We start from the raw sequence: 135,720 nt of genomic DNA on the forward strand, positions 1-135,720 counted from the left end.
GGCAGGAGAGCAAGGGCCATGGCGTGGTGTTGAAGAGCCTAAGGGGCTCCCAAGGATGAGCAGATCCCCCATGGAAGAGGGGAGCAGACAGAGGGCCAGAGCATGCCTGAGACCTTCACCATCAGGCCCAGGGGTTAAGTGCCGCCCCAGGTCAGGAGTTCATTTCCCAGGCCTGGATTTGCCCCATTCAGATGGGGTTAGGCCCTCTGGCCATAGGTCCATTTGGGGGTCCAGTCTAGGTCCCTGTCCTTAAGAACCAAGCAAAGGCTGTTGCCCTGCAGTGGCTGCACCCAGCACCCAGGACAGATCACTGCATCCAAAGGTCCAAAGTTTTATTATTTTGAATACATTCTCCAGCAGCCCCCAACTTCCCTCCCCCCAACCCTCCGTCCCCAATACAGAATAAGGCTTGACCACAGACCCCCAGCCCAGGGGCCCCAGCTGGGAGGCAGAGGGGGCTTCCAGTTTGGTTTCAGGGCACCCCCTTCCCACCTGCCTGCCTATGGGCTAGTCCTAGGAGCAGCTGGGGGTGAAGGGGTTGGACTGGCGCTGGGGTGGGGAGTAGGAGAGGGATAGCAGGCACTTGTAGAGATTTGTGGCCTATGGGCGGCACCCCTCACCCTCCTCCACCCCCAACCCCCCCCCACAGAATTTTTGGTTCATCATAAAATGTTCCTCCCTCCTCTGCTGCAACCCTGTGGGGGGGTATGAGAAACCCAGGCACTCATGGCCCCTGGAGGGGCAGGGAAGGCAGGATCGGGGCTGAGGATGGCCGGGGGTGGAAAGGGAGAGAGGTACAGGAGGCAGAGAACAGGGAGGGAGACAAGGCTTTACTTCCTAAGCGATTGTAATAAAAAAGTTCCTGGGCTTTGAGGCCAGAGCCTCAGTTCAAATATAAATTCCCCAGAATGGAGGTGGCCCCCTTAACTCCCCCCTCCCCCCTACCACTCTGCCCGGAGCTTAGAAACCCACAGAGACAGGGGACAGCTCCCAGCCCTGGGCACCCACCCACCCTCACAGTTAAAAAAAAAAAAGAAATTAAAAGTTTTATACAAAACGTGGGGGAGGGGAAAGGGAGGAGGCAGGGAAGAGACGAGAAAGCTGCCCTCACCTCCAGGGAATGGGGGGGGTTAAGGCAGCAAAAGAGGCATGGGGGGGGTGGAGGGAACGGGGGTCCCCTGCCCACAGCCCTCAGGAATCTCGATGCTCCAGAGAGAGCTGGGCTGTAGCGTGCTGGAGGTCAGAACTCACCCGCCTTGGGGTGAGGGGCCCCCCTGCCTCCCCAGGCCCCTCCCCACGCACCTTCTTGTCCTCTCCCTCATCCTCGAGGCCCCCAGCGGGGCCCCCACCCCCCTCCAGGCGACAGTCTTCACTCCAGCGCCGTTTAAAGCGCAACTTGAGGGGCATGCATTGGGCTGCCCCGGGTGCCTCGCCAGGGTCGGGCTTCGGGGGTGCAGGGGGGGCACGAGGCGTCTTGAACACTTCCCCGTCTTCCTCATCCTCGTCGCTGATGTCAGTCACCTCCACCTCCTCTGACTCGCCTTCCGAGATAGGCTCCACCTTGATCTGGGGTGGGGGGGGCGGGGGGGCGGGGGGGCCCAGCACCCCGGCCCCCTCGGCCAGCCCGCCTGCGCTGCCACCACCACCGAGGGCACTGCCACTGCCCTTGTCAGCACCCACCAGAGCCTTGTCCCCAGCCGCCCGCTGCCGGCGTCCCAGTGGGGGCGGCTGGAGCTTAAACTTGAATGGAGAGGAGGAGGAAGAAGAGGAGGACGAAGCTGAGGAGGGGACTGGTGGGGTCTCGGGTGCCATGGGCGGCAGCGGGCACTTGTCAGCGCGCTGGGGCTGCGGCACCACCAGCCCGGGGTAGTGCAGGAAGGCGCGGGGGCTGAGGTGGTAGTTGTAGACGCTTTGGGTGTGGGCCTGCAGGTACCGTTTCATGTCCTCAGGGCTGAAGGAGAAGTGGGAGCCTCCCCCCGAGCCGCTGGGGCCTCCGCCACCACTGGGGTACATAGGGCTCAGCGTGGGTGAGGGAGTGTAGGCCAGGTGCGTGGGTGTCATGGGCAGAGCCGGTGAGAGCTGAGGGGGCAGCAGGGAGCCAGGCCCGGCTAGAGGCGACACAGGGAAAGGGCTGAGGGGCTCAGGGCCACCCCGGGGCCGGGGGTAGACACGGAAGACACCAGGGTCATGGGGCAGGCGGGCCAGCGGGGGCCCGCGGAAGGCACCCAGCTCCGGGGGGCCAGGCGGTCGGGCCCGGGGGTCCTCTCCCAGTGGCTCTTCCAGCTCTGACGTGCCATCACTACAGTCACTGACAGAGCCTCGGCCCAGGCGTCGGGCCACCACAGCCGAGAAGAGGGAGGATGAGGACGAAGAGCAGGCCGGTGGTGAGCGGGGGTCCTCGGTGGGAGACAGCACCTCGGAGGGCGTTGAGGGAGGGAAGCGGAAGTGGCTGCCGCCTGTCGGCACTGGCGGGGCGCTCTGGGGCACCGCACCCCCTGGCGGGAGAGGGGAGACACGATGTCAAGGCCCCCAGCCTCGCCTGGACATTCAGACAGACCCTGCCGTCCCTCTGAGGCCATGCTTACCAGCCCTTGTACTCACCAGCCAACCCCACATCGATGAAAGGGTAATTAACCAGCACCAGTTTGTTGAAGTTGAACTTGTAGGTGAACCGTTTCCCCTTAGTCTTATGCAGAATACGTTTGTTGTAATAATAGCTGTGGATGTAGAAACACCATCGGACGGTCAGTCACGCGGGACCCAAGTCCAGACCCCGAACCTTGACACGTGTGAGTGCTGCTCGCAAAGGGTGACTGAGAAACACGGGCCACCCGAGAGAAATCAAGGTCCAGAGGGTGGAGATCAGCTCTCCCCTCAGTTCTGGGGCCAGACTAGAGGCCACGTCCCTGGTTGTATTCTCTCCTCAGGACACCTCGGTGTGACAAATGGTCTCAGAGAGGGGCTGGGACTTGCCCAAGGTCACGCAGCTGTGATTTGGACCCAGAGGGCAAACCCAAAGCCTATTCCCGTGGGCCAGGGGCTCCCAGCCAGTGGGGCGCTGTCCACATCTGCCCAGGGACCTCTGCCCTCCTCACCGCAGGGCCCGGCTCAGCTTGTCATAGTTCATCTGGGGCTTGCACTTGCGGACACCCCAGAGCCGAGCCACCTCGTCGGGGTCCTTGATGACGAATTCCCCGTAGTCCCCCTGCCAGGCGATGACACCCTGGTACTCCTCCTTCCGCAGCAGCTCCAGGATAAAGTGCCACAGCTGGATCTGCCTCGAGCCGGGGGACGACTCCGGCTTGTAGGCCCAATCCGGGAAGGCAAACCCTGGGGACAGGAGGCAGGGGTGCGGCCCCGGGTCAGGGCGCCAAGTCTGGGGCCCTAGGGCCCATCCCAGGGTCCACCCCCTACCCCGCCCTTAACATGGGGAAATCCGTCTCCCCCTGCCAAGCCAGGACCTGGGTAGAGGGAGACAGTGTGTGTCTGTCTGTGTGTGAGGGGGGCTAGACAGGAGCTGGGGGGAGGGGAAGCTGGAGCCTGCTCCAGCGACACCGGGAGAAACAGGAAACCGTCGGCGGCGGGTCCCGGGGCCAGTGCCAGGGGGCCAGGCACCAAGCCAGGCCGGCGGGCAAGGCTGCCAGTGGGGGAGGGGCAGGAAGGGGCACACGTGGCCAGACGGGTTGGGGCGAGCCCCCCCAGCCCACCCGCACTCCCGTTCAGGGTCAGTCACTACCATGCCGGCCCCCCGCCCCCACCACACGACCGTCTCTGTTCCCCTCCTAGGAAGGTACACTGTCTCCCTCCCAAGACCTACCGGAGCCCTTACTCCCACCCTAGGCCCCGAAAGGAGGATTTTTTTTTTTTCTTAAAAGGACCAGGAGGGGTGGGGTGGCTGCTTGACGATGAGGTCAGCGCTTGCACACACAGAGGCTTCTGTCTTCCCTGGAGAGTGAAACCCAGACTGTCTGAGAGAGCGCCCCCCCGCCCCCCCCATCAAGCCCTGGACCCTCTGTGCTGCACTGCCCTACCCAGACCCGGGCGCACGGACCCAACCTGGCTGGAGGGCCTCAAGACTGAACAGTCACCGCTAGCTGTAGCCTGCTCCCCCTTCTGCCTTCTCATCCTCAGCTTCTTCCCTGCCCACCTACCTACCCGCCCCCAGCATTAACCTTGGGTAGAGGTTGGTGGTGGGCTGGCTGGTCCCTAGAGGTGATGGGCAGCCTGGGGGGGAGAGTTGGGGGGGCTGCGGTTGTTGTCATTTCCCAAACCCCCGGGTAATCAGGGGTCATCAATAATTCAGCACTAGGCAGCCGGTAATGGAGGGGCGGGAGGAGGGAAAGGGAGGAAGAGAAGGGGGGAGGCAAGACAGAAGCCCTGGTGCCACTAGAGGGAGAAGGCCAAGGTGGAGAGCTAAGGATGGGCGGGGTCCCAAGTCCCAATCAGGCTGCAAGGGTCAGCCTCCCTCCCCTGGCCCTGGCTCACACCACAGCTCAAGCAGGTACCAACCAGGCCTGGGGCAACATGGAACCTCCCCCAAAGACTCCACCCAAGTCTGGAATCCAACAGGGGATCCTTCCCCATGGGGACACAGGGGATCAGCAGTTCCTATTCCCACAGGGGCCACTCCCTCTAAATCAGAGCTGACTCTAACCTCTACTGGGACCCAGCTCCCTGACCCCTGGCCTTGGGTAGACTGGGATGGCCAGCATTCCCCACCTGGTCCCTGCCTCATTCAGAAATTCCAGCCTCAAACCAGCCCCCCGGGGCTCCAGGGATATGACCATATGACCTCCAGCTGGTCGCAGACCCAGGGTACTGTATGTACCAGCAGCCCCTGCTCCATTCAGAAGTGACAGCCCCTGACAACACCTTCCATGGACCCCAGCATCCACAGACCCATCCCTCTCTTGGGAATCCAGGTGTTCACCCCTTTACGCTCACCCTGCTAGAGAACCCAGGTCCGAGGGTCTTGTTCAGGGCCCAGAGGTCCTTGGGAACCCAAGAGTCCGCCCGCTCCACGTACCCTCCAACCTCCTCCAAACTCTTGTCTCCCTTCAGGGCACCAAGCTTCGCGCTCCCCCCCACCTAAACCCCAATCTGGCTCTCCGACTCGGGGTGGGGGCCGAAGCCCCTGAGACATCAGTCTAGAGCTGGGGTGTGTACTGATTTCCACCCTCCCCCCAAAATTAAAGCCACCCTTCCCAGCCCACCCGCCCCAGCCTCCTTGTCCCGGTAACCAGGCAACGTGTGTGCAGCGACAGTCCTGGGAGCGGGGGAGCAGGAGGCTAAAAATAAACTTTGCAGAAGAGAAGGAGTGAGAGAGACTACATGCAACACAAAGGGAAGGGAGGTGGGGGGCTCTGGAAAGGCCTCAAGCTGCATTCCGGGGACTGACCCAGGCCCCCTAGTTAACCCCCTCCCTGAACAAACCCCCTCCCGGACCAGAACCCTGGCTCCCACTCGTGGCAAGGGCCCTCCCTATTCCCAGGCCCACCCCAAAGCCAGCTTTCCTCATCGGACATGGCATACATGAGGGCCTGTTCCCAGCTTTGGGGGGAGAAGGAAGATGAGGGGTGACGTCAGGGTGTCTCAATGGGGCTCTGTTCCCCAGGCTTTGGAGCCAGGAGCCAGGCACGGGCAAGGGGAGCATGTGTGAGTGTGTGTTGTGTATGGGTCCACGTGCTTAAAACAGGGAACCACCCGGCCCGCACCAAGAAAGCTTGGGGGTGCAGGACCTCTGGAGCATGGGAGGACAGCGAGGCAGAGACAGAGCAGCTGACACTGAGAGAAGAGCTGAGGACATTGCCAGACAGGGTGGAGAAGAGGCAGCAGACAGGAAGGGCTGGGATGGCGGGGTCCCAGAAGGCACACCTGGGTCCCACGGAGGCGGGGTAGGGAATCTCCCAGACAGACTGTGGAAACCTGGGAGCGGGGTCTGCAGAATTCTTGGGCGCCCCTCAAATTCACATAACTGCCCAAACTTTTTTTAAAAGGACTCTGGGGTCGGAAGGGAGGGGTAGTGGTAGAGGAAGAACACGCCGGCCTCCTGGGGGGCCCCGCCACCTCCCCCAGTCCAGGCAGCCTTCGGTGGCGCCAGAGCCGGGAAGAAAACAGGAAGTGGGAAACAGCCGCGGCAGAGGAGAGAGGGGCCGGGATGGAGGATCGGATGGAGGGGCGCGCAGCGGCCAGCCAGGAGGCAGATGGACCCATGGACCGACTGGGAGACCAGTACAGGCCCCCGCCCCTTCCCCCAGCCAGAGAACGCACACGGCGCGGCCCCAAGACTGGGTTGGGGGAGCTGCCCAGCCGGTCCCACCAGGCGAAGGCCCGTAGCAGGGAGGGAAGACGAGGCGGGGTTGTCTGGGTGCCTCGGCCCCCTCCTCCGGCGAGGGGAGGCTCCTGCTGCCCCCAAGGCCCAGCGGCCCTGGAGCCTTTGGGAGCCAGAGAGTATGTGGGACGCACGTGACTGACCCTACAGCACTCGGAACCCCTGCCCCACGCCCAGCCCCCTCCTCGGTCCCAATCCCCAGGCGCCGGAGCCCGGCTCGGAGCCCTTTAAGAGCCGCCCCCACCCGCCGAGCGACGGGGGGGCGGGGTGGGTGGGCCGGTCGGGGCACACACCCTCACACAGGAGCCCTAGCCGCGGCCGCCGCCGGGGGAAGGAAACAAGTTTGAACAGCGGCGCCTGGTCCCCTTCCCCCTCCCCCGTCCCCGCCCCGGGCCGGATTCCGACGGGGTAGACGGGCAGGGGGCGGCTGGGACCCCTCCCCCAGCGCGCTCGGGCGCAAAGTCCAGCCAGCGAGAGCCCGGGGGCGGCGGGGGAGGGGAAGAGGGAAAGTCCGGGGGGGGGGTTAATCCTGCTGCCCCCCGCCCGCCGACCGGGGGGGAGGGGAACCTTGGCCCCTTAAGGAGGAGCAAGTTGGCGGGGAAGAGGGGGGCGGAAGGAAAAGACGGCCGGTTGAAAGAGAAGAGCTGGATGAGGGAGGGGGTCGAGGGGGGGAGCCTCCGCGTCCACCCCCACCTTCCCCACCCTCCCCAACCCCGGGTCCCCGGAGGCGAGGGAGGAGGGTTCCCAGGTCTCTCCCGAGCGACCTTAAAGCCGCGCGTTCTAAGGTCGGAAACAAAAAGTTCCTTTTTCGAACGTTCGGGCTGCGCTTTGGAACTTTGCGACTCGGCGCGGGCGGGGGAGAGAGGAGCCGGCGGAGACGGGCGGGGGAGGGGCGGTGCAGCCCGGTCCCCGAGTCCCGGGCTCCCCACTCACGCCCTCCTCCTAGAGGCCATCCTGTATCCCCCTCTAAGCCGGTGCGGGGCACGCATCGCGGTGAAGGTCACGGGCCGGACCGCGCAGCGCGGAACCTGGGATAGCGGGCCCTGTGGACAGCCCCCCCGCACACACACACCCCGCACACGTCCCGGCCCCCAGAGTGCAACGTGACAGAGCGGCGGGGAGGAACCCAGCCACCCCCGTGATCCCGGGAGTGAGGGAGAGCCGAGCTTTCGGGGTCCAAGCAAGGAGAGAACCGGGACTCGCAGCACCCATACCACTGCGCCCACAGCCAGGAATTGGGGGTCCGGTGCACACCCCCGCTCGCGCCGCAAGAAGCAACAGGTCTGGAGTGCTTGGGGGTCCCCCGGAACTGGGGATCACTCGGGCTCCCCCAGAACCCTTCAGCCCCCCCAAAGTTTCTCCGCCTGGTTTCCCGGGGCAACAAGTCTCCCCCACACGTGCTGCCCCCGCCCCCACCTGTGTCCGCCGGGGTCTTCATGCTGGGGGGCCCGGGGCGAGGCGCCCCGACTCCGGGCCGCAGCTCCCGGCGCCCGCGCTGCCCCGTCCCGTCCCGAGCCCGTCGGGCCGCCCTCGCCGATTCACCCGGCCTCGCCTCTCAGAGCCTCTCCCCTCCCCGCCGCCGCCTCCCGGGTTAATATCGCACTCCGGGGCCGGGACGCCCACGCCCCCCGGCCGGCGACGTCACCGCCGCGTCGCCATGGAGACACTGCGCCCGCCCCCTCCCCGCGCACTCACACACACACGCGCGCGCGCGCGCGCACGCACACACACACACGCACGCACACACACACACTCGTCGGCGCGCAGCCACTGAGCACCGGCCGGCTCTAGGCTTAAAGGGGCCGCGCGACGGGGGAGGAGGGAAGGAGGGGGTTGGGGTGGGATGGGGTCCGGGGGGTCATGACCCTTCTCTGAGGCTCCAAGTCTGAAGATAACTTAAGTCCTCAGGACTCGCGACCTGCCGCCCCTCCTCCTCTCCTGCCCACTGCGGGGTCCAGATTTTCTTTGGAAGCCTGTAAGAGGGCTTGGGGGGTACCTTCTGATGAGTGTCAGAAACTTTTGTGAGGAGGAGTATGGACCTTTGGGGAGGAGGCAGAATTTTCTCTGCAGGGGGGCCGGGTCAGGACCTTGGAGGATGATCCAGACCACAGCATTTCCCAGGCTGGGCTCACCATGTCCCCCCACCAACGATCCTGAGCCTGAATGGGGGCAGCTGTCCAGGGGTGGGGTGGAATGGGTGGGAAGCATTTCCCAGCATCGGAAATAGGGAGGCGGCTGTGCCCTCCATTCCTTCAGGGATGGGGTCTTGGCCTTCCAGATAGCCCCAGTCCCAACTGGGGAGGAAGTGACCAGAGAGAGTGCACGCGGGAGCCCGCCCCCCCATCCCCAGACTGCAGCTGTCCTGGGGACACGGCTGGCGCCGGAGGTACCCCCACCTCCACCTCCAGGGCAGGGGGTTCCGGGGATGGGGTCAGGATGCGAGGGGGTGAGCAAAGTCGGAACAAATGTGCTCCCAAGGGGCACTGGGGGGTCGCCAGGAGAGAGGAAGGCAGGGCTTAAGGATGAAGGCCAGCGCGTAGGGCAGTGTTAAGTCTGTTCTCTGCAGCTGGGAGGAATGGATGAAGCCTGAGGCTTTGGGAAACAGGAAATCAGCAATGATCCGATGGCCAACAGTAGAGGGCAAATCGAAGCTATAGTCACAGAGTCTCAGAAAAGACTCTGAGGTACCAAAGGAAACGAAGCGGGGAGGGCGGGGGGAGATGCTCAGAGAGAGTGAAATCAAGAAGACAGAGACGAACAGGCCACAGAGAGGGAAGGCCTGAAGGGTCAGGCTCTGGGTGCTTAGGGCTTCAAGCCCAGCCTCTGTTGCTGGGTTCCTACTGGCGTTAGAGCAGATCCTCACCAGTGCCTCAGAAGTCTCAGGCCTCTTCCACAGGGAGACCAAGTCCTCCCGGGAAGCATCACCCCCCTGGGGAATTAATGTAACCTTGCCTAGGGACAGTGCAGCTCCCCCACGGATATTGTAACCCTCTGGGAGCAGTGTGGTCCAGCAATGATAATCATCATCACTGTTATTATAACAGCTCCCTCCCGAATTCCTAACGCTCAAGATGTGCCAGGCACTGGGCCAAGCGTTGTCGGGACATCTTCTCATTCAATCCTCACAAAACCCCAAAGAAGGGAATTACTATTGTTCGCCCCATTTACAGGTTAAGAAAATGAGGCTCAGGAAGTGTTGGAGCCAGGATTCAAACCCAACCTATCCAATTCAAAATCACCACGCTTAACCACTATATTTTACTACCTCTTTTACTGCCCCCCCCTCAGAAAAAGATGATGCAAAGTTTAAAAGATAATAGGTCTATAACAGCCTCAGTGACCTCCATACTCCCACCAGCAAGACAGAGACTGGGGTGGCAGCCCAAACTCTGCTATTTCCTGTACGCGACATAGAGCAAGTGAATTTATCTCTTTGAGCCTCAGCTTCCTCATCTGTAAAATGGAGATATTAATAGGCCCTACATGATTAGGTTGTTGTGAGAAATCAGAGATTTGAGGTAAATACACAATAAATACTGGTAATAATTATTAGCAGAGTTACCTCTGTGGATGAGGTAAGCACCCCTCACCCTACAGACTCCAACTGTTTGACAATAAACACACAGCATTGATAGTGAAATTTCCTGTTAATAGCATAATCCTACCCTGACCCAGCTGGATAACTCAATCCCACAGTTTCTGTGAAACACAATCATAGATGGTGGGTACGCCTCATGGGAGACTCTCAGCCATCCACAGAGAATGGGAGTGCCTGGTGAAAATGGCGTGTCCACAGATATTATAACCCCTCAGGGGTCTGTGTGACTCCACCATAGAAGTGTGGACTGTCTTGGATACTTTAGTTGTCTTGTGAACACTGAAAACCACCCCCAGGGATGGTGAACCCCACCATTCCTATGTGAAACACCTAGATGTTGTGAACTTGTGATGGAAACTGTCCATCACCACTGGTCATTCCTTGAAGATATACCATCCTACCAAGGCCATGTGAACTCCAATGAGCAAGGATCACCCCCCACTTTCCTCAGTTCACTATGGAAAGCCTCCACAAATGCCCCTGGGGCTGGTAAAAAGCACAGCCTCTCACAGACCTAGGATGTGCCTGGGATGAATAGTGTAACACTTCATGGAGAAAACAAGTCTGTCTGCACAGTAAGGACACCCCAACTCCCATGGACCTAGTAGTTCTTGTTCCAGTTTACTGTCCTGACACAGATAACTTTTATCCTATTGTTGTCAGGCAAAGGCATGGACAGAACCTATCCCCACAGAAGTCACAACTCTTCACAGACTTCACACCTAGAAAGGAAACTGTGTGGACGATAAAAATCATAATTGCAACCCACCCATTACCCATATAAGCAATAATGAACCACTACTCCTCTATTGTCATTCCCTTAGAAATAGTAGGACCCACCCACACTGTTTAGAGAGCAGAGCCACCTAGACAGTGTAACCATTGCCAAACAGAAAATGTAACCCCTTTATAGTATCACCCTTCCTCATCTCCCTGACTTGAAAAGCTGAAGGGTCCCAGAGCTCAGTCCCAGGTCCTCTTCTCTTCTCCATCTACACCCCTTCCTTTGACAATCTCCACCAGGACCACGGTTTCATATACCATCTCTATGCTGATTACACCCAAATTTCTATCTCCATCTCAGGACTCTACCCTGAGCTCCAATCTCACATGTTGAACTGCCTCATCAGTGTTTCCATTTGGATTTCTCGAGTTTTCCAAGTCATAATGGTCTTCTGGATCTCCCCCAAACTGTCCCCCCACCTCCAGTCTTCCCCATCTCAGGAAAATGCAACTCCATTTTGCTGGTTGCTCAGGCTGAATAGCTTGGAATCATCCTTAATTCCTTTCTCTCATCCTACATCCAATCTGAAGGGAACTCCCATCGGCTAGCTCTTCCTTCAGCTGTTTCAGAATCAGCCACCCTCCCCTGCCACCACCATCCTGTGCTCTATCGGCAGCCAGACTGGTTTTAGTCAACTACATGACATCCCTTTGCTGCCCCAAACCCTCCAATAGCCCCTCTGCTCGCTGGGAGTAAAAGCCAGCTCCTTGCTTTTACAGCTCCTTGCCTGCAAGGCCCTTCCTTCCTGATCTCACTTCCCACCTTTCCCCTTCATTTCTTTTCCAAATACGCTCCAGCCTCTTTGCTGTTTCTAGAATATGCCAGGCATATTCCTCCCTCGGGGATTTTGCCCATGCTATTCCATCTGCCTTGAAGACTTTTCCCCCAGAGGTCTGCATAGCTCTGTCCCTCATCCCTTTCAGGTTTTTACTTAAAAATCACCTTCCCGGGAATTCCCTAGTGATCCAGTGGTTAGGACTCCGTGCTTTCACTGCTGAGGACACGTTAGGGAACTGTGATCCTGCAAGCCACGCAGTGTGTGGCCAAAAATTAAAAAATAAACAAACCTCCTTCCCAATACGACTATGTCTGACCACTATATATACATATACATATATATATATATATATATATATTTTTTTTTTTTTGCCACACCATGTGGCATGTGGGAATCTCAGTTCCCTGACAACGGATCAAACCCCTGCCCCCTGCAGTGGAAACGTGGAGTCTCAACCACTGGACCACCATGGAAGTCCCTGACCACTATATTTTAAATTGGAGCCCCCTTCCTAGATCCCTGTGTCCCTTCTATGCACTATTTTTCTGCATAGCACTTAGCATCATCTGACATATATTTCCATAATGTATCTGCTTGTCATTTGAATCCCTCCTACATAATATCAGCTCTAAGAGGGCACGGATTTGTGTCTGTTTTGTTGCCTGTAGTATCCCCAGAGCATGGCAATCAATAATGAATGGATAAGCTCATCTTTGGACAGTGAACTCCCTTATGCCCAATGTAATACCAATAAAATGCAGCTCCATACACACAGAGAAACCCTCCTGGACAGTCGATGCCAGTGCAACCCCCTAAAGAGTGTGAATCCCGACGTGAATCTCATAAACAGGGAAACCTCTATACAAGGTGAACTTGTCCTACTCAATGTCAGCTCCACAAAGACAGGGACTTGATCCGTATTCTTCACATTCTTCATTGCTTTATCACCAGTGCCTAGACCAGGGTTTGTCATAGAGTAGGCTGGTGATATGTATTTGCTGAAGTGAACTGAGTCTGCATACAGCTGGTATAACCCCACAACCAGATCCCATAGAGACAGTGTCCATACTGATGTAAACGCCATATACAGTGTGACTCTCACATGGACAGTGTAAACCCCCAATAGACAGTGTAATGCTTAAAAACAGTGTGAACCCAAATATAGGCAGCATGACCCTCATAAACCTTGTCCAGATAGGCTAGCTCTCATAAATGATCTGGGCCTCATCCAAAAGTACTTCATAAACTGTGTGGACCCATATGACAGGGCAACCCACATAAACGGTGTAAACCCCACATAGGCAGTGTAACCCTCAAAAACAGTGTGAGCCTCATACAGATGGTGAGAAAGCAAATGAACAACGTGCACCCCCCATACAAATGGCTTGTCTCCTCTTTTTTTTTTTTTTTTTTTTTGCGGTGCGCGGGCCTCTCACTGCTATGGTCTCTCCCGTTGCGGAGCACAGGCTCCGGACGCGCAGGCTCAGCGGCCATGGCTCACGGGCCCAGCCACTCCGCGGTATGTGGGATCTTCCCGGACCGGGACACGAACCAGTCCCCTGCATCGGCAGGAGGACTCTCAACCATTGTGCCACCAGGGAAGCACCCCCCCTCCTTTTTTTAAAATAAATTTTTTTATTTTTGGCTGCATTGGGTCTTCGTTGCTGCACGCAGTCTTTCTCTAGTCGTGGCAAGCAGGGGCTACTCTTCGTTTCCGTGCATGGGTTTCTCATTGCGGTGGCTTCTCTTGTTGCGGAGCACGGGCTCTAGGCGCGCAGGCTTCAGTAGTTGTGGCTCGCGGGCTCAGTAGTTGTGGCTCACGGGCTCTAGAGCACAGGCTCAGTAGTTGGTGGTGCACGGGCTTAGTTGCTCCGCAGCATGTGGGATCTTCCCAGACCAGGGCTCTGTGTCCCCTGCATTGGCAGGCGGATTCTTAACCACTGCACCACCAGGGAAGCCCTTGTCCCCTCCTTAGTGTGCGCTACCACAGAGGCGGCATAAGTTGTTTAACGTTGTGTTGTGTGAATTCCTCTAGCAGTAGGGTCAATTCCCACAACCGGGTAAACCTCACATGCATAGTGTAGTGCATGTGAACAGGATTACATATAGTGCATATAAACAGGATTACCTCAGTAAGCAATGTGAGCCTTCATGGGAATAATGTAGCCCCGTAGTCAGCATGACCTCATGCAGGACATTGTGCCCCCGCGTGGACAGTGCCACCTGCCCGGGTGGACCACTCTGTGAATAGTGTAGACTCAACCAATGGGTGTAATAAACCCCAATGTCACTGTCAGTTTTATTAAGTCATGGATAATGTAGCCCTTTCCCGTAGACAGGAAGAAATTCCCTGTTCCAGTTAAACACTCTGGGCTCAAACAGAGGTGGCCAAATAACACACCTGGCAAATAAGATTTAAGAAGTACGGATTGAGTGGGGCTTCCACAGAAGCTTCCAAAAGGTAAAAGATTCAAAGTGTCAAACCCTTATGTCCCATATCGCTGCTTGGAACTTGGAGTGGGTGGCAAGAGCTCCAGCAGCCACTGAGGCAGAGGAGCTAAGTATGACTGAAAAGACCAGAAGGTGATTCAATCTCTTCAGAGGTAAGAGAAAAATACATCTCTATTTTATTTAAGCCACTGTTGTTTGGATTTCTGTTACTTTTGTCTGAAGTGAAATCTAACTGATAATAGTTATAAAAAAATTCACTAAAGTTGAAAGACTGTTAACATTAAAAAAAAAAACAAAACCCTCTGGGCTTTTGTAATTTTCATACAATTATACTAATCCCCCCCAACCCGGAAAGTCTTAACTCTCCAATAAAAAGTTACCCAACTCCCCTTCAACACACACACGTATTAGGATAGTATGACTCCCTGAAGGGTGGTGTAACCCATCATCGACACTAGGCCCCAAATAAAGGCCAAGAAATGGTGACTTCTTGAATGGCAGGGATTTCCCAGAGTCCAGTGCAGGATAGGGCATATAAAAATCACCGCTCCCATTTATTGAGCACTTACTATACGCAAGGCCCTAGATTCAACATCTCATTTCATCCTCACCTCAACTTTATGAGATAGATATTCTAATGATCCCCATTTTTCAGATGAGGAGAGTGAGAATGAGAGAGGGTACAGGCCCAAGGCTACACAGCTAAAAACTGTTACAGCTGGGACATCAAGCAGTAGACCATAATGCCTCCTGATGGATTGATAAATGCCCCACAGATATGCTGAACCCTGGAATCCTTTCAAAAAGCACCACCACCAGCACCACTACAACACATACAAACTATACGGACAGGTTACCAGTAAGGTTGTGACAGCATAGACTCTTCAGGCAGTGATAAGCTCCTTCTGAATAATAATAATCACAGCAATAGTTAACATTTTTGAGGATTTACCCTGCTAGAGACACAGACCTAAATGCTTTGCACATCTTAACTCATTACATCTTCATAACAACCCTATTCCATAGGATTAAAAAAAAATTATCCATTACAGATGTAGAAATTGAGGCATAGAGGGATTAAGTGATTTAACCAAGGTCACACAACTGGGAAGAAGCCCAGCTCAGTTTGACCCTGAGCAACCTGGCTAAGCCTGTGTTATTCTTCCTCCTGCAACATCACCCCCACCCCACATGAAAGTTTAATTTCAATGAACTGTGTAAGTTAACTACATTTTATGTAATTGTTCCAGGGACAGGTGAAATAGGTCTTGGACTGTGTGGACTCCCACAGATGGGTCTCCTTTATGCATGGTGTAACTCGAATAAGCAGTGGACATTAAAAACACACCACGGCCAGAGACAGTCCTGAACAGACAGTAGAGACCCTCTTTTACCGCCTGTACTTCCTAGGCAGGGTGAATTCCTTCATGGAGAATACAGATCTCCCCATTGAGTCTAATTCGCCCTCACACCCGACGTGAACTGACTGTGGAACATGAAACACCATCCCAATCAATGGAAATCCTCCCCCCCCCAACACAATGTAAGTTGTCACGGGCAATGTGAACTTTCACGCAGTATGAGCCTCCCCATGGCCAGTATAATTAATCTCTTTCATATCTGTGACAATGTTAACATGGACGGTGAACATGTCCATGCATGGGGAACTTTCTGTGGCTGCTGTGAACCCCTTGTGGGACAGCACAAACCATTCTCCAAGGGCCTACCTAAGTAGGCTGTGGGAACTCTCTGACGAACATAAACTTTGCTCACACCCAACCCCTACCCAATGAGCACAGTGTAAACAGCCCTGTAAAATTTCCCTCAACTCAGGGCCCACTCAACGTGGAAGTGCAAACTCTCTTTTAGAATGATATTAAAATAGTAGTTATAATATGACAGTATAAGATAGTATGTCATAACATAATAGCATAAGTAACAGTGTAAGATTCCTCTCCAGTGTGAACTTGTAGACAGTGAAATTTCCCCCCTCTCAAGGCAAACCTTCTGTGGACAGTGCATAATGTGAATCTCATGGATAACATGAATCTCCTTCATACTCAGCGAATCCCATTGGACAACTGATACTTCCCTTTAGCCCAGAGTGAACTGGCCACGTCACAGTATACTCTCTCACCGGTAGTGCGAATGTTACAGGCATTAAGAACCTGCAGTAGGCTGGTGGCATTTTCCTCACACCTGGTGTGAATCCCTTGTGGATACTGCGAACCCATCAGACGCAGTAGGTGAGTACGGCCCATTACCGGCTAGCCAGGGCAAATGCAACGTGCAGAGTACGGATGGAGGCACTGCCAACAGGTTCACAGCTGGTGTGAATCCCGTATCTGGGCAGGAGGAATCTACTACTGACAGGACATATTCCTCTCCTCCCAACCCCCAGTGTGATCACCCCACCTTAAAAAAAAAGAAAAAAATCTTGCTCCCGCCAGGTGTGAACACCTACAAAGTGTAGCTCTTCACGGAATGCAGTGTGACGCCCCATGAAGCACTGTACTTCCCCATCTCGTGCCTCCCCCCACCCCATGTCTAGGGGGGCTGTCAGAAAACTGCGCCGCCCTAAATGTCAAAGTCTTGGAGGAGGTGGCCTGTCCCCAAGGCCACCAAGCCCCAGGCCACGCGCGTAGACTACTCTGCAGCGCGCGCCACCCCTCAAGTGCTCGTTCTCTCCCCTCCCGGTGGCAACAGGGCTTTCCGCGGGGCCGCGCCAGACTTTCCGAGACTGTTGATTGGTTGTAGTCCCCGCCACCCGGCAGCCAATCAAGCGGGGGAAAGGTGACATCACTTATTCTCCTCCCCTCCCCCCCAACTTCCCTACTCCCGGCTACCGGCAGCAACAACCACGTGGGGGAGGGGTAAGAGAGTAGAACCCGGTGAGGTCATTGCACCGCCCCGGCCGCTGCTGATTGGCTGCGGGCCTCGCGGGTGGCGGTTGGCTGCTCCTCGCACCTCCCCCTTGTGCCGCTACCGCCGCCACTGAGAGGAGCCAGCAGCGACGCCAGAGCCGGGAATCCGGGTGAGTCGGGGCCCTGGGTCTAAGATGCTCCTGGCGCCCAGTGAGACTCACGAGGAACTGCCCTTTCGACTTTTTCTCCTAGCACGGGTTCTTCGGAGCGCCAGGCACTCTGTCACATGGGAGTTGTAGTCTGCCATGTACTGTCGACTATGGGCCGGAGACGTAAGAAGACTACCATTCCCAGCAGGAATTGCGACTAGCCGGTCAACAAACGCTGAGGCCACGCCTTCTGAGCTTGCTCATTGGAGAGCCTGTCCCTTAGCCCCTCCTTCTTGCATTTCATTGGCTACTGTCCCTCGCAGAGGCTGGGTTCCGGCCTAGAGTGCAAGACGACAGGGTACTGTATTCGTCATTCTGCACTAAAACGGTCTGCGATTGGTCAATGCTGGTGTCCATTACTTATTGTAAGGCAGGACCCTAGGCTGATCAGGCGGTCGTAGGCTCAGGTTGGTGTCGGTCCCAGAGGGAGGCCGATCTTGGACTTTGGCCCCTCCCCCTAGCGCTGCCGGGTGGGCGCGATTGGTTGTGGCAAGCGTCGCTCGTCGTTGGGAGGCGGAGCCGACTAGGCTCCGAAAACCTATTGGTCTAGGACGGCGCCGGTCAGCGGGGTTGTGGCCGCTGATTGGCTGGCTGCTCCAGCTGTTGCAGGTCCATTCACCATTTTGTGTGTTGGAGTAAAAAAAAAGGGAGAAACGAGAGGGAGAGCCGGAGGGGGGCGGGGAGGGACCGGACCGGACCGAGCCGGGGCCACGGCCCCCCGCCCCGTAACCCCGCTGAGCCCGAGGTGAGGGGCGGGGCCAGGGTTGACACGGGCAGGGGGGATTTGGGGTGCTGGGGGCCGAGAGGGGACAGGTGGCAGGGACGGGGAGGGGGTACAGGGGAAAAGGGGTGAGCGGGGTGGTGGGAAGGGGGGACAGAGTGGAGGAAGTGGTGGGGAGGAGGAGTGACAGAAAAAGGGTGACAAGGAGGGGGTCGTGGGCAGAGAATGGGTAACAGGAATGGAGGGGTGACAGGACTAGATCAGGGTGACAGGGAGAGGGAGGGGACAGAGTTGGAGGGGGTGACAAGGAGAGGTGATGGGGAGAGAAGGTGACAGGTCCAGAGATGGCTGACATGAGAGTGACTGGGAGGAGGAGGTGACAGAGATAGATGAGGGTGACAAGGAGGGGGTGACTGAGGAGGGGGCCTAGGGCCTGTGAAGAGAGAGCTAGAGATAGAGATGGTGACAGGGTGGGAGAGAGAGTGGCAGAGAAGCTGGTGCCAGGAGGCCTGTTGGGAACAGAGGACATGAGACCCTGAAAAGCCTGGGCCAGCCTGGGCTTCAGGAGTTACTGCTCAGATCCTGAGGGAGGTGAGGGCCCACAGGGCCTTGGGTGGGAGTTATCCAAAGAGGTGTGGACAGGAAGAGAGTAGGCCCCAGGGGAAAGAAAGAGGCTTGGCTTCTGGTGTGAAGAGGCTGGGCCGGGCAGCAGGGTCCAGGGGTGCCAGGCAGTGTGGTTGTAGGCCCTGGGTGGGGTATGCCCAGGATGGTGGCCCAGCAGGTCAGTGGGGAGAAGGTGGTGGCGGCTGCCCAGCTCCCGGGTACTTGGGTGACTGCCCCAGTGTGAGAAGCCCCGGGCCCTCCAGCCTTTGCCTGTGAGGACCCCAGGATTGGCCCAGAAAAGGGGCATCCTGGGACTGCAGGATCCTGAGGAGCAGCAGGCCCCGAGTGGGAGAGGTCACTCTCCCATGAGGTCAGCGGTACCATGGGAGCCCGAAGACGGCGTCGGGGTGCCTCTGATGGTGTTTGGCTATGGTCCTGGATCCCCCAACCCTCCCAGAGGCCCATTTTTGTCCTCTCAGGTTCTCTTAGTCACTTCAGAGTAAAGTTTTTTCCCTTCTCTTAGGGCAGCTTGAAAGGGGGCGGGCAGTAATGACTGTTCAGGAAGTGGGTGAGGTTGGCCCGCTGGGCTTGTCCTGCTTTCTTTGACCTTCTCCCACTTACCCCACCTGGAGTCTGAGGGCATATTTGGGGGCCAGGGGGGCCCAGTCGGCTCAGCCACCCTGTTAGAGCCAGCCCAGTCAGGGCGGGGATGCAAGCAGACCAGAAGGGGGGTGGCTGGGCTTTTGGGTATCATGCTGGGTGCTGTGGGGGGAGGGGCAGGCTCCCATCCAGTGGGACAGTGAAACCCTGCGGTGTAGCTCTGTGTCCCACTGTGTGATGACGTGTGTGTGCCGTGTGTGTGTGTGTGTGTGTGTGTGTGCGCGCGTGTGCGTGTGTGCTTATGCACGGCCCTGTCATAGCACTGGGTATGAGCTATTGCCCCAGACGTGCCCCTGCCTGTTCCCTGCCAGGATCTGGGGAGATGGCTATACCTGGCAGACCTGGGGTGCAGAGCAGAGTGGGCAGCTGTCCCTTGGGACTCTTAGCTGCCCACTCCTTCCCACAATGCCTGGCCATGCCAGGCTGCCCGGGCAGGGGTGGGGGGTGGTAGAGAGAGGCTCACATCACAGCCCAGTCATCTCCCTTTCTGTGACTGTGTGCCTGTGCATGTGTGTGTGTGTTCTCTGGACAGTGACAGCACAAGGATCATGTGACAGGCAGCACACTGAAATGGTTAGGAGCACAGACTCTGGAGCCAGATTGCCTGGGTTCAGATCTTAGCTCTGCCATTTCCTAGCTGGATGAATTTGGACAAGTTGCTTGATCTCCGTGCCCCAGTTTCCTCGAGTGTAAATGGGACTGATAGTAGCATCTGCCTCTTAGGGCTGTTGTGAGGATGACATGGGTTAATAAAGGCAAGTTTAGCCCAGGGCTCGGCTCCAAGTGAGTGCTCCATAGACGTGAACCGTTAGTGCTTCTCACGTCCCCTTGGGGCAGTCAGAGTGTGTGCATGCACCGACTGTCCTCTGCAGAGGAAGCAGATCATGTGAGGGTCCCCAAGGAACCAGAGTGTATAGCTCAGGGGACACGAGTGCCAGTCTGTGTCTGGGTGCTGGCCAGAGGCCTACGTGAGTTGAAGACAGCCAGGAAGGAGAGCTTGGGGACCGTGGCGCTGAGGCAGTGACCTCAGCAAGTAGGAAGTCTTGGGGGCAGTGGGTGTGGAGGTGTTCCCGAGTCGCTCCCAGTGACCCGTGTCTGGCCTCTCACCCTGCAGGTGGACGAAAGATGAAACCAATGAAGAAGGCGTGCGCCGGCCTCCCAGGTTCTGGCAGCGGTGGCAAGTCCCCCCCAGCCACCAGGGCCAAGGCCCTGAGGCGGCGAGGGGCTGGGGAGGGTGACAAGCCAGAGGAGGAAGATGATGAGGCTCAGCAGCAGCAGCCGGGGCCAGAAGAGGCTGAGGAGGGTGAGGAGGAGGCCGAGCGGGGCACAGGGGCTGAAGGGCTGCCCCCAGAGCTGCACCCCGACGACCCGGCCCCAGGCCCAGCCGAGGAACCCAAGGGGGAGGGGGAGGCAGGCCGCTGGGAGCCCTCACTCAGCCGAAAGACGGCCACGTTCAAGTCACGAGCGCCCAAGAAGAAGTATGTGGAGGAGCATGGGGCCGGCAGTGGCAGCAGTGGGGCGGCTGGTGCCCCTGAAGAGCGGGCACGGACCCCCGAGGAGGCGGGCACCCCGGGGGTGCCTCCGCAGCCACCCACCTCTGCCCGCTCCTCCTCCACCGACACAGCCAGCGAGCACTCGGCCGACCTGGAAGATGAGCCGGCCGAAGCTGGTGGTTTAGGTCCCTGGCCCCCTGGCAGCACCAGCGGTGGCTATGACCTGCGGCAGCTGCGGTCCCAGCGGGTGCTGGCTCGGCGTGGGGACGGTCTCTTCCTGCCGGCTGTGGTGCGCCAGGTGCGCCGAAGCCAGGACCTGGGTGTGCAGTTCCCTGGGGACCGGGCCCTGACTTTCTACGAGGGGGCACCTGGCAGTGGTGTGGATGTGGTTTTGGATGCCACGCCACCGCCGGCTGCGCTGGTGGTGGGCACAGCGGTCTGTACCTGTGTGGAGCCCGGTGTGGCTGCCTACCGTGCCGGGGTGGTGGTGGAGGTGGCCGCCAAGCCAGCTGCCTACAAGGTCCGCTTCAGCCCTGGCCCCAGCTCCCAGCCGGGCCCGGCGGCCACCCCGCCGCAGCCGCCGCAGCGTGAGCCCGAGGACGCGGTGTGGGTGGCCCGCTCCAGCCTGCGCCTGCTGCGGCCCCCGTGGGAGCCCGAAGCCCTGCCGAGGAAGCCCCCGGCGGGTCCTGAGGAGGGACAGGCCGAGCCGGGGGCTGCCCTTCCCCCCTGCCCTGCTGCCCTGGACCTCAAGCAGCCCGAGGATGCCGAGGTCTCCAAGATCAGCTTTGGTGGCCACCTGGGGGCTTGCGAGGAGGGTGAGGAGAAGCACCCGCCAGCCCTGGGCACCCCGGCCCTGCTCCCACTGCCCCCGCCCCAGCTCCTGTCACCGCCACCCAAGTCCCCAGCCTTCGCCGGCCCAGGCCGCCCTGGCGAGCAGCCCTCGCCCTGCCAGGAGGGGAGCCAGGGTGGCAGCCGCAGCAGCAGCGTGGCCTCCCTGGAGAAGGGGGCTGCACCGGCCGCCCGGGCCCGCACGCCACTGACAGCAGCCCAGCAGAAATACAAGAAGGGAGACGTGGTCTGCACACCCAATGGAATTCGAAAGAAATTCAATGGCAAGCAGTGGCGACGGCTGTGCTCGAGAGATGGCTGCATGAAGGAGTCCCAGCGGCGGGGCTACTGCTCCCGCCACCTGTCCATGCGAACCAAGGAGATGGAGGGCCTGGCGGACAGTGGCCCAGGTGGGGCTGGGCGGCCAGCTGGTGTGGCGGCCCGTGAGGGCAGCACCGAGTTCGACTGGGGTGATGAGACGTCTCGGGACAGTGAGGCCAGCAGCGTGGCAGCCCGGGGAGACTCACGCCCACGCCTGGTGGCCCCTGCTGACCTGTCACGCTTTGAGTTCGATGAGTGTGAAGCGGCTGTGATGCTGGTGTCACTGGGCAGCTCTCGCTCGGGCACACCCTCCTTCTCCCCCGTCTCTACGCAGTCACCTTTCTCGCCGGCCCCGTCACCCTCACCCTCACCACTCTTCGGCTTCCGCCCTGCCAACTTCAGCCCCATCAACGCCTCGCCAGTCATCCAACGCACTGCTGTTCGCAGTCGCCACCTGAGCGCCAGCACCCCTAAGGCAGGCGTGCTGACGCCGCCAGACCTGGGCCCTCACCCACCCCCACCTGCCCCCCGAGAGCGCCATTCCTCTGGCATCCTACCTACCTTCCAGACCAACCTGACCTTTACTGTGCCCATCAGCCCTGGGCGACGGAAGACAGAGCTGCTGCCCCACCCAGGGGCGTTGGGGGCCCCTGGTGCAGCAGGCGGAGGAGCCGCCCCAGACTTCCCCAAGAGTGACAGCTTAGACTCTGGTGTGGATTCGGTGTCCCACACACCTACACCCTCCACACCGGCTGGCTTCCGTGCTGTGTCGCCCGCCGTGCCCTTCTCCCGCTCCCGCCAGCCCTCGCCGTTGCTGCTGTTGCCCCCACCTGCCGGCCTCACCTCGGATCCTGGGCCTTCCGTGCGCAGGGTGCCTGCCGTGCAGCGGGACTCACCCGTCATCGTCCGCAACCCCGACGTGCCGCTGCCCTCCAAATTCCCTGGGGAGGTGGGCGCTGGCAGTGAGGCACGGGCCGGGGGACCTGGGCGGGGCTGCCGAGAGACTCCGGTGCCGCCTGGGATGGCCAGTGGGAAGCCTGGCCTGCCTCCACCTCTGCCGGCCCCCGTGCCCATCACTGTGCCTCCAGCTGCGCCGACGGCCGTGGCCCAGCCAATGCCCACCTTTGGCCTGGCTTCCTCGCCCTTCCAGCCGGTGGCCTTCCACCCCTCACCTGCTGCCCTGTTGCCCGTCCTGGTGCCCAGCAGCTACACCAGCCATCCTGCCCCCAAAAAGGAAGTCATCATGGGCCGGCCTGGGACAGGTAAGAGGTTCAGGTGGATGGGCTGGGCGAGGGCTCATTTTGCACAGGGCCCCTTGCAAACTGGCTCTCAAGAGAGGTGAGCTCCCCACCTTGGGTGGGATTCAAGGGGAGGCTGGCCTCCTCTCTGCACAGATGTTCCGGTGGGAATTCACGTGTTAGGCAAGGGCGTGGAGTTTTTCTTTTTTTTTTTTTTCCGGCCGCACCGTGCAGCAAGCAGGATCTTAGTTCCCCGACCAGGGATCGAACCCGTGTCCTCTGCAGTGGAAGCACGGATTCTTAACCACTGGACTGCCAGGGAGGTCCCCGGGCGTGGACTTTGAAGGCTCAGTGCAGTGTTTCCAGAAGCCTCCTGTTGGGAATGTACTCTGAAGGGGTCCATCAGTCAGCACACCTTTCCTGAGTGCAGGCTCAAAGCCAGGCCGCCACAGAGCTGATGGGGTAACAGAGATGATAATCATGTTGACAGCTCCCACGCCTGGAGGACTGGCAGGGGTATCACTGTGATAAGCACTGCAAGTGGGTTATCGCACCTAACCCTCACACCCACCCCTTAACGTAGCACTCACAACATACTGAACCCTGCTATGATTATGCTCATTTAGAGGAAACTGGGAATTTCCTGGTGGTCCAGTGGTTGGGACTCCGTACTTCCACTGCAGGGATCCGGGTTCGATCCCCGGTTGGGGAACTAAGATCCCACAAGCCGTGCAGTGCGGCCAAAAAAAAAAAAAAAAATTAGAGGAAACTGAGGCCAGGTTAGTAACTTGCCCAGAGTCACATGGCTAGTAAATCCTGGAGCCAGCCTTCAAACCCAGGCAGGTTGGCTCGTGACCAACCTGCCTGGGTTACTGATGGGAAGACTGAGGCTCCAACAGGTCCTTCTGCCAGGTGGTGGCAGGACCAGGACTGGGGCCCTCATCTTCACCACTGCACCTGGTAAATAGCACAGGTGTGGTCAGTGCCATGGCGGGGAGCTGGGCGTGAGCTGGGCATGCTTCCAGATGTGAACCTAGTCTGGCTGCCCTCAGGAAAGGGCGTGTAAGCTGAGAGTTGAAGGATGAGTTGGAACTAGCAACCGTGGGACAGGAGAACCTCCTAGGAGGCCGTTGGGAAGGCTCCGAGGCCAGAAGGAGCACTGCTGAGCACAGCCAGAGTGGCTAGAGGGCTGAGGCCAGGGGTGGGGGGAGAGGCATTTCTGAGATGGTGCTGGAAAGCCAGCTGGCCTGGACCTTGTCAGAGCAACTTTCATGGAGGGTGACAGACCCGTCACCAGCCCCTTCCCTAGCATCTTTTTCTTATTATTAATTCACTGTTGACTGAGGCCCCCTCTCTGTGCCTGGCCCTATGCTGGCTGATGCTAAGGACACAGCTTTGTCCTCAAAGGGCTCATGGTCCCTGGAGTAAGACAGACCTGTCCCCAGATAGTAGCTGTCCAGAGTGGTCAGGGCTGGGGTGGAGGAAGCCCAGGAGGCCATGTGAAGTCAGGGAGGGCTTCTTGGAGAAGGGGCCAGTGAGACCTGCAGGGTCTAAAGTGAGACCTGCAGAGTCTAAAGTGAGACCTGAAGGGTGTGCAGAGGGGAGCCTGGCAAGGCCAGCAGGAGGACCTTCAGGCAGAGGGAAGAGTGTGCAAAGGCCTTGAGGCGAAAGCAAGAATTTGAAGGAAGTTGAATCTGCTAAGTCAGGGGCTCTAGACAGTGGGTGAGTGTTGGGATGTGTGGCTGTGTTGGTGAGCAATACATCAAGGGTCAGATCATAGAGGGTCCTTCTAAGGCTTGGGAACTTTATCCTGAGAGCCATGGAAGGTTTTGAGCCGACCCAACCACGGCTGTACCATGAAGGGTGAGTTCCAGCCCCTGAGACCAGAGGCAGGGAGACCAGGGGGGAAAGAGTCTGGGCTGTGGATCTGGGTAGGAGCTGCTGTGTCTTAGGCTGGTGCAAAGACCAATGTAGGAAGGGGCCCAGACCCTGCCCTCACTGAGATCCAGCCCAGACCCGGGCAGAGGGACACAAAGACTACGCTTGCCCCTCATGCTCATATACTGAGGTTGTGAGCTGTGTTTTTTGCCCCACCCCCAACATTTTTTACATTTGTTATCGTTGTTGATATGAGCAAAATTCCACAAAGTGGGCACAGCGGGGATTCCTATCCTTAGGCAGATGAAGAAACTGAAGCAGAGGGACTCCTACCATCCCCCTCAGCCCCCACCCCCGCATGCCTACAGCCCCCGACATTGCCCTCATACATAGCATCGGTCAGTCATGCCCCTCACTGCTGCCCTGTGGGGAGGGATGGCACGATGCAGGTGACCTGAGACCTACCAGGGTGGTCGGGGGTGGGGGGTGGGGTTCCTGCCACCATTTTCCAGATGAGGAAAATGAGGCCCTGACAGAAAAAGAGTCCTGATTAAGGTCACCCAGCTAGGGAGGGGCAGGACTGGGCCTTGAACCAGGTCTCTCGATCTCTAGATCACAGGACTCTTCCTACTAGAAGTAACAGTAATAATAATATATTGAGTACCACCCATGCATGTGCTTGGCACGCTGCTCAGTGAGCGCTGACTGAGCCTTTACTCACTGAATCCTCACAACAACCCAGGAGATCAGCACGATTACTAGTTCCAGTAGACAGAGGAGGAAACTGTAGCCCGAGAGGCAAAGTGACTTGCCCAAGGTCACCCAGCTAGGAAGAGGGAGAACCAGAGTGTGAATCCAGGCTGTCAGGCTCCAGAGCCCAGGCTCTTAAGCACTCTCAATTAGAATAATGAAAACAATAATAGTAGCCCACTTTATTGAGCATTTACCATGCGCCCAGCCTCATCGCAACGTCCTGATGCTATGAAACAGGGATTACCAGCCCTGTTGTCAGGGGGAGGGGGGGAACTGAGGTTCAGGGAGGGGAGGCCCCTTGCTGGAAGCCACCTGGTCGTCAGAACTTGTCCAGTGCCTGTCCTGGCGGTTCTGAGCAGCGCCTCCCTGCCTACACCCATGCTGAGGTATCCAGGCTGCCCTCAGGTTCCCAGCCAGCAGGCCCTTTTGTTCTTCTCTCAGAGGCCTCCCTAAACCCTTGGGAGGTAGGCACCTTGGGGCCTTCTCCCTCTGAGGCCCAGATAGGGCAGACTGTGCCCAGTGGAAGAGTGAGGCTATAGTCCTGGCCCCTTCTGCCCGCCCATGCCAGGGCCTGACCCTCAGTCAGGGCAGCAGGTGTGAGGGGGTGGCCCGGGGCAGCCTGCCTGCTTCTGCCCCCCCGCCAGGCATTTGCTTCCGCTGGGGGACTTGCCGGAGCAGGCGGGCCGGCATTCTCTACATTCTGTGCATGGCCGGGCCAGCCAGCTGCCATTGCCACCTCCCTCTGACTCTTCCCGCCTGCTCCCCAGGAGAGGAAGCCGCCCCAGGGCCTGCAGCCCTGGCCCAGGAGGCCAGATGTCTCAGCCCTGTTTCTGGCATGGCCTCCCTTCCAGCTCCCAGCTTCCGCCTGGTTTCCCCATATTGACAGGCAGTGCCCCTTCTCCTGGGCCTGTCTGCCCATCTGCCTGTTTGAGCCACTGTATGTTTATCTGTCTCTCTCTTGGGTTCCTATGTCTGTCTCTGTCTAGGGCTCTGTTTCTGGCCCCGAGTCTCTCTCTCTCTGGACTTCTGTCTGACTTTCTCTGAGTCTGGCTCTCTATGCCTTTCCAGGTTTGTACCTCCTTAGACATCAGTTCTGGTCTGAGGCTTCATTCCACCTTCTTTCTGTTGTGATTCCCCCATCTTGGAATCCTGTCTCTGGTCCAGCCTTGGCCTCTCCTCTGGCCCTCCTTCTCCCATTCTTTAGATGGACATGTTTCCCCCATCCTAGCCCCCACCCCCACTCTGTGCACATCAGGTACTCTGTTCCTTTAAGTCAGTGGATAGTTGCTAAGCACCAGGTCTCCTGCTCCTTGGGGAACAGGTGGGAGAATGGGGAGTGTTGGGAGAATGTCTAGGCCTGGGAACCCCCGCATGTCCCTTGACAAATTAAATGCCCACTAATGTCCCTGAAACCTGCTGAGAGGTGTTGGGGGCCATCCTGCAGACCCATCAACACCCAAGCACCTGTTCCCAAGACAGGCAGGAAGGCGGGGGCTTTTTGGGCCAAGCTAGGAGATCCGGCTGTGGGGGAGAAGCAGGAAAACAGCTCCTGTGCCCACCCACCTGCTCGAGGGCATGACCCAGATCACCCCTACCACCACCACCCCCATTGCCTTTCAGGAGACACTTCGGTGCCAGCCCCATTTAATTGAGTCCCACGTGCAGTCCACCCCAACCAGTAGGACCTCAGAGACCAGGCGGCATCCACCAGCTATGCTTGGGTGCGTCGGGAAGATGAGGCCCAGAGAGGAGCCAAGGGTGTCCTGACTCCCCAGATCCAGATCCAGATTCTGCCCACCAGAATTTGTTTTGTCTCAAACAGTGAACCCCTTCTCTCCCACCAGAAGTCACTCCTCATCCCTCTACGAGGTCCAGGCTGAGCAGCCCTGGGATAAGTGGGTGGGGAAGGCAGATGTGGATGCAGGCACCGGCAAGGATGAGCAGAGGGAGATACAGAGCCTGGGGAGGCCCGAGGAGAGAGAAAACTCTGTGGCTTAATGCGAGGCGGTGAGGAAGGTTCAGGTAGGCTTCTCACTGGAGGTGACATTTGACCTGAAGCAGGAATGAGTGGATTTCAGGGTAGTGAAAGAAAGGGAAGGGCCATCCAGGCTTAGCCACAGGAGCAAAGGCCAGGAGGGATGAAAGTGCCTGACCTCTGAGTGGCCAGTTAAGGCTGGAGCTGACATGAGCCTAGTCTTGGCAGAAGGGTGCCAAGGAGGACAGGTCCAGCCAGGCCATGCTTGAATGTCAGCCTGTGAAGAGCCGAGAAAGGGTTTAGAGCAGAGGGCAAGGGTTGGATCAGGGTGTCAAAGATCCCTGGAAAGGAAGCAGACCTAGGCTGGGAAGAAGAGGATGATTTGCGGGAGAGAGAAGAGGCTTTTTTGAGGTAGCAGGAGTGAAGTGAGTCTTGGAAGAGCCCCCAGCGCCAGGCACTGCAAGGGGTCAGGCTGCCTCCTGCTGGCGGCGGGTGGCGGGGCTGCTGGCGCGCGCATGCGCAGCGGCAGGGTGGTGTGTGTGGCCCTCAGCCCCCGGCGCCCGGCATTCATGGCTCCATTAGTGGCCGAGAGGGAGGCGCATTAGCGGCGACGACGGCGTCTGGCTCCCATTACCACCGGCGGCAGCGGCTGCACCGCAGGCGGCTGGACCCTAGCCTGCCGCGCCGCCGCCTCCGCCCGCACCCCGTCCCCTGCCTGTTCCCGCTCCGCTTGGGGGCCTGGGACTGGGAACCCCCGTCTCCCCATTTTGGTGGAAAAGCTGATTTCTGAAGCCAGGCAGACCTGGGCTCGAATCTTGACCGTGCCACCTCCTGACTGCGAGATCCTACGCCCTTCTGAGCCTTTTTTTTTTGCGAAGCAGCCCGGGAAACAGGGTGTACCGGGGGCTTTGTGGATCCAGACGGGCACCTAGTCAGCGCCGCGCCCATTCTCGCGCCCCAGGGGGTAGGCCCGGGGCGTCGGGCCTCCGGCCTTCCCATTGGCCGCTGTCGCGCCCGCCGACGGCGATTGGCTGAGACTTGCTACCCTGGCCCCTGCGTCATTAACCCTTGCGCGGCCGCGTCCTTGGGCAGGGTGGGGGTACTCCCCCCCCCGCAGCAGACAGTTCGGGTGCCAGCTGACCCGCGCACCGCCGCTGCCCGCGTGGGTGTCAGGCCGGCCGGGTGCCCGCCCGCTCTCCCAGCACAAAGCGGCTTTGTGGGGCCCGACGGGAGCTGGCTGGGGGCCAGGCGGCGAGTGGAAAATCTCGTGAGCTCGGGGCTGGGGAGGAGAACGCAGGGCGGCGCCCCCTCCTCCGCCCAGGCAGTGGCCCCTCCCTCAGCCCGCGGGGACCAGCCCTCGCAGCCCCGGCGCCTGTACACTCCCCCTCAACCCCCTCTGCTACCCCCAAATCCATATCCCGCCCTCCATCCTATCCCGCCCATCTTCCAATCCCTGGGGAGCCTCCCCCGCACCTCTCGCTTGCCTCTCTTTCCCTTCTGGTCCCCCTGCCTACCCCAGCCCCACTCACTGACTCACCCTGGCGCTATTTTTAGGCCCCCATCCCTCCCGAGCAGCACCAGTCCAATCCTGGGCTCGTTCCCCAGGCAACCCTGGCCGTCTCCGACGCCGCCCGGGGTGGGTGGGTGGGTGTGTATGTGGAGAGCGGGTGAGGGGAGCTGGGGACACTGGGGTGGTGAGCCGAGGCGGGGGACCCGGGCCTGGAGAGCAGGGTGGGGAGCCGCAGGCGGCGGGGCACGGTGCCTCTCGTGCTCAGTAAACGGGGGCCCGTGAGTTCAGAGCATGTCTGCCTGTCCCTCAGCTTGTCGGCATCCCAGGCCTTTGGGCAGGGCCTCAGCCTGTGCCACCCTGGGTGGCACTTGCTGTCTCCATCTGGGCTCCCTGTCCCCAGGCTGGGGTGGGGTGGTGCTGTGCGGGCTGTTTGGGGCCAAGCCTTTTGTGGAGTTGGCTATGGGGTCGTGCAGGGGGTGGCTGCACCGTAGTTCTGCCTAGTACCTGCTCTGAGTGAAGGATGGTGATGCACCCCCTCTCTGATGGGGCTGGGGCCCTGGTTTGGGGAACCCCCCTCAGACTTTTCCAACTAGGGAGGCCCCAGTTAGGGTTGGGGGTGGCTAGAGATATGGAGCTGTCTGGGGACAGGACCTGCTCCCTCTTCTCCACTCCTAATCAGCCCCACTCAGGGTTCCTCCATTCCAAACAATGGAAGCTAAGTATAGGGCTGGCCCAGTGCCCAGGGCAGGGGGGCCCTTCCCGCCCAGATTCCGGCCCCTCCCTGCTAGGCTGGGCCCCCACTTGGCTGTACCCTGCCCTGTAAGGGGCCTCTTCCCATCCCTCCTATGTGGGCACTGTCTTCTACCAGATGTGCAACCCTCCCAGATGTCTGGGGCCCTCTTTGCCTACTGTGCCAGGCTTAGCTCTTTTTCTCACCCAACAGAAGTGGGGGAGCTGGCGGCAGGGCTCCTCCGAGCTCAGTCCCTGGGCTCCATTGCAGTGGGGAGGGGTTAACTTGCCAGTAGGCGGCTCACCGGTGGGGAGAGGAGGGGCCGCGGTAGGGAGATGGAGCAGGCCACGTTGATTTCAGCCTTGATTTCTGCTTCACATTGCAGTCCCTGGGGCGGTGAGGTAATGGAGGGTCTGAGTCTGGGGCTGCATAGGGAGGAGGGGGCAGTCGCCTAATAGTCCCTCTGTTGGTCTCTCCAGGCTCACAGCCAAGTGTCTGGACCTGTAGTCTCTGGAGGCCAGAGGGCTACAGACCTTACCCTTCCCTCTGGGCCCAGGTTACCCGGGTTTTGCCCCCTCTCCATGCCTTCATCTCTGTCTGTAGCTGCAGAAGGCTGGGAAAAGGGTTTGTCTGTGCCTATCACTGATCCCACCGGTGAAGGACCCTAGTCTTGGTGCATCTGAGCCTGTGCAATCTTTACCTGCCCAGGTGTGACCCCAGGCCTCTGCCTTTACTGGATGTGGCCTCAGGGCCCTTCTTGGGTGATCCAAGGCCTCTGCGTCTCTGCCTGGTGGGCCCCAGACCTTGCCCGTGTCTCCGTGTGTACCCTCTGACCTTTCTATAGTTCACCAGTCCCTCTGATATCATTGTCTGAACATATTCCCAGACCTCTGTTGGGAGTCTCTCTGCCTGTGTCCACGCTGAGGTGAAATTTTCAGTAGTGGAAAGAGCACTTGAGTTGGAGTGCTGGGCTGCTATGTCCTGGCTGCATGATCTTGCACAATTTATTCAATTTCTCTGAGCCTCGTTTTCTCATCTGAACAACAGGCATAATAAAGTGTACTTCCCTAGTGGCTGTGAGGATTCAATGCACAGGGTTATACATACAAGCGCCCAGCATGTAGCAGCCCCAGTGTTAGTTTCCTTTCTTCCTCTTTTGGAAAGGGTGGCTCCCAGCCCAGAGTGGTGGCCCCCTGCCTTACACTGTGAGGTAGAGGGTCCCAGGTGGCTGCTAAGTGTCAGGCAGGGTAGCTGAATCAATGGGAATGGCCATGGCACTTTGTTTACCTCCTGAGCCAGGGTACTGAAGTAGTTAGTGCTCACCAGGGCAAGTTTACATAGTGTTTGGGGTCAGTATGATGGCATTTGTGAGAGTTACCTGTGTTGGGGTTGGGGGTTGCCAGGAAGGCCATATGAGTGTGTGGTTGTGTTGGAGGGATGTAGGGTGTGTGCTGTGGACAAGCAGTGGCTGTGATGAGGTGTATGAGATAATTCTGCCTGTTTGATATGCTGTGTGTTTGTATGAGTCACATGGGCTGGTGGATATGTATGAGGATATGCTTGATGAAGCACATATGACAGGGCATGTATGAAATGGGTGATGTGAAAAAGATGGGTGAGAACAAGTGTGTGTGATGGTGAGTGGGGAGTGATGGACGTTTAGTGTGGGAGGTAGTACATTTGTGTGAGGTGTTCCGGGTGTGTGACTTCTGACTTCGTGTGTAAGACCGAGGGTACATGTGACCCTGGATTGTGTATGAGATAATGGGTGTGGTAGGAAAGTCTATGAGGAGTGTGTGTGTGTGCGCGTGTGTTTGTGACTGCTGTTGTGAGAGTTGGTGAGGGCTCAGGGGGTGGCTCGCCCAACCCTACACGCAGTTTGTCTGCCCTGCGGGGCCGCGCGTGCCCAGGTGGGCGTGAGGGAGGTGGGCCGAGCCGCGCGTGAGCGTGTTCCTCGCGCGGACTGGACACACAAGCACCACCCACAGCCCCGGGCCTCTGCAGCGCGGCGCCCCGAACCGCCCCCCTGGCTCAGTGCCTTTACTGCAGTGCGCCCTCCCTGCCGCCCTCCTCCCACGGTCCCGCCCCGGGCCGGCTTGGGTCCAACCGGAGCCCGCCCCGCCCTGCCCTTATTTGCATATGACTGACGTTCCCCCGGGGCGGCCAATGGGGGCGGGCGCGGCGGGGCCTGACCCGCGCGCGGCGGCGGCAGCCAATGGGCTCGCGCGCGGTGGGCCGGGCTTGCGCGGAAGGCCGCGGGGGAAGCGGGGAAGGGGCGGGGGGAGGTGCGGCGGGGGGAGGGGAGCGCGTAGTAGTGGCGGGGCGGGGAGGCGGCGGCGGTTCGGCGCGGGGCTCGCTCGGAGCGCACGGACGCACGCACGCTCGTCCGTCTGCCCGCCTGGGGCCGGAGGCCGACCCGGCGCTGAGCCGCGGGCCCCAGGCCCGGAAAGGCGGGGCGCGGCGCCGGCAACCGGGGCGCTCGGGGCCAGAGCCGTTACCCGCCAGAGCTGCGAGGGAGGGAGGGAGCGAGCCAGCGAACGGGGAAAGGGAGGGGGCCGCCCCCGCGCACGCGCGCCGCGCCCCGCCCCACCTGCCCCGCCCGCCCGGCTCCGCACGGGAGGAGGGAGAAGGAGGGGGCGGCGCCGATGGCCTGGGTGCCGCGCGCCCCGTGACGGCCCCCGCGCGCGCCGGGGGGCGGGGCGGGGCCGGCGCGCTCTGACCTCCCCCCGCCCCCCGGGCGGCGGGAGGCAGGCGGCGTTGTGCGCAGGCGCGCCCGGCTGAGACCCCCCGCGTGGGGCGGCCGGAGTGGGGGGGCGGTGGGGGGGGCATGCGGCGACGGCCTCCAGCTCCCCCCGGGCCCGAGCGGTGGCGGCCGAGGAGCCGGCGGCGGGCGGAACGGCGGCGGCCGCTGAGGAGGCGCGAGCCCCGGCCGGGCCACCCCGTGCCGGACCATGTACTCAGCCCACAGGCCCCTGGTGCCCGCGTCCGGCGCGGCCTCCCGTGGCCTCGGCATGTTCGGTCAGTAGCGCCTGGGCCCTGGGACTGCAGGGGTCAAGGTGTCGGGGTGCTGAGTGCGAAGTAGTGGTGATGGGGTTATAGTAAGAGAACGGTGGAGGCAGAGTAGAGGGGAAAGTTATAGAGCTCGGCTGGTCTGAGTGGTTAGTGACGGCAGGTGGGAGTGTAGTGGAGGGATGGGAGTGCAGAGTGGGGAGTAGCTGAGGACAGCTGTGGTGTTTAGGTGTGGGGTGGGAAAGGTATGTTGTCATGGGAGGTGAGGAGGGGTGCCAGAGTACCTGGCATGGATTAGAATAGGGGCAGCGTGAGACCTGCTGGTGCCAGGTGTGGAATAGAGGGAGAAGGGACTAGGGGCTGTGATTGAGTAGTGAGGCTAAGGACAGGTCTTGGGAAGGGAGTGAGGCACTGTTTGCTCAGAACAGAGTGACGTGTTGGTGGTTTGCTTTTCAGAGAGGAAGAGACCCGGGAACCTGGAGGGTAGTGCACTAGGGAGGAGTTCAGGAGGGACAGGGCCAAAAGACTGTTCTCCCATTGTATACTGGGCCCCTTCTTTCCCACCCAGCAGAAGATGAGGGGGCCTGATGGGAAAGATCCTTGTGAAGAGAGGGACAGGTCCGGGTCTCTGAAGGCTGTCATGGGTTTGGAGGGCCCAGCAGGCTTTTGGGGCTCCAGTGCCTCCGTGGTAGTGGATGGGATCTTCATAGTGTTTTGAGTCCTTTTTCCAGTGTGGGCTTCTTTGTTCCTCTCCTGTTGCCTTGATATCTACTTTTTTGTTTTGTCAGCACCTCACAGAATCAGGTCTTGAGGCCAGTGCCTCACATAGGGGCTCCGCTAGGCCAGCCTTCGGAAGGCATTGGCGGGGGGAATCAGCCTAGGTCAGATTGATCCAGATCAGGGGGAGCCTGGAATGATGGGGACCAGGGCTAGGGCGTTTCCCTCTTCTCTTCTTGGTCTTCCCCTAGCAGGGGCCTCCTCTGCTGCTTCCACTTCCCCCAGGGAGCTGGCAGTGAGTAGGAAGCCCACTCCCAGCCTGGGCCAGCCCCAGGAGTCCAGCCAGGGGTGGGACTCAGCCGTAAGGGGTGGGCTGGCTCCCTTACCACCCAGCTCCTGGAGCAGAAGGTTGGACCTCTAGGACCAGCGCCCTGGTGAGGAAAGTACCTTCCTGTGCGTAGCCTTAAGGAAACACCTGGCCCCTTTGCCTTGCCTGGGCAGAGTCTTGTAATAATTCTCTCGTCTGTCCCATTGTCTGTGCCTTTTTGTCTGAAGAGTTTACCACATCCTCCCATCTTTTTGGGCAAGGGGGCTGGACACTACACTGGAGATAAGCTCAGGGGTATAGAGTGAGGGAGGCTGGGAGGTCTCTTCATGGGCAGTAGGTTGTCTTTGAGGAGGAAAGAGATGCTGGAGCCACCTGTGCCCAGCCTGGGAAAGGCAGGTCTGGCTCCTTGGGGTCTGTGGTAGGGGGAGGGAGGCAAGGAGAAAGGCCTGAGACCCCATGCCCTGTGAGTAGTGGGGAGGGAGGAGAGGGTAGGGAGACTGGGCCGTCTGCCTCAGGAAAAGAGAAAGGGAGTATGAGGCCAAGGTGAGGGGCACTGTCAGACGGCAACACGGTGATGGGAATTGACTGAGGGAGGGTCTGCAGCCTTGCTAAGGTCTAGGGGCCTTGAGAGAGTGAGTTGGCAAGCAAACATGGCCTGGTTGGCGACAGGAGCCAGTCGTTTCTCTGGCCTGGTCCCTGGTGGCAAGGCTGGTAGAGGTGGGGGTGGAGGTGGGGGAGGGAGTGAGGTGTGAGGACCGTTTCCCTGCTTCTGTTTTCTTTCTTAAAAATCTAGAACTCTTTCAGGGAGGAGTTTTTCCTGAGTGATGTCGCATGCACGAGCTCAGGGGGCTCTGGGATTGAGGAAGGGGTGTAAAGAAGGGGTGGAGCCACCTTGTCCAGGGTGGAGAAGAGTTTGAGTTGGGGGTCAAGGCCAAGCTCTCCTGCCGCACAGCTCAGCTGACTCCTTCCCACAGTGTGGACGAACGTGGAACCTCGCTCTGTGGCCGTGTTCCCCTGGCATTCCTTAGTCCCCTTCCTGGCCCCCAGCCAGCCTGACCCCTCCGTGCAGCCAAGTGAGGCCCAGCAACCTGCTAGCCACCTAGTGGCCTCCAACCAGAGCAAAGGTGAGGGCTGGGAGGCTCTGGGAAGGCATGGGGATGGGGTCGAGATGGCCCGGGAGCCCTCTGACCTGCCTGCCGCTCTGCCCCCAGAGCCTGCTGAGTCGGCAGCTGTTGCTCACGAGCAGCCACCAGGCGGGACGGGGAATGCTGACCCCGGGCGGCCCCCTGGAGCTACATGCCCTGAGAGCCCAGGGCCCGGACCCCCCCACACTTTGGGGGTGGTGGAACCTGGAAAGGGCCCCCTTCCCACGACGGAGGAGGAGGCCCCTGGTCCTCCAGGAGAGCCCCGGCTGGACAGTGAGACAGAGAGTGACCACGACGATGCGTGAGTGCCCTGAGGCTTGGGACTGGGGAGGAGGGTGGAGTGGCCAGAGACATGGCTCTCACTGCCCTGCCGCTCCCGCCACAGCTTCCTCTCCATCATGTCTCCTGAGATCCAGTTGCCTCTGCCGCCTGGGAAACGCCGGACGCAGTCCCTCAGCGCCCTGCCCAAGGAACGAGACTCATCTTCAGAGAAGGATGGACGCAGCCCCAACAAGGTGCCTCATCTCCACCTGTCCCCAGCCCACCCTGTGGCCGCCCAAGCCCGTCTCCCCAGTCCTAACCTTCCTGCTCGGGCCTGCGTCTACTGCAGAGGGAGAAGGACCATATCCGGCGGCCCATGAATGCCTTCATGATCTTCAGCAAGCGGCACCGGGCCCTGGTCCACCAGCGTCACCCCAACCAGGACAACCGGACCGTCAGTAAGATCCTGGGCGAGTGGTGGTACGCTCTGGGGCCCAAGGAGAAGCAGAAGTACCACGACCTGGCCTTCCAGGTAACTCCGCCTCCTCTCAGCTGCTCGGCTTCCTCTGGCAGGGTGGGTGAGTGAAGGGTCTCCCTGCCCTCTCCTGCCAGGTGAAAGAGGCCCACTTTAAGGCCCACCCAGACTGGAAGTGGTGCAACAAGGACCGGAAGAAGTCCAGCTCAGAGGCCAAGCCTACAAGCCTGGGGCTGGCAGGGGGGCACAAGGAGCCAAGGGAGCGGAGCATGTCGGAGACAGGCACTGCCGCTGCCCCTGGAGGTTAGTGAGCCCTTTGGCTCTTCTGCCCTGACACCGACCTCCCCTTTGCTTGCTCACCCCCTTCCCCAGAAGCTCTTCTCAGCTTTACCTCTTTTATCGGAGGACCCTTACTCACAAAGGAACTGGTGCTTATCACTTGTGAAGGGGTCAGGGAGGTCCAAATAGATAAGGTTTCTGAGTAGAAGTCTTATTGTCAAGTGCCATTTGCTGAGCATTTACTATGACAGGCAGCAAGAGGAGCATAATCTTCAGTATTCAGAAGCGTGCCTAACCTTGCAGGTGTGAGGAAACGGGTTAGAGAGAAAAGAGCACTGGCGTGAAGTCGCTAAAAAACTAGAAAGTAGCAAAGGTTGAATTTAAACCCCAGCTCATCTGGCTCTCAAGACCACAGTTGGAAGCCCCTCGTTGGCTGCTTCTACTGACTGAGGGTGTTCAGTGTGCCCGGCACCATTCTGAGGCGCTTCTCTGGAGTGATCCTGTGGGTTTGGGCCCACGACTCTGTGAGGGAGGAGACGTTCCTTTTTCTCTGAGATGAGGGAGTAGAGGCTCAGATAGTCCAGCAGTTATTAGTTAGGCAACGCCACACATACCTGTCTCCAGGCTTTCACGCTTTCAGAAAGGCTGCCTCCCAGGGAGCAGTGGGCTTGCTCCTCGCAACCCAAGAGGGCAGGAACCAGGGGAAATGCTGGCCTGGTGGGTGGTAGCTCTTTTCTGCCAGGTGGCCCAGGAAGTCCAACCTGCTTCTGCCTGGTATCTAGAAATATCTGTGGATGGCTTGGCCAGCCTGGGCACTGGGAGGAGGCTTCCTGACTGCGACACTTTTTTCTTTCCACCCTACAGTGTCCTCGGAGCTCCTGTCCGTCACAGCCCAGACGCTCTTGAGCTCGGACACCAAGGCTCCGGGGAGCAGCTCCTGTGGGGCAGAACGTCTGCACACAGTCGGCGGACCTGGCTCAGCCCGGCCCCGAGCCTTCTCCCACAGCGGGGTCCACAGCCTGGATGGCGGGGAAGTAGACAGCCAGGCACTACAGGAACTGACTCAGGTCTGGAGTGCAGGCCATGGGGGTAGGGGCGATGTGCAGGGAGGGCTGACCACGGTGACAGCACTGGCTGAACTCTCCCTGCACTTCTCCTGCAGATGGTGTCTGGCCCTGCATCCTACTCTGGCCCAAAGCCTTCCACCCAGTATGGGGCTCCAGGCCCCTTTGCGGCCCCCGGTGAGGGAGGCACTCTGGCAGCCAGTGGGCGGCCCCCACTGCTGCCCACCCGGGCCTCCCGTTCCCAGCGTGCAGCCAGTGAGGACATGACCAGTGACGAGGAACGCATGGTCATCTGTGAGGAGGAAGGGGATGATGATGTCATTGGTAAGCAGTTGCAGGGCCCGGAATCCTATGCAGGGAAGCAGCTGGCTAAGGTTTGGAGGGTGGGCGGAGATTTGGTCCAGGCCCTTAGGCCCCTTCCTTTTCTTCCCTTCCATGTTCGTGTGTGATTGCGGGCATGTTCAGTTCAGGCCCTACTGAGTAAGCCCAGCCCTGCCCGCAAGAAGCCCCAAGCCAGACAGGAAGCCGGGAGGACACGGGCATGGCCGGGCCATTGGACACAGTATTAGGTGCTGTTACCAGTGTGCTCTTAGGGTCTGCTGGCGGGCAGGTGGGCAGAGCATTCCTGGACAACACTTGGAACAACACTTGTTCCTGGGGAGGAACAGCATTCCTGGACAGCACTTAACTGCTGACTCGGGGCAGAGCCGAGGCCAGAGCCAGGCTCCACACTGTTCCTCCTGGGCAGCCCTGCACCCAGCCCTTTACCAGCACTGTTCCCTCTGCTCTCTCAGCTGACGATGGCTTCAGCACCACTGACATTGACCTCAAGTGCAAGGAGCGGGTGACCGACAGCGAGAGCGGAGACAGCTCTGGGGAGGACCCAGAGGGCAGCAAGGTGAGAGCTTGGGACTCGCTGCTGTCTGGTCTCACGTATCCTGGGAAGTGGGGGGAATGTTAACTTCTCTGTACGTTGACAGAGGGGGAGATTAAGGCGCAGAGAGGGTGAGCTACTTGCTTCGTGGGGAACTGGGTCTCAGCCTGGATGAGTGGAGGCCTTCGGCTGGCCTGGTTGCCAGGCGGGACGGGGAGGTTGGGATGGGCAGGATGGGCAGGGTGTGGGTATCCAGGCTCCCTTGACATGCTTGTGTCTCCCTTCTCCTGCCACTCAGGGATTTGGTCGGAAGGTGTTCTCGCCTGTGATCCGTTCCTCCTTTACTCACTGCCGTCCATCGCTGGACCCTGAGCCCCCAGGGCCCCCAGATCCACCTGCCGGCTTTGGCAAAGGCTACGGGCCCACCCCATCCTCCTCATCCTCGCCTGCCTCCTCCTCGGCCTCAGCAGCCACCTCCTTCCCGCTGGGCTCAGGGACCTTCAAGGCCCAGGAGTCAGGTCAGGGCAGCACAACAGGTCCCCTACGGCCCCCACCCCCTGGAACTGGGGGCCCAGCAACGCCTAAGGCCACCCGGTTTCTCCCCACGGATCCTGCCACCTTCCGGCGCAAGAGACCTGAAAGCGTGGGGGGCCTGGAGCCACCAGGCCCCTCAGTCATTGCGGCACCTCCCAGCGGGGGAGGAAGTGTTCTGCAGACACTGGTCCTGCCCTCAAACAAGGAGGAACGGGAGGGCAGCGGAGCTCGCATGCCCTCGGCCCCAGCCCCGTCGCTGGCCTATGGGGCCCCAGCAGCCCCCCTGTCCCGCCCGGCCGCCACCATGGTCACCAATGTGGTGCGGCCTGTCAGCAGCACTCCTGTGCCCATCGCCTCTAAGCCTTTCCCCACTTCTGGCCGGGCAGAAGCGTCTCCAAATGACACGGCCGGTGCCAGGACTGAGACAGTCGCTGGGTCCCGGGCGCCTGGGGGCTCCCCACTGGGCGTCAGCTTAGTGTATTCAGACAAGAAGTCGGGAGCAGCCACCTCAACAGCCTCACATCTGGTGGCTGGACCCCTACTGGGCACTGTGGGGAAGGCGCCTGCCACTGTCACCAACCTGCTGGTGGGCGCCCCGGGCTATGGGGCCCCAGCGCCCCCAGCTGTCCAGTTCATTGCCCAGGGGGGCCCTGGCAGCGGGACGGCTGCGGGCTCAGGAGCAGGTGCTGGGAGTGGGCCCAATGGTCCAATGCCCCTGGGCATCCTGCAGCCAGGTCCCCTGGGCAAGGCTGGGGGAATCACCCAGGTGCAGTATATTCTGCCCACGCTGCCCCAGCAACTTCAAGTGGCGCCTGCCCCAGCACCAGCCCCTGGGACCAAGGCAGCGGCTCCCAGCGGCCCTGCACCCACCACCAGCATCCGTTTCACCCTCCCGCCGGGCACCTCCACCAACGGCAAAGTCCTGGCTGCCACCGCACCCACTCCTGGCATCCCCATCCTGCAGTCCGTACCCTCCGCCCCGCCCCCGAAAGGTGAGGCCTGGGCTGGGCAGCATACAGAGAGGGTCCACAGGCTTATTCAACTCCTTTGTAACCACCTGCTCCCTTGTCTCTCAACTTGCAGCCCAGTCAGTTTCTCCTGTGCAGGCCCCGCCCCCGGGTGGCTCAGCCCAGCTGCTACCTGGGAAGGTACTAGTGCCCTTGGCCACCCCTAGCATGTCAGTGCGGGGAGGAGGGGCCGGCCAGCCGCTGCCCCTGGTGAGCCCACCCTTCTCAGTACCTGTGCAGAACGGTGCTCAGCCACCCAGCAAGGTAAGGGCACCTTGGTGGTGGCCCGCCTGTTTCTTATTCTTCTCTTCCTGGGCGTTAGCCTCTATGTCCCGTGGTTTCTGCGTCTGTCGTTCAGTCTTCTCCTTTTCTCCCTTTTTGTCTCTTGGTCTCTGTCTTGCTCGACATCTGTGCATATCTTGATTCTGCCCTCCGTGTTTGTACCTTGTCCCTTCTCTGTGTTTCCTATCTGTCGTTGTCTTCTTTGCTTTCGTTTCTCCCTTCCCGTCCCCATCCCAATTTCTCTGTCCCGTGTCTCTGCTGAGGTCCAGCCTCCGAGGTCTTGGTCCTCCCCTGCCTCACTCTGGGTCCCCAGCTCACCTCAGCCTGTGGTGCCCTTGCCCACAGATCATCCAGCTAACTCCGGTGCCTGTGAGCACACCCAGCGGCCTGGTGCCGCCCCTCAGCCCGGCCACGCTCCCCGGACCCGCCTCTCAGCCTCAGAAGGTTCTGCTGCCCTCCTCCACCAGGTAATGGCAGTTGAGCCCTCATCTGGAGGTGAGTGCAGGGAAGGGATTAGGTGGGGCCAGCTCACCTACACCTTCCTCTTTCCTCTCCCTGCGGCAGGATCACCTACGTGCAGTCAGCAGGCGGGCATGCGCTGCCCCTGGGTACCAGTCCTGCCTCCAGTCAGGCTGGAACAGTCACCTCGTACGGACCCACGAGCTCAGTAGCCCTAGGCTTCACCTCGCTGGGGCCCAGCGGCCCCGCCTTCGTGCAGCCCCTGCTTTCAGGTTAGGGGTGGCCTGGCAGGCAGCTGGGGACCAAGGGTGGGGCTGAGGCAGCTCCGGCCCTAACTCGGTCCCCTGCCTCTCCTCTGTCTTTCTCTCTGCAGGCCAAGCCCCATTGCTGGCTCCTGGCCAGGTGGGCGTGTCACCCGTGCCCAGCCCCCAGCTGCCTCCCACCTGCGCAGCCCCCAGTGGTCCCGTCATCACAGCGTTTTACCCTGGCAGCCCCGTACCCACCTCCTCAGCACCCCTGGCCCAGCCATCCCAGGCTCCCCCAGGCCTGGTCTACACCGTGGCCACCAACACCACCCCACCTGCTGCCACCATCCTGCCCAAGGGCCCACCGGCCCCCGCCACTGCCACCCCGGCCCCTACCAGCCCTTTTCCTAGTGCCACAGGTGGGTGCCGGGCCAACCGAGGGTGGGGTGAGTGGGGAGACCCAGGGGATGGGCTCTAGTCAGGCCTGGCTCAGCAAATACTCTCTTTACCAGCAGGCTCCATGACCTACAGTTTAGTGGCCCCCAAGGCCCAGCGGCCCACCCCCAAGGCCCCCCAGAAAGTGAAGGCGGCCATCGCCAGCATTCCTGTGGGCTCCTTTGAGGCAGGTGCCCCTGGGCGGCCAGGCCCTGCGTCCCGGCAGCCGTTGGAGCCCGGCCCAGCTCGTGAGCCCCCTGCATCTGAGTCAGAGCTTGAGGGGCGGCCAACAACACCAGCCCCTCCGCTGCCCCCAGAGACCTGGGCTCCCCCGGCCCGGAGCAGTCCCCCGCCGCCCCCACCTGCTGAGGAGCGGACCAGTGCCAAGGGCCCTGAGACCATGGTGAGTGTCCAGCAGGCCTGGGGGTTCCCTGCTGCTGGGCTTGGCCCCTCAGTCCCCTGCCTGCCCTTCTGTTCCACCCCTCTTCCGTCCCTGTCCAAACTGTGCCCTTGTGGGTCCTCCTCTGTCCTCCTGCCTATCTGTCTGCATGACTGGGTCTTCCCCATGGCTCTGTGTCTTGGCCGTCAGCATTCATCTTTTGTATTTCTGGGTCTTGCCCAGGTGAGTCTGAACCCAGTGTCCTCCATCTCCCTGCCATCCTCACCCCAGGCCAGCAAATTCCCCAGCTCATCTTCAGACTGGCGTGTCCCCGGGCTGGGCCTGGAGAGCCGAGGGGAGCCTCCCACCCCTCCCAGCCCGGCCCCGGCTCCAGCCCCAGCCCCTGGTAGCAGCGGCAGCAGCAGTGAGGGCAGCAGTGGGAGGGCAGCTGGGGACACCCCCGAGCGCAAGGAGGCGGCTAGTGTCGGCAAGAAGGTCAAGGTGCGGCCCCCGCCCCTGAAGAAGACCTTTGACTCTGTGGACAAGTGAGCATGGGCTGGGGGACTTGGAGTGTGTGGGTTGGTGGCAGAGGGGGCAGCTGCAGGCTGGGGCAGAGGAGGTGACCCTGCCCGCTCTCCAGCAGGGTCCTGTCGGAGGTGGACTTCGAAGAGCGCTTTGCTGAGCTGCCCGAGTTTCGGCCTGAGGAGGTGTTGCCCTCGCCCACCCTGCAGTCTCTGGCCACCTCACCCCGGGCCATCCTGGGCTCCTACCGCAAGAAGAGGAAGAACTCCACTGGTAGGCGAGCGCAAGGCACCCAGGGTAGGTGGGACAGACTGGGGCCATCTCCACTGAGCCTGCTTCTGTTTGACCAGACCTGGACTCAGCCCCCGAGGACCCCACCTCGCCCAAGCGTAAGATGAGGAGACGCTCCAGTTGCAGCTCGGAGCCCAACACCCCCAAGAGTGCCAAGTGCGAGGGGGACATCTTCACTTTTGACCGTACAGGTGCCGGTGTGGTGGCAGGCAGAGCTACGGGGGTCCTAGGGCCTCCAAGGGGGGTGGGGGTCCCAGGAACGGGGTTAAAGATGGGAGAGGTGGGGTGGGTGTTGCTGAGAGGAAGGACAGCAGGTCAAGGGTGGGTTCTGATATTCAACAGGTCCCTAAGTTGGTACGTGACCTTGGGTGGGTTCCATCTCTAAACCCCACTGTGAAATAGAATTCAGTGAGGGCGGAGTGGCCCCTCGGACAGTGGTGGAGGGCCAGGCTGCTGCGGAGGCTCGACTGTGCTCCCTGCGCTGCTCCCAGGTACAGAAGCTGAGGATGTGCTCGGGGAGCTGGAATACGAGAAGGTGCCCTACTCGTCGTTGCGGCGCACCCTGGACCAGCGCCGGGCCCTCGTCATGCAGCTCTTCCAGGACCATGGCTTCTTCCCATCAGGTAAGCAGGTGCGGAGTCTTGGGGGGCACTTGGAGGGGGCCTACCCACTCATCTCACCCTGCCCTCCGCACCACCCTTCTGTCCGCAGCCCAGGCCACGGCAGCCTTCCAGGCCCGCTATGCAGACATCTTCCCCTCTAAGGTCTGTCTGCAGCTGAAGATCCGTGAGGTGCGCCAGAAGATCATGCAGGCGGCCACTCCCACGGAGCAGCCCCCGGGAGCCGAGGCCCCCCTCCCTGGACCGCCCCCCACTGTCACTGCTGCTGCCCCTGTCCCCACTCCCAGCCCTGCTGGGGGCCCTGACCCCACCTCACCTGGCTCGGACTCTGGCACGGCCCCGGCTGCCCCGCCATTGCCTCCGCCCCCAGAGCCGGGGCCCGGACAGCCTGGCTGGGAGGGGCCCCCCCAACCCTCACCACCCCCCTCTGGTCCCTCCACAGCTGCCACAGGCAGGTGAGGGGCTCCTGAGAAGACCCCAGACCCACAGTACTCCCCTCAGGACACGGACAGTATGTAGGTGGCAGGAATGGGGGGGCAGGATGGTTACCTCCTCCCCAGCAAAGCCATTGCGTCCTTTCCAGTTTGGGACGGAATGAGGCCTGCTCCTCTTGTCTATCCCCCTCCCCCCACAGCTCCCTCCCTGTGATGGGGGGCAGCTGAGGGGAAGCAGGGGGCACAGTCTCCCTTCACCGAGCCCCTGTACATAACCTGGAGTGTGTTACCTTCAGACCTTTTCACTTGTACTTTATGCAAAATGGCTCGTGTGAGGGCTGCAAGCTGGAGGGTAGTGTGGGCCTAGGGCCACAGCGAGGCGCCTGTGGAGTAGGGGGAGTTCATGTACCCCTTTTTTCCCCAGAGGGGCTGGACTCAGGTTAGTTTGGGGGTGGGGGCTCCTGCACTTTGCCACAGGCACGGGGAGGGTTCTCTCTCCCCACCCCCTCTGCCCTCCCAGCTTGGGTTGTACTTTCTAAGAAGGTGATTCCCCCACCCTGTCCCCATCCCCAGAACAAAACATGTTGATCATGTGCAATATTTCTTACTGTGCTGAGAAGCCGCAATGGCCGAGATTAAAGCTGTTTAACACACCTGTGTGGCTGCCTGCTCGGAAGGGAGAAGGGATGTTGGCCGTACCAGTCCGCCCCCCAGCTGGCAGTGGAGCTGGACTTCTCCCCCTAACCACCGTGAGGTGGGGGGTGCGATTCCAGGACCGTCCCTTCCCTACATCAGGGGGACGTGGTGGGCAGAGTCAAGATGCCTGTTAAGCCGTCTAACACGCACAAGCTCGGGAAGGCCCGTGATGTGGTACTACAAGAAGAGCAGTTCACCTCTGACGTTCCAGCTGAACGAGAGAGGTCTGAGCTAGGGGTGGCACTGGGTGGGGAGGCCAGTCAGCCCAGAGTACCACGCTGTCCCCAGTGACCCCTGCTGCCCTTGTGTGGACTGAACCAGCACTGCAGCCAGGCCAGAAGGAACCTCTCCTGGTTTACGCCTCTGTCACAGCCTGTGGACAGTGCTTCTCTGGAGAGAAAAATACCCATATGCTGTGTGGAGGGATGACTGCTAGGGGTGGGAAGGTCAGGAAGCTTCCACAGGAAGTCACATTTAAGCTAGAACCAGAGCACCAGAAGTTCCAGTCAGGGGGAAGAGCATGTGCAGATTGGAGGGCAGCTCTGAGTGGGCTTTGACCGTTGGGTCACCCAGAATTCTTGCTTGACCATGATCCTATAGGGCCATGTTAGAAAACCAGTTTCACTTCGTGTTGTACTGATTGGTCGTGCCTGCCTGGAGCACCACTGTGATGACAGAAATCTGCCTGACTCTACAAGAGCCAGAGCATCTTGATGGATTGGTGCGGCCTGCCTTGGGCAGAGATGCAGGGTCACAGACATTGGAGTTGAGATTCAGGTACCCACACGGGATTGGCCATAAAGCAGAGAATGGGAGACTGAAGAATGAAAATTTAATGTTGCAGGAAGGCAGATGCTTAGGGTGTGGGTTCTGGCAGGGGAGCACTACCCTGTCCCTGGTCTTGGGCGAGCAGACGCAGAAGCAGGGAGTGCAGGGTCCGGCAAACAGGTGTGTACCCCAGCCGGCTGAGATGCAGGTAATCATACATGTCATGGTGACTTATGGTACCATCTGAATGCACAAAGCCAGGGTCTGCATCCAGGAAGTGCGCCCGTGGGTGGCCAGCCAGTGCTGCCCGTACCAGCTCATTCACCTGTCGGTTTTTCTCGCGAAGTGGGTTGGGGTGCTGGCCCCGAGGAAGCAGGCCCTGAGGAAGGCAAGAAGAGTTGTGAGGAGGCATCCTACCAGCCTCTGGGTATCCTGTTCCCTGTGCCAAACTGTCCCCCACCCCCCATCAGTAAGTCCCCAGCTGCAGAATACACTAGGGATGGGAAGATGATGGTCTGAGACCTTATTCTAGAAGTGAGACCTTCTAGAAGTGATGGAGGCAAGATTAACCCTGGGAATGCCTGACAACTTTTGGCTATTTAAGTGTCTTGAATTTCTCAACACCCTGAGAATCTCTAGCAGTCTCTTGGGCAAAAGGGGTTAACTGGTCCCTGAACATGTCCTTAACCACAGCCCCTCTGATGGGTGTAGCAAGCTTCAACATGAGATTCTGCCTTCAACCACTGCTCTGTGCTAAGCTGCCCAGAACCGTGCAGCTGTGGCTACACGTGAAGGGGTCCCAGAACACTGCCATTCTTCTTTCCCCACCCTCTCACTCTCTCACCAGCACCACGACCCGGGCCTGGGGCTGCCGCTGGTTCACCAGTTGCACGATGGCCTTGATGCCTCCAGCCACCTGCTCTGCGGTGTGCCCGTGGTTATTGGTACCCACCCAGACCACCACAATCTGTGGAAAGAGAGGCATGAAGCAGTGGTGAGGGGGCAGGCTAAGGGTGCTCTAGCTGCCCACCCAAGCCCTGCTCACCTTGGGCCGGATGTGTTCCAGCTCCCCGTTCTCCAGACGCCACAGCACGTGCTGCGTGCTGTCACCGCCAATGCCAAAGTTAAGTGCATGAAGAGGGGAAAAGAGCTCCCGCCAGATCTGTGGGCAAGAAGTGGTGTGGGCACAGGGGCACTGTCAGCATGGACCACCACTCTCTATCCAAAGGTTAACCAAATGTCATCATGGAAGAGCCTTGCTTTACGGAAGCAGTCTGGTTAAATCTCACCTTGAGCAAACCCCAATATGGTCAAACCTCACTTTACGCAAACCCATTATAGTCTCACTTCCACAAAACTCCATGGAAGCAGGACTCCCTTCACGGAAGCCTATTCTACTTGAGCCAGGCATCGAACCAACAGCATTCCAGTTGAACCTCACTTTGAGGAAAGCCATGGTTTAACGTCGCTTAATGGAAAGATATCATAATTGAGCCCCCTTAGTAGAGACCTATTACCGTTGACCTTCACTTTGTGGAAATAACTATAGCTCTGTGGAAATCCATTAGGGCTGGGCGCTAGTTTAAGCAAACAAAGAGCCTCATCCTAGGCAGTCTCGCACGAAGCCTCATTTTAAGTCTCACTATACACAGACCCAGTACGACAAAGCCAGGACACACACTTCCTTCTCAGTAGAATGTGGCACATTATACTGAGATTCTGGGTGCCCGGCATTACCTGAGGCTATTTCGGGTACCCCATACACCGCCTGGTCTGGGCTCTGGTCCAGGTCTGTCATTGAGGGCACAGGCCTGGGTGGGGCAGGAAGAGAGGGACGGGCCTCACCTCGCACTGGTGCATTAGCTGGACTAAGGAGTCCCCGATGAAGACGACTTCGGGTTCTTTATCTTTGCTGTCGGCTACGAACCGATGGTGCTTTGGGGACGTAAAGGGGGAGTCAATGGCACGCGCGCTGCTGGGCCCGCCCCGCCCCGCTTCCTTAGGCGGCACCACGCCAACTGCCCTCAGTTTCCCAATCTCGTAATGAGAGCGGCGCAAACCAGCTACTCTCTCAGAGCCTTCCCCCCCATCCCCCGCCCCCAGCCCCGGACTCCAGAGTATCGCGGGCGGGGTCGCTCACCAGGGACATCCAGCGCCCGTCGCCCTGCACGTCCTGCACCGGCGTGGGCTTGCTGGCTGGGTTCTCTTCTCCACTCATCTTGGCGCCGCGGCTCCAGCAGGACGAGCGAGCGCGGTCAGCCGGGGAGTGTTCCTGAAGGAGGCGGCGCCGCCACGCCCACCCCTACCCCTCAGGCAACAATGGACTGTCCCGAAGCCCGCACTCTAGCGGAGGGCGCGGCCGATCCCGGGCGCCGCCTCCTCTCCGGGGCGGAAACCTTCACTTAGAGGAATTGGCCTTGCTTCCCCCACGGCGGCCGCGCAGTGGGCTCGTCCGGCGCTTCCTGCCCGGGCCGCTCACTCTCCGGCAGCGGCGGCGGCACGGGGCGTGGGGGGAGGCGAGACCATCCGGCACCCGTGGAGGGGAGGAGGGAGAAACCACCCTACCGTGAAAGCAGAGTGGGGAAAATCTAGCGCCCTTCCTCGTGGGAAGAAACCATTTGCTGTAGGGCGAGAAATGTGGGGAAGGAACCACCTACTGTGTGTGGGGGTGTGTGTCTGTGTGTCTCATTCACGTGGTGGTAGGGGAGTGAGTGGACGAGTCCATGCTTGGATCTTTGAGGGGGTGGCTCAAACGCACCTGGCAAGGAAGGGACGCTCCCATTTTCTTCTGACGTGGGGGAGAGAAAAGGAGGATGGAAATGTGAAAATTAGAGGCTCAGCTGTAAGGAGACACTCACGCCAAGGCAGTGCCAGGACTTTAGTGAGCCTATCTGCTCATGGGCCTCCCCTGCTCAAATTATGCCAGTTTTTGTGGCATAATTTCTAAACTATATGTCTTTGCATTACAGACATTACCCTGCAAAGAGGGTAGTAGAAGATGCAGAAAGATAAAGGAAATTAGAGATGCTGCAAGGCCCAAGTCCAGCCTGGAGCCCCTCCCGCGCAGCTCATCTTACAGATCTGTGGCCTCTGCTCCCCTCCCTAAACCTATGGCTGACCAACAACTTCAGTTGGGTGTGTCTGAGCTCCAAAACCATCCACAGCCAAGGCCACCTAAGGTCGCTGCCCCCCACCTCCTGCCCCAAATTAATCTCAGTCCTCAAGTCTTCCCAGATCTCCCTGTTCTGGGGGACCAGGTGGGGGTCCCACACCACCCTCAAAGTCCTGCTCATATTCCTGTAGCTCCACTCCCAGATGGGATCTTCCTATCTATTCATTCCTTCTAGGTAGGTTGATACTGAGATACAGAGATGAATCTTATTTATTGTGTTTGTGTTTTGCCTCAATCCACTTGCCTGGAACAGGGCCTGACTCACAGTATTAATACCAAGTACTATCTATGGCTGTTCACAAGTACTTGCTGAATGAGTATTAAAGGAATGGGTCAGATCCTGGCCTTGTCCCAGCGTGTTGGGGGAGGTAGATCCAGACACAAAGCTGAGGGAGCGATCAAGGTTGTGATTAAGGAATGCACGGGGGACCTCTGTGGGAGAAGAAAGAGAAGGACTCAGGGTGAGGGATTTCCTAGAAGGAGTAGTATCTAAGGAGTTCGGCTTTGAAAGATAGTGAAGGTTGGGCAAGCAACATTACCAGGTAATACAGAATATAGCTTATTAGGGTATAGGGAATACCCTGGCATACCTTGATTTTGGTGGCCTAGTGGTTAGGATTCTGGGCTTTCACTGCTGTGGGCCGGGGTCCAATCCCTGGTCAGGAAACTGAGATCCCGCAAGCCACGCGGCCAAAAAAAAAAAAAAAAGTCTGAGGGGACAAGTGTAGTGAGAAACAAAATTTACAGGCATCCATTCACCAAGCGCTGTTTTCAAATTGTATGTTGGCTCATTTCATACTTACAGCAGTTATAAGAAGGAGAAGATACCAACTCCATTTTACAGATTAGGAAACTGAAGCTCTGAGCAGTTACATACTTTTCCGAGGTCACAGAGCTCAAATGTGCCTGGGCATTTGAACCTAGGTAGTGTAGGTCTGGAGCCTAGCTCTAAATGACGACACTATACTGACTCTCTAGGGATAAAGCCTGTGACTGCTTGGAGCCTGGCTGTGTGTAGGGCTACCGTAGCCCTTCTCCCTCTTGGCTTCGCCTATATCTCCAAGCTCCAGAGAGAAAGTCCGCGATAGATGTATAAACCAATCAGCATTGAGGAAGGGGGCGGGCCTAGTGGACCTCACAGCCAATTGGTGGATAGGAGGTGCCTAAGGACAAATGAAAGAGGTTTCCGAATGTGAGGTCGGGAGGGGCGGGGCTATAACCTGCGCTCTGGGCAGCTGGCACGTGCCCCTGGGCCTGTGCCTCTTGGGGTGGGGGTGGGGAGCCAAAGGGCGTGGGAGGGGCACGCGCATGCGTGCTTGCACGAGGCCCTGTGTGAGACCCGGAAGAGTATCAGGCACGTTGAGAGCTAGGGTCACCGCGGAAAATAAGCCATTGTACCCCACAGCCACGTGGAGTGGGCGGGTGTGGGGGGCGGGGTTCGTTGGGGACAGGAGAAGGTGAGGGGCCCTTCCCCTTCCCTGCCCCCACCAACTGTACTCCCTTCCCTACCTCATCTGCCCCACGCAGCCTTGTTTCCTACCCCGTTCTATGACCAGGCCCCAGTCCCTGATAGCTCCTCTGTTGCCCTTTCTGTCCTCCCGAGTTATTCTCTGTTTCTCCAACTTCCATTTTCTTTCCTGCCTTTCTCTCTCTACCATCTCTCTCCACTTTCTACATTCTCCAGTACCTCCTTTACCCCTGGATTTCTCGTCTGTCCAAAGTCCCTTTCTGGTTCACCAGATCCCGCCAATATCATGATCCCTTTCCCATCCCCCATTTTTTAGCTATTTCTTCATATCCCTGTTCTCTCTAACCCTTTCTCTATCCCCTGATAAATCTTCCCGTTCAGCATGACTCCCTTGACCTCATCCTACTCCTATGACCCTGCTTTTTTTTCTGACCTTACCCTGACCAAGCCTTTTCCAGTTGCTCTCTACCAATCCCTTTGTCTCATCTTGTGTCTCTAAATAGTACTCCCAGCACACCCCAAACCATCTCTTCTCACTACTCACTTCTAGGTCTTTGAGTTATCTGCATGCTGATGACCACCCTGTCTTTTTTTTTTTTTTTTTAATTTTATTTATTTATTTATTTTTGTCTGCGTTGGGTCTTCTTTGCTACGTGCGGGCTTTCTCTAGTTGTGGCGAGCGGGGGCTACTCTTGGTTACGGTGCACAGGCTTCTCATTGCGGTGGCTTCTCTCCTTGCGGAGCACGGGCTCTAGGTGCGCGGGCTTCAGTAGTTGTGGCACATGGGCTTAGTTGCTCCACGGCATGTGGGATCTTCCCGCACCAGGGCTCGAACCCGTGTCCCCTGCATTGGCAGGCGGATTCTTAACCACTGCGCCACCAGCGAAGCCCAACCACCCTGTCTTTTATCTTCCAGGGCACCATGGACCCCAGGGGGCCAGCCCTCAAGCCTTTCCAGCAGCCTGAGAAACCTGGTCGTGTCCGCCGTCGGAAGACCAGGCGGGAGCGTAACGAGGCCCTGGTGGGCAGTCGCCGGTCATTGGCCCATCAGGATCCTGCCGTGGCCAGTCGGGATCCACATGTGGTTCTCCGGAATTCTGTGGCGCCTGCTGCCCCCAAGCTCGTGGTCATAACCCAGGGGCGCCTGAGCCGGGAGCACCGGGGTCTCTTCAGCCACGAGGTGAAATCTCTGGACGTGGCACGGCTGCTTAGCAGTGGGTCCCTAGAGTCAGGCACCCCTGTACTCCCCACCAAGTCCTCCCCAAGCCCAGGCAGGGCCCAAGAACCAGCCCCACCGTCAAGGGGCAAGGAAAACCAAGTGCCTGGAGCCTCGGGCCCAGGCCCACCCAGTCCCCCCCAGCTCCCTGGCTTGGGGCAGCTGCTGGGGGAGCTGCAATGCCAGCTGATTCTGCCACAGGCCTTCCCCAGGAGGAACCTAGTACAAGAGGCCAGGGATGCCATCGTGGGCACCTTACAGGCCTGCCATGGCTGTGTGCCTGACCTTAGTCTGGTGCTCCGGGGCTGCCAGCCACACTTGCCAGGTGAGCTCACCTCCTGCCCCCTGAGCTTCCTTTTCTTTTGTCTGCTCTATCTCAGCTGTACCCCGTGCTTCTTTCCTCTGTGCCAGGGACCAAGCCTAGGGGCCCTGAGAGACAAAGGATGACATCCTCCTGGATCAACAGCCCTGAGGAGGCCCCAGGGGAGGGGAGGCAGAGGAGGCGAGAGGGGACAAAGGAGCTCACCTTTGCCGTGCCTCACACCTCCGGCACTCCTACTGTGTACCCGGTGAACCTGGCACCACCTAAAGGTCCCTGGCCACCCGCATTGTCCTCGTTGCCTTCGCCATCTGGGGCGGCCTGCGGCCCCCCAACAGCCTTTGATCTGCTGAAAAGCATCTGGCTGGTAGACACACCTCCCCCTCCCCGGCCCTGGGGGATTGGCCCGCCACAACCCCTGCCTCAGCCACCATCACCCTTGTTGTCCCGAACCTCTGCCCTGGACTGGAGCCCCAGCCCCCCTGCCCCACTGCCCAGCCTCTCCTGGGTGGTGGCCCGGAGCAGCCCAGAGGCCTGGTGCTTTCCACCCATGAGGCTGTACTGAGCAGGCTGAGGCTGGGTTGGGGGAAGGAATCCCGTACTCTGATCACTTCAATAAAGTACCTTCCTCATGATCCTCTTGGTTTTTAGTGAGTGGCTGGCCCAGGAGAGCAGCTTTTCCTAGCTCTGAGTTCTGGGTCCAGGGTGGAGGGGAAGGTACTGTCACTTGTCGCCTTCCTAAGGCCCAGGGGCCTTCAGTCAGTCTAACACATCCACCTACTGAGGCCAACTATGTGTTCAACTCTGAGCTCTGATAATGCTGGGGCTCCAGAGTGAGTGAGACTGAGGCTGTGTCCCCAGGGGACTCCCAGTACAGTGGTGAACACAGACAGTTTCAGCCCTAGTGGTTGCATCTGGGAGAGAGAGAGGTGCAGGGGCTGAGGGAGTCCAAGGAGGGAGTCATGACTGCCCTGCTGATGAGGGAGTTGATATAAGACCCTTGTATTTTTTAAGTTTGGTAGAAACTTGCTAGTAGAGAAGGAAAAGAATATTTCAGGCAATCTAGAAATGCTCTTCTGTGGAACAGCATGTGCAAGGCCTGGTGGAGGGCAAATAGGGGATGTGGGACCATTTTCATTCACCCTATATCCCTAGGCCATGCTGGGATCTAGAGTGAGTCACGTCTGGGCTCTGCCTATGAGAGGCTTCTGGTCTGGTGGGCACAGGAACAGTGTGTGTGCAGAATCCGGGCAGGAATGGCACATGAGGCCTGGATATGGCGACAGACCTTTTTCTTTGGGCTACAGTATATTTAACATTTTAGAATCAGTTATGTACTGTTACAAACCAGTGTGCTTGATTTGAAAAAAAAAAATTCTGGCTTCTCTCTCAAAATAAAAAAAGAAAGGAAAGAGAGAAAGAAAGGAAGGAGAGAAGGCAGGAAGGAGGGAAGGAGGGAGGGAGGGAGAGAGGCGAGGAGAGGGAGGGAAGGAGGAAGGAAAGAAACCTGGCAGCAGACCTACTATCCCTCCTGTTAACAACTGGCTGAAGCCAAGTAGCAGAGGCTCCTTTTTTGTGGGGTCCACACTCTCCTTTGAAAGCATTTCACACATTTACGTTTCCTGCTTGGCCTCCTGACTTAGAAAGTTTTTTAAAATGATATTTTGAGGAGCAGCAGATTTTCTGCAGTGGAGGGGGAGGGATGAAGCTGGAAATGTGTTGGAATCTGATCAGGAAAATGAAGCTGAGGGGCTTGGACTGTACTCTGTAAAGCTTTTCCAGGGCTCCCCATTGCCCACAGGGAAACCATAAAGTCATAACCAGGGTGTAGGGGACTGGACTGGGAGGTCACACAGCTGTGACTTGGCTGAGGTTTTATGGGAAGGAAGTGGCAATGCTGGGATTTGAGCCCAAGCAATTGATTTCAGAGTTTGCTTGTGGGTTTCTCACAATACCACCTCTTCTGCCTCACAGCAGCTGGTTTCAGACCCTGGTAAGCAGTGACAGGGCAGGGTCAGGCAGCAGGATGTAGTGGTTGTGGCTGAAGGCTCTCTGCCACCTCGGAGCTGTGTGACCCAGAACAAGTGGTTTGCCTACTCTGTGCCTCTGTGTCTCTGTAGGCACTTCACAGAGTGCATGGAATTTGTGGTGGTCACAGATGGTGATGGCTGTTATGGGGGCGGGGCTGGGCAGTCAAAGAGCAGTTTGGGGACTAAACTGCGGGGAGGTCAGGACAGAGCTGGGGCCTGGGGGTTGTGGGCCATCCTGAGATGGCAGTCTGGAGGAGGATACTTGGCTTGGGGGAATGTGAGTTCACTTTAGGACACGGGGAGCTGGAGGTACCAAGGAGATTCCCAGAGGGGAGGACTGAGGCTGCGGAGGCGTGGAGAGGACGGGAAAGGGGCGTCCCCTCCCACGGAGATTGGGAAGGGTCCAGGCCGGGTCATCCTGGAGGAGGGGGCAGGGAACGCGGTTCCCGGCGGCCCCTTTAATCGGGGGCGCGCGCCAGCCGGCCCGCGCGCTCTCGCCGCCGTCGCCGGGCCGGAGTGGGAGCCGGAGCGGAGCCCGAGCTGGGGCCGGAGCGGGTGGAATGGAGCCCCCGCGCGCGCCCGCTCTGCGCCGCCTGCTGCTGCCGCCGCTGCTACTTCTGCTGCTGCCACTGCCCCCCCGCGCCCGGGCCAAGTATGTGAGGGGCAACCTCAGCTCCAAGGAGGTGAGCGCGCCGGGCCCTCCCCTGCCACCCGCCGGGCCCCCAAGGGACGAGAGGGAAGGGAGGGGGCAGGTCCCGCCCCGCCCCCTGCCGCCTCTCCCGGGCGGTCTCTGAGTGCTGCGCGGGGGGTGGGGTGGGAGGTGGGCAGGCACAGTGCGGGACTGGGTCTAGGTTGAGGCTGAGGCGGGGGCCATTGGGTCGAGAGGAGACTCGGGGACATTGAGGTCAGAGTTGGGCGAGGAGGGGGGCCGGGTTGGGAGAGTCGGAGTTTGGGGTGGGGGTGGGGGACGCCGAGGTGGTGCTGAAGGGACAGCACTTTCACTGCGCATTGAGCCTGAGTTCACACTCCTGTTCAGGACCAGGAGAGGGCCGTTTGGAATACTCCCCAGCACCTGATGGTCTCTGGGACCACCGTGGGGGCGTGTGTGGATAATTAGAGGAAAGCCAGTGGGACGGTATCCCTGATGCAAGGTGTCCAGGATGGGGATCTGGCCCTCCAGGGTCTTTCTCAGGCACCTGGCAAATGGGAGAAGTGTTTGAAAGGAGGCGAAGAAACTTGGGGGTGGGGGCATCTGAAGGAGGAATCCTGGAACCAAGGTGAAAGGATCACAGAAGAATTTTGGAGGTGACTTGGTCCCCTTATGCTTCTTGGGAAACCAGGTATTCCAGGGTAGGGAAGAAAAGTTGGGGGGGGTGTCTGTGGAGTCGAGAGTTCTCAAGGGACTCAGAAGAGGGTCTGAGTGGGCCCCTTTTCCAGGACTGGGTGTTCCTGACGAGATTTTGCTTCCTCTCGGATTACGGCCGACTGGACTTCCGTTTCCGATACCCTGAGGTGAGCCTTCCCCAAGTACTCACCATGCTAAGGCTGGATGCTCCCTTGGCTTCCCAAGGCAAGGGTTACCCCAGCTCCCTATGCTCCCCCAACCCCCCCAATCTTTGGGTCTGCAGGCCAAGTGCTGTCAGAACATCCTCCTCTATTTCGACGACCCATCCCAGTGGCCAGCCGTGTACAAGGCAGGGGACAAGGTGAAGTCTGTGAGGAGGGTGTAGGGGAGGAGGGATAAGGTCGAAGCTAGCCAAGGAGTGACCATGGCCCTGCCTCCCCTAGGACTGCCTGGCCAAGGAGTCAGTGATCAGGCCAGAGAACAACCAGGTCATCAACCTCACCACCCAGTATGCCTGGTCAGGCTGTCAGGTATGGGCCCAGTCTGGGGGAATGGGCGGGTGCTGGAGGTCAAGGGCCAGGGGGAGGCACAGGCAGGCTTCAGCCTTCTTGCTCCTCCCCAGGTGGTGTCAGAGGAGGGAATACGCTACCTGAGCTGCTCTAGCGGCCGCAGCTTCCGCTCAGTGCGTGAAAGGTGGTGGTACATTGCACTCAGCAAGTGTGGGGTAAGGGGCTGGGCCGGCCACCGGGGCCTGCCTTCTCCTCCTTGCCTTCCTGCCGACCCCCTCCCTGCCCAGGGCCCCCCTTAGGCCTCCACACTCCCCACAGGGAGATGGGCTGCAGCTGGAGTATGAGATGGTCCTCACCAATGGCAAGTCTTTCTGGACACGGCATTTCTCTGCTGATGAGTTTGGTGAGCATATGGGGATCCAGGACCTTTTGTGGGAGCCCAGAGCTGGGAGCCTGTTGAGGGACACCCATCATGACTGCATGGTTTCCTCCTTCCACCAAATTGGCAGGGATCCTGGAGACAGATATGACTTTCCTTCTCGTCTTCATCCTCATCTTCTTCCTCTCCTGTTACTTTGGATGTGAGTCCAGCACATGGGGTGTGGGGGAGAGATGGGGGAGAGGAAACCAGGTTGGAGGAGATGAGCTGCTCTCCCTTCCTGCTGTGTACAGCCTTCCCCTACCCTCCTTCCAGATTTGCTGAAAGGTCGTCAGTTGCTCCACACGACTTATAAAATGTTCATGGCTGCAGCAGGAGTGGAGGGTGAGGTTTAGAGTATTGCAACGTTTGAGTTCTGTGGGAGGAGGGCCTTAGGGCTCACATACCTGGGCCTAAGCAAGGAGGGGCTGGGGACCTGGACTCCTGGGCCCTGGGAGAGGAGGGGCTGGGGGCCTGGACTCCTGGGTCAGAGGGAGGAGGGGTCTGGGGCCTGGACTCCAGAGTTTCCTAGGAGGTCAGTGAGAATAAAGGGTCTAGAATCCTGATGGGGGTGAAGAAAGGGTTTTGGTCATCTGGATCACAGTGTTAGGGAACAGTGATGCCCTAAAGCTGCTTTCTGTCCTTTCCTCTCTCTGCCCATCCTCCCCTCAGTCCTGAGCCTCCTGTTCTTCTGCATCTACTGGGGCCAATATGCCACTGATGGCATTAGCAATGAGAGTCTGAAGATCTTGGGTGAGAATGAAGTGGACCCGGGAGGGTGCCGGGGCTGCTCTGCAATTTGAGCCCTGTGTCTGAGCTGCCCTCTCCTCCCTCCTACCAGCCAAGCTGCTCTTCTCCTCCAGCTTCCTCATCTTCCTGCTGATGCTCATCCTTCTGGGGAAGGGATTCACGGTGACACGGTGCCCAGGCTGGGGCGGGAGGGACCACTGTCGGGGGGTGGTGGCTGGGCTAGGGAGCAGGGCAGAGATTGGGCTGGGGGGGTGGCTGCCCCCTCCTCTCTTGACGGCCCCCACCCCTGCTGTCCCCCCTCACGGCCTGCCGCCAGGGGCCGCATCAGCCACTCGGGCTCGGTGAAGTTGTCTGTCTACATGACCCTGTACACCCTCACCCACGTGGTGCTGCTCATCTATGAGGCCAAGGTGAGTCCTGCCTGCCACTGCTCAGGCTCTGCCCCATCCTCCTCGCCCTTCAAAGCTTTTGGTGGCCTCTTCCACCTGTCTGCTAGCCCTTCCCCACATCGCGCTCTTCCTGGCTCTCTCTCTCCCACTCTGTGGTTTTCCGCCTTCCCATCTGTCTAAGTGCATTCCTCCCCTCTTCACCATCTCTGAGTAGCTCTCTTCCTCCTCCCTCTGTCTCTCACTGTCTGTCACATTTAATGCTCAGTGTCGTGATTAAGTTCGGGAGTCACACAGACCTGGATTCCGCTCTGGTTCTCCCACTTCCCAGCTGGCTAACCTTGGCTGATGGCCCCCCTCTCTGGGCCTGTTTCCTCTTCTGTAAAATTAGGAGGATCTTAGCTACCCCAGGGGACTTCTCTAAGGCTTTATATCACCTTGACTTTGGCCGAAAGTCTTCCTGCTTAGCTTCAGTTTCCCCTTCAGTGAAGTGGGGTGAAAATAAGACCTATTTCATCAAGTTGATGCAAATGGAAAAGCTTACACGTGGTGCTGTTTAGCCCCCTGTGTTGGGCCCATGGTAGCAGATATATTCTCTATCTTTTCGCCCTCTCTCTCTACTTCTATATGCTTTCATCTCTCTCTCTCATTCTCCTGCTGCTTCTCTCCTGACCAAGTACCTCTGCCCCTTGGGTACCTGAGGGTGGGGTCTGGGGTCCCTGTGTGGAGGGTTGGAGGCCAGGGCTATGACCAGCCTTCTCCCTTGGGTCCAGTTCTTTGACCCGGGCCAGGTACTGTACACGTATGAGTCGCCAGCGGGCTACGGGCTCATCGGGCTACAGGTGGCAGCTTACGTGTGGTTCTGCTATGCCGTGCTCATCTCCTTGCGCCACTTCCCAGAGAAGCAGCCCTTTTATGTGCCCTTCTTTGCTGCCTACACCCTCTGGTGAGACGTGCTGGGGCCCCAACCTGTCCCTGCCTTCCCTGGCTTCTCAGAAATGGCTCTTCCCAACTCAAACCCTCCTCTTGGAGGCAGACGGGCTTTCAAGTTAGGCAGCTGTCACCAGAGTCTGCCACTTACTCACTTTGTAACCTGGAAATAATTACTTTCCCATAGTGAAAAAAAGAGTGCCTCAGGTTACTTGCCCATAAAGAAAGGTTGTCAGGGGTATCTCCTGCAAAGGGTTATCTTGAGTCTGCATAGGGCAACAGATGAGGGCTTCGAGTCCGGCACATAGTAAATGTCCAATAAAAGCTAGTTGTGATATTTTTTATTCAACATAACACAGCAGTAAAGCAGATGGATTCTAAGCCAGATTGCCTGGGTTTAGACCCAGTTCTAAAGCTTGTAAACTGTGTGACCTTATACAAGTCAATTAAATTCTCTCTGCCTCGGTTTCCTCACCTGTTTAATGGGGATGGAAGTTGTACCTGCCTTATAGAGTCACTGTGAGAGTTAGATGAGTGTATATATGTGAAATGCTTAGAAACAGGTCTGGCATGCAGTAAGTCTTTAATTGTTTTTATCATATGTTAATTCATTCATCAAACATCTATAGATTTCTTATCAGGTGCCAGGATTGGGGTGGGATAGAACTGAGTTAAATTCAACCTACTCCTTGCCCCCCCCCCAAATTTCCCATGCCAGTGGGATTCCTGTCTCCTTTTAACCTCTGGCTTCTGAAGGTCACACTGGCTTCCCTCCAGTGTGGGACCCACTTGGGACCTATGTGTGTGCATAGCAGGGTATTTGGGGCCATGGGGTGGGGTGGAAGGCAGGGCCAGTGACTCTACAGACCCAATACCTCCCCTTCAGGTTCTTTGCAGTTCCGGTCATGGCCCTGATCGCCAACTTTGGGATCCCCAAGTGGGCCCGGGAGAAGATTGTCAATGGCATCCAGCTGGGGATCCATTTGTATGCCCACGGCGTGTTCCTGGTGAGGCTGGGCATCCAGTTGGGGATGGGAAACCCATGGGTGGAGGATGCATGAGGCTCTCCACGCCTGAGCTGCCTGAACCTTCTGTTCTGAGCTCTTGATCCATTTCCTTCACTTCATCCCTTTAGTCATTCAATAGACACTTACTGAGAGCCTGCTGGGTCTGGCAGGCTATTCCACTGTATCCCCCAGAGTCCACCCTCTTCTATTCCTCTCTCCCACTTTTGTGTCCTGGCCTCTTCCCCCAACCCCACCCTCTTTCTTTGCCCCCCTCCCCATTTCCATCCTGACCCTGTGTCCCTAGACTCTCACTCTTCCCTTCTGTATCCCCACTGCCTTCCCTAAGCCCCTTGGTCTCTCCCCCCCCCATTCTTCCATCTCTGCTGCTCTATCACAGGAAGAAGCAACTGGGGTGGGTCAGGCTGGGGCTTCAGGGGGCCTAAATCTGAATGGCAGCAGAGGGTTTGAGCACCAAACCCCTTCTTTGCCTTGGTTTACATCCTATCTGGCCTTCTGGCTGACAGTTCTTCTATCCATCTATCCATCCATCCATCCATCCATCCATCCATCCATCCATCCACCATTCAACGGACACCTGTCTCAAACCAGCCTCTGTTTCATGTTGGGAACACTCACGTGCATTTATTTCGTCCTCTTGTTTAAATGGCAGAGCAACCCCAGACAGGATGGATAACCATCACTGAACCCACTATAGAGAGAGGGGAAGCTAAAGCCCAGAGAAGGGAGGTGACCTGCCAGACTCCATGGCCTTTGGTGGTGGAGGGCAGGGGGACTTTGAACCCAATCCTTCTCCAGCAGACCACAAGATCTGGCATAAGAAGGAACCACCCAGGGAAATAGGCATTGCTGAAGGCCCCGGCTCCTGACTCAAGGGGTCCACCATGTATTCTTTGCAGGGAATATACTGGGCCACTGACGGAGGGGGCCGGGTCCCGCATGTTCTACCCTAGAACCTTAGGTACAGACTCACTTTCCCAGGACAGTCCCTCTTGAGGCTCTGTTCCAGGAAGTCACAAAGAGACAGATAGAGGAGAAATGCTGAGAACCCACCATGTGCCAGGCTCTGCACCAGTGGTTTTCATTTCCACCCTCTCTTCATCTTTCCAAGTAGGCACTGTAACCCCTTTTCTGCAGTGAGGCTCTGGGAGTTTAATCAATGTGTCCCAGATCCCACACTCAGTGAGCTGTGGGGCTGGGAGGTGGGGTGCCCTTTCTGTTATACTTAACCTTCAACCAGTTTCCTTCCTAAAAATGCTCGTGTTAGCTCAGCACAGCTCCACCTCTGGCACTCTGCTGTTCTTCGGTTTCAGCTCCTTGTTCACTTATTCAGCAACTACCTTAGAGGGACTGTGCTGGGCTCCCGTGTTGCAGTGCTAGGGTCACACCCGGTCCCTGCCCTCATGGCCTGCCAGCTAATTCAGGAGACATCTCCGCATTCAACCAGTATTTCTTGAGAGCTTTTATGTGTCAGGCACTGTTCTAAAGGTATTGGGGATTCAGCAGGGAAGAGAACAGTCAAGTACCTGCCCTCATGGAGCTAACGTTCTGGAGTCTGTCAGTTGCTGTCCAGTTGAACTCCCTGTGTTTATGAAAATATTCTACAATCTGTGCTGTCCCACACAATAGCTACTAACTACATGTGGCTATTGAGCGCTTAAATGTGGCTAGTGTGACTGAGAAATTAAAGTTTCAGTTTAATTTTGATTAATTTAAATTTAAATAGCCACATATAACTAGTAGCTATCATACTAGACAGAGTAGGATGCTGACGCTTAAAGTGATAACTGGCTGATCAGGGCTCTGATGGAGGAAGCATCGGCAGAGTAGCAAGAGTTGTGATGGACGGGAAAGGTTAGAGGCCAGGGTACTGCGAGAGCTCAGAGGAGGTGCCTAAGCCAGTTGAAGGGTTTCGGGGAAGCGGGGATGTCAGGTGAAGGGGAATCCTCAGGGCCTCATGTTTATGGAGGCAGCCTGAGGCCTGGACAGTCCTCCTCCAACCTGCGCCTGCCCTTCGCCCCAGATCATGACACGCCCTTCGGCGGCCAACAAGAACTTCCCGTACCACGTGCGCACGTCGCAGATCGCCTCGGCCGGAGCCCCAGGCCCCGGAGGAAGCCAATCCGCAGACAAGGCCTTCCCGGAACACGTCTACGGGAACGTGACGTTCATCAGCGACTCGGTGCCCAACTTCACGGAGCTCTTCTCCATCCCCCCGCCCACCTCCTGCGTAAGCCCCGCGGCCCCGGCGCCGGAGGAGCTGCTGGCGCCGCCCCTGGAGTACTTGACCCCGCTCCCGGCCCCTCCACCGCCCTCCACGTCCAGGCGCCTGAGCCCACCCCCTGCCTTTCGCACCCCCAGCGCCCCAACGCCGCGCCGCGACCATCCCCCGGCGCCCGCGCCCACCTTGCCAGACTGGGTCCTGGCGCTGTTGCGTACGCCCCCTCGGACACCCCGCGCGGTGCCCCCGCCGCCGGCGGCCTTCCGCGGTTCTCCCCCGCCTCCCCGGCCGCCGCCGGAGTTCGACCGGCGCACCCCGACGCCGCCCCTTGAGTACCTGGCCCCACTGTCCAGGCGCCCCTGACTGACACCTGCGCCCACACCTCGGGAGGGGGGATCATCGGGGGAAGAGGGACGGGCCTTCGGGGCCGCATCTGCCCCCCGTGGGTCCTGGACGGCCTCTGACCCTGACCCCCCTCCCAGGCCGGGAAGCAGGTGGAGGAGACAGCGGTGGCGGCGGCGGTGGCCCCGAGGGGCCGCGTGGTGACCATGGCCGAGCGGGGCACGGCTTCCCCGCCCCCTTCCTCTCGGTTCCCCAAGGCGGCCGACCCGAGCTGGGATGGCCCGACGCCACCCTACCAGCCGCTCGTGCCCCAGACAGCGGCGCCGCACACCGGCTTCACCGAATACTTCAGCATGCACACGGCCGGGGGCACCGCACCCCCGGTCTGAGTACCCCTGCCCGCGCCTGCCCCATGGGCCGCGCGCCGGGCCCCGGCCGGGCTCCGGATCCCCGCTCTATCCCGGCCCCAGGGCTCTGCCAACCCCGGCCTTCCCAAACCTCCCCACCCCGCGCGCCCAGGTAGGGGTGCATAGTGTCCCGCTCCCGACCCCTTCCCCCGACTCTTGTGCCAAACGGTCCCGCGGGAGCCGCTCTCCCCGTCCCCTCCCTCAGCCCCTGCCCCGAGCGGCACCGGATTCTGGGCTCCCGCTGTTCCGTGACCTCCGGCCCCCTGGCCCCCTCCGAGACCTCTGACCCCGCCGGACCCCGGAAAACCAGTGACGATCGCCGGGACCCTGCCTGTGACTCTCCAGGACTCCGCGACCCCGAGCCACCGCTCCCGGGACGGATGTTGTGAAGCTAGTCTCGACTCATACCTTCCCTTGGGATCTCTGTGACCTAGCACCCGTACTCTGTTCACCCTATCTCCATCCCGAAGGCCCTCCCTCAGGTCCTTGGCAGAAAGACTTTTTTCCCCTTCTTGCCAAAATAAAGAGGATTCGTTGAGTTTTTATCTTTAAGATGGGCTCTTCTACATCTTGACAGTGCTCAGAGACGGGGCTGAGCAAGAACCGTTCCAGGCTCGGGACCACAGTGCGCCCAACTGTGAAATGGTATCTTGGGAGGGGCCTGCATAACCTGACCTTTTGTTGACCCAGAATCTGGGAGCCCTGAAAATATGAATCATCATCTAGCAGAGTCCTCTTATTGTACGGCTTCTTTATTTTTACCTTCTCTTCCCCAGTTAGAGGTAGAGGCGCCCTCCAGTGGCCGACGGTTCGCTCAGCCACCTGCGCCGGGAGTTCGGGTTACGATTTTAGCACTGCGCATGTGTGATCCTCACTTCACTAGCCAAGGAGGTCACTGCTGCGCATGCGTTTAGGAACAAATGGGCGGGGAAGTTTCCGGAAGTCTCCCTCTGTGGAGGGGTGGGATTGGGTGCTTCGCAGTCCTCCCAGGGCCGCTCTGACCTGCGTCTCCGCGACTCTCGCCTCCTTTCCGTAGTCCCTCCCATCGCGGCCACTCGGCCCCCACCCTCTCGCCCTCCAAGCGGGTCTTCCCGGGGCCGCTCTGGCCCGAGCGTCCCTTCATCTTTCTCATCTGGCTCTTCCGGCTCGGAAGGGAGGCGCGGGTGGGTGAGCAAGGGAGTTCGTCTGTGGTGTCCAGGCCTGAGCCCCTGAAGACTGACTCTGCCCTGGGCACCCGCTCGCGCCCCGCCCCTGGCTGGAGGGGCGTCTCTCCCGGAGGACCTTCCGGGCCAGGCCAGGCCCGCACTCTATGTAGGCCCCCGCCGAGCTGTAGAGCCCTTCGCCCACTGGGGACCCAGTGGTCTGTAAGGTCCGTTTCGGCCTGCAGCGGCCCGTTTATGGGGTCAGCCAGCGTATGGGGGCCCATGTCTATAAGGGACTCCCGTGGCCCCTAGGGGTCTGCCCCGTACGTAACGACCCCATTTACAGGTTTTTCCATGGGTCTATAAGGGCCCACCCCTCGGTTTCCAGAGCCCACCAACAGCGGCGGTTCCCTTTGCGGGGACAGCGACTCCTGGACCTCCCTGCTCTACAAGGCCATGTCCCATCTATAGAGGTCGCCTTTGCAGGACTTCAAACCGGGTGGAGGGGCTTCTCCGGGTCTTTAGGACCCGTCCCTCTGTAAGGGTCAGTGCTGGAGGCAGCGATGGCCCTGGGCCGGGCTCTGGCTGCGGCGCTGGCTCTATCTTTTTCCGTGCTGTGGCCACTGTCCCCTGGGGCCCGGGCAGGGGACTGCAAGGGACAGCGGCAAGTGCTGCGGGAGGCGCCAGGCTTCGTGACAGATGGTGCGGGCAACTACAGCGTCAATGGCAATTGCGAGTGGCTCATCGAGGGTGAGTGGGGCCGTGTGGGTCACACACTGGCTGGTGCGCTAATTCATTCATTTGTGCAGTCTTGCATCCACTCACCATGTTCCCAGAACCGGTTCTGGTGCAGGCCCTTTGCTCTAAAATGCAGCCAGCCTAGGCCTTGCCTTGCAAGGCCTTGAAGTCTGATGGGGGAGTTGCACCCGGACGCAGATGGACAATTACAAGCCAGAAGCATCAGTGAGGGGTGTTCTGAGTAACTGTTAGAAACTCAGGCTCTGAGCCCAACCACCTGGCTTCACATTTGGGTTCCACTTCTTACCAGCTTTGTGAATTTGGGCAGGTGGCTTCCTTCCTCTGAGGTTCGGCTTTCCCTCCCCTCAGGCTGTGATAGTGATAGCACTCCCCTCATAGGGCTGTTGGACTTAAGTGAGAACAGGTATTTACTGTGCCTGGCACATAATAAATGCCCAGTAAATGGTCTTAGGCTTATTAGTGTTGTCCTTTTTAAAGTACTTCAACAAAAGCATTTTTTTCAGTCATTCATGTGCCAGACATTGTCTTTGCCTCTGGGACATAGCAGAGACCTCCACAGCCCCAGCAATCCTCGATGACTTGGGGCTTGGAATCCAGTGGGGGAGGCAAACATGTTAACAGACAGTCCAGTCCAGAGTGGTAGGGGCTGTGATAGAGGAACCCCACGGGACTGGGGAGCCCAGAGGAGGTGCCTGACCTGTTGGGTGGGAGACAGCAGAGAAGGCTTCCTGGAGGAGATGTCTGAGCTGAGACCTAAAGGACCAATAGGAATCAGCCAGGAGGAGGAGAAAGTCATTCCAGGAAGCGGGAACAGCCTGTGCAAAGGCCCCATCTCTACCCTCCTGGGATCCCAGTCTAGTGGGGGAAACAAACCCACCCCCAGGGAGTGGGAATCCCAGAGATGACATCTGACTTAGCCTGGGCTATACCTGAGACCAGAGGCATGTGCAGGAGAGAGCAAAAGGGCATTCCAGGTAAGGAGAATAGCGTGTGCAAAGGCCTGGAAACAGGAGGATACGATGCTTTTGAGGAACTAGAAATCCGTATGCTAGGACACAGAATCCAAGAAGACAAACAATGAGCCAGAGGCTGGAGGGTTGGGAGGAAGCAGGTGGTATAGGACCTTGTGATTTTTTTTTTTCCTCTTTTCTTGGTACGTGGGCCTCTCACTGTTGTGGCCTCTCCCGTTGCAGAGCACAGGCTCCGGACGCGCAGGCTCAGCGGCCATGGCTCACGGGCCCAGCCGCTCCGTGGCATGTGGGATATTCCCGGACCGGGGCACGAACCCGTGTCTCCTGCATCGGCAGGCGGACTCTCAACCACTGAGTCACCAGGGAAGCCCTGACCTTGTGGTTTTTGAGCTGTGTCCTGAGGGCAATAGGGAGGTGGAAGAGAAATCCAAGGCAGTGGCTGGAGAAGTCCAGGAAGGCTCCCATGGCAGTGGATGAGGAGCTGGCCTCCAGGGAGAGGTGGGAGTCCCCCAGAGGAGGTCCTGGGCAAAGACCAGAGGTGTGACAGGGTCTGAATCGTGCAGGGCCTCCTTTTGCAGCCTTTGGAGATTGTTCTTTGTCTGGGGACACTGGGCATCTATGGAAGGTTTTGAGCAGGGGAAAGACATGATTTAATTTACGTTTTAGAAGATCTCTATGGCTGTTGTGTGGGGTATGGATGAAGCATGTTTTTTGGGGATGAGTGTGTGTGTCCCCATCTTGGGGGCCATTCCTGTCTAGGGGGTGAGAAGAGGATGGGAAGTGTGTGTATGTGTTAAAGGTATAAATCATTCTCTGGCCTTTAAGAGCTCCAGCCTGGTTGGGGATAGACACAGACATTCTGCCCCCGGTGTGCTCAGGGCTGAGACGGAAGGAGGTGCAGCATTGGGTAGTCGGGCCTAGGGGAGTGAGAAGACTCTGCTGGGGGTCACAGAGGAGGAGCCACCAGAGCAGTGTTCTGAAACATGCATAGGAGTTTACCGGGTGAGAAAAGGGAACAGCCTCTAGGAAGACAAAAGAGGGGCTGGTGGGTCTCCGAGCCATGTCTAGGCTTGTCTGGTCTGGCTAAACTTGTTGGCTGGGAGGAGCGGAGGGCATCAGAAGGAGGGGAAGAAGGGCCTTGAATGTCGTGCCGAGCATCTTGACTTTTCTCTTGGGATTGATGGGGAGCCAAAGGGGGATTTTGAGCAGGAGTGGGGCGTTGCTCTCAGGCTGGATGGGGGGTAGACTGGAGACTTGGTGTGCTAGTCTTGTGGGAGAGGATGAGTTCTGAACTGGGGCAGGAGCTAAGCGGGTAGAGAGGCACGGAGAACACTGAGAGATTTGTGAAGTTTCACCAGTGAGACTTGGGGGACCGATTGGCTGGATGTTGGGGAAAGAAGGAGTCCAGGAGACTACTGGACGCCTCTTGAGCTCCCATCCTTCCCAATGTCCATCACCTCTAAGAACCAACATGCTCCCCCATCTATTAAAAAATAAGCAACTGACCCACTTACTTCTGTACCGTGTTCGCACTTCATTGTGCCCAGTCCTCATAATATCCTCGTGAATAAGAGGCATCTGTCTTTGAAAAGCAGGGGCATTTAGGATCAGATCTCTGTCCAGGATGGCTTGGGGGTTAGGCCCATGTTGGGCAGAAACAGGACGACTTGAACTTAAGGTGGAACTTGGGGAAGGCAGATGGTGAGCCGGCCCCTGGTGGGCACTTGGCAAAGATGTGCTTGTTGTGATTCTAGGAACAGAGCTTTATAGTTTGGTTGAGGCTGGTAAGAGTCGGGGAGGTCTGGTTGCCTGGCCTGGCTGAATTGTTCTGCGTTCTCCAGACCACAGCTCGGGGTCTATGTGTGATGTTCTTGGGGGCTCTGGCCAGAGCCTGAGGGAGAGCTGCCAACTTCAGTATTCTGTCTTGTGCATCTCTTCCTTCCTTCATCCAGTATTTCCTGAGCCCTTGCTCAATACCAGGCCCCGTGCTGGGCAATGTCGGGGAGGGATCCCCAAGATGAGTAGGCCCAGGCCCTGTCCTGTGGGCCTCCTAGGCTGCAGGGGAGACACACCTGGACACAGGTGGTCCTGGCCCAGAGGAATGAAGGTCGTATTGGAAAGTGAGAACCTAGAGGGGCACCTAACCCAGCCCGGGGGCATCAGGGAAGGCTTCTTGGAGAAGGTGGGGAAGTTTGCTGGCAGGAAGGGAGAATGTGCTCTAGACAGAGAGAGGAACTTCTGCACAGGCCCAGCTCCTGATAGAGCTGTAAGCCGTGGGGTGATGTGAGACAAGTTGAGACTCCAAACGCCAGGTTAGGGAGCTGGACTTTCTCCTGGAGATGGTAGGGAGCCATGGAGGGCTTTTGAGCAGGGCAGGGTAAGGGCCAGATGTCGAGCTGGGGAGATCCCTCAGGGACCCATGTCAGCAGAGGCCACGAAAGAGGCTGGATCAGTGGTCCTGGTGAGGGAGGACAAGGCCTGGGCTGGCATGTTAGAGTCACCATCTGGGATCTTCACACCAGCCTTGACGGCTGAGGAGAATTATCCCCATTTTACATCAAGGAAACTGAGGCCCAGAGAGCCCATGGAACTGGCGCAAGATCCCACAGCTCGTGAATAGTGGACGAGCATCTCCGGTATGCAGATGGGTGTACTGAGGAGCATGGGTAGAGGGGCTGGCCTAGGGTCAGGAGCAGAGCTGGAACCCAGGTCTCCTAGTCTCCTTAGCCCACAAGCCTTCCCTGAGCCCCTAGTGGGAGATGTGGGATGAGAGAACCTTCTGCAACCAGGACCTGGCAGAGAGCAGGAAGAGCGACAGTGCTAGGAGTAGTAGTGTTATGAAGTGCTAGGCCTACCGTAAGCACTTCAGGTGCATTATCCATTACGGCCTCCCATGCGGTCGCAGTCAGACCAGTGGGGACTGCAGTCATCTGAACACTCACCTGGGCCGGGCGTCCAAGAAGGCTCCCTCACAGGGAGACGGTTGATGCCGGCTGTCAGCTGGAAGCTCAGCTGGGGATGACAGCTGGGACGCCTACGCATGGCCCCTCCACGTGACTTTTCATAGCATGACAGCTGGGTTCTGAGAAGGAGTATTCTACGAGGCCCAGGTAAAAATTGCAGGCTTCCTCTGATCTAGCCTCGGAAGTCCCAGAGCATCACTTCTGGTTTGTATTGGCCAAGCTAGTCTCTGAGGCTCTTCCAGATACAAGGGGCTGGGAGTCAGCCATCATCTCCTGATGGGATTAGGGGCCAAGAAGTATGAATCGACCATAGTGATTATATCCCTATTTTACGGATGAAGAAACAGATCCAGAGAGGTTAGCTGACTTGACAGCTAGTGGCTAGTAAGTGGCAGAGCCAAGATTGGAGCCCAGGCAGTCTGGCTCCAGAGTCTGTGGCCTTAGCTACTTACTATTCAATACAATAAACAGAGAGAAGAGACCCTGGGTGGGGGCAGAGAGGAGCTGTGGTGCTCCAAGTTTCAGTCTTTGGCCAGGGGGAAGAAAGGGACCTCTTCCCCTAGAGCTCTGTTGAGCCTGGAACAGAGGACCCTCACAGAGGCCCTTTTCCATCTGGGAGTATGCCTCTCTGCTCACGCCTGGACTGACCCTCAGGCTTGGGCATGTCTGAGGCTCAAGAATAAATGGGAAGTTCTGTGTGACCACTGGGATGGGGTTCCTCTCTCTGCACTTCAGTTTCCCCATCTGAATAGTAGGCGGTGTTCAGCCTGATCTCAGGGGTGCTTTCCAGGGATGACACTGTAATTTCTTCTTTGAGCTTCTGTCCCTCTTGCTGTCGCAGCTCTGACCTCCCTGGGCTGGGAGCCTGGGAGCCCCTTGAAGGCAAGGCCCAGGTCTGACTCATCTTTGGGCCCCCATCCCGGCGTTACGAGGAGCAGGGCTTGGTGTTTGTGGGGGGGCTGCGTGGAGGCATGGGGAGAGGGTCCGCACCTGAGCCTGGCCCACCTGTTCTCACTGCTCAGCCCCGAGCTCCCAGTACCGGATCCTGCTGGACTTCCTTTTCCTGGACACGGAATGCACGTATGACTACCTGTTCGTGTATGATGGTGACTCCCCCCGCGGGCCCCTGCTTGCCAGTCTGAGTGGGAGCACCCGGCCTCCGCCCATTGAGGCTTCTTCAGGCAAGGTTGGTGGGGCCTGGCTGCGGGGCTGTGGCTGGAGGATCTGAGTGGAGGGTGCAGGACGGGGGGTAGATACACAGAGGGAAACAAAGGGCGGGGGGACTTGACATCAGTCAGAAGGATAGAGGGACAGAGAGAGGTGGAGAGAGACAAAGAAAGGAGATGGGGACCCCAGGGTGGGGTGGGGGCGGGAGTGGACCCTCTCCCAGTCCAGCCCCAGAGCCCCGCCCACCTTGTGCCTGCAGATGCTGCTGCACCTCTTCAGCGATGCCAACTACAACCTGCTGGGCTTCAATGCCTCATTCCGCTTCTCCCTGTGCCCGGGGGGCTGCTACAGCCATGGGCAGTGCCAGCCCCCAGGGGTGTGTGTCTGTGAGCCGGGCTGGGGGGGCCCTGACTGCGGCCTGCAGGAGTGCCCAGCCTACTGTGGCAGCCACGGCACCTGCGCCTCGGTGAGCCTGCCCCCAGCTGTGTTCCCCTGGGGCCCTGCCCTGTGGTCACAGCCACCACTCGCATGTCCTAGACCTGACTCTGCCCCTGCCTGAAACAACCCCTGCCATCCCATCCTCTCCCATGATGCTGACCCTGCCAGGGACCCTGCTCCCTCCTACAGTTCTCTCTCTCCTTCCAGATCCCACTCCCCCAACCTGTTACTCCACTTCCACTCCACCTTCACTGGGGGCCCCTCCTCTGCCTGAGCTCACTCCCAACCTCACCTGTAGCCCACTTCTCACCTGTGAAGCTGCATGCCTTCCTCGTGCCAGGCCTGACTCCACCCTCACACCCAGCCGCTCTGTCTGGCCTTGGGCCCCCAGCCATGACTTCTGACTTTTGACCACTGACCTTGGGCCTAAACCATGCATATCCAGCTTTGGGCCTGGGTCATGCCTTGAGCCCTCCCTGCCTTGACCTCCCCGGATCTGAGCTCTTCCAGCCCAGGCCGACATTGACTTCATCAGTTTTTTTTCTCCAACCTGTCTTTCTGTCTTGTCCTCGTTTTCCTTTCTGGATCTTTTTCTTTTTCCTTTCCCTTTTTCTGTTGGTCTGTCTTCGTTTCTCCTCTTCTCTGCCTCCCTCTGATTGTGTCTCTGTGTCCATCTCTTCCTCTGTCTGTTGGCCTGTCTCCTTCCTGTCTCTTTCTTTGCCTCTCTGTCTTTATTTTTCCATCCTCTCCTTTCCTGTCCATCTCTCTCCTCCGTTTTGCTCCATCTGTCTCACTCTGGCTCTCTCTCTGCTCCCTGTCTGTTTCTTTCTCTCTCTCTCTGTCCCTGCCTTTGTGCCCCCTTCCCCCCAGCCCCTGGGACCATGCCTCTGTGAGCCTGGTTTCCTGGGACGCGCCTGTGACCTGCACCTTTGGGAGAACCAGGGGGCTGGCTGGTGGCACAACGTGAGTGCCGGGGACCCTGCCTTCTCCGCCCGTATTGGGGCGGCTGGTGCCTTCCTGTCCCCACCGGGGCTGCTGGCTGTTTTCGGAGGTAAGCAGATGGGATATGAGTCTGGGGTCTAGAGGCCTGGCAGCCTGTGGCCAGGGCCTGAGACTGTCCACCTCTCCACAGGCCAGGACCTCAACAGGGCCCTGGGTGACCTCGTCCTGTACAACTTCTCTGCCAACACCTGGGAGCGCTGGGACCTGAGTCCTGCCCCGGTATGGACCCCACCTCTGCCCTGCCTGGAGGTGCCTGTCCACTCTGTCAGACCCAGCCAGGGCACCCCAGAGCGACCCCATCACCCTGCACACCCCTAACTCCCGCAGTGTGATACATGACCACCTACACCTCCCGCTTCTGCTGTTCTGTCTTTGATTTTCTTTCTTCTTCGTTTATCTGCCTTTCTGCATCTTACCTTTCTGTGTGTCTCCTGTCTCTCTTGGTCCATCTTTCGGTTTTTGTTTCTGACTCTTGGTCGTCTGGTCTCTCTCGGTCTCTGTGTCTCCTTCTCTCTGGGTTATACCTCTTACTCTCTACTGGTCTCTGTCATTTCTCCCTGACTCCGCCTTCTCTTATTGTGTTTCTCTGTCACACCTCTCTTTTTATTTGCATGTGTCTGTCTTTCTGGGTCCGTCTCTCTTCTTTTCTCTGTTTGCATGTCTCTGTCTTTATCTCTGTCCCTCTCTCACTTTCTCTTTCTCTGTATCTCTGTCTCTCCATCTTGCCCTGTCTCTGCATCTCTCTCTGCCTTTCTCTTTCTCTGTGTCACCATCTGTTTCCCTCTCCATCTCCGTCTCCTGGTCTCTTCCTCACAGGCTGCCCGTCACTCCCACGTGGCTGTGGCTTGGGCCGGCTCCCTCGTGCTGATGGGTGGTGAGTTGGCTGACGGCTCCCTCACCAGTGACGTTTGGGCCTTTAGCCCGCTGGGTGGTGGCCACTGGGAGCTTCTGGCACCAGCTGCTTCCAGTTCCTCAGGGCCGCCAGGCCTGGCAGGTCACGCAGCAGCCCTAGTGGACAGCATCTGGCTCTATGTGTCTGGTGGCCGCACCCAGCACGACCTCTTCTCCTCTGGCCTCTTCCGTTTCCGCCTCGACAGCACCAGTGGGGGCTATTGGGAGCAGGTGATTCCGGCAGGTGGGCGGCCCCCTGCCGCCACTGGCCATTCCATGGTGTTCCATGCCCCGTCGCGTGCCCTGCTGGTTCACGGTGGACACCGGCCCTCCACTGCCCGGTGAGTCACCTGCCCCACACCCCATGCCTTGCAGGGCCAGGCCTGGCCTAACACCCTGGGCCTTTATGCTTTAACGGTCTTTGCCCACTGATAGACCCCTGCAGTCATTCAGTCACCGCGTCTGTCATTCATTCACTCATTTGTTTATTCACTCATTTACTCCCCGACTCACGCATTCTCTAGTCTGTCGTTCAATCTCTTGGTCACTTGCTTCCCTACGCACTCCCACTCATGCAGTCATTTAACCAACCCCTGCTTGGTGTCTAGCCCTGGCTAGATTATGCAGGGAACCCAGAGATCAATCAAACCTGGGTCCTGCCCACAAGGAGCTTCTAGTTCTGAGGGGATATAAATCCAGTAAAGCCAGTCTCAACTGTGGGCCCAGAGGAGGGAGAGAGGCCCTTCCTGCCTCAAGCTCCTCCTCTTCCCCTCCCCTACAGGTTCTCTGTGCGGGTGAACTCCACCGAGCTCTTCCACGTGGATCGGCGCGTGTGGACCAGCCTGAAGGGCCGGGATGGGCTTCAGGGCCCACGGGAGCGGGCCTTTCACACGGCCAGTGTCCTGGGCAACTACATGGTGGTCTACGGTGAGGAGGCGCCCCGATCCCACCTACCTGCCTGCCTGCCAGGGGCCCAAGGCTGAGCTGAGGCTCCCTGCAGGGGTGTCCTCACCTCCCCCAGGCTTGCCAGCTGTGCCCCTTTGCTCCTTTCCCAGGGGGCAACGTGCACACCCATTACCAGGAGGAAAAGTGCTATGAAGATGGCATCTTCTTCTACCACCTTGGCTGCCATCAGTGGGTGTCGGGGGCCGAGCTTGCCCCTCCAGGAACTCCTGAGGGTGAGTGGCCCCTCTGTTTCCATGAGGGGCTCCTGAGCGTCACGCTTGCTCCCACAGTGATCCTGGGCTTTGGGAAGGAGCCACCCCGGTCCTTGTTGGGGTGAGCCCAATATCCTATCAGAGCTGGCCTCAGGAGGCACACCTGCACTAGAGATAGGACCAGGGCATTGTTGCTATGGAGATGGGAGACATTTTCAGAAGCATCAGATCTAGGTTCCAATCCAGGTTTTGCCAATTATCAGCTGTCCCAGGGGACTGCCTACAAAGAAGCAACTTTTTCAAGGTCACACAGTGGGCAAGTGGCAGAACCAGGATGGCCATTCCTAAACAACCTTTTGTACAAAAACCATCATTTAATCTCTCTGCACCTCAACTTCCCCTCTGTAAAATGTAATAACACTTAAACCACTGGGCTGTTGTGAGAATAAATTGAGTAAAATGAAGTGAAGAAAGAAGACAGTCCAGTGAAGGGCCCAACACATTGTCCCAATAGCGCAAGGCCAGAGGGCTCACCTGGAGGGAGTGTGGAGAAGCCTTTCAAGCTCATTAGATCAGAGACTGCTTTGTGAATGGGAAGAAAGTCACAGGCCCTCTCCTCAGAAAGACACTTGTGTGCACAAACTGGGCATATCCTTTCATGGGACTGTGGACTTCCCAGAGGCCCGTCTGTTCTCCCCACCCTTCTGAACAGAAGAGTGAGGACAAAGGACAAACATAAAAGAAGGAACAGTAACATTTAAGGGGTGGGCAAGAGGAAGGGTCCCCAAGGAATCCTGTTTGACCATCAGGAATGGGGCTTCCCTGGTGGCCCAGTGGTTAAGACTCCACGCTCCCAATGCAGGGGGCCCGGGTTCGATCCCTGGTCAGAGAACTAGGTCCCACATGCATGCTGCAACTAGGAGTTTGCATGCCACAGCTAAGGAGCCGGCGAGCTGCAACTAAGGAACCGGTGAGCCGCAACTAAGGAGCCTGCTGCAGCTGAGACCCAGCACAACCAAATAAATAAATAAATAAATATTAAAAAAAAAAAAAGGAATAAAGCCTCAGCCTAGCATTGGAGGCCTCCAATCCAGGGCTCCACTGCTGCTCCTGTCCCTCCTTCAGACCCCTTCACTGGGTAGGCCAGAGTGTGAGGTTTCTGGAGGCCTCCTCCTTCTTTGTAGATTTTGATGCCCTGGGCCAAGTCCCATACACTTCCAGAGCATACGGGTCAGTAAAAGTGTGAGGGAGTCACCAATCACTGACCGCTTACCCGTCAGTCAGGACTCTTGGTTGTAAGTGACAGAAACCCCACCCGACCAGCTTAAGCAAAAGGAAGAATTTCTTGACTCACTTGAGTGAAAACTGGCTGCAGGCTGGCCTGGATCCAGGTGCTCACATAATGGCATGAGCCATTTCTCTCCCCAGTTCTCAGCTGGATTTCCTTCAGTCTGTAGCAGGTTTGCCTTTTGTAGATGGTCACCAGCAGCTCTGGGATTATATCCTACCCCTTTAAAATGCCCAGAGGGAAGACAGTACCTTTTTCCCAAGAATTGTAGCAATTGGGTCCCCTCCCTGAACTAGCCACTGACTCTGATAGGCCTGGGCTCAAGCCCTGCTGCTGCTAGAGGCAGGGACAGCTCGACTTGAGCCTTGTGGACTGGGGGTGGGAGGGGTGGTTTTCCAGAGGACAGTCAGAGGCTGTCACCAGCAGGGAGGCTGGTGTCAGACAGACAACAACAGGTGACAGCCGGGCGGCCTGCCTCACCGCTCCCCGAGGGCAAGGTTCCATGCACGGAGGAGGAAACCAAGATTCAGAGAAGTCAGGTCTCCTGCCCAAGGCCACACAGCTGGTCAGTAGTTGATCCGTTATTTGAAAGCAAGGAAATGGTAGATCCAGGATTTGACCCCAAAGGTCATGCTCTGTCTGGAAGGTGACTTGGGCAGCAGTGTGGGAGCTCCAGGAAGTGAGAGAGCTAGGACTAGAGCAGGGCCAGGCAGGCGGGGAGGGTTTCCTTGGGCAAGTGGGGTTGAGGCGTAGGAGAGTCAGGGGTGGTCCTCAAGGTGGGAGCCACGAAGGGGGGATGGGGGGTCACATGTCCTCGGGGCGTCTGTATTCTCCTAGGCCGAGCAGCACCTCCCAGTGGTCGGTACTCACATGTGGCGGCTGTGCTTGGTGGCAGCGTCCTGTTGGTGGCAGGGGGGTACAGTGGCCGGCCCCGTGGGGACTTGATGGCCTACAAGGTGCCTCCCTTTGTGTTCCAGGCGCCTGCTCCAGACGTGAGCACTGGGGTGATAGGGAGAGGGTGGCTGGGGAGGAGGTAGCATGTTTCCCATGGTTAAGGGAGGAAGTTGGGGGGCGTCCCTGGGAGAAGGAGGGGAGGTCCCTAGGGCCGTGAGAGGAGGGAGGTCAGTCCCCAGGTCCAAGGGAGGAGGAATGGTGGTCCCTGGAGCTGAGGGCAGAGGGGCAGTGGTCCCTGGGGCTGGGGGAGAAGTGGACAGGGGTCCTCAAGGTTCTGAGCAGTTGGGGTTCCCTGGGCTCATCAAAGTGAGCGAGGACGTGGGAGCAGGCCCCAGGTGTGAGGCGCCCCCTCCTCCCTGCCCATCTCTCTACAGTACCACCTGGACTATTGCTCCATGTACACGGACCACAGCGTATGTTCCCGAGACCCTGAATGCAGTTGGTGTCAGGGAGCCTGCCAAGCTGCCCCACCTCCTGGGACTCCCTCGGGGGCTGTGAGTGACTGTCCTAGTACTCTGCCCCTTAGCACGGAGACCTGGTCCTCCGTGTCTTCTTCTGCCCAGACCTGCGCTTGGGAGACTCGTTTTCACACCTAAGATCGGCATTCCTGACTACTGACCCTTGAACCTTTGACCCTCTTCCCGGTCCTTTTGAACTTATGTCTCTGTCCCTGGATCCCCCACCCCTGTCCTCTTGATCTTTCTCATTCCAACCCAGCTTTCAATTCCCTTCTCCAGTCCCCTGACCTTTCCACCCCAAGCCTCCTGAATCCACAGCTTTTCCCAGGTCCCTTAAGCCCCAGTGGATAGTGACACCTGTCTTTCCCCTTTCTGCAGTGTCCGGCTGCCAGCTGCCTGGGCCTGGGCCGCCTCCTGGGTGACTGCCAGGCCTGTCTGGCGTTCAGCAGCACCGCCGCTCCTCCCCGGGGGCCCGGCGCCCTGGGCTGGTGCGTACACAACGAGAGCTGCCTCCCTCGACCTGGTGAGTGTCCAGTGGCATTTTGGGAGGGGGCAGCATAGCACCCCACACCAACCCCCATCTCCCGACCCTCCTGTCCTCACAGAGCAGGCCCGCTGCCGAGGGGAGCAGATCTCAGGCACCGTGGGCTGGTGGGGGCCCGTACCTGTCTTCGTTACCTCCCTGGAGGCCTGTGTCACCCAGAGCTTCCTGCCTGGCCTGCACCTGCTCACCTTCCAACAGCCGCCCAATGCCTCCCAGCCTGACAAGGTGGGGAGCCAGGGGATGGGGCCCAGTGTGGAGTGCTGAAGGGCTTGGTCTTAGAGTTTTCATTTTTCAAATGGATCTTTATCACTCTTGCGTTTACCCCTTAAGTCTTTACATGCAAGGGTCTGATTTTCCTTATTGGCCTAAGAAAAGTTTTAACTGTGGTGAAATGCCCATAACATAAAACTTACCATTAGTGACATTCATTTATCACCTTCACAATACTGTGCAACTATCACCACTCTCTAGTTCAAGAACATTTTTTTTTTTTTTGGCTGCACCGTGCAGCATTCAGGATCCTAGTTCCCCAACCAGGGATGGAACCCGCGCCCCTGTGGTGGAAGCGCGGAGCCCTAACCACTGGGCCACCAGGGAAGTCCCCAGAACTTTTTTTTTTTTTTCCTTAAGCTGCTCCGGGTCTTAATTGCGACCCACAGGATCTTCGTTGAGGCATGTTTTTTGTTTGTTTGTTTTACATTTATTTATTTTATTTTTATTTTTAAAAAGTTTTTTGGCTGCGTTGGGTCTTTGTTGCTGCACGTGGGCTTTCTCTAGTTGCGGCGAGCAGGGCTACTCTTTGTTGTGGTGCTCAGGCTTCTCACTGCGGCGACTTCTGTTGTTGCGGAGCACGGGCTCTAGGCGCGCAGGCTTCAGTAGTTGTGGCATGCAGGCTCAGTAGTTGTGGCTCACGGGCTCTAGAGCACAGGCTCAGTAGTTGTGGCGCACGGGCTTATTTGCTCTGTGGCATGTGGGACCTTCCCGAACCAGGGCTTGAACCCATGTCCCCTGCATTGGCAGGCGGATTCTTAACCACTGCACCACCAGGGAAGCCCTGTTTTTTTGTTTTTAGTTGCGGAATGTGAACTCTTAGTTGCAGCGTTCATGTGGGATCTAGTTCCCCGACCAGGGATTGAACCCGGGCCCCCTGCACTGGGACCATGGAATCTTACTCACCAGACCACTGGGGATGTGCCCCCCCAGAACATTTTTATAACCCCAAAAGGAGACCCCATATCCACTAAGTAATCACTCTCCATTCCCCTCTACCCTTGGCCCCTGGCAACCACTAACCTTTTTCCTTTTCTGTATCTGGATTTGTTAACACTGGATAGGTCATATAAATGGAATCATATAATACGTGGCCTTTTGTGTGTGACTCCATTCACTCAGCATAATATTTTCAAGGCTCATCTGTGTTGTGGCATGTGTCAGAACTTTGTTCATTTTTTAAAAAAATTTTATTTATTTATTTATTTAGCTGTGTCAGGTCTTAGTTGTGGCACATGGGATCTTTAGTTGCAGCATGAGGGATCTTTAGTTGCAGCATGCAAACTCTTAGTTGCGACCTGTGGGATCTAGTTCCCTGACCAGGAGTCGAACCCGGGCTCCCTCCATTGGGAGCACAGAGCCTTAGCTACTGGACCACCAGGGAAGTCTGAGAACTTTGTTCCTTTTTATGGCTGAATGACATTCCATTGTATGGCCATGCCATGTCCATTCATCAGCTGATAACATTTGGGTTGTTTACACCTGTTGGCAAGTTTTTCCTTTTTAAAAAAATATTTTATTTATTTACTTATTTATTTATTTATTTATTGGCTCTGTCGGGTCTTAGTTGTGGCACGTGGAATCTTTCGTAGTGGCGCGGGGGCTCTTCGTTGCGGTGTGCGGGCTTCTCTCTAGTTGTGGTGTACAGGCTTCATAGCACATGGGCTCTATACCCACGGCACGTGGCATGAGGGCTCTCTAGTTGTGGCGCATCTTAGTTCCCCAGCCAGGGATTGAACTGGTGTCCCCTGCATTGCAAGACGGATTCGTAACCACTGGACCACCAGGGAAGTCCCTCTTTTTTTTTTTTTTTTTTAATTGAGGTATAATTGACAAACAACCTTATATTAGTTTTAAGTGTACAACATAATGAATTGATATTTGCAAATATTGCAATGAAAACCTATTTTCAGTATGAGTGGAATTGCTGGAGTAATCCTATGGTTAACTTATTGAGGAATCATCAAAGTGTTTTTCCACAGTGGTTCCTTATTAATTTAAAAAATAGGTATTATAGTCACATGGTTCAAAAACCATAACAATGGGGACTTCCCTGGCATCCAGTGGTTAAGACTCTGAGCTTCCAATTCAGGGGACAAGGGTTCGACCCCTGGTCGGGGAGCTAAGATCCCACATGCCGTGCAGTGTGGCTAAAAAAAATAAAATAAAATAGAATAAATGAATCCTATATAGTTAAAAACAAAAACAACAACACAAAAAAAACCGCACAACAGTGTAAAAAGTTGTTGAGTGAAAAGTCTCTTCCATCTACCCAGTCCTCACCCCTCAGTGTGGGAAGCTGGCCTCAGCATCCCCCTAACTCAAGACCACCCTAACTCTCCCCAGAAGGTCTATTTAGATTTGTTACATATCCTTCCGCTGTTTACCTATTCAAATACAAGTAAATGTGACATTTAATTATTTTTCTTTCTTGCACCAAAAGTAATATATTATCTACACTGTACTACCACTTCCCTTTTTTTCTTTTTTCTTTTTTTTTTTGTCTTTTTGGTGGTGGTGTTTTCTCATTCTCCTTTTTTTTTCTTAACGTATCCCGGCAAGCTTCCCATAACAGAACTTAGGAAACACCCTCTTTTTTTTTTTTTTTTTAACAGCTTCATAGTGTTCCATTTACATTCTGATGCCGTAGTGTTACAGTTTATTTAAACAGTCTCCCATGATGAACCCTTGGGTTGCTCCACTCTTTTACAATTACAAGAACACATGCTAGCAGTAAATCACGAAGTATGTGCGTCGCTTCAAACGTTGGATTTGGATCTGGGCTCTTTTTTTTTTTTTTAACATATATACTGGTTCATTATATAACAAAGAACATGGTACATAGGATGAGGTCCAGAAGGGGCCTGAGCTTCTGTCCCTGTGGAGTTGGGGTGTGACACCCTCCTGGCACATGAATGTGTTTACTAACCTGGAAGGTCTCCAAGCCCCCTAGTTAAGGGATCTGGACTCTTAAGGGCTTAGGTGGAAAGATGGGGTGTTGAGGAAGAAGATGCTGAAAGGTCCAGGGTCTTGGAGTTTAATGAGAGGTGGAGATGAGCAGGGGCTGGGACCCTGTTGTCTGCTGTCTGAGTCGGAGTCCAACTCTTCTCCCAGAGTAACCGTGGGCGAGCGATCCCCCCTGCTTCTGGCCTCAGTCTCCCATTTAGTAAACTAGGGAAGGAGATTGGGTTGCCTGGTCTTTTCTAGCTCTGATGTGGCTGGAGAGGTGTGAGGACCATGGGGCGATGCAGAGAGGTCCTCATGCACGCCTCCCTCCTTGGCTGGCACAGGTCTTGATTGTCCGCAGTACGACCATCACCCTGACACCTAGCTCAGAGACCGACGTGTCCGTGGTCTACCGTGGCTTCATCCACCCACTGCTGCCAGGAGGGCCTGGAGGGCCAGGGGCTGAGGACGTGGCCGTGTGGGCCCGGGCCCAGCGCCTGCACGTACTGGCCCGGATGGCCCGTGGCCCTGACGCAGAAAACATGGTGAGGGTGCCTGGGACATGCAGGGGGCTGTTTATGGTAAATATGGGGGCTTGGATGTGTGGTGGGGAGGAGGAATGGGGAGAAATCAGAGGCGTGGGATCTATCCTTAGTGATGGGAGGGCCCTGGGGTTTTCAGTTGTGAACAGAACTGGGTGGGGGGCGGATTTTGAAGAAAGGGGAAGGTCTGAGTTACCAAGTCAGACTCCCCTGAGGAGGACGTGGGTTGCTGGGAGGTTTAGGGGTGCTTGGAGGTTTTGGAGGTCTAAGAAACTCTGAGGCCCTTCTGGGAAGAGGAGGGGTGGGCGCTAGGTGGGTTTGGGGCTCTTGGGGGTTTCAGGGGTCAGTGTGGGTGGAAAGTTCTGAGGCCCCTGTCTTCCCCTCACCCCTACTTCAGGAGGAGGTAGGGCGCTGGGTGGCTCAGCAGGAGAAGGAGACGAGGCGCCTGCAACGTCCAGGGTCCGCTCGCCTCTTCCCACTGCCTGGCCGGGGCCACAAGTACGCGGTAGAGATCCGGGGCCAGCTCAACGGCTCAGCGGGCCCTGGACACAGTGAGCTCACCCTGCTGTGGGACCGGACTGGCGTGCCAGGTGGCAGCGTGAGTACCCAGGTCCCCAGCTCTGACCCTGCCCCAGCCCCTGGCCTCAGATGCCCTGGGCCACAAACTAATTCCCTTGACCCTGACCTCTTACTCCTTGACTCTTGAACTCTGGGCCTCACCTTGAACCCCCCCTGGACCCCAACATCTGACCCCCAGAGTCTGACCTGATCTCGTATTCTGACCCCTGCCCGCGTCTCTGACTCCTCCTGCCCTGATCTTGCTGACCCTGACCTCTGCCCTCCATACTTTGACCTCTCATCTCTGGATTTTCTCAAACCCTGATCCCCTTTTGTCTGCTGATGTCCTAAATCCTGACTTTCTACGGGCCTGAGTTCTCAACCTTGTCTCCAGACGCTTAAGTCTTTAGCTCCAAACTCTAATCCCTATCCCAAACCTTGACTTGGAGCGTGGAGCCCCGACCCTCATGTGACCCCCGCCCCCAGGAGATCTCCTTCTTCTTCCTGGAGCCCTACCGCTCGTCGGCCTGCGCCTCCTACCCCTCCTGCCTGGGCTGCTTGGCAGACCAGGGCTGCGGCTGGTGCCTGGCCAGCGCGACCTGCCACCTGCGCCAGAGTGGGGCCCAGTGCGGGGACCGCGGGGCCGGCGGCTCCCTGCTGGTGCTGGTGCCTGCCCTCTGCCCACTCTGTGAGGAGCATCGAGACTGCCACGCCTGCACCCAGGTGCCCACCAGGCCACAGCGGGGAGGGCTCGGCACGGAGTCAGCCAAAGCAGGCGACTGAGCGAGGGGGTGGGCCCCCCAGAGCTGGCACGGGTAGCCGAGGGGCCCTGTGGGCGGCGTTGGGGTAGACAGTCGGGGCCCTTGTCGTTTGTGAGCAGTGGAGAGGGGCTGGAGAGTCAGCTCCTGGCAGGCGTGACTCTGCATGCTGCAGGGATGAGAAAACCCAGCTCAGCACCTCTGCACCAGAGGAGCATTTATCCCTTTAGACAGCAGAGTCCAGGAGTAGGTCTTTTGGCCTGCTCGCCCCAGAGGTTCAAACCGTGTAGTCAGCTGTTCACCTCCCTCCATTCCATGTTCTCGTTTTCCCTGGAGGTTCATTCCTTGGGAGTGGCAAGGGAGCCTCAGGGGCTCCAGACTTTTATCCCCCCACCCAGCCACTGGAGCCCCAAGGGGAAGGAGAGCACCTTTCTGTCCCCACCTCACTCACCCGTCAGTTCAACAGAAGTCTCAGAAGTGCCTTTCATTTGCTCTAATTGGGGCTTGTGCCAGCTCCTGGACCGATCAGTGAGGCTGGGAGGAAGGAGAGTGTCCCGCTGCCCACCTCTGGACCCCAGGGATTGAATCAGCGCCACCTGGACCACATACAGTGGTGCTACTGCCCAAAAAGGGAGTGGGTGCTGGTCAGGCAGAACCCATGGATGTCAGTGGCTGTAGGAAGGAGCTGGGCTTGGAACAGGGGTCTGTGGGCCCTGGCAGGCAAGGGAGGCAGCTGCCTGTTGAACTGGTGCTGGGAGACTGGCGCTGGGAGCCCCAGGGAGAAGGCTAAGCTGGGCTCTTATTCCTCCAACCTCCCAGGACCCCTTCTGCGAGTGGCATCAGAGCACCAGCCGCAAGGGGGACGCAGCGTGCAGCCGGCGGGGCCGGGGTCGGGGTGCCCTGAAGAGCCTGCAGGAGTGTCCCCCACTCTGCAGCCAGTGAGCCCAGCTGGGCCCAGGGAGAGGGTGTGTGAGGGTGTGTGGGGGCCAGGCTGTGGGGTGACCCTGTCCCTGCTCCCCACCCCCAGGCGCCTGACCTGTGACGACTGCCTGGCCAACTCAAGCCAGTGTGCCTGGTGCCAGTCCACCCACACCTGCTTCATGTTCGCCGCCTACCTGGCCCGGTACCCGCACGGGGGCTGCCGAGGCTGGGACGACAGGTGCGGTCCGGGTGGCAGGGTTCCAGGAGGGGAGGGCGGAGACCAGAGTAGGGGTGGCTCTGACAGCCCCACACCCATCACCCTGCAGCGTGCACTCAGAGCCGCGGTGCCGGAGCTGTGACCGCTTCCTGACCTGCCACGAGTGTCTGCAGAGCCACGAGTGTGGCTGGTGTGGCAATGAGGACAACCCCACGCTGGGACGGTGAGGCGGGGCGGGGGCCTGGGGGCGGGGCCGGGTGGAGGCTCTCCGCCCACCCTAATTCTAACGGCCTCTGTTTCTCTGCCCCTTTGCCTTTTTCTTACCATCATCTCTGTTTTTCTCCCCCCCTTCTCCTTCTCTCTGTTTCGCGCTCTTTTCTCCCTGCCAACTCTTCCCCTGTCTCTGTGACTTGTTTTCTCTCATCTTTCCTTCTGTTTTCTTTCTTCTTGTCTGTTTCTGTTTCTCTTCTGTCTCTCTTTCACTGTATCCCTCTCTCTCTCCTGTCTTTTAAAATCCTTTTTTGTCTGGCTTCTCTGGGTTTTTCTCTGCCTCTCTTCCATCCCTCTTTCTGTCTTTCTCCGTATTCATATTTCTTTCTCTGTCTCTGATTGATCTCCCCTCTCCCTGTTACTGTTTTCCTGTCTCTGTCTCTTGTTTCTTTATCATCCCCCCGCGCCCCCCCACCCCGACCCAACCACCTTCTTCAACCTCGCCTCCCTCCCCAGTTGCCTCCAGGGGGACTTCTCCGGGCCTCTGGGTGGGGGTAACTGCTCCCTGTGGGTCGGGGAGGGCCTGGGGCTGTCTGTGGCCCTCCCTGCCCGCTGGGCATATGCCCGCTGTCCGGATGTGGATGAGTGTCGCTTGGGCCTGGCGCGGTGCCACCTGCGGGCGACCTGCCTGAACACACCCCTCAGCTATGAGTGTCACTGCCAGAGGGGCTACCAGGGTGATGGCATCACATACTGCAACCGCACGTGAGTAGGGCATGGGTTTCCATGGAGATGTCGCCCCAGGGCTGGTGCATGCGGAGATGTTGGGAGGAAGTGATCACAGTGCTGGGCTGCCTCCCATGGTGCCAGCCTCTCCAGTGAGCCTTGGGTTTTTACCTTGCAGAGCAGGCCCTCATTAGAGTGATAGGGTCCTCAACGTAACACTAGTTAACTGTGGAGACAGGTCGCCCGTGGACTGCAGGCCACAGGCTTCAGCGTTGCCGTAGAAATGGAGGAGGATCAAGTTGAAAGGGGTTTTCACAGGGAACAGATCACCAGTGGTGATATTTGGTTACTATAGAGACAGGAGTTACTACATGTGATGGGGTTGCCTTGGAGACACGGCCACCCATGGAGTCCAGGATCTGTGGAACAGGCAGTAGCTTATGATGGTGTTGCCATGGAGATAATGGGGTGGAGTGGGATGAGGGGGGATGCCTTGGGGGCTCCAGGCCTACCCAGTCCTTCCCCCACCCCTGCCACGCCCCCTCAGGTGCCTGGAGGACTGTGGCCATGGCGTGTGCAGTGGCCCCCCAGACTTCACCTGCGTGTGTGACCTGGGCTGGACATCGGACCTGCCCCCTCCCACGCCTGCCCCAGGACCCCCCGCCCCCCGCTGTTCCCGGGACTGTGGCTGCAACTTCCACAGCCACTGCCACAAGCGTGGGCCTGGCTTCTGCGATGAGTGCCAGGGTGAGCAGCCCTCATCCTGAGCTCCTCGGGGCTGCCTCAAGGGAGCCTCCTCGGGGCTTCTGTTTTCTTTTGTCTGTGTGGGGTTCTGCGTCCCCTCCCCAGCTCTGAGTCCCTCTGTCCCATTGCCTGCTCCTCACCCCAGACAGGTTTCAGTGCCACCCACCCCTCTGGCGGGCCTCAGTACTCCCTCTTGGGATTTGCAGTTGCTCCCCAGTCGGGGTTCCAGTTACCCTCCTTTGAGCCAGGTGGGGTTGGGGAGGGTCGGGCTCCTTCTCGCTCTTGCCGCTGACTCTGCATCCTGGCTGCTGGGGCCTCCACAGACTGGACGTGGGGGGAACACTGCGAACGGTGCCGGCCGGGCAGCTTTGGTAACGCCACAGGCTCAGGCGGCTGCCGGCCCTGCCAGTGCAACGGGCATGGGGACCCACGCCGAGGCCACTGCGACAACCTCAGCGGGCTCTGCTTCTGCCAGGACCACACTGAGGGCGCCCACTGTCAGCTCTGCTCTCCTGGCTACTATGGGGACCCCCGGTGAGCCAGGGGCCACCCAGGCGGGGCAGGGTGGGGTTAGGGACATGGTGGGATAGGGCAGGACTGGTCTGACACTGGCTCTCCTCCATCTCCCCAGGGCTGGTGGCTCCTGCTTCCGGGAGTGTGGGGGTCGTGCCCTCCTCACCAACGTGTCCTCCGTGGCACTGGGCTCACGCCGGGTTGGGGGGCTACTGCCTCCAGGTGGTGGGGCAGCGAGAGCTGGGCCAGGCCTGTCCTATTGTGTGTGGGTTGTCTCAGCCACCGAGGTGCTACAGCCCTGTGCCCCTGGGACCCTCTGTCCCCCACTTACCCTCACCTTCTCCCCCGACAGCAGCACCCCCTGCACGGTGAGCACCAAGGGCACTGATTACAGGCCCACGTCTCCCCCACCCAGTCTGAATCTTCAGACGAACCCTGGCCCCCACGTCCGTGTTTTTTCATCCATCAAACTCCCAGATCTGTTCCTCAGACTCCTACCCATTTGTTCCTAAGCCCACAGACCCTCCCATTTCCCAGATTGCCTCCTGTTTCCTGGACTCCAGTTTCCCATTCCCCAGTCCAGGTATGGTAAATATTGGTACCTTGTGTGCCAACTCTGATCGATTGGTGGTGGCTGCCAGGATCTGTGTGTTGAGAAAGAGCCTCCATGCAAGAGTGCCTGATTGATTAACCATGTCTGTTATGAACACAGGAGTGGGAATGGTGGCCTCCATGCCACAGTTTGACAATCTGCCCAGGTGGTTCAAGCAGCCTTTTCCCCAGTCTCAGATTGCCCTCTCTGCTTGAGCTGCACCTCCTCCCGGACCCCAAGCATTCCTCTTTCTCATCCTCATCATCCCCTGATCCTACTCTACACCTCTCCAGCTGAGCTATGTCCTGGCCTTTGATGGATTCCCACGCTTCCTGGACACTGGTGTCGTCCAGTCGGACCGTAGCCTCATTGCTGCCTTCTGCGGCCAGCGGCGGGACAGGCCTCTCACTGTGCAGGCCCTGTCTGGTATGGGGACTGGGGGAAGTGGGACCTCTGTCCTGGGCTGTCCCTTGTCCCTATACCTTGCTACCTGAGGTGGGCTCAAAACCCAGCCTGACTCTGCCAGAGACTTGCTGGCAGTCCCTTGCCACCTCTGGGTCTCAGTTTCTTCAGCTGAGAGGCGAATAGAGAGGATTGTACTCGCTGGGTTGTGTCTCTGGAAAGAAGGGCCACGTGGGACATGTTTTTGGGACACACAGAATGTAGCTGGTGCGAGGGCCCCTGAGCATCTATCTCCTCAGCCCGCTGGTTCTCAGCCAGGAGTGACTTTGCCCCTTGGGTCATTTGGCTGTGTCTGGAGACATTCTGATTGTCGTGATCGGGGCTGCTACTGGCATCTCGTGGGTGGAGGCCAGAGATGCTACTCTGCATCCTGCAGTGCATAGGCTATAGCCCCCACAACCAAGAATTCCCAGGCCCCATTACGTCAGCTGTGCTTAGCTGATGGAGATGCACTAGAAATAATTTGTTACCCATGGCAGTTAAAGGGCCTAGGTTTGGAGATGCTTCTCTTCATATTGTAAATCAGAGTGGCTCCAAGGCTGTGAGAGAGAGGGCAGAGTTGTAGTTGGCCTGACGGCGATTGCACACGAGCCCAGACCCTTCACAGTGAGCAACTAGAGCTGAGGGGCCCTCGATTTCATTTCACTCAGCAAATGTCTACCTGCAGTAAGCTGGGCCTGAGCTAAATTCTGGGCATGTGGCAGTGAACAAGGGACACAGGCACTGCCTTCATGGGCTCACAGCAGAGGTGGGGAGTGACAAACAGCAGGGAGCAAATTGTAGGCAGAATAGTGACACTTTTGGTAAGGGACAGGAGGAAATGGAAAGGAGTGGGGAGCCTGGCTTGTCTGGGGAGTTGGGGAGGGAGTCTTTGCAGCAGGGAGATTTCACGGTGTGGGGAAGGGGCAACTAGTTCAGGTGGAGGAATAGCAGATGCCCAGGCTCTGAGAACAGGAAGCGGGTTGGTGGTGCTGGAGCAGGGAGGGCCGGGAGAGAGGGAGGTGATGAGGTCAGAGGGCCTGCAGGCCACCCCTCTCTTTTTTTTTTAAATAAATTTATTTATTTTTATTTATTTTTGTCTGCGCTGGGTCTTTGTTGCTGCATGCGGGCTTTCCCTAGTTGCGGCGAGCGGGGGCTATTCTTCGTTGCGGTGCACAGGCTTCTCACTGCGGTGGCTTCTCTTGTTGCGGAGCCTGGGCTCTAGGCGCGTGGGCTTCGGTAGTTGTGGCCCGCGGGCTCCGTAGTTGTGGCCCGCGGGCTCTAGAGCGCAGGCTCAGTAGTTGTGGCGCATGGGCTTGTTTGCTCTGCGGCATGTGGGACCTTCCTGGACCAGGGCTCGAACCCGTGTTCCCTGCATTGGCAGGTGGATCCTTAACCACTGTGCCACCGGGGAAGCCCCACCACCGCCCCCTTTTTAAATATCACTTTACTGAGGTCTTGTGACAAGCCTCTGGACTCTCTCCAACAGGGCTGCTGGTGCTGCACTGGGAGGCCAACGGCTCCTCGTCCTGGGGCTTCAATGCCTCTGTGGGCTCTGCCCGCTGTGGGTCAGGGGGCCCCGGGAGTTGCCCTGTCCCCCAGGAGTGTGTGCCCCAGGACGGGGCCGCAGATGCTGGACTCTGCCGATGTCCCCAGGGCTGGGCAGGCCCACACTGCCGCATGGCTCTGTGTCCTGAGAACTGTAATGCCCACAACGGGGCAGGGACCTGTAACCAGGTACAGGTGAAAGAGGGCAAGCTGGACGGGACAGGGAGCCGGGTGGGGGTAATCAGGGCTCCTCCCAAGCTTCCTTCTGCTGTTCCCCAGAGCCTGGGCGTGTGCATCTGTGCTGAGGGCTTCGGGGGACCTGACTGTGCCACAAAGCTGGACGGTGGGCAGCTGGTCTGGGAGACCCTCATGGACAGCCGCCTCTCAGCCGTGAGTTGTGGATGCCCCTTGGCGGGGAGGTGCCATGCAGCCCGCCTCCTGGATCGTTCTCCCCATTCCACTCCCGAGACTACCCACTAGGCCCAGCCTGCCACTCTGTAATGCCCTTACCTGAGCCCTCACGTCTGCACCCCACCCACAGGACACAGCTAGCCGCTTCCTGCACCGCCTGGGGCACACTATGGTGGAGGGACCTGAGGCCACCTTGTGGATGTTTGGGGGCCTGGGTCTGCCCCAGGGGCTGCTGGGAAACCTGTACAGGTGAGGACTGCCCTGGGGAGGTAGGATGCCTGAATGAGAAAAGGTTACCTCAGGGGACACTGAGACGTCTCTGACATAAGAGTCCCCTCGGGGGGGTGCAGGACAACGTCTACAGGTGAAGGATACCCCAAAGGATGCTGGGACACTTGTCGCAGGAGGCTGACCTCAGGGACTGGGACACTTATTTGGGTGGTGCTACCCCAGGGGATGGTAAGGTGATTGTCATAGGAGGGTCACCTTAGGGGTTTTGGGATACCTGCCAAGTGGGGGGGGTGATCCCAGGGGTTGCTGGGATACCAGTGTGTAGGGGGGTCACCCAAAGGCATGCTGGTATGACTGTATAGTGAGGCTGCCTTTTTGCATCTTGGCCCCAGGTACTCAGTGAGCGAAAGGCGGTGGACACAGATGTTGGCAGGAGCTGAGGACGGGGGCCCAGGCCCCTCACCCCGCTCCTTCCATGCAGCTGCCTATGTGCCTGCTGGCCGTGGCGCCATGTACCTGTTGGGGGGGCTCACGGCTGGGGGCGTCGCCCGGGATTTCTGGGTCCTCAACCTCACCACCCTGCAGTGGCGGCAGGAGAAGGTGAGCATCTCTCCCCTCCCCTAGTCCCCACAACCAGGCTCTAGCAAAGGTGACCAGAGCAGCTCCTGCCAGCTTTGCCCCCAGAGGAAGAGGATTCCTCCCAGGGCTTCAGCACAAGCCCCAGAACTGAATTTCATTGGCCATTGTGGGTCACATTTCATTCCTGAGTCAGTCCCTAGCCAAGGGGACGTGAGGCTCTGGTCTCCAGGCTGGGGCACAGCCCGCTGTGGAGCCGGTACAGTCAGCCCCATGCAGCCAGAGAGCAGAGGAGCAAGGGCTTCGCAAAGGGTCCCCAGGCTACTCCTACCTGAAGAAGTGACACTGAGCAGGCAGAGACAGCAAGAGGTCTGCTGCTCACCTGCTGGGACCACGGCTGGCGGGGAGGCCTGGGGTCTGACCCGCCCCAGGCAGCTCACGACCTCCTTAGTGGTTCAAGGGGAGTTCGGGGAGCTCTGAGCCTTGCTTCTACCCACAAGATGACCCCTGACCTCTGCCCCCCACCCCCATGACCTCCACCCTTCATCCCCAAGGCCCCGCAGACCGTGGAGCTGCCAGCAGTTGCTGGTCACACCCTTACTGCCCGCCGAGGCCTGTCTCTGCTCCTGGTGGGTGGTTACTCCCCTGAAAATGGCTTCAACCAGCAGCTGCTTGAGTACCAGCTGGCAACCGGCACCTGGGTGTCCGGAGCCCAGAGTGGGACACCTCCCACAGGTGGGCCTGGGGACAGGGCATGGCGGGGAGGGGGCGCTATGCTTTTGACTCCCAGCCATCCTCTCTGTCCACTCCTGTAGGCTGTGGTCACTGCCCCCCCTACCTGTTGTCTCCCTGTCTACCCCCGTCACCCGCCCACATTCTCAGGATGCTGCCTTTTGAGAAGTTCAGTTTCTATACCCTTCCCAGACTTCATGAGAAGCTGCCTACCTCCTGCCCAGTAGCAGTGGGTCACTGTTTACCTCTTCTAGGTCCTAGATCAGTGCCCCTCAGGTATTTTCCTTTCTCTCTCTCTCCTTCTACATTCTTTAATCACCATCCGCAAGGTCATTCTGGTCACCCTGTCTCCCTCTCTTGTCTTTCCCAGGGCCTCTTTAATGGTTGTCCTTTAGAATCGAAGGGAGAAGGAGGGGTTGAGAAAGGCTTCCAGGTCTCTGGCATCAGGGCCTGGTAGGGTGGTGGTGTGGTCATGAGAGGGGGAGCCCAGGAAGACGGGGAGTGTTCCTGATCACCAGCCCTTCCCCCAGCCTCTGTGCTCACTAATCCTTCACCCCCAGGTCTATATGGTCATTCCGCTGTGTATCATGAGGCCACTGACTCCCTCTACGTGTTTGGGGGCTTCCGCTTCCACGTGGAGCTGGCGGCCCCATCCCCTGAGCTCTACTCCCTGCACTGTCCTGACCGCACCTGGAGCCTGCTGGCCCCTTCTCAGGGGGCAAAGGTCAGGAAAAAAGGTCCAGACAGATGAGTGTAGGGGGTAGGAGGGAGGGGGGCCCCCCCTTTCCCAGTGCCCCAGGGACTGGCTCAACCTTGGATTCCTACTCTGCCTCCTTTCTGGTACCCCAAGTCTCCCCTTTTTCTCTCTGTGACTTGGAGGTAAGAATCCTAGACCAGGAGGTCAGAGGCCTGGGTTCTGTCCCAGCTCTGCCACACTCTGGGCGTGGCCGTGACAGGTCCCTCCCCTTCCTGGCCTCTCCAGCTGTGAAACGGGACACTGAGGCTCCTTGTGCTTCTGCCTTCAAGGCCAAAGGAGACAGTGGGAGAGCAGGAAACCCCGGGTATGCTGTTTAGAGACAATTGCATTTGCCATCCACACACATATTCCCAAGCCCTTCTTGGGGCTGGACCACAAGGGAGATGGAAGTAAGAGCCCCAGCAGGATACACCCCGGTCCAGCTGGCGAGGTCACCCAAGAAATGTGGGGCTCATCTCAAGCATCTGAGGCTGGGTTCCTGAGGAACAGCATGGGGTTTTGGGGTTCTGGGAGTTCAGGGAAAGGAGATGGCTGTGGAGACAGCTCTGAGGAATGAGGGAGGCTTCCCGGAGGAAGGAGGTGAGATTTGAGGAAGGTTAGGATTGGGTGGGCTGGTAGGGGCTGGGGCGTGGGGAGGTTTGGAGTGGCGGGTGGGCTGAGAGGGAGCACGAAGAGCGGGTGACCGTGGGCTCTGACAGCCCGTCCTGCCGTGTGTCTCCCCATCAGCCCCGCCCCCGACTTTTCCACGCCTCAGCCTTGCTAGGAGACACCATGGTGGTCCTTGGGGGGCGCTCGGACCCTGACGAGTTCAGCAGCGATGTCCTGCTCTACCAGGTCAACTGCAACACCTGGCTCCTGCCTGACCTCATCCGTAAGTCCACCACTCTCCCTGGGAGGCCGCGGGACAACCAGGGGGAGCGCTGGCCCTGTCCTGCGACTCTCACTCATTAGGGGTCATTTGGGTCCCTTCAGGCCCACAGGCAAAGCTCCTGTCCTCTCCACATTATCTAAGCACCCACGGAGACACCCTCCTTCTTTTTCTGTCTTAGAAAAATTTTTAATTCTGTTTATGAAGTAATGATGGTCATTGTAGATAATTTGTAAAATAGGAAGGAAAAAATCCCCCATAATCCCATTCTCTAGAGGCAACGACTGTCATATGTGAGGGTGCTTCCTTCCAGTTCATAGGCTGGAAAGGGATTGTATCTTGCCGTTTTATTTCATTTGACAGTCATTGTAAATGACTGACTGTGTGTGTGTGTCTCCGGGCCTGTCTCCTTTGCTTTTTGTTGCTTTCTCTGAGCCTCTGTCTCTAACTCTCTTTCGCTTTTAATCTATTTTTTCCACTGACTTTTTTTTTTTTTGAGGATTTAAAAAAATTTAGGTGAAATTCACATAACACAATTAGTCATCATAAAACGAACAATTTAGCGACATTTAGTACCTTCACAGTGTGGTTCAGCCACCACCTTAGTCTTGTTCCACAACATTTTTTTTTTTTGGCCGCGCCACGTGGCATGTAGGATCTTAGTTCCCCGACCAGGGATTGAACCCGCGCCCCCTGCAGTGGAAGCGCAGAGTCTTAACCACTGGACTGCCAGCGAAGTCCCCGGGTTCCACAACATTTGTCTCTGTTCTTTTTTTTTTTTTTTTTTTTTGCGGTACATGGGCCTCTCCCGCCGCGGAGCACAGGCTCCAGACGCGCAGGCTCAGCGGCCGTGGCTCATGGGCCCAGCCGCTCTGCGGCATATGGGATCCTCCCATACCGGGGCACGAACCCGCGTCCCCTGCATCAGCAGGCAGACTCCCAACCACTGCGCCACCAGGGAAGCCCATGTCTCTGTTCTTATTCCACTCTTTTCTGTTCCTTTTTTCTGTTTATGTGTCTCTCTCCCTCTCTTTTGTCTTGCTGTGTCTGATGCTCTTGTCCTATTTGGCCTTTTCTGTCTTCTCTCTGTCTTTCATTGTCTGTCTCTGCTCTCCTTAGACTGTCTCTTCTCTCAGCATCCCTCTCTGACTGGTACCTTTGTGTGAATCTCTTCCTCGAGTCTCCTGCTCTCTCTCTCTGAACTTTCTGTCTTTCCCCAGGCCCAGCCTCTGTGGGACCACCAATGGAGGAGTCTGTGGCCCACGCTGTGGCAGCGGTAGGGGGTCGCCTGTATATCTCAGGAGGCTTTGGGGGAGTGGCCCTGGGCCGCCTGCTGGCCCTGACCCTGCCCCCTGACCCCTGCCACCTGCTGCCCTCGCCCGAAGCTTGTAACCAGTCTGGGGCCTGTACCTGGTGCCATGGGGCCTGCCTGTCCGGGGACCAGGCCCATAGGTAACCATGGAGACTGACAGCATGTGGGTGGGTGGGTGGTACTGGTGCCCTCCGAAGTGGGTTCTGTGCTAGGCCAGGCTTGTGGGGGAGGCCTCAGCAGGGTGTGGTCTGGTTAGGAGACCAGCTCACACGGGAAAATGGGCAGCTTATCACAGGCAGGGGCAGGCTAGGGGACCTCACCGAGTGGGGAGCCCTGTTTGTGGGCTGGAGTAAGCTGAGTCTGAACTGGGCCGTAAATGACCGGTCAAGTTTAGACCATGAGGGTTCAGAAGCGGGGCTGTATCTGGTGTATTTTAGAAACCATCTGAGCTGGGGAAGAATGAGATTGGAGAGGTGGGTGGGTCAGCTCAGAAAGGGCTTCCGGTGCCTGGCTGAACTGCGCTCCGTCCAGCTCCAAGACTCCTTGTCTGGAGTTTGGGAATCCAAACATATCAGGAGGCTGAAGGCGCTGTCCTAGGTTTAGCACAAACTAACTTGACTGCGCAGTTATCCTGCACTGGTATGAGGCTACTAACGTGGTATGAGGGTACTAACGGGCTTTATTTTGTCCCATTAGATGTGTCACCATGTTTACTACAGAATATTAAAGGGTTTGATTTTTAGGGTGCTCCCCCAGACTCTGCTAGGGGTATTATGTAACAGCGGGTACACCCACTGCTTTTCTGAAACCTGGAAAGTTCTGAAACAGTTGTGCCTTCAAGGATTTTGAGTGAGGGATTATGGCCCTCCACTGTGGGTGATGGGGAGCCACAGAAGGTTTAAGCAGGAGAGGGCAGGGGCAGGCTTGTGAAGGAGGGGGTGGCAAGGGGAGGCTGCAGGTGGAGGCCTGGAAGGGGGAGGCTTGAACTGGGCGGGGGCTGCAGGGCTGGAGGAGGAGGGGATGGTCAGAGAAGAATTCAGGAGGCAGAGGCCTCGGTGGCTGGAGGGCCAAGAGGCCATGGGATATCGTCCAGTGTCTCTGGCCTGGGTGATAGGTGGACGTGGGACCATCACCAAGTGAGTTGGGGAGGAGCAGGTTTGGGAGGCCTGTGCTGAGAGCACTTGGGAGTGCATATGTGGGACCTGCAGGACGGTGTCCACGAGGCACCAGGAAGAGGCGAGGGTGAGGAGGAAGAGTGGGGCCTGGCTGAATGTGATGAGCCAGACCTCATGTCTCCCCAGGCTGGGCTGTGGTGGTCCCCCCTGCTCTCCAATGCCCCACTCCCCCGAGGAATGTCGACGTCTGCGGACCTGCAGTGAGTGCCTGGCCCGCCATCCCCGGACCCTGCAGCCTGGAGATGGAGAGGTGAATGATGGCGGTGGGGGTAGGAAGAGGGTGTGGCTCAGGCACCACTGAGCTCTTCAGTTGGGATTGGGTGGCAAGACCTGAGGCTGGAGGGATGCTGGGGGCCCTGACAACCCCGCTGAGCCCGTATCCCCCCGCCAGGCATCTGCCCCCCGCTGTAAGTGGTGTACCAACTGCCCTGAGGGTGCCTGCATCGGGCGCAATGGGTCCTGCACCTCGGAGAATGACTGTCGCATCAACCAGCGAGAGGTCTTCTGGGCTGGGAACTGCTCGGAGGCCGTGTGTGGGGCGGCCGACTGCAAGCAGTGCACAAGGGAGGGCAAGTGCATGTGGACGCGGCAGTTCAAGAGGACTGGTGAGCCCTGAGGCTTGCTCCCCGAGAGGAGAGTTTGGGGGCCTGGATTCCTGCTGCAAGGACGCAAGGGGCTCAGGGGCCTGGTTTGAGGGAGGAGGAGGGGAGGGGGCTGGGGGCCCGGACCTGCTTCTAATCCGTGTGCCCCCAACCCCAGGGGAGACCCGCCGCATCCTCTCGGTGCAGCCCACCTATGACTGGACGTGCTTCAGCCACTCTCTGCTGAACGTGTCCCCGATGCCGGTGGAATCATCGCCCCCCCTGCCCTGCCCCACGCCCTGTCACCTCCTGCCCAACTGCACCTCCTGCCTGGACTCCAAGGGTGCAGACGGGGGCTGGCAGCACTGTGTCTGGAGCAGCAGCCTCCAACAGGTACTGACTGCCCCCAGCGGGGTGTGCTGTGGCCCTCCTCCCTGCTGCACACTGACCTTTCTCCAACCCCGCCGCCGCTGTCCTACGTCCGCCTCCATTTCCTTAGGGCTGGTCCCACCATCACACTTTCTCTTTCTTCCCACTTTCTCTTCTCTCGCCTCTTCCAACATCTCTTTCTTCACTCTTTGCCTTGTTCTTGTTGTTGTTTTTTTTTTTGGTTTTTTTTTTTGGCTACATCGCACGGCTTGGGGGATCTTAGTTCCCTGATCAGAGATCGAACCCGCGCCCTCAGTGGAAGCGTAGAGTCTTAACCACTGGACCACCAGGGAAGTCCCTCTCCTTGCCTTGTGAGTCTCCCCGTCATGTCCCAGCACCCCCTTCCTGACTCCTCAGCCCTGGTGTCTCTCCAACTCTCAATTAAGCTCTCCTTGCCCCATCCTTCCCATGACTCAATACCATCTCCCTTCTCCCTCTCACACCTTTCCACTTTCCTCCTCCATCTCTTTCTCTCTCTACTTTTAGAAGTTTTGGTTGTAAGAAACAGAAACCCACTCGAGCTGGTGTTATTATAAGGAACCGGGGGTATTTGATGTTGTCTGAAAGGTAGGAAGTACTGTTGCTTCATCCTTCTTGGGCCGCCTGGTCTCTGATCTCAGCTGTTTTCTGCGCGTCTCCATCCTCTGGTTTCTCTCGGCTTGATCATCAACACACACCACCTCGACTGGCAGACCTTGACCCTCAGTCTGTGTGACTTCCTTTTTTTTTTTAAATATTTATTTATTTACTTGGCTGCGTTGGGTCTTAGTTGCGGCCTGTGGGCTCTTCGTTGCGGCGTGCAGGCTTCTCTGTAGTTGTGGCACACGGGCTCAGTAATTGCGGCACGCAGGCTTAGTTGCCCCACGGCACGTGGGATCTTAGTTCCCCGACCAGGGGTCGAATCCGCGTCCCCTGCATTGGAAGGCGGATTCTTAACCACTGGACCACCAGGGGAGTCACTATGTGACTTTCTAATTCCAGAGACCACAGTCATCTCTGTGTTCTTCTGTTAGTTCACATTCTCAGGGAAGACTTCAGCTCAGCTCACGAGTTAGATGTCCAGCCGTGGTCCAGTGAGGTGTGGCCAGGGAAGGGAAGGAGCACTGCTTCTGACACAGCCATTCAGACCCACCCTTCATCTATGGCTATGGTCTAGAGAGATGATTCTTGAACATGGGCATGGTCTGGGGAGGTACAGTCCACCCTTTGGCTGCCCAGTGCGTGCTGTCTCATAAGGTCCATTCCAAAGACGCCTCTGGGGGGAATTCCCTGGTGGTCCAGTGGTTAGGACTCCGCACTTTCACTGCCGAGGGCCCGGCTTCAATTCCTGGTCAGGGAACTAAGATCCCACAAGCCGTGCAGTACGGCTGAAAAACAAAACAAAACAAAAAAACCAAAGATGCCTCTGCCTGGCATGATTTAGCTGTCCCAGTGGCAGACACAGGCAGTCAGCCCCAGCCCCACCCCAGCAGGAGATAAGAAAGCTTCAGCTACTGCTGTCATATCCAGAAACAGTGTCACTGGGCCAGAGTTGTGAGTCTGTCTACTCCTCATTCATCTTTTTTTTTTTTGGCGGTATGCGGGCCTCTCACTGTTGTGGCCTCTCCCGTTGCGGAGCGCAGGCTCGGGACGCGCAGGCTCAGCGGCCATGGCTCACGGGCCCGGCCGCTCCGCGGCATGTGGGATCTTCCCGGACCGGGGCACGAACCCGTGTCCCCTGCATCGGCAGGCGGACTCTCAACCACTGCGCCACCAGGGAAGCCCTAATCCTCATTCATCTTTATTGTGCAAGATTGTGCAAGACCCAACTGAGGTGTGATTACTCACCATCTCACAACCCAAGAGCCTACACGAGTCTTTGGTAAAATAGGAGTGCTGTCAACAGACCCTGTCTGGGGTGTTTTCCAACACCAACAACCAATTCTCCAGTTCTCTGCATGCCAACTATGTGTTCAACAATTCAGTTAATTTCTGACACTATCTACGTGAAATCAGAGTCACATCCCACAGGTTAAAGTGTTCAGTTCCACAAGACTGCTCCCCCTTCAGATGGCAGTCACAAATCCAGGCTAACTGGCTGTACATTGGGGGTTCCCACCATCCCCTCTGCAGGGCTGATAATGTGCTAGAATGACTCACAGAGCTCAGAGAAACGTTTACTTACTCACACTGGTTTATTATAAAGGATACAGCTCAGGAAGAGCCAAATAGAAGAGGTGAATCGGCAAGGCATGCAGTTTCCATGCCTTCACTGGACATGCCGCCCTCCCAGAGGATGCACTCATCAACCTGGAAGCTCTCTGAATCGCATTGTTGTTGTTGTTGTTTTTTTTTGGCCGTGCCGCGCGGCTTACGGGATCTTAGTCCCCCGACCAGGGATTGAACCCCAGCCCACAGCAGTGAAAGCACAGAGTCCTAACCACCGGACTGCCAGGGAAGTCCCCTGAATCTCATGGTTCACGTGTTTTTATAGAGCTCAATCTCTCCCCTGACCCCCCGGTGGGTGGGTGGGGCTCTAATCACTTGGTTTTTCGGCTGACTCCCCTAAGTCACCCCGTAAGCATAAACTCAGGTGTAAAAGGGGTCCCTTATGAACAGCAAAAGACGTCCCCACCGCTCAGGAACCCCTATGTGTTTTAGTAGCTCAGTACCAGGAACTGGGGACAAAGGCCAGATACATTTTTGTGTCATACCACACCGTCCCATAGGAAGGTCGTCCAAGTTAGATGGGAGAATGTATGTAGAGCGTGGAGCCCGGCCTGCTATTCAGTAAAAACTCAGTAACATCCCCATGTTCCACCCACTGGGAGGATTCCCAGTCTCCGCTGTCTGGGTCACACCAAGAGGGTCAGTGCAGCGGCTGGGAGTGGGGGGTGCTCCCCGTAGGGCTCTCGGCGTGGCTGCAAGGGCAGAGGTCCCCTGCGGTGGCACCTCTAACAAGCAGAGGCCTCTCGTCCTCAAGCCTGGGGTCCTTCCGGTGATACACGTTCTCCCTAAATATTATTGAGATTTCCATTATTTGTTTTTATTGGGATCCCAGGGACTGGAAGGCAACACCAGAGAGCCTGCAGGCAGCTCAGGAGGTGTGAGGCGGGAGGGGGTGGTGGGGCGGCTGAATGGAGAGCGCGGAGCTGATGCTGCGTGGGAATGTCAGAGGGCGGCTGCCAGATCTTCTGATTTCTGGGAAAATCAGTTAAAACTGTTGGCTCGGGTGTTTTAAAAACACAGATCAATCATAACAGGTGCGCAGACCAGACCTATTGTGATTTCGCTCAAGGGCAGCCTTATTTTAACAGTCAGGCATTGTTCTTCTAAATGCCTTTGGCCTCAGAGCCTGGGGCAGACAACAAGGTGCTCCCTTCCCTGGCTGGCTGGCTGGCTGGCTGGCTGGCTGGCTGGCTTCTTCCCTCCTTCCCTTTGTCCTTTTACCAGATTCTTCATAGAGGACCTTCCTTGCGCCGGGCACTTTGCTAGGCTGTGGGCATATGTCAGCAGATGAGCTAGGATCCTGCATCTCTTCCAGGAACACCGGAAATGCAGTTTATGGTATTGGGCAGCATCACATTTGGCCACTGGGGGGGTCCCAGCAGAAAGTGCTGAGCAGACTGGAGCCTCGGCTTCTCTTGGCCCCCTTCCAGATTGCCCCTCTTGTTTGTCAAGGGGTGCGCTAAATTCAGATCTGGAAGCCTAACCTGGAGGAGAATTTGGCTGTGGCAGTTCAGCCAGGCTCGGCTCATCACCGGCGTAACCCATAGGGACTCAGAGCTCCGGCCACAGCTATCAGGGTGTTCTATTTCAGGACTGCATGGTTGCTTTGTTTCTTCCTAAGTGCTTCCAGACAGCCAGCCTAGACTAATCTCTTTCCTCTTGTACTTTACTTAAGGCCCAAGCCGTAAATAAAATGCTCTCATACACTGAGGTAAGTTTCCAGGAGTGTGAACCTCGTTGAGCACTGTGTCTGGGTCCCAGGACACAATAAGTGATGGTGTGTGAGCTGCTGAGTCCTGACCACGGACTCCTCAACTTCCCAGCCAAGGGTGGGCGGATCCTGTTGCCCCAGCAGCTGGGTCCATGTTCTAAGAGGCTGTGGCTGGCAACCCCCCTCCTGATGCTTGTTTCTTTTTCCACCTGGGATCATTGCCTTTCTTTGATTGTAAGAAACAGCTGCATCCCAAGCCAGGTTGGTAAAGGGGCTCATTATACCAACACAGTGGTGCCTCTTGTGACCCAGGTAGAAAGTGCAGCCAGGCCCTACCAGGGACTGGAGGTGGAGCCTGGAAAGCTGCCTGTCTCCCTGTCTTTGGGGTGTGTGATTCTCATCTCTGCTTCCTTCTGTCTCTGCTCTTTTCTTGCCTCTCTCTGTTCTCTTCATTTGCTGTCATTTGTTCATCCAAACGGCCCAGCCAGCCCTAGTCTACACAATCTAGTTTCAAGGATGTCCCTAGCCTGACTTCTGGTCTGAACTTCTAGTTACAAATGCCGAGGAGGGAGAATGTGATGACCCCAGCTGATGTCCATTTTGGTCCACCCGGTTGTGGCCAGCAGGGGTGAGATCTCTGAGAAGAGGGTGCAATCCAGGAAGACACCCAGGAGGTGTTTGCTTGATCTTCTTTCTCTGCCCTTTCCCCTCCCCTGTAGTGTCTGAGCCCCTCCTACCTGCCCCTGCGATGTATGGCTGGAGGCTGCGGGCGGCTGCTCCGAGGACCCGAGAGCTGCTCCCTGGGCTGTGCTCAGGCGACACAGTGCGCCCTGTGCCTGCGGCGGCCCCACTGTGGCTGGTGTGCCTGGGGGGGCCAGGATGGGGGTGGCCGCTGCCTGGAGGGTGGACTCAGCGGCCCCCGCGATGGTGAGACGGGTTTTCGGATGGGGTGAGTGGGGCTGGCTCCTGTCTGCGTTCTGACGTGGGGTTGGTTCAGGGAACGTGGAGGGCCACCGGGGGCTCTCACAGGTGGCGCTCAGGGGAAGGGGGAGCAAGGGCCTGGGTGGCTAGGCGAGTGGTTCAGAGGCCTCCACAGTGAAGCCCTGTATCCTCGTGCCAGGGCTGACATGTGGGCGACCTGGGGCCTCCTGGGCCTTCCTGTCCTGCCCCCCTGAGGACGAGTGTGCAAACGGGCACCACGACTGCAATGAAACACAGAACTGCCATGACCGGCCCCACGGTTACGAGTGCAGCTGCAAGACGGGCTACACCATGGACAAGTGAGGCTACAGGCCAGACGTGGGGGCTTGGGTGGGGTTGAGGGGAGCAGGGCCAGGCAGACCGTGAGGTGGGAGAGTCTGTGGGGAGCGGTAGACGACGGGGCATGGATCAAAGTGGGACGCAAGAAAACATAGTCCAAGGTGTGGAGGACGGTGTGAGGGCGGGGGCTAGGTCGTGGAGGGCAAGGTTGGTCAGTTAGTTTAACAGGATACCCTGGGAAGGGGGTCATCGCCCCTGGAGGAGGTGCTGGGCTGGACCCGGGGCAGGGGAGTGATGCAGCGGACTGGGGGGTGGACTAGTTGCGAAGAGGGTGGGCTGGCCGGTGGTGGCCTCAGAGGCACGGTGAGGACCGTGCTGACGGCTGGGTGTGCCTTTGGGAGGGAGTGGCCTGCTACCCTGCGCTGACTCCTGCCCCACCCCTGCAGCGTGACGGGGCTGTGCCGCCCCGTGTGCGCCCAGGGCTGCGTGAACGGCTCATGCGTGGAGCCCGACCACTGCCGCTGCCACTTCGGCTTTGTCGGCCACAACTGCTCCACGGAGTGTCGCTGCAACCGCCACAGCGAGTGCGCCGGTGTGGGGGCCCGCGACCACTGCCTGCTCTGCCACAATCACACCAAGGTGTCCGTCCGGGACCTCAGGCCCTCGCCCCGGGCCTCTGTGCCTTCAGCCTACACTCAGGCATCTTGAGCCTCCTTCCAAGCCCCAGTGAGCTAGGCACAGGGAGGAGGGGGCCTAGCCCTATCCCAAGGAAGTACGAGAGGACCCTGGGGACACCATCTGGGTCTGTACCACAGAGGGCCGCCCTGGATAGCGGGACAGAATTACTACTGGACCAGGGAGGGGGATCCCGTGGAGGAGCATCTGGGATCCTGTGGGGAAGGGCTTTCTGAGCGCAACACTGGGGCTGAAGGGGAGTGAAACCCCATCACTGGAGGTGTGCAAGTGAAGGCACAGGGCTCAATGGCAGATGGGCTGGGACTGCCCAAGGCAAATGCCTGAGCTGTTGCTGCCCTCCCCTGGTGCTCTCAGAACCTTCCCCCAGCTCTCACACCCACTGTGACTCTTCACCCCCTCTGACCGCCCTGTCCCTGGTTTCCAGGGCAGCCACTGTGAGCAGTGCCTCCCCCTGTTCGTGGGTTCAGCCGTGGGGGGCGGGACCTGCCGGCCCTGCCACGCCTTTTGTCGAGGCAACAGCCAGGTCTGCGTCTCCAGGAAGGAGCTTGAAATGGCCAGGAGGGAGCCGGAGAAGTACTCGCTGAATCCAGATGAGGTGCAAGAGGCTGGGGTCCCGAGCTCCTGGGTCTGAAGGAGGAGGGGGCTGGGGGCTCCTAGTCTGAGGGAGGAGGAGGCTGCCGGGCTCTGGACTCCTGGCTCTGAGGGGGGAGGGGCTGGTCCGTGCATTTCTGTGATCACCCTGTCCTTCCTTGGCCAGATCGAAAACTGGGTGACAGAGGGGCCTAGTGAAGACGAGGCTGTGTGTGTGAACTGCCACAATAATAGCTATGGGGACAAATGTGAGAGCTGCCTCCATGGCTACTTCCTCCTCGACGGGAAGTGCACCAAGTACGTGGAAGGGGGGCCGGGAACCCTTGTCCCGCTCAGTAGGAACAGCTCTGGGAGCCAGGCTCCTCTCCCCAGTCCTCTGCCCTCAGTCAGGAAAGGCTGAGATCCCCTGAGGCACGGGTTGGGGGCAAAGGACTAGACTCAGGTGGGAGACCCTCTCCCTCAGGCCAGTGCTGAAACGCAGGCTACCGAGCAGCCCTGGTGGAGACTCTTGGGCAAAGAGAGAGCGAGGGCCCTGAGGGAGAGGCCTCAGGACAGCCTCCCCGTTCCACCCCCTTCCTTTTGCATGGTCAGTAAGCCCTGGAGTTCGTCCATCCTGGGTTCTAATCCTGACTCTGCCACTTACCAACACTGTGGCCTTGGGGTAAACGGCTTGACCTCTGTGAGCCTCAGTTTCCTCTTCTGGCCTCATGGGTTGGAGCTCACGTTTACAGCATCCAGCCTGGGCCCCTGTAGGTCGTGGGGGCTCTATAACCCCCATCTTCTTCCCTCTCTTCAGATGTCAGTGTAATGGCCATGCAGACACATGTAACGAGCAGGACGGGACAGGCTGCCCGTGTCAGAACAACACAGAGACGGGCACGTGCCAGGGCAGCTCCCCCAGTGACCGCCGAGACTGCTACAAATACCAGGTGCGGCTGGAGAAGCAAGTTATGGGCCAAGGGCCCCGTGCCCAGAAGAGGTCAGGGCTGGGATGAGGTAGCTTGGCCCGGGCAGGACTGACAACGTGGTTCCGATATCAGTGGTCATGGGGATCAAGGTCGACTTGATAGACTGTTCCTGAGCCCTAGTCAGTTTCAGGCCCCGGGCGGCGTTGCTGGGATCCCAGAAGTGAGCCTCTTGTGGGCGGTGGAGGTGAGGAGACGGACTCCAGTACGGATAGTCACAACTTAGAGACTGCAGATGCCAGAAAACTCATCTCGTAGTAGCTTAAGCAAAAAAGAAAATGTGTTGGCTCTTAGAACTGAGGTCTGGAGTCCACTTGAGGAATGGGCAGATCCGGGTGCTCACACAGTGCAGTCAGGAGCCCTTCTTTCCCTGGGTCTTGACTCTGCTCTCCTCTGGGTTGGCTTCATTCTCAGGCAAGTTTTCGCTCAAGTGGTGGCCCTCACCTGATCACTTGGGGCCAGTAGGGGATCTCATATTATTATTAATACCCATCTGCAAACTCCCCTTGAGTCCATATCCCCTTTCTTCAGCTGGGGGGCTCCTGGAGCCCCTGTACTGACTGCCTGGTTGGTTACTGTGTTGCAGGCTCACCTCCCACAGAGGGGATAGTCCATGTTCCTTCCTTAGAGTACAGCTCCTACCACCCCTCCCACCTACCTTCTCTCTAGTTCCAGAAGGAAGAGAGAATCCCTTGCTCGCCTCAGTCTCCCTACCCGTCTACTGGCAAAGATGCGACCACGCCCAAAATGGCGACAGAGCTTCACAAGCCTTACCCCTAACATTTCCATCCAAGACCAGAATTTTGGCTTTCTTTCTTTCTTTTTTTTTTTCGGCCTTGCCGTGCGGCATGCGTGATCTTAGTTCCCCAACCAGGGATCGAATCCGTGCCCCTTGCATTGGGAGCTCAGAGTCTTAACCACTGGGCCGCCAGGGAAGTCCCCAGAATTTTTGCTTGCTTGATGCATAATCAAAAGGCCCATTGGTCTTTGTCAAAACAGACAGCTTCAGAGCTTAATTCAGACCTCCTCCTCCAGCAGCTCTGTTGGTAGCTCTGAAACAGCAGTTTCTTTACCTTCTAATGATAGCAGTAGTGGTTAGTATGTAAGGAGTGCCTGCCATAGATACAGTGGAGACAGCACAGACACGGAAGGCTCATGAAGGCTGTGCTAGGGCCTCGGTGAGCTGTCATAAGAGCAAAAGGAGGCTCAGAGACTTGTCCCAGGTCAGACAGCTGGCTGGGTTTGGAGCTTGGACTGACCCTGGTCAATCCCAGAGGTTGAGTGGTTTCCACTGGACTACAGGAATCAAAATAGCTGTTATCCGGCCAACTCATTCACTCGACACCTCTTTACTGAGCACCTAATATATGCCAGGCACTGTGCAAGGCATTGGGACACAGTAGAGAACAAAACAGGCAAAATGTTCTGTCCTCAGGGAATTCATGGAGGAGTCCAGCAACCAACAAATGAATATGTCAGACATGTAGTGTGTTAGTGATGAGCAGTAAGGAGGAAAATTAAGCAGAAAGGAGGGCTAGGAAATGTTGGGAGCGGAAATGGTAGATACAGTGGCCAAGGAAGGCCTCAGTGAGAATGTGACACTTGGTAAAGACATTCAGACATGGGGCGGGTGGTGCGGGGCAGGCAGGAGAGCGATCCAAGCAGAGGCTCAACCAGTGCAAAGGCACTGAGGCAGGACCTACCCAATATAGTCCAGAAACAGCAAGGCTAGCAGGCAAGGCTGGCTCACCTGTGCTGGGCCTGTGATTTCAGTAGTGTTTACTCTCTGTGTACCGAGGAAGAATCTCCAGTTCAGCAAGGTTAAGTCACTATTCCAAGGCCACACAGCTAGTGAGGAGGTAGAGCCAGGATTCAACAGAGCTCTTCATTGCTGTGCCTCAGAGTTCCAGAGGCCTTGCCACTAGGGTGCTCTGGTCACTGGGGTGACACCAGGAACAGCAGTGCTGGAGTGTAGGATGCTGTTAGTGTCCACACTGTGTCAGGGAAATCCAGGGGGGTCACAAGGAAGCTGCTGGGACACTGTGGAAACCCAGGGCAGGGGCTACTTACCAGTAGGTACAAAATGTCAGTCCTCCTTGGAGGAGGGCTGGACCCTGAGTTCAGCTCTGATGGCCGCTTCCACTCCCTACCCTGCCCGCAGTGTGCCAAGTGCCGGGAGTCATTCCACGGGAGCCCGCTGGGTGGCCAGCAGTGCTACCGCCTCATCTCCGTGGAGCAGGAGTACTGCCTGGACCCCACGTCCCAGACCAACTGTTTCCACGAGCCGAAGCGCCGCGCTCTGGGCCCCGGCCGCACTGTCCTCTTTGGCGTGCAGCCCAAGTTCACCAATGTGGACATCCGCCTGACGCTGGATGTGACCTTTGGCGCCGTGGACCTCTACGTCTCCACCTCCTATGACACCTTCGTGGTCCGTGTGGCCCCCGACACTGGCGTCCACACCGTACACATCCAGCCGCCACCGCCTCCCCCAGCCCCTCCACCCCCTGCTGACGGTGGGCCCCGGGGGGCTGGGGATCTGGGGGGACCTGGGGCCGGAGGTGGGCCGGCCACCCCAGCGGAGCCACGAGTGCGAGAGGTGTGGCCACGGGGCCTGATCACCTACGTGACGGTGACAGAGCCATCCGTGGTGCTGGTGGTCCGTGGCGTGCGGGACCGGCTGGTCATCACCTACCCGCACGAGCACCACACCCTCAAGTCCAGCCGTTTCTACCTGCTCCTGCTGGGCGTGGGAGACCCAAGTGGGCCCAGTGCTAATGGCTCGGCCGACTCGCAGGGCCTGCTCTTCTTCCGGCAGGACCAGGCCCACATCGACCTGTTTGTCTTCTTCTCCGTCTTCTTCTCCTGCTTCTTTCTCTTCCTCTCACTCTGCGTGCTGCTCTGGAAGGCCAAGCAGGCCCTGGATCAGCGGCAGGAGCAGCGCCGGCACCTGCAAGAAATGACCAAGATGGCCAGCCGCCCCTTCGCCAAGGTCACCGTCTGCTTCCCACCCGACCCTGCTGCCCCGGCCCCCGCCTGGAAGCCGGCCGGGCTCCCACCACCCGCCTTCCGCCGCTCTGAGCCCTTCTTGGCACCCTTGCTGCTGACGGGGGCTGGCGGGCCCTGGGGACCCGTGGGAGGGAGCTGCTGCCCACCAACCATCCCTGCCACCACTGCTGGCCTGCGAGCCGGGCCTATCACCCTCGAGCCCACTGAAGATGGCATGGCCGGCGTGGCCACCCTGTTGCTCCAGCTGCCTGGCGGGCCCCATGCACCCAACGGCGCCTGCCTGGGGTCAGCCCTTGTCACTCTGCGGCACAGGCTGCATGAGTACTGTGGGGGGAGCGGGGGTGCTGGGGGCGGTGGGCACGGGGCTGGTGCAGGCCGGAAGGGACTGCTGAGCCAGGACAACCTCACCAGCATGTCTCTCTGACCCGTGGTGGGACCCTCAGCCACAGCAGTCGAGTCCCCTGAGGGGGCCGCCCTGGACTTGGGGCCCCTCCACCTGGGACACTGTGTCCTCAGAGACCTCTGGTTTCCTTCCCCTGGGTGGGGTGGGGTGGGGTGGGGGGGTCCCCAGACAGGCCTTCTTTGTTCTGCATTCAACAATTATTTATTGAATACCTACTATGTGCCAGGCACTGTTGAAGGCACTGTGCAGAGCGGGAACCAAGACAGCCAAGGTTCCCTGATCTCGTGGGATTTAGGTTCTAGTGAAGGGATCCCGTCGGCATGCGCGCACACGCGCACGCACACACGGACAGATGAGTCAGGCCATTGCGAATGGGACGAGTGCCATGAGGTAGCAACGGAACGTGGCTGTGAGGAACCTTGGGGTAGTCAGTTGGTCCCTGTGCGAAGCTAGACTTTAAGAAGGAAACTGGCTGTGGGAAGAGCTGTGGGAAGCGGGATCCAGGCAGAGGGAACTGTTAGGACAAAGGACCTGAGGCGGGAACCAGCTTCTGTTATTGGAAGGATCGGAAAGCTGGCCAGTGTGACCCAGACCACGTGTGAAGAGGAGATGAGGTCAGGGTCAGGCAGGGGCGGATCACCCAGGGCCTGTGGGCCACACATAGGGTTTGGGGTTTTATTCTCAGGGCATTGGGCAGCCATCGGACAGTTTTAGGAGGGAGAATGACAGGATCCGATGTATTTAAGAGGTCACTCCGCTCTGTGGAGAGTGGACTGGGGACGGTGGAAGAGAGGCAGCAGGGGGACAAGAGATGGGCCAGATCAGGGAAGTGGCCGTGAGAAGAGGAGTCGGGAACAGATGCAGGCTGTGGGTGGAAGGATGTGATGATGGTGTGGACGTCGGAGTGAGGGAGGGAAGGAGTCCAGGCTGACCCCAACTTTGTGGCCCAAACTGTGGGTGGAAGGTGGGTTTATAAAGACGGGGCAGACTGGAGCTGTGGGGGGAAACCAGGAGTCCAGCTTTAGACCTAAGATCCCCTTTAGAGACATCTCTTCGGGTAGGTCCAAGCAGGGAAACACAGTCACCCGGAGTCTTTTCAGCAAAGGGAGCTGAGTGCGGGGATTGGCTCTACTGGTGAGGGACGCTGCCGAGAAGAGATGGGACAGTGAGGCAGCCCAGGGGCGAGCCAGAGCAGGACGCTGCTGCTGCCACCGCTAGGCTGGAGGGACGAGGCTCAGGTGGTGGTACCTGACCCCAGGATCAGGGTCACTGTGCTCAGAGGGGGCCTAAGGAGACAAAGCCCCTGCCTGAGATGCCGCCCCGGGAAGGGCAGGGTTGGGTGGGGGACACCAGGGTTCGAATAGAAATGGCAGAGTTTTCAACATACAGCTCTCTTCCCAGACAATGCTGCCTTGAAGCAGCATCTGGCTTTTCCCCAGGGCCTACCCTCACCCCAACCACCACCTTGCTGAGCCCTTCTGCCCCTTGAGGACCGCCTCTGCCCCCCATCCCCACCCCATCCTAACCATCTTGAACTTGGGACTCCTTTCCCAAGACTCCATCCCTCAGCTGTTGTTTTGGACCTTGGAGAGCTGGGCCCCGTGTCTTCCTCTCCGTCTGAGGCCATGTGTGCCCTCAGAGGCCGTCTGAAAGAGGGGGAGCGATTAAAGCAACAAATAGTGTGGGGAAGATCCAGTGTCCAAGTGCTGTCTGTGTGCAGCGGATGGGCCATCTTGGCTTTCTGACCCAGCACCTGAGAGCTGGTTAAGTCAGATAAATGTCCTTATCTTGGTGCCCCCTCCAAGCCGCGTGGCCTGAGCCTGGCTCTTCACTGTGTCTCCTGGCGGGGGTGGTGCCACTACAGAAGCTCTTGTTCCCCAGGAGGGATGACCTGAGGGGACATGAGGGCAGTGAGGCCTTTGACCCTTGCCCAGATCCCTGTCACAAGGAGACCCCTGCTCGTCTCAGGAAGGAAAACAGACTGCCTTGCTCCCAGGTTTGGGTTTTATTCTGGCCCCTGACGTAAGAGAATTCAGGCAGCGCAAAGACTGAGGTGAGGCCCTAGCACGGTGAGCTTTCTCTAATTCAAGTAGATTCTCACAGCCCAAACCAAAAGCATCATGGGAGCCTTTATCCACCAGTCCCCTGGCCAAACAAGAGTGCTTTTGCGAGGGAAGGTGGGAGTGGGAGATCTCCATCCCGTCGGTGGGCCTCGCTCAGCGTGGGAGTCTTGCTGGGAGTGTTCCGCAGTGTACTTACAACCCAGCCCCTAGGCACAGGCCGGCTGCTTCATCTGCTTCTGAGCCAAGGACATGACGATGTGTTGGATTTAGGGGCCTGTGAATATCATGGTATTTTCAGACTTCATGAGCAACTTAAGGAGTTTTCAGGGATTGCCCTGCCCACACGTTCTGCCTTTATGAGCTGATGGTCGTACCTAACCTCCAAGACGTGACTGTGAGCTTACATTTTACTGAACACCAATGCTAGATGCTCGCTATTACGATCTTTCCAACAGTCAAATCTATGAGGTGGGGACCATGTAATCCCCATCTTGCAGATGAGAAGACAGAAGTTCATAGACACTGTTTAGCTGTTGAGCGACAGCTGCCATATGAACCCAGACCTGACTCTCACATCCATGTTCCTGACCACCAGGCTCTTCCACTTCCCAAGGAAGAACTGCTTTATTTAGCATAAGTTGACCTAGCTGTCTCAGCACAGAGTGGACACTAGGAGTAGGTGTTCAAAATGGTCAATATCTGCTCAGGATAAGGCAGAATTTCCCAACTGGGGAGCCAACTAGCAGTGGGACACGCTGCCTCAAGGAGTCCTGAGGCCAGTGGGGTCATCCCGCATAACCAGAAAGGAGTTAAGGTGGTTATTCAGGACTCCTCCATGGGGGCTTCCCTGGTGGCGCAGTGGTTAAGAACCCGCCTGCCAATGCAGGAGACACGGGTTCGAGCCCTGGTTCGCGAGGATCCCACATGCCACAGAGCAACCAAGCCCGTGCGCCACAACTACTGAGCCTGCGCTCTAGAGCACGTGGGCCACAACTACTGAAGCCCGCGCGTCTAGAGCCCGTGCTCCACAACAAGAGAAGCCACCGCAATGAGAAGCCCGCGCACCACAACGAGGAACAGCCCACGCTCGCCATAACTAGAGGAAGCCCGCGTGCAGCAGCGAAGACCCAACACATCCAAAAATAAATTAATTAATTAAGTGTTGGCCCTCTGCCAGGTCCTGCTAAATGCTTAGGGGAAAGAAAAAAAAACCGACTCCTCCATGTTGTGTTTGGACCCTTTGGTAAGGTCTCTTATTAGCAGTCACCCTGTGACTTTGCCTTCCTGAGCAGCGCGTTTGCACTGACTGGACTTTTCCTCTGGGGCACAGAGCCACCTTCCCTTCAGCTCCTGTCACTGCTATGCAGATGCCTCTGTACCAGTGCCCCACAGCATGTGTTCCTCGTTTTCCACGTCAAACCCTCAGCAGTTGCCTCTCCCTGATACCCACACACCCGAATGCAAGGGGCTTGTGGTGAAGTGAGAGAAAGCCTGGACACGGGATGCTAGGGACCTGGATTCTAGCCCATGTGTGGCCACTGATGGCCTAGGGACTTCAGGAGAAGGGGAGAAATTTTACCAAGGGCCTACAGCACTCCAGCGCTGTGCTGGGTGCTTGGCATGAGTCTTTTAATCTTCCCAACGTCACAGCTGGGAGGTATGGACTTGTCCCCCCATTCTGCAGATTCGGAAATTAAGTCCCTTGCCCAAAACTCAGGGCAGATTAGTAGACGAGTCCAGATTCCGACACAAGCCTGTCTGACTTTCCATTGCCCCCCTGTATTACCTCTAAAATCTCTTCCCTTTTCTAAGCCAACGTCTCCCACCTGTGATCACACATTGTCTCCACCTCCACTGGGCTCCACACTGTTCTGGACATATAGCCGTCAACAAGGTCCCTGCTCTCATGGAGCTGACAAGCCAGTGGGGAGCCAAATACTAAAAGATTCGGTATGTTGGAAAATGACTGGAAAAACAAGGCAGTGAAGGAGGGGGATGGGGAGGTAGGTACTTGCTCTTTAATGTAAGGTGGAAGTGGGGGGGCTCACTTTTTTTTTAAATTTATTTTTGGCTGCATTGGGTCTTCATCAGTGCGTGCAGGCTTTCTCTAGTTGCAGCGAGCTGGGGTTACTCTTCGTTGCGGTGCAGGGGCTTCTCATTGCAGTGGCTTCTCTTGTTGCGGAGCCCTGGCTCTAGGAGCGTGGTTTTCAGTAGTTGTGGCTCACGGGCTCTAGAGTGCAGGCTCAGTAGTTGTGGCGCACGGGCTTAGTTTCCCTGCAGCATGTGGGATCTTCCCGGACCAGGGATGGAACCCATGTCCCCTGCGTTGGCAGGTGGATTCTTAACCATCTGCGCCACCAGGGAAGTCCTGGGCCTCACTCTTAAGATGACATGTGAGCAGAAGTGAAAGAGTGAGCCATAGGGACATCTGAGGAGAGAGAGTTCCGAGTTGAGGGAACAGCCAGTGCAAGGATCCTGACGTGGGAGCGTGCCTAACATCTTAGAGAAACAACCAAGAGACTCGTGGAGTAGAGAGAATAAAGAGGAGGTAAGGTCACAGAGGGAATAAGAGGAAGATTGTGCGGGTCCTTGAGCCACCGTGAGGACTCTGGCTTTTACTACGAGCAGGAGGAGCCAGCAGAGGGTTCTGAGCACAGGAGGCATGTGATCTATTTCAGATGTCCACAGGGCTTCTCCGTGGGGAAGAGACTAAAAGGGTGGAGTTAGGGCAGGAAGCCCAGTGAGGAGCCACTGCATTTGTTTAGGCCGAAGAGGAGGGTGGTTGGAACAAGGAGGCGCAGTAGAATGGGAAGAAGGGAGATTCTGGATCTGTTCTGAAAGTAGAACCAACAGAATTTGTTGACAGTTTGGATACTGGGTGAGAGAGAAAGTGGGCAACAGAAGGGATGGCGTTCGCTATTTCTGAGATGAGGAAGACTGTGGGAAGAGCAGACTTGGGGCGGTGGGGAATCAGGGGTCAGGTCTTAGACACGTTAAACTTAAGATGCCTATTAGACATTCCAAGTGAAGAATGTCACTCGATGGTTGAATACACACAGAAAGAGAAGAATAGCAAATAATACAAATAATATATGAATATTAGAATAGTTATACATTATTACATAATAATAATATTAACAACAGTTTGTTAAATTGACTCTGGTCTTTCCATCTGTTCCATCTCTTGCTCTCACAGTAGCCATATGACATATTAGGGATTATCCTCAGAGGGAGAAACAGACTCAGGTGTATTAATTTACTAAGAGAACACAGCTGGTAAGTGGCAAGAGTCAAGATTGAATCCCAGGTCTGTCCAACTTTGAGACCCAAACATTTCTAATCTGCTAGTCGCTTTTCAATAAAGGGGGTGGATTGAATTGTATGATCCTTGAGTATGCCTTTCAGCTCTAGAGAGTTTTAAACCTGACAGTTCTGTGCTTTGAAGACAAAGAGCCTCCGCATCTGTTAGGATTGTGTGCAGGCCAAGAGTCCACAGGTATTGAGTGAGCAGGGGGGCTCTCCTAATTTTTTCTTTGAATGGTTGGTACCCGGACAGTCCTCAGACAGCCTTTCTGGTTTGGCTAATTTTCAGGCTCTGGGCGGAGCTTCAGGTAGGCAGCTAGGGAGTTGGTGGTTTTCCTTTGTTAGTGAGGACTCCCTGGCTTAGTGAGGGAAGAGACTTGCCAGTGTCGCACACAGCAGATCCGGGTCAAGCATCTGACTCGACTCTGGAACTCCTTCCACACCTAGGCATGTTCCCTGTGTCCCCGCCTCCCTCACCAAACCTCCTTCTCCACCCAGATTCCTTCCCTGGGACAAAAAAGGATGTAGGCGGAGTTGGTTTTTAGGTTTTTTTTTTTATTGTGGGTGCATTTCTGGTAGCGGGATAGGGCGGAGGGTCAGGACCTCCCAGGAGAAGGCAGAGGAGGGCAGGCGTGGCGGGTGGAAAAGGAAAAAGGTGAGGGGAACGTCTTTACTCTCGGATCTTCAGCTCCCGCGCCATCTGACAGAGGGCGCAGGGCAAACAAAAGGTGAGGGCCGCCCAGTCTTTCGCGATAGAGCCCTGGAGGGTGGGAGAAAGAGGTTAGCAGTCCTAACTTGCATCCCAGGAGGCCCGTCCCCAGCCCTCGGCTCCTGCGGTCCCGGGCCTGGCGCGTACCTGGATGTGGTAGCGCTCGCGCATGCCGGTGCGCAGGGAGTTCAGGGTTCCGGGCAGGCAGGGAGTGCCGCAGCACTCGCCGAAGTCGTCGGAGATGCGGCAGGCGAGGCACAGAGGGACGAAAGTGCCGCACAGACCTGCAGGGGACGCGGGGCAATAAGGGCGGGGCCCACCGGGTGCCACCGGCCGGCTCTGCCTCGGGGAGGGGCTAGGCGGGGTCCGCGGCGGGCGGTTGCGGGGCCCAGAGGCAGCTGAGTGTTGGTGGAAGTGAGGGTCCCAGAGGGAATTAGGGGTCCGAAGAGTGGGGTTTCAAGATTGGGAAATAAGGTTTGAAGGGGGAGTTGGGGACCCAAGGAAGACAAGTGAGGGTGCAAGGGGGACGTTGAGGGTCCCAGTGGAAGTTGGAAGGTGTGAGGCCGGGATCCTAGGGAGTGTCGGGCGTCCCAGGAAGGCATGTGGGTTAGAGACTGGGAATTCAGGGTCCAAGGAAGGAGACGGGGAGTGGGGCTAGTAGGGCGAGGAAGGGGCTGGGGGTGACCTTCGCTCCCCTCCCGCTCTTTCCCCGGGCCTGGAGAGGGAGCGGCGGGCACTCACAGATGGGCATGTCACTGCAGCAGTCCATGAGAGTGGTGTTCCAGTCACTGAGCTGGCACTGGTAGCTGCTGGCACCCTGGGGCTGGCTGGTCACTGGGTAGGACATGGCTGCGGAGGGGAGAGGCGGGGGTCAGCGGGCAGCTTCGCAGCACCTCCTGGGCCCTTGCACCTATGCAGCCCCTCCCTCTGCCGGGCAGTCCGGGCGAGGCCACCAGGCCGCCCATTGAGGGGACACCACTGTGCCTCCCGCGTTCTTTATGCCACATCTGGGCATCGACACCCCAGTCTGTCCCTGTTGTTGGTGTCTCCTGCACAACTGGTTCGGCTGGAGGTGGGGTGGGTGGGGAGCCTGCAAGTCTAGGGAAGGTTGGCGCTACATGTGGGCGGGGCGGGGACCTGTCGCCGGTTCCTCCACGCCTGGGCCTGGGGACCTGGGTCCCTGCACGTCGGGGCATCTGGGGTGCAGGCAGGTGCCGTCTGTCTTCGAAGCCAGGGTGCCCAGGGGAAGGAAGTGGCCATGTTCCGGGGACTGGAAGGTTTGGGGTTCCATCCAGCGATCCCACCTTTGCCTTTCACGTTGTCATGCATCTCAAATTGCATCTTGCTGGCCCTGAGGAGGTGGCCGTTGGGGACAGCAGATGTGGCAGTGGTGACAACGTCAGAATCTGTCCAAGGGATGCTGGATACTGGGGGAGGTCAGGGCAAGGGGCAGGGGCACTGGGGGCTGGGTTCTCAGGGGTAAGGATGCTGGGGAGAAAGAGCCATATCAGCTTGCCAGCTAGGAGAGACGTGGGATAGGGTTGTATGGGGTTGGGGGCGAGAAACTCGCCCATCTCTGTACAGCTGCCCTCCTCATACCAGAGGCAGAGCTGGAGAGAAAGACCAAAAGACAGAGACAGGCAGAGTCAGAGACAAGGGGAGAAAGAGATCAGAGGTAGGTGCCTATAGAGATGCCACCAGTAACACTCACACCTGCCCAGTACTGTTTTTCTGTAAGCCCATTTCACAGACAGCACACTGAGGCTCAGTGAGCTGAAGAGAAACGCCTCACATCTGATGGCCCAGCCAAGAGGGTTAGTAAAGGGGGTACTGGCCCCCAGAACTTCCAACTTCAACTCAGTGCCATCAGGTTGAGAAAGGGGGGTGGGTCACAGGGGGCATTGAGAAAGACAGGGATGTCCAGAGAGGTAAACAGTCAGAGACATGTAAGGGGGCAGAGAGACATGAGTGGAGTTGGGTGGGGGGAGAAGAGAGCAGAGGCACCAACCTTTGAGTAGAAGGCTGTGGGCAGATGCTCCTACCTGCAGGACTGCTACAGCGACGATGGAGACAGAGTTGTGGGTGACACCTGGGAACTGAGTTGCTTATATCTGGGCGGGCCACGTGGCCCTGGGTGGGGCTCTGACAGAGATGCCCAGGGAGCCAAGCCGGTCTGGCTGACCCTCTTCCCCACATTGGGACTTCCCCTTCCTCCTTCTCCATCCCTCATTCCCCTCTCCCGCCTCCTGCCTGGCCTCAGAGGACCAAGGAAATCGTGGGGGAGGGGGTCCAAGGATGAGGAGCTGGGAGTAGAGATCTAAAGGGAAGTGGGCAGAGAGACCAAGAGAGGGAGAGAGAAGGCTGAGGGGAGGTGCAAGGGGCACAGCTGTACAGACACCAAAAGAGAGGAAGAGACAAGAGAGATAGGGAGGGAATGGGAGACAGAGACAGAAGGAGAGGCCCAGAGGGGAGAGAGAGACAAGGAGATTCAGAGAGATGGAGAGAGATAAGATGAGAAGACATGGAGAGAGAGAGAAAGAGATGCCGAGACAGAGAGGCACAAAGATCTGGGGAGAAATAAAAAGAAAGGGGGAGAAGAGATTCAGAAAAAAGACACAAAGATAGAAAGGTGGAGTGTCAGGTGAGTGGAGGTACCAGCCACTGGCCACGCCAAGGCTCAGAGGGAAGGGAAACAGGGAGAGGAGAGAGGCTGGTGGTGCAGGAGAGTGCAGAGTGGGCTCCCACTGGGCCCTCTCCCACCATCCTTAGTGAGGCCCCGACTTCCCGGGCAGAAGGGGCTTTGTGCCCTCATTCAGGGCCACTTGGCACATGGGGGGCAGTGTGTTTTGGGGGTGACCCATGCTGGAACCAAAGTAAAAAAACACACCTCACCCAAATCCAAATTGGGAAGGGAGGAGGCTGGGGACTGAGAAACTTCTGGTTCCTGAGGGAGGTGGATGTGGTCTAGGACACTTGAGTCCTAACAGAGCAGAGGACTGGGGCCCTGGACTCCTGGGTCTGAGGGAGGAGGGGGCTGGGCATCCAGACCCTTGGGGTTAAGCTAGGCTGCATCCCTGAGTGGGGTAGGGGTCCTGGGATACCCAGACTGCTGTCTTCCTGGGAGATGAAAGAGCTGGGGGCCTGGAGGCCTGAGTCACCAAAGTCTCCCCTCAACAGGTCTGGCGGGGTTGGAGGTGACTCAGTGAAGGAAGCAGAATTAGAGCTGGGTGGGGTTCCCACCACGGGTGTCACTCCAAAATTGTACGAGGCACCGGAAAACTGGGGTGTCAGCTGCAGAGAAGGTGATGCTGTCACCACACTGGGTATGAGTATGGGGTGATGAGGTGGACCACCCTGCTGGTCTGGGATCCCAGCTTTCCCCCCACAATCCTTAATTTCCTGACACCACCCAGATGGCTTGCTGTCCTTGTCCCCAGACCTAAGGGCAGCACGCAACATCTTGTCTGTCAGTGTCCATCACTTGGTCCGGGATCCTGAATGTCTGGGAAACATCTTCTCCCCGCTTCTGTTCTAGGGTCCCTGTCCCCCACCCCGCCCCCACCCCCGTCTCCGCATCTTTGTCTCTCTGGCTCTGAATCTCTCCTTTCCTTCTTTCCTCATCTCTGCAGATCTGTTTCCAAATTTCTCCTGGTTCTCTGTCTCCTCATCTCTGAGTCTCTCTTCCCAAGCTCTGTGTCTCAGTGTCCTTATCCTGGAGCCTCTGCGTCCTTTCTCAGCATCTCTCCCCATCCTGAGGCTTACCCCATGGAGGCAGCCACAGAGCCCCATCCCCCAGCTGTCCAGACCATGGGCTGCAGGTGACTCAGGGTCAGACCCTAGGTCTTCCAAGACAACAACCTGAGTTGTCCTCAAGTTTCCTCTCCCAACTCTGACACAGCCTGGGGGCCCCAATTAGATAGATACAGAAACTCATGTACGTGAGGAAATCAGGACTGGGAAAGCTGTGAGGTGGCCTGCTTGGGGGTGAGGAGGAGGGAAGTGGCAGGAAGAGGAGAGCTGGGGGCTGAGGAGTGAGCATGGCAGCGTCTCCAGGCTTCTGGCCTGCATCCCCCTCAAACAGGGTTGCCAGATAAAATGCAGGATGTTGGGATTCCCTGGTGGCGCAGTGGTTGAGAGTCCGCCTGCCAATGTAGGGGACATGGGTTCGTGCCCCGGTCCGGGAAGATCCCATGTGCCGCGGAGCGGCTGGGCCTGTGAGCCATGGCCGCTGAGCCTGCGCGTCTGGAGCCTGTGCTCCGCAATGGGAGAGGCCACAACAGTGAGAGGCCCACGTACCGCAATAAATAAATAAATAAATAAAAATTTAAAAATGCAGGATGTCCAGTTCAATTAGAATTTCAGATAAACAGCAAATACTTTTTTAGTATAAGTATGTCCCAAGTATTGTACGGAACATACTTATACTTAAAAAGTATTTGCTGTTTGTCTGAAATTCCATTTTAACTTGGTGTCCAGTATTTTTATTTGCTCAATCTGGAAACTTACCTTCAAAGAGGGGAATCCAAGTCCCTGGGTCTTTTCCCAGAACCCAGGAATCCCTCCTCAGAGTCCAGGTCCCACTCCCACTCCTCTCCTCCCCTAGAATCCATGAATGAGGTACCCAGCCCCTACTCCCTCAGAACCCAGGAGTCCAGGCCTCCAGCCTCTTTCTCCCCAGAATTCAGGTGTCCAGGCCAGGTCAGGATACAGTTGCCCAACGTGGGTTTCACAAGGCGGGTGTTGCCATCTATGGCACTGGCGGAACCGGTCTGGCTGAGCAGGCAAGTGAAGGGGCCCCCTTCCCATTGTAAGCCTGCTGCGTCCTCCAGGGCCAGCCGAACGGGGCTGGGAGCGGAAGAGTAGGGACTCAGAGCTCTGGATGCGTCACCGTGTCTGGGTTTGGGTGTGTTGTATAGAGACATATCTATCTCTTTGGTGTGTGCTTCTCTAGGTGCTGTGCATCTGTGTGGGGTTTGTCACGATGTGCCTCTCTTTGCGTGTTCCTGTGTCCTGGGGTGTGACACGTGAGGACGTCTTTTCTATGTGCGCGTCTGTATTGCCCTCCTGTGATTCTCCCTACTGTGCATCTGTGTTTGGGTGTGGTCTCAGTTGTGAAAATTCCCTAATTCTGACTAGATTAAGGCAGGAATTAGTTTTTGAGTGGTTGCTTTGTATGCTGGACTCCAGAGCCAGAAAAACTTAGTTCAAATCTTGATGGCCTCTGAATGGCTATGAAACCCTGGGCAAACCACTAAACTTCTGTGGACTTCAATTTTTCCATCTACAAGATGGGTTGCTGGGAATAGAGTTGCTGAGAGGATTAAACGAGTTAATCCATGTAAAGAATTGCACCTGGACCATAGGAAACATTTTTCTGTTTATGGGGATGATGATGATGTTCTAGTTGCTGGAGATACAATAGTGAATAAAACCAAGTCTTTGCTCATGGACCTAGTAGGGATTAGATGAATGGCCTCTCTATGGCTGGGCATATAACTGCATAACTGGGGTGTCTGTTTTGCATGAGGAATGGGATATTTCTGTGTGTTGTCAGTGCGAGTGATTCCACGATTGTGTGCCTATGTGTGTCTTTGTAGGTAACTGCACATGCCGTGTGTGGATTCTCTGCTTGTGTGGGTGTAAATGCAAGATCACACCAAGCAGGTGTTGTGAGGACACATGGGGACAGAGGAAGAGCTGCACAGAGAGATGTGGATGTTTGTCCGTCCCTTCCATAAGCATTTGCTGAGCCCCTGCGATGTGCCAGGACCTCTGGCAGGCATTGGTTCAAGGCCTGGGGGAAAGTAGAGAGACCTAGAGACCCACCTAGAAAACTTTGGCTGCCCCAGGCTACTCTTTGTTGTGGTGCCCGGGCTTCTCATTGCAGTGGCTTCTCTTGTTGCGAAGCACGGGCTCTAGGCACGCGGGCTCAGTAGTTGTGGCTCGCGGGCTCTAGAGCACTGGCTCAGTAGTTGTGGCGCACTGGCTTAGTTGCTCCGAGGCATGTGGGGTCTTCCCAGACCAGGGCTCGAACCCATGCCCCCTGCATTGGCAGGCGGATTCTTAACCACTGTGCCACTGGGGAAGCCCCTATTATTTTTATTGTTTTCAGCATTTTAATCTCTCATTTGGTATGTATGCTTTTCTCTTTGTTTCCACATGAGTCTCAAGTCTCCTCCTGCTCTGGGTTCCTTCTGCACACAGCACCCGCCCCTGGGTTCCCTTTCAGGGATGAGGAAAGAGCATTATCGAGGCCAGAGCTTCCCCTAAGCCTTTTCCTCTTCATCTCTACTCCAAGCCCCACCTCAGGACCCAGAATTCTGGCCTGGGGACAAGGCCTGGCTCCAGTACAATACAGAGCCACATAAAATCCCGAACCCCAAATCTGTCTTCCTTGGTCAGGCCAGTGACTCTTGGGATCCAGGAATCCCCGTCCCTACAGCATGACCCTTCAGGTTCCCAGCTCCTCCCTCCCTCAAGATGCAGGAATCCGGACGCTCAGCCTCTTCCTCCCTCAGACTCAGAAGTCTAGGCTCCTCCGTTTCTCCTCCCTCAGGACCAAGGAATCCGGACTCTCTCATCCTCCCTCAGGACAGGATCAGTCCGTCGAACAGCCCAGCTTCGTGCAGCCAGAAACCTCGTTCCTTGTCCTTCTGCAGTCGCCCACGCCCTCAGCTACCTCCCATTTCTGTCTTTCTAGAGGCGTGTCTGACACGCGAGCACTCCTCGGCAGTCGAGCTGTGATAAGCTACCCACGACGTCAGTCACTATCTTCCAGCCAATAGACACTCCGCCTCCTAACTCCCTGGGCCACTCAGGGCAGGGCGAGTTCCCTAGTAGGCGAGGCCCGCAGCTCAAGTCCGACAGCGATAGACTAGTCTCCCCGCCCGTCCTGTCGGCGTGTCAGGAGGCCGGGCCTTCGCCGGTTGGTGTTGGGGTCTGCTTCTTAGACGCTGGAGCGGCTCTTGAGTGGACACGTTCTGCGAGGCTGTCCTGGTATACCCTTCACAGCACACCCAGTATTGGGGTTCTGGACGTAGCTCGGACGGGAAACGGTGAGCCTGGGTGAGGCTTGAGGCGGAGCGGGGAGCTGGATGCACAATCTAAGAAATCCATCCATCCATTCCCTTCCTCCCACCCTAAACTTGATTCTCGTCTGCCCCTACCCGTCCTGCTCACGCATGCGTTCAGTCCTTCCTGCCCTCATTAAGTACCTCACTCATTGATTTCCTCGCATAGCCACTCACGCGCACCCGTTCATTCACACACTCAGCCACCCATTACTTAAACATTTCCTGAGGCTTCCAATGTGCTAAGCCTCGTGCTGGGCCATGGTGGTAACCAAGATGAATCAGGCCTGGGTTGTGTCCTCAAGGAGGCCTGGTCAGATGGGAGGACAGACCCACATATTGATATGCAGGGGAGGGCAGAGGCAGGGGAGTCCAAGAAAGTCTTTTTTGGGTTTAGTGGGTCAGGAAATGTTTCAGAGGAGGGAACCTCCCTCTCCTGACTCCTCCTGCCTCCTTGATGTACCCCTGGGTTGTCTCCATTACGGTTTATCATAGGATACTGAACATAGTTCTCTGTGCTATATAGTAGGACCTTGTTTATCCATTCCATATTGTAATAGATTACATCTGCTAACCCCAACCTCCCACTCCATCCCACCCCAATCTCTTCCCCCTTGGCAACCATAAGTCTCTTCTCTATGTCCCTGAGCCTGTTTGTGTTCATGAAGACCTTTTTTTTTTTTTTTTTTTTTTTTTTTTTGCGGTACGCGGGCCTCTCACTGCTGTGGCCTCTCCCGACACGGAGCACAGGCTCCAGACGCGCAGGCTCAGCAGCCATGGCTCACGGGCCCAGCCGCTCCGCGGCACGTGGGATCCTCCCGGACCGGGGCACGAACCCGTGTCCCCTGCATCGGCAGGCGGACTCTCAACCACTGCGCCACCAGGGAAGTCCCATGAAGACCTTTTGATCTGTGTGCAAAACCCTCAGTACCTCACCCACCTCTCACACACCTGAGTCTCCTCCCAGTAAAGAGTCTCACTGTCCACCTGCTCCCCTGTCCAGACCTGAGTGTCCCCTCCATCCCCTTGCCTTCCTATAACCTCTGCTCCACCCTCAGTAAGTCCCACTTACCCAACCTCAGTTATGTCTCTGGGATCTGCTCTGCCCCTACTTCTACTCCCTACCTTCATGGCCTCTGCTCCAGCTCAGGGCTTGTCTTCCCTGCCCCCAGCCTCCTCTTTTGCTTTCAGGGCTCTAGTCTTGCCCTTTTCAGTCCGTTCCCCAGTTTCCCACTAGGCTCTTTCAGTGCCTGCGCTGATCCTGTTCCTCCCCTGCTCAAAGCCCTTCTGTGGCTCCCAGTGCCCTTCATTTATAGTCCAAATTGCACTCCAGGCCCTTCACGATCTGCTGCTGACCACTCCCCACTTTGCACCTGAACTTCTGGCCAGGCAGAAGCCTTGACCACTGCCTGTTGGCTCCCACGACGTTACGTGTTTCTTCTTCTTAGCAAACTTTTGCTCATCCTTGGATCACCTCCTCTGTGAAGGACTACCTGACTACCACAGATGGAGCCTGCGGGGACTGTGACAGCCTGTGTCTGGGTCTCTTCCCACACCCTCCCTGAGTCCAGGGTTGGAAATTTCTTGAAGGCTGACCCTGGATGGAAATCTCTGCTCCAAACCTAGGGCCTACAAAGGGTGAGGGACTGAGTGACTGTCACAGCTGGGCAGAGCTTGGGTTCCAGTATTTTGGGTGACCAGTTTGTTTCTGGTTTCCTGTTAGCTTTGCCCCGGTTCTCTACGGAGTTCGGGTTTTCTTTTCCTGGTGTATGCTGGGGTTGGGTCTGTAGAGAGGAGCAGCTGAGAAGCCAGAGTCCTGTGGCACTGTACCTGAATTAGGTCTGAGGGGGAGGTGGGTCTGTGTTAGTAGGGAGCGGTCCTGTCCTTCCTCACTAGAGAATCCAGGCCCGGAGACCCCTCCTTCCTCAGGACCCAGACCTTGGGCCCCCAGCCTTCTGCTCTCCGGTGCCAAGTGTCTCGGTTTCCGATGCTGCCCCCTGGTGGGCGACCCCCCACCCACTCTATTTGCGTGAGGGCAAACTAATTAAATACTTTTATTTACAAAAAGCAAACAAAGCAAACCGTCCTGCAAAGTAGGGTCAGGCTCCGCCCCTGCGGAGGTCGCGGCAGCAGAAGGCAGTGGTGGAGTGCAGGTCCAGCTGTCTCGGAGATGCTTTCTGGGCGTCCCCCTCCCGCAGGCCAGGGTGTTAGCTTTCGGGGGCCCTCGCCCCGCCCCCCCCTTGCCGCACCCTCGATTTAAGGCACAGCCCGCCCCCTTCCGCCCGGCCCGAGGGAGGGGCCGGATGGGCCGGGAGGCGTGGCAGGGGTCCCCCCCGCCCTTTCCGAGGCGCATTCACTGCGGAGCCCTGAGCAGATGGGTACGAGAGGCCTTTAGTGTAGCCCCCGGCAGCCCCCCTCTCCCCGCGTGGCCTGGCTCCGTCCCACGGCTCAGACCGGCGGGCCCGGCGGATTGAGGACGAGGCGGATGCGCTCCACACACAGCGCCGCGGCCTGCCGCGTCTCCTGGCACAGCGCCGCCAGGCTCAGGAAGCCGTGCGGCAGGTCCTCCACCACGCGCAGCGTCACGGGCTGGCTCAGGCTGCGTAGCCGCCGCGCGAACATGACTGAGTCGTCCAGAATGGGGTCCAGCGCGCACGCCTGCGGGACGGCGGGGGTGGGGCACAGGGGCAGGGTAGATGAACGCGGGGAAATACGTGGCCATGTGGGTGGATAGAGGCCGGAGACGTGGGGAGGGGGGCGGAGAGTCGGAGAATGAGTTTAACTGGCCTCTGCCTAGCTTCTCCCTTCCCCCAGAGACCCACCCTCTCTTTGCCCCTTCCCTGAATCTCCAAGCCCAGCGCCTGCCCCAGGTACTCAACAAGACTCCCTTAGTCTGCCCGTTTCCGGGCCTTCCCTCCTCTTCAGTCAGGCTTAGGCAGGCTTCCTCCATTCCCCGCCCTCTGCCTTCCCTGGGGGCTCCCTTCCCCAGGTGCACCAGTGCCCCGCCCTCCCCGCTCCTTGCCAGCTCCACCTTCCCTGTCTGGCACTCACCACGATGTGCACAGGTGGCAGGGTCTGCAGCATGCTGTCAGGTGCCAGCAGCGGTGACATGAAGGGATTCTTGAGGATGGGCGACGAGTAGAGGGTCACCCGTTTGACATCGTGGCTGGAGCGCCTGGGGTGGAAACCCTCAGGGAAGGCAGCATACACTCTATCCTTGGTGCTCAGCTCATCCCCGGCCTCAGATTCTTCAGATGCATCCTCAGGCCGAAGTAAGAAGTTGACGGCTGAGGGTGTGGAGTGGCCACGTGCCTCCGCTGACAGTGACAGCTCCGGGGTGTCCGGTGTCTCAGAGCTGCCCCTTAGGCTCAGGTCATGCAGCGTCAGGCCCTTGAGGGAGTCCGTTCCCTTTGGGCTCTCAGGCTGGGCCAGTGCTGTTTCAGACACACTGCACCGCATTGGCTCTGCGAGAGGAGCAGGGTTAGGGGGCCAGCCAGGGACACAGATAATCCTGGCTCTGTTGGCTGTGTGTATGGTTGGCTGGCCGGGAAGATCGTGGGCAGAGCAGTGGCCGGTGGAGGAGTTGCACCCTAGGGCTGTGGAGGCCTAGAGTGTTCCCCCAGACTCCTTCCCTGGGGATGGGCGGGGAACTCCAGGGTGCCCCAGGCTGCAACTCCAAGGGGGAGGTGGAAGGAGTCACAGGTCTTGGAGGTGGAGCTGTGTGCTAATAGAGGGGTGTTTACTTCTGGGAACCTGTTTCCTTCTCTGTACAAAGGGGATAAAAATAGCCCTTACCTCATAGGAGGTGGTGAGAACTCAGTGGGATAATAAGATTTGGGATTAGGTAGTGCTACCCCTGGGAGGTCATAATATATCAATATTTATGTTTTATTACCAGGTGCCCTGTTCCAGCTGCCTCCTTGGCCCCAGCACGAGGCCCAGTCAACTTTGTATTGTCACTTGAGACAGACGGTATGAATGGCTCAAAGTGGAGTAGTGAGCAGGCCCATGTGGCTTGAAAAGAGGCCCTGTTCACAGGGAGCTAAAAAGAATCTTGAGGACATACCAGGTTCCCAGAGATCCCACATCTTTAGCCACGTAGATATGCTCCCCCAAGTTCCTTCGTGTTCTTCAGTTCATCTCTTCCCTTTGTTTCGTTTTTGTTTTTCGGCCACGCTGGGTGGCATGCGGGATCTTAGTTCCCAGACCAGGGATCAAACCCATGCCCCCTGCATGGGGAGTGTGGAGTCTTAACCACTGGATCCCCAGGGAATTCCCCATCTATTCCTTTTGAATGACCAGACAAGCAAGTGCCCAAATGATGCTAAAGGTGCGCTTCAGGCCTGCCTGGTATAGCCACCTTGGCCTCAGCGCCACTGATTTTATCAGACTCATGCTGCTTACCACTAGGGCCAGGACCTTACATTTTTCAGTTTTTTTTTCCACTTGCTTTTATAAATCCATAAAGGCAAAACGCAAGACGATATGAGAATAACTGCATAGGTGCCCTGTGCCCCAGAGGGTCACTGAACAGAACTGTTGACTAGAGTCACAGGGCACCAGAGGACCAGCATCTTCAAGGAGCACCTACTGTGTGCCAGGTATTGTGCTGGGTGCTTGGCACAAATAGGTGTATGCAGTCCTTACAACAACCTTATGAGGCAGGTATTCTTCTTGTACCCATTTCACAGAGGAGCAAAGTAAGGCTCACAGATACCGTGACCTGCCCACGTCAGCCAGCAACCAGCCAGTACCTGGTACAGTAGGGAGCTAGACTGGCGTGTGCGCCTCTAGGGTTTGCTCTTGTCACTTTTCTCCTACAAGGAAACCGCCTATGCCCAATGGTCCATGTGCCTAAAATTCAAAATCTCTTTCAATTGTTTTTGGGTATATTTACTTGCAACCATTGGAATATCCTAGTATTAAAAACTGAATTTAAAATAAAGCACATTCAATTGGAATGTTTTTCTGAATAACAGGAACTGTATCTACTTTTTTTTTGGCCGTGGCTTGCGGGATCCTACTTCCCCAACCAGGGATTGAACCTGCGCCCTCGGCTGTGAAAGTGCAGAGTCCTAACCACTGGACCACCAGGGAATTCTGTGGGAATTGTATCTTTTTTTTTTTTTTTAATGTATCTACTTTTGAACATGCAATTTCTATTACCCAGAAAATACTATTGAAAGTGATTTGAATTGGTTGTGCTTTAAAATCCAGGAAATGGTGGGGAAAAATGGATCCCTGGATGGAAGTGATTTTTGGCTGCCTGAGGGTCCTCCTACCCACCCAGGGCTGGGAATCTCCTCCACTTCCTGAGGTCTGTCCAATCTTCTGATCTCCCCATGCCAGGGCCAGCCCCTGGAGGGGGTATATCCCCAAGCACTTCTGTTAAAAGTCTGGAAAGAATCTAGGAGGTCTGGACTCCCACCGAGGGCCCAAGGGATTTGGGTGGGGTTCTTGGGACTGAAAATCAGGACACTCAGCAGGTCTTCTGAGTCATTCCCCAGGGTGCCTTTCTGAGAGAGGCTGTTTAGAAAGCTAAATCTTACAGTTCCTGGGATTCTGAGTTGACCCGGGGGACCAGAGTCCTGGAATTTGTAGGATGTGGGCTGTCGTGGACAATCAAGGCTTTGTGGTAGGGACTTGGCACAGATATGGGGCAGAGCCAGGAAGGCGATTGCTGCTTCCCTGAGGGCCCAGGGCACAGCCTCTTGCCTTCCCCAGGACTTCTGGTGTGCCAGGCTGTCCCTCCTGGCCACGCTGGATGGGTGTGTGAGGAAAGGGCGTCACTCACCTGCTATGGGCACCGAGTTCGGGTGGGACTTCTGCCCGCTCAGCTCCAGAAAGGAGTTGAGCCACGAGGAGGCACCCAGGCGGAGGTCTCGGAAGAGCAGGGCTGTGTCCCGCTGCACCAGCCCCACCATGCCCAGCGCCTTCTGGTCCGAGTCACAGTGGTCCTCGGTCTCCCCACCTGGGAGTGTACATGGGGGGCTGAGTTGGTCTCTTCTCTTTCTGGGCCCAGTCTGAACACCCAGAACCTCAGGCATCTGTGCCCCCAGGGACCCAGAATATCTGATGGCTTCAGCAGGAACAAGGAGTCTCAGATTCCCTCTCCTTCACACTCAACGAGACAGGGCTCTAGTCTCTGACCCCAAAGGACCCAGGTATCCAAGCACCCGCAGGGCCCCAGTCGAGTGGGTGTGGGACTAACCAGCATAGGCATTGACACACTTGGAGAGCATGCTGAGGGGCAGCAGGGGGTCCATGAGGCTCAGAAGGCGGGAAGGAGAGGCGGTAGCCTGCAGCATTGTGGCCGGGTAGGCTGCCATGATGCCATCTGGCACCCGCACCCCATAGGCCGCTGCCCGAAGGGACACGGTGAAGCAGAGATTCCCGCCTGCGCTGTCTCCTGCGAGGCATATCCGCTCACCTGTTGAGCCTGGTTTGGAGGGGGCTTGGTCAAGCCTGGCAGGGAGGAACTGGAGCTCTGGGCCAGGAGCACTGGACTCTCAGAGGTCAGGTGTCGGGGGCCCAACCCCAGGGTCTAGCCAATTGCAATTTTAGACACTGGTAAACTACGGCAGGGATTTGGACCCATTTGGGGGATAGTGGTCAGAGGATAAGGCAGCCTTGGGACATGGAGAGGCCTGGAGATCAGGAAGCTCTGGGAAGCTTGGGAGGCTGGAGGTCAGAAGCAAGGAGGGAGGTGGTGGAAAAGGGAGACCAAGGGCACGTTTCAGGAGGGAGGGGCATCGAGGCCAGCAGATGGAAGCCAGGGCTCAGGCTGACTGCACACAAGGGCCACGGGCCCTGTGCCCTGAGGCACGGCCTCATCCCGTGCTTCCCAAGCTGTGGGGAGTGGGAGGTCGGAGGAGCTGGGAGAATGGGCTGGAGTGAGGCCAGGTGGCTGCCAGCACAGGACAGCAGTGGGTAGACAAACAGGAGGAGGCCGTGGGGAGGTGGGGGACAGAGTGTCAGGGCTAGAGTGGGCGGAAGTAGGAGGCAGAAGGAGGAAGTGGTTGAGACGGAAGGTGGGAGCACTGGGGCAGAGCTGGGGGAGTGGGCGGGGGACAGGCGGGGTGAACAGGCGGCAGAGGGCCGGGTGGCAGGAGATGGAAGGGGAGGCGGGGCATGCAAGACTGAGGCCTGAGCAACTAATGGATCGTTCCCCCTGCAGGAGGCTGGGGCGGGCTCGGGGAGCTGGTGGCAGTGAGGGGCTCAGGCTCACCAAGGAGGGCACAGTGCTTGACGGCCCAGCAGTAGGCGTAGAAGCACTCCTCCAGCGCCCGGGGGAAGGGGGCCTCGGGGGCCAGGGAGTAGTCGATGGAGAGGATGGGGGCGCCCAGCTCCTGGGCCCAGCTCTTGAGGTAAGGCTCATGGGATTTGGAGGTCTGGGCCACGAAGCCGCCGCCATGGATGTGCACTACCAGGCACCTTGAACGGGGTGCCTGCTGGGGGCGGGACCGCAGCTCCAGGCTTCTGGGGCCCTCGGACCTCCCCAGGCTGCTGAGCTCCTCACTGTCCTGGGGGTGAGGAACGAGGAAGTGGGTCAGGCCGGTGTGGTCTTCCTGGGCCTCACCCCACCGAGGGTGTGTGCTCAGAGACAGGAGTCGGGGCAGTGTGGGCAGTGAGAGGTGGGAGGACATTTGGGGAAGGTGCTTCCATGCTCCTCAGCTCTGTACCTGTCCTGGCTGAGGCAGGGACCCTACCTGTCCTTCACGCAGGTCATAGGAGATGAGCCTGACGAGGACAGGCCCGGGGCCTGTGTGGGCCAGTGGGGGTGAGATGGTGACCATGACCTTGGGGTCAGCAGTCAGCGGCATTTCAAAGGTGATGGGTGGCAGGCTGAGCAGGCGGCTTACCCTCACGGTAGCCGATGTCATGTTTGCTAGAGACTGGTGGGAGGGAACAGAAGGGGCGCTGGGAGGGGCTGCTGGCAGGGGTTCCCCTCACACCTCCCCTCCGACCCCCAGTCTTTTTCCTCCCGTGCTATCCCTGGACCTGGAACACTGCAGAGGCCCGGGAGTGTCTCTGGGCCTCAGTTTCCCCATCATGCACCAGGTTGGGGCCCTCACCGTGCCCCACGCTCACCGATAGCACCTGGATCTCTGTGATATTCCAGAAGGTTTTCCAGAAGTGCACGTCCAGGTTCTGTACGATCCGCTCAAACTCGGCCCCACGCAGCTCTGGGTCGATGGCAAAGCGGCCACCGGTGAAGAGGGAGCTGGCTGTCACACCTGGGGGTCAGGAGGGGTGTCAGGGAGCCCCTGGCAGCCTCGCTGGGGCAGCGGTGCGGAGGAAGGACAGGAGTGGAGGGGAGGCTGCAGGCAGGTCCCTGCAGGGACTCACTCAGGCCCGTCTCGTTGCGTTTGTAGTGCTCCCCGAAGGACACCAGCCCGATGGAGATGGTCTGCAGGAATGGCCGGATGGCGGGCGTGAACTGTGGAGACATGCCTCCAAGTCAGGGACCAGGGGCGGGCAGGAGTGGGGTGGGGCAGAGACATGGGGGGTAGATGTGGTCATTCAGCAAACATTTAGTGAGCTCTGGCTGCGTGCCAGGCACTGCTCTAGGCACCTTCATGGAGCTGATGTTGTCGAAAAGACAGACAATACTCAAATAAAGGCATGCCATATAATGTGAAGTAACGATCGATGTTTGAAAAGACGGTAGGTGGAGGGGACAGAGTGATGATTAGGGGTCTGACTCCTCATACGGGTCTCCAGGAGGGGACTTGAGGAGGGATGGGAATGAAGCGAGGGAAGGCTGTTCCCTGCAGGGGGCAGGACACGTGCAAAGGGTTTGAGGTGGCCCTGTGCTTGGTGTGATGATGGGTGTGGCGGGAGCAGAGTGAGCCAGGGGAGAGGCGCAGGGGCTGAGATCAGAGAAGCAGAGGGGGCTCACGTGGGGCCTGAGGATTTGGATTTGTTCTAGATGTGGATGGAGCCATAGAGGGTGGTGAGCTGGGAGAAGGATGATGCAGGGATCCCTGAAACTCAGAGAGGACAGAGATGAGGTGACGCAGGCAGTGGGGACCAGTTAAGGGGCAGCAGGGAGACAGAAATGGGAAAGGTCAGAGACAGGGCCCGAGATCCTGAGGCAGAAAGAGTCAAATGGGGAGACCCAGCATCTGAGAGGAGCCAGGCAGCTAAGAAAAGACAATAGAGAGAAGAAGAAAGCCACAGGAGGCTGGGCAAGGGGCCAGCAGGGTTCTTCTGTTCCTTCAGCAAATACTGGCCTGGGTCCTACTGTGTGCTAGGCACTGGGCTGGAACAGGGGCTGAACGAGACCTAGACAGAGAGGGCCTCTGCCCCCTGGGGCTGGCATCTTACAGGGGGAGGCTGTCCTGCAACATGGCACAGCTGGGCCCTCAGAGAGTAGCTGTCAGGCATGGCCCTGCCCCTGGCCGGGGGCCCAGTGGGCCAGAGAGCACAGCCGGGCTCAGGTGACCCTGGGTTCTCACTCCCGAGCTTCGAGGGGACAGCCGGGACACAGGGAGGAGCAGGCTGGCCCAGCTGGGCCGATCAATATTTGTGGGTTCAGCTTAGGTGAGGGGAAGTTCCCAGGAACGCCCAGGCTGGATGGGTGAGGACGGGCTGCTCCGCATGGAAGCAGAGAAAGGTGGGGTACGGTGGGAAGAGGCTGAGAGACTGCCAAGCTCAGCTACACTGAGGGTGGGGGAGGCCCAGAGAGGGTCTGAAGGGGTACAGGGTTACACAGTTCCAGATACTCCTGTTGGGGTTCCCAGATGTGGCTGGGGACTGTGGACACAGCACTGACCCCAGATGGGGGCAAGTTGGGCCTTGGCTCTGAGCCTGGTGCCCCAAGTGCTTCACAATTCTGAGTCCCCAAAATACTCTTCCTGTGAGTCCAAAGGCCTCAGGGCTGCTTCCCTGTCAGTTCTGAGATGAGCTGTGTCTCCCTGAGGGTGGTTTGGGGTGGGCAGAGTATAGGAGAAGGCCTGCAGCTGGGGGTCAGGGCCCTGGTTCAGGGAGGAGAGGGGCCACAGCCAGGTCTTCCTCACTGTCACCAACTTGGATATGCTCCCTGGCTCTCCCTGAAACCTCAACATCTGGATTCTACTGTGCCTTAGGTGAGTCGATATGCCCAGGCTGACCTGGGTCCAGTTGAGAAGCTTGGGGCCCCTCCCCTTGAACCTCTGTAAAATGGGGCTGGTACCCTTCCTCCCTGCCTGCCAGGCCTCCAGTGGGGATGACTAAGTGGGACGTGCTCTTACAAACTGGCCTTGAGAACAGTACTGGCTACTCTCCTAGAGGGTCTCCAATGAATTCAGGGGCCAGACAGGTCACGTAAAAGAGTGAATGAATCTCCTGAGTGTAGGACGATAGGGAGCAGTGGAGATCCTGGTGCAAGAGGCCATGCAAGTTAAAGATTTCCTCCACGGTAGATTCGGCCAAAGGGCCACAAGTTTGAGACCCTTCGTGCAGTGCTGTCTGAGCCCCAGACAGCTTCCCCTTCCTGCATCTGCTGTTTGCTGAATCCAGTAACACAGACCACTGTGGTTCCTCTACTATGCTTCTGAGCCTGGTTGGGGCCCACCATGTGCCTTCACCATGGGCCCAGAGGGGCAGGGCAGGGGGCTCACCTGGAAGCCCAGGCAGCGGCCATAGAAGCAGCCCTTGTGCAGAGTGATGTACTCATGCAGGAAGTCGGCAATGACCCTCTCATCACCCTCGAAGAAGAGCTTCCCGGGCTGGTTGGTGGCCAGCAGGTGCTGAGCGTAGTAGGCCAGAGCACGGAGCTGGGTGAGAGCGGTCAGGTAGGCCTCGAGTTCGGCCAGGTTGTGGCTGGTACGGAAGAAGATGCTGCGGCGGTTGGAGGCCACGTAGCGGGATTTGTGCAGCAGGTGCACCAGGCAGCAGCGGGCTGTGTGCACCAGGCTGCGGTACCCGTTGGCCGGCGTCTCTGCATCCAGGTCAAAGAGGTGTGCCACGCTCAGCAGGCGGCCCAGGGTTGGCTCCAGCCCCAGTGCCTGTTCCCGAACACCTGCAAAGACGCCTGACAGCCGCCGTGCTGTCTCCCCAGGGCCCTGGCTGGAGAAGAAGGCCATGTTGTCCTCTGCCAGGGTCACCAGCGACTGTGTCACTGTGTGCAGGTCCATTCTGTGCGAGAGCCGTGAGGCTGCGGGCAGGTCGGGAGGCACGTTAAGGCAGGGCTGGACCAGCTGGAGCCTGGCATCCAGGAGTCCAGGCTCTACCCCCTCCTCCCACAGACTCACGTCAGACCACAGCCCCTCCTTCAGACCGAAGGATGGAGTCTAGGGCTCCAGTTCCTTCCTTCCTTGGGACCCATGAGGCCAGGTACCCACTCTCTCCCTGCTCAAGAGGCAAGTTTGATCCCTCAGTCCCAACCTTCCTAAGACGCTGGAGTCCAGGCCCCAGAACCCTCTTCTTCAGGGGCCAGGAGTCCCTGTCCTCTCTTATTTGGGACACTGATTCCTTAGCTCCAGCATCTGTCCTACAGCCCAGGAGTCTATGTAACCCTTTCTCCCTTCTAGGGACCCAAGTTCAGGCATCTGTCTCCATTTACTCTCCCGGGACCCAGGACTCTCTCTAGGTTCTGAGCAGTCTGGACCCCCCGTTGGTCCCCTCTCTCAGGACCAGGAGTTCAAGCCCCCATCCTACCTCCTTCTCAGGTCCCAGGGGTCGCCCACAGGCCCTTGCCTTCTGCAATATTTGGGAGAGTTCAGCCCTCAACCCACCGATTCCCACCCACCTGGTGGTGTCCCAGGACCCTGGACCCAAGCCCAATTCTCTTCCTGAACCCAGGAGTTCATATTTCTAGCCTTACGTACAACTGAGGGGTCACTCCTGCCCCCTCCTGGTCCCTCCAGTCTGGCTGTGGAATCCCTTCCAGTCTTCTCTGGGGGTCCCCAAACCTTGGTTCCACTCCTCCCCCAGCTGGGTCCCTGGCCTTCAGGCCTGGCTTAGCTTGCACGGGCCAGCCCTGCTCCCTGCCTAGGATGGCATTCATCCCTGCCATTAACCTTGAACTCACTCTGAGTCAGACTCTGTGCTAACAGCTTTCTCTGTTTGCTCCTTTAGGTTCTCACTAACCCTCTGAGGCCCAGACCGCCTCGGTTCATGTTTCAACTGTTATTAGGAGCATTTCCGTCTTACAAGAGAGGAAACTTGAGGCTCAGAGGTATTAAGTAAGGAGATGAAAGTTTCCTTGAAAGCGGCAGAGCAGAAGTCAGACCCAAACCTCTGGGGCCAGAGCCGTTACTTTTGCTGGTCTCCATCCCAGGGCTCTGGAGACTGGGCCTCTAGCTCTGGCTCTCAAAAACTTTCCCTGGACTAGGCCTGACTCCCCACACTTCAGGGTCCCCGGTTAATCTTCCCGTCGGCATCCCCGTCCTGTCACCCAGGTCCTGGACAAGCTGTTCTTGCGCCCCTCGGTGGGGATGCTGCCCTCTGCTTCAGATACTCTTCCCTCCTGAAGCCCATCCAGCACCTTGCCTGACTCCCAAGTCGAGGGTCCCCCGATCCCCCAGAAAAAGGTGTCTCTTTTCGCCTCTAGGCCCTGGGGTTTGGCAGCGGCCACTCCTGTCTGTCAGCTGGCAGTGAACTCACCCCTCCCAGGCCTCTTCAGAGCTCCCCAGGGCTGGGACTGCTGCTGACTGCGGCTTGTGCCAGTTGCAGCCTGGGATGATAATCCCGGGGAGGGGCCCAGCCTGCCCAGGGTGTGGCCACCAGCTCCACCTCCCACCCAGAAAGGACAGTGAGAACCCAGTGCTGTAAACAGAGCCTGGGGCCCAACTCCCAGTCATTGCCCAGCCTCCTCTGCCTTTGAACCCTGGAATTTGGGCCACCAAGACCCTCCTCCCTCAGTCCCAGGAGTCCAGACCCCTAGTCCCCTCAACAGTTAGAAACTGAGCCGTGCAGGTCCCCTGTCCCCTCCTCCCTTAGACCCAGAAGTCTCACCCTGGTCCTGAACAAAGTCTGCCCTCTCACCCAGCCTGGCTGCCCTCCTTCTCCCCAGGGTGGATTCAGGGAGCAGAAGCACCATGATTGATCGCAGCTCCTGCCCCCAGACTGGCCGTGGCCCAGCTGGCCCCAGCTGGTGGGCAGAGAGAGGGCAGCCAGCCTTGCCTGTCCCTCCCAGGAGGACAACAGCCGATTAAGGGCAGTGCCAAGCTCAGCCAGGGGGCCCAAGCCGCAGGTCCTGCTGCGTGGTGTTCCCACACTGGGCACCCTGTACCTGCCACTAACCCTTCCAGCCCATCCTGCTGTGACTGTCATTCCCACCTCACACACGGGAAACTGAAGCTCAGACGCACTTCACCTCCGTTATGCCACGTGCTCCTTGCCTGGCCAGCTCTTTCTCACCCTCAGGACTCAGCTTCTCACCTCCTCCAGGAGGGCTCCCCCCATCTAAGATGCACCCCCTACCACTGCTTTCTGCCATCATCTTTAAGTTGTTCTTCCTAGAATTTTACATATTTGCAGTTTTCCATTTATTTGTTTCCATGTGTGTTGTTTGTGTCCCCCAGGGGCAAAACCAGGCTTCATGGAGCTCTGACACTTTTACAAGTGGAGGTGGGGCTCTTTAGGAAAAAGAATAGAAAACCACAAGTATGATATTAGGTACAGGCCCTTGGAAGAGGCCTGTGCAAATGAGAGGCCTCGGTGTCATGTGCTTGGCTGTAGGTGACTCCTCCCCTGTCACTCTGCCTGGGATATCATGCCCATGGGGGCATGGGATGGCCCCAGGGGCCATCATGGGGCCTAGCATGTAGCAGGTGCTCAGCAAATATTTGAAGAAGGAAGGAAAGGGAAGAGTAAGAGTGGGGGCAGGAGGGCCTGGATGGGAGTTTGGGACGGGCCCACCCCTCCCCAGGACGCACAAACAGATGGACAGACAGAGGCCTCTGGAGGCAGCTCTGAGCTTGGTGGCTGTGACAACAGAACACTGGCCTAAGCCACTGGCCAGGTGATCCTAGATGAGCTTGGTCTCCTCATCCGGAAACTGCGCTTGGCCATCCTGCCCGCTGAGGGCCGGAAATGATCTTGGTAAGCAGGACCCCACGGCGGCATTTCTGCTCATGGTTTGCTTTGTGGTTCTCACTCAGCCTCACTGAGATGTGTATCGGGTCAGTTTTCCATCTAACATACTGTACAATTTACTGCTTGTGCTGTTTGCTTTCTGTGTCTGACAATAGATTACAGGCTCCCTGTGGGCAGGGACTTTGTTTTGTTCACTGCCGTACCCCCAGCCCTTGCGCATGCCCGGCACAGGGCTAGCGTGGTATTTATTGCATGGCTGCGGTTTCCCATTTTATAAAGCAGCTGTCATTTACTTCCTGTCTGTGGGGTAGGGCTCCTTATCGAACATGAGGGCACAGGAGACCTGGACAGAAGAAGTAACCTGCACAAAGCAGTGAGGAAGAGGCTGGATCCCAGGCGCTGCCCTTTGCCTTGTTCCAGGCGGCTCCCTGGGGGCTGGGCCGGATGGAACAGGGAGGGTGGGATGCTGAGTTTGATAGAGGTTTGCCAAGAATCTGAGGCAGAGAGCACTGGGGCAGGGGCAGGCCATCAGGGCCTTGGGTGAGGACTGGGGCAGAGGGAAGGGTGAGGGTCCTGCTGCCTGGGCACTAGCCTTTTGCCCTAAATGGTCACAGGACAACTGGACCCGGCCTGGATTTTGATCCCTGGGGACTGAGCAGGAAGAGAAAAGGGTGGTAGGGAAGTAAGTGGGGGGAAGATCAAGGAAGGGCCAGGTATGAGGCCTGGGAGGGGCAAGGCCTTCTGAAGGGGGAGAGGCCTGGGGGCAGATGCAGGCGAGGGGTAAGTGACTGTGGCTCGATCCCTGACTGTGTCTGCATGGAAGAGCAGACACTGCTCTAAGACAGCTGTGTGCCAGGCACTGCTCTCTTCCTGTGCTTTAGGCGAGGTAACTTGTTTCATCCTTTCCACAACCCGTGAGGTAGGAACCATCATGACCCATTTCGGCAGATGAGAAAACTGAGATGCAGAGAGGTGACATACTGCCCAGGGTCACCGAGCCAGCAAGGATGCCACAGCTTCTCTGCTGTGTTTCTGTGTGTATCCGTGTTGCTCCTTCTGTCATGTCTCAGCTCTGTGCTTTCTGGGTGGGCAGGTGTGAGTATGTCTTTGAGGTTCCCATGGACGTACATACATATGTAGGTTCCTGTCATGCCTAGCGTTGGTCCCGGTCTGTTTGTGGGTGAGTGTGTCCACATTTTTTCTTAGCCTGTGTGTTTTCTTTTCTCAGTATGTCTGCAAGCACATTTGTATGCATGTGTCATGGCCTATCTGTGTTGCTCAGCCTGTGAGGGTTTCTGTGTCTCTATTTCTCTTGGCCTGTGAGATTGTGTGGCCATGTGTTTGTATGTGTATGGACGTATATCTTTTGTGTGTGTGTGTGTGTGTGGTACCCATCTCTTCCTATTTGCTCCAGTTCGAACCCAGGGCATCAGCATGGCCACCTCCCAGTCCCATCCAATCCATCATGAAGTCCTGTTCCCCCTGCCTCCCCTAGAAAGCACTGGAACCTGGCCCTTCTCTCACCTCCACTAGCCCCTTTCTCTAGAGGACTGTAACAACTCTTTCTGTGTCTCTGTTTTTGCCCCCTCCATGTCTTTTCCACACAGCAGCCAGAGGATTTTTCTAAAACTTAAATGTGGTCACACACTCCCAACCCTTCAACACCTCCTCCCTTGCTCTCAGGGTAAAGACAGTCTGAGCTCTGAGCCTGTCTGAGCCTTCCTGTGTGCATCTGGAGCCAACTCCAGTTCTATGCTTGGCTAATGATGATGTCTATGGCAGGGAGGATGATGAGTCTGGGGGTCTCTGGGCCCGGCGGCTATGTCAGTTTCTTTCCTGCTCAGGAAATTCCCATAGGTCCTCACTGGGATTGACACATACTCCTAATCCAGCAAGGACTTCATGTGTGCCTCTGCCTGAGGCTTGTAGCATCTCTGTTGGTCTGTCAGTGTTTCTCCAGCCCGCTGAGATCTGTAAATAATGTGACCCCCGAGGGAACCCAGGTGACAGCACTTCCTTCTCCCAAGTGAAATTTAGTCTGTCCAAAGCGAACCCAGGGCTCCTTAGTCCTAGGAGTAGGAGTCAGGAATTTAGGTCCTAGGGCAGCCAGGCTGAAGCAGGTGGACTGACAACAAATGGATGAGTGGACTGAATGAAGGATGGTGGGACAGGGCTGTTTGGAGCTGTACTGCACCCCTCCTCCAGGCATTCCCCACTATAGGGCACCCCTTCCTCCTACCCGACTCACCCCTAAACTTCCTCTTTGGACCACAGCTTCTAAATCTCTTCTCCATTACCGTCTCAAGAGGGTCAGAGACCTGAAAATCGGCGTTTGAACCATCTCCCACGTTGAAATCACAAGGCAAGAACTGCCACGGTCACACAGCGTGTACGGAGCTAGAGCAGGAACCCTGGTTCGGGACACTAACATTCTGGACTCTACTCCCAAGATGGTACTGGGGCGTCGGAGAGTTTTTATGCTGGAGGTGATATTTCCCTCTCACATCACCCGCTTCTCACAGTGGATTATCCCCGCACCCCCGCCCCGCAGGGCAGCAATGAGCCAGTCCACGGGCCCCCCCACTTCTTGTGGCAGGAGGTCAGTCCACTCGGTCCCCAGTTTCCCACAGGATGTCTAAAGTTCCTTCCGGCTCCCGCCGGCCTCCTCCCACTCACCTTTGGCTTTGCCTTTTCGCCACCGCCCGCGCCTTTGACTTTTGGACCGCTCTTGAACCTTGTTCGAGCCCGGAGCCCCAGCGGCCACAGGGAACCTCACTTCCCTGGCCGACTCCATCAATTTTCCGCGGCCCGGGCCCCGGGGCCAATTCTACCAGCCTGGGCCAATTCCACCCGCCTGGGCCAATTCCACCCGCCAGTCACCGCCCCGAGGACCAATCCTCGCTACGTACCACCGTCGGGCCCCCACACCACCCAATCTCGGACTTGCTTCTCTCTGGGTCCCGCCCTCTGAGCAAGGAGGGCCGCCCTCCACAGTCGGGTCCCGCCCCCCGCCGCAGGCTTAAAGGGCCCGCGACCAACAAAAATGCAGCCTTGGAGGCGGCTAAAAGCGTATTGGGTCAGAACTAGTGGGGAGTCCCACGGGGGTCACCCCAGCAAGGAAGCCCCGATGTTGTCACGTGTTGGCTGTCATCCTTGTCTTCCCACTCACCTTCCCAGGCAGGGATCGTCTAGAACGCACCGGGTCGGCCCGCCGAGAGGTGAGCCGGGTGCCACTTATCTTCCGCCTTGGGTCGGGGAGCGGGCCAGGTCCTCGGGCAATTCAAAGCCGAGGCCGGGCTGCAGTGCAGGAGGCGTGGCTCTGCCAGGGACCCTTTGGAGGAGGAAGCCCCGCCTTTCCCCCTGCCCTCAGTCTCCTACTTCTCCTATTGCTCCGTTTCTTGGGGTTCTCCTCTCTGCCCTGTCCCTCCCCGCGAGAATGGAAGGGAGGGACTGTAGGGTGCTCGGCGCCTGCGCACTAGCTCCAAGCCGTGCACTCGCCCGCAGGGAGGAGAGGCGGCCGCGGGAGCTGCGCGAACCTGAGAAAAGGCGGGAAACAGAGGAGGCTCGAGGCTCGCGCGTGCGCACACACTCAGCTGTCTTTGTGAGGGTCCCGGAGAGGCGGCTTTGGCTGTGGCGGCGCTGTGGTGAAGGCGTCCCTTGAGACTGGGTTCGGGAGGCCCAGGGAGGCCGCTGTTTAGCACCAGAAGCACCATCGCTCCCCTCCTCCCCGCCCTCCCAAAGCACACGAGCAGCCGTGGCACTGAGAGACCCGGATGACCCTCTTCTCCTCAGTCCTGAGAGAGGCGGCCCAGCCCTTCCGGGGGACACAGGCCTCTGGGCTGAGACCCCCACTACCAGCCTTCGGACTAACCGTCCTCACAGCGCCCTCAGCTTCCGGAGTGCGGCCGCCTTGTTTCCCCCCCTCTGGCTATCTCACCGAGTCTCCCCACGTTCCCCGGAGAGAACTTGCGCCCCCCCTTGTGCAGGGCAGGGCTTCTGAGCGCAGAGAAGGAGCTCAGGGCCCGAGCCTGCTCCCCGGGGGCACCATGGCCGGCTTCGGAGGAGGGGCAGGGATGCTGCCGCCAGTGGAGTCTTGTGCCCACGACCCGCCCACACCGCTCCCCCAGCTCTCCCTCACGTCAGCGCCGACCTTGCCTGGGACTTGGGCGGAGCCCCAGCGCCTCTCCCAGGCGCCCCCTTCCTGAGATCACAATCCACGAGGCCATGGGCCCGGCGGGACTGGGACTCGCTGGGGACAAGTGTCCTCCTGCCCACTGGACAACCCAGAGAGCTCAAGGGTCGCTCCTGCCCGGTTTTCGGCCTGGCCTGCGTGGACACTCGCCGAAGGTAAGGGTCCACGTTCAGCAGGGTGCCGCGGTGGCCCACTTGGTGCCCGCCCCAGAGCGGTGCTCAGAGTTGGGGGCCCAAGGGATGAGTACGGGCCCCTCGCCCAGGGCCTTTTTAGTTTCTGTTTGATTTCCCCCAGATCCCCGCGGGGAGGCAGCCTGGAGCAGGGGAAGGAGTCAGAGGCTCGCTGGGGGTCCTGGCTTGGCCAGCCCCTAACTGCCCAGCCTCCTGCAGGATCCCTCTCTTCTCTAGGGCTCAGCTTCCTCCTCCGTCAAATGGGGCTGTTGATCTGTGTCTGCAGGACTGTTGCGGGGTCACCTGAGCTCACCTGACATTCTGGCAGGCCTAAGTTCTTCCTGAGCAAATGAATGACCATCCCTGGGAGGCCCCCTTCCTCCAAGCTCAACTTACCTGGGTTCCGGTAGTGTTTGGGGTTCTGGCTGCTGGTTTTCTTACTGGGTAATGACGTCCCACCAAATCCCGA

General features: G+C 57.9%; 8 protein-coding genes across 25 annotated transcripts; 4 read left to right on the top strand and 4 right to left on the bottom strand.

Moving 5' to 3' along the window:
- Positions 1-328: 328 nt before the first annotated feature.
- Positions 329-7,884, bottom strand: ERF (ETS2 repressor factor). Its single transcript, XM_082676332.1, has 4 exons — positions 7,748-7,884; positions 3,096-3,330; positions 2,602-2,717; positions 329-2,495 (listed from the first exon to the last, which is right to left on the bottom strand). The coding sequence occupies exons 1-4, from the start codon at positions 7,767-7,769 to the stop codon at positions 1,192-1,194; spliced, it is 1,677 nt and encodes a 558-aa protein (XP_082532458.1). The 5' UTR covers positions 7,770-7,884; the 3' UTR covers positions 329-1,191.
- Positions 7,885-17,654: 9,770 nt separating this feature from the next.
- Positions 17,655-43,738, top strand: CIC (capicua transcriptional repressor; the record flags this gene model as incomplete). 9 transcript variants are annotated; one of them, XM_082676063.1, is made up of 21 exons in its annotated part: positions 17,655-17,760; positions 20,114-22,903; positions 34,754-34,903; positions 34,991-35,225; positions 35,310-35,439; positions 35,535-35,717; positions 35,798-35,963; positions 36,804-37,006; positions 37,102-37,327; positions 37,798-37,901; positions 38,176-39,403; positions 39,495-39,682; positions 40,046-40,167; positions 40,265-40,431; positions 40,533-40,823; positions 40,917-41,242; positions 41,462-41,763; positions 41,859-42,013; positions 42,091-42,222; positions 42,523-42,654; positions 42,743-43,738. In XM_082676063.1, the coding sequence occupies 20 exons, from the start codon at positions 20,125-20,127 to the stop codon at positions 43,108-43,110; spliced, it is 7,587 nt and encodes a 2,528-aa protein (XP_082532189.1). In that variant the 3' UTR covers positions 43,111-43,738. The 9 variants fall into 9 exon arrangements, with proteins under 9 accessions (XP_082532189.1, XP_082532192.1, XP_082532194.1 ...); XM_082676066.1 differs by having other exon boundaries at positions 41,510-41,763; XM_082676068.1 differs by having other exon boundaries at positions 41,510-41,763; positions 41,862-42,013.
- An 858-nt stretch (positions 43,739-44,596) lies between these two features.
- Positions 44,597-47,154, bottom strand: PAFAH1B3 (platelet activating factor acetylhydrolase 1b catalytic subunit 3). 2 transcript variants are annotated; one of them, XM_082677043.1, is made up of 5 exons: positions 46,690-47,154; positions 46,395-46,484; positions 45,595-45,711; positions 45,394-45,516; positions 44,597-44,928 (listed from the first exon to the last, which is right to left on the bottom strand). In XM_082677043.1, the coding sequence occupies exons 1-5, from the start codon at positions 46,765-46,767 to the stop codon at positions 44,638-44,640; spliced, it is 699 nt and encodes a 232-aa protein (XP_082533169.1). In that variant the 5' UTR covers positions 46,768-47,154; the 3' UTR covers positions 44,597-44,637. The 2 variants fall into 2 exon arrangements, with proteins under 2 accessions (XP_082533169.1, XP_082533170.1); XM_082677044.1 differs by lacking the exon at positions 45,394-45,516.
- A 2,930-nt stretch (positions 47,155-50,084) lies between these two features.
- Positions 50,085-51,289, top strand: PRR19 (proline rich 19; the record flags this gene model as incomplete). The annotated part of the gene is made up of 2 exons (XM_082677197.1): positions 50,085-50,730; positions 50,817-51,289. The coding sequence occupies exons 1-2, from the start codon at positions 50,112-50,114 to the stop codon at positions 51,287-51,289; spliced, it is 1,092 nt and encodes a 363-aa protein (XP_082533323.1). The 5' UTR covers positions 50,085-50,111.
- A 1,977-nt stretch (positions 51,290-53,266) lies between these two features.
- On the top strand, positions 53,267-61,194 carry TMEM145 (transmembrane protein 145; the record flags this gene model as incomplete). Of its 5 annotated transcripts, XM_082677614.1 has the most annotated exons (15): positions 53,267-53,437; positions 54,192-54,266; positions 54,383-54,460; positions 54,543-54,629; positions 54,722-54,823; positions 54,927-55,011; positions 55,118-55,189; positions 55,303-55,371; positions 55,699-55,779; positions 55,868-55,946; positions 56,093-56,186; positions 56,936-57,108; positions 57,979-58,099; positions 60,141-60,347; positions 60,821-61,194. In XM_082677614.1, the coding sequence occupies exons 1-15, from the start codon at positions 53,315-53,317 to the stop codon at positions 61,067-61,069; spliced, it is 1,695 nt and encodes a 564-aa protein (XP_082533740.1). In that variant the 5' UTR covers positions 53,267-53,314. The 5 variants fall into 5 exon arrangements, with proteins under 5 accessions (XP_082533740.1, XP_082533741.1, XP_082533739.1 ...); XM_082677615.1 differs by lacking the exon at positions 55,303-55,371; XM_082677613.1 differs by lacking the exon at positions 60,821-61,194 and having other exon boundaries at positions 60,141-60,701.
- A 966-nt stretch (positions 61,195-62,160) lies between these two features.
- Positions 62,161-103,740, top strand: MEGF8 (multiple EGF like domains 8; the record flags this gene model as incomplete). Its single annotated transcript, XM_082676333.1, has 41 exons — positions 62,161-62,979; positions 67,945-68,108; positions 68,349-68,555; positions 69,398-69,578; positions 69,660-69,748; positions 70,346-70,761; positions 71,202-71,347; positions 71,476-71,598; positions 73,703-73,857; positions 74,194-74,313; positions 74,656-74,800; positions 74,883-75,046; positions 78,382-78,582; positions 78,977-79,177; positions 79,624-79,860; positions 80,715-80,833; positions 80,923-81,054; positions 81,143-81,256; positions 81,760-82,008; positions 82,517-82,716; positions 83,037-83,247; positions 83,345-83,594; positions 84,112-84,244; positions 85,749-85,996; positions 86,087-86,197; positions 86,349-86,467; positions 86,842-87,049; positions 87,580-87,760; positions 88,318-88,481; positions 89,241-89,385; positions 90,603-90,834; positions 91,996-92,119; positions 92,261-92,474; positions 92,629-92,843; positions 97,518-97,725; positions 97,919-98,078; positions 98,505-98,697; positions 99,179-99,349; positions 99,512-99,642; positions 100,142-100,274; positions 102,472-103,740. The coding sequence occupies exons 1-41, from the start codon at positions 62,793-62,795 to the stop codon at positions 103,738-103,740; spliced, it is 8,370 nt and encodes a 2,789-aa protein (XP_082532459.1). The 5' UTR covers positions 62,161-62,792.
- A 5,877-nt stretch (positions 103,741-109,617) lies between these two features.
- On the bottom strand, positions 109,618-111,135 carry CNFN (cornifelin; the record flags this gene model as incomplete). The annotated part of the gene is made up of 4 exons (XM_082676921.1): positions 109,618-109,845; positions 109,942-110,078; positions 110,536-110,643; positions 111,099-111,135. The coding sequence occupies 4 exons, from the start codon at positions 111,133-111,135 to the stop codon at positions 109,756-109,758; spliced, it is 372 nt and encodes a 123-aa protein (XP_082533047.1). The 3' UTR covers positions 109,618-109,755.
- A 7,770-nt stretch (positions 111,136-118,905) lies between these two features.
- LIPE (lipase E, hormone sensitive type) lies at positions 118,906-134,303 on the bottom strand. 5 transcript variants are annotated; one of them, XM_082676092.1, is made up of 10 exons: positions 134,059-134,303; positions 127,469-128,004; positions 125,214-125,304; positions 124,956-125,101; positions 124,574-124,759; positions 124,093-124,387; positions 123,076-123,303; positions 122,659-122,835; positions 119,916-120,328; positions 118,906-119,522 (listed from the first exon to the last, which is right to left on the bottom strand). In XM_082676092.1, the coding sequence occupies exons 2-10, from the start codon at positions 127,982-127,984 to the stop codon at positions 119,313-119,315; spliced, it is 2,262 nt and encodes a 753-aa protein (XP_082532218.1). In that variant the 5' UTR covers positions 127,985-128,004; positions 134,059-134,303; the 3' UTR covers positions 118,906-119,312. The 5 variants fall into 5 exon arrangements, with proteins under 5 accessions (XP_082532218.1, XP_082532216.1, XP_082532217.1 ...); XM_082676090.1 differs by lacking the exon at positions 134,059-134,303 and adding an exon at positions 133,566-133,754; XM_082676091.1 differs by lacking the exon at positions 134,059-134,303 and adding an exon at positions 129,456-129,687 and having other exon boundaries at positions 127,469-127,916.
- Between the last annotated feature and the right edge of the window lie 1,417 nt (positions 134,304-135,720).

The sequence above is a fragment of the Grampus griseus genome (assembly GCF_964374135.1).
Source record: "Grampus griseus genome assembly, chromosome: 19".
Taxonomy (NCBI): Eukaryota; Metazoa; Chordata; class Mammalia; order Artiodactyla; family Delphinidae; genus Grampus; species Grampus griseus.

Excerpts from the sequence above, each read along its gene's own strand:
- ERF (XM_082676332.1), bottom strand. The coding sequence starts at position 7,769 with ATGAAGACCCCGGCGGACACAG. Across the intron at positions 2,718-3,095 it reads AAGCTGAGCCGGGCCCTGCG|CTATTATTACAACAAACGTA; the intron begins GTGAGGAGGGCA and ends CTACATCCACAG. Across the intron at positions 2,496-2,601 it reads CATCGATGTGGGGTTGGCTG|GGGGTGCGGTGCCCCAGAGC; the intron begins GTGAGTACAAGG and ends CTCTCCCGCCAG.
- PAFAH1B3 (XM_082677043.1), bottom strand. The coding sequence starts at position 46,767 with ATGAGTGGAGAAGAGAACCCAGCCAGCAAGCCCACGCCGGTGCAGGAC. Across the intron at positions 46,485-46,689 it reads ACGGGCGCTGGATGTCCCTG|CACCATCGGTTCGTAGCCGA; the intron begins GTGAGCGACCCC and ends ACGTCCCCAAAG. Across the intron at positions 45,712-46,394 it reads AGCTAATGCACCAGTGCGAG|ATCTGGCGGGAGCTCTTTTC; the intron begins GTGAGGCCCGTC and ends TCTTGCCCACAG.
- LIPE (XM_082676090.1), bottom strand. The coding sequence starts at position 133,683 with ATGGAGTCGGCCAGGGAAGTGAGGTTCCCTGTGGCCGCTGGGGCTCCG. Across the intron at positions 128,005-133,565 it reads GCGAAAAGGCAAAGCCAAAG|CCTCACGGCTCTCGCACAGA; the intron begins GTGAGTGGGAGG and ends ACCTGCCCGCAG. Across the intron at positions 125,305-127,468 it reads GCCGCTGCCTGGGCTTCCAG|TTCACGCCCGCCATCCGGCC; the intron begins GTGAGCCCCCTG and ends ATGTCTCCACAG.